A 114,628-nucleotide genomic window follows, 5' to 3' on the forward strand; every position below is an offset into this window, starting at 1 on the left:
CTTCCCCACCCCAAACCCAGACACTTTGGAGGGTCAGCCCTCCCATTCTTTGCCTTTGGACACACAAGAGGGAGGATATGTTTCAGAGTAACAGCCGTGTTAGTCTGTATTCGCAAAAAGAAAAGGAGTACTTGTGGCACCTTAGAGACTAACCAATTTATTTGAGCATGAGCTTTCGTGAGCTACAGCTCACTTCATCGGATGCATGCCGTGGAAACTGCAGCAGACTTTATTTATACACAGAGAATATGAAAAAATACCTCCTCCCACCCCACCGTCCTGCTGGTAATAGCTTATCTAAAGTGATCATCAGGTGGGCCATTTCCAGCACAAATCCAGGTTTTCTCACCCTCCACCCCCCCACACAAATTCACTCTCCTGCTGGTGATAGCCCATCCAAAGTGACAACTCTTTACATAATCAAGGATAATCAATCAAGAGGGAGGATATAGGCCTGTATATCTCCCCAGCAATATCTATGTTGTTTACCAACAAGATGACAAACACATTTTTACTTCTGTCAGCACTGCTGCAGAGACAATATAGCTGGGGAAGAAAAAGCAGGCACCATCAGGAAAATTGCCAGCTAAGCACTGATTGCAGGATCCTTTTGTTCACTATGTTTGGCAATAAGGTATGAAGCAAAATGGAAAAACAAGTTGCAAACTTACACTTTGGTAAGACTACAGTTAGAAAAATCTTACTTTGGCTTAAGTGATCAAATAGTTATAGACACCAAAACATCATTTTACAGAGTTACTTTTCTGACCACAATTAACATTTTAATTGCCTGGTTTTCATTTACTCTAAAATGCTTTAGCTTTCAACAGATTTTTGTGTGTAAATTAGATGCATCCTTAATTCCATTTATCATAAGTGATAACCTATATATTAGTAATGGTGGGAAGTAGTTGGCATTACAATTATTTGTCTGTAACTCTATATAGGAGCATGCCAATAACAAACATTGAGATTATTAGAGAATAAAAATGGATTTTAATTAATTTTGCCACCATATTTGCTATATCACCAAAGCTGTAACACCATTTTGTTCCTTTCGCAACCTCAAAAAAATATAGAAGCAAAGGAGAAATGATACTGCAATGTAATTACAAGCACTTTAAAAGAATACAAGGATAAAACAATTAAAAAATACAGTACAGAGACTGAGAATCACACAAACATAAACAACAAACTCATCAAGGCTACAGATATGATAAAGTAACAAATATTTGATGTCATTAGTTTCTAGGGAAGAATTGGAGACAGGCTGTACTTTTACAAAAGCTGGTTTTAGGTTTCAATATCTGCTGAATTTTTTTAAATCAAATGTTGTTCTATGACTTGCTACACAGATATAGCCGCGTAATACTTCACTTTTCATATTTCTCTCTCATATCAGGTCCTGTTTCCAAACATGGTTGTTTAGGGCTCCCTTTTTGCTTTTATTAAATAATTCAATAATAAAAGACTAGCTTCTGCTAAATGTTAAATAATTAAATAAATGCAAATATATCACAATGAACAATAGATCAAAAATATAAAAATGTATTTAAGGATAATTTGTCAAATAACAAAATGCAAAACTGAGAAAAGATTCTACTTCCTCTATGCACACAAAGAGGAAGATTTTCAGAGGCACAAATAGAAGCTAAATGCCAAATTCCCACTGACTTCCAATCATATTAATTTTGTGTCTGATGTGTCATCTGTTGAGGACTCCCTTGTGTTTCGAGGGTGGTAGACTTGGTGATCTAATATTTCTACCCATCACCATATGATCACAATATTGTAGCTTTGTTGACACGAAATTAGCTCACATGTACCATTAGATCAAGTTGATCAGGATGTTATGGGTTATTTTCAACCTCTGAAACTTTGCTGGATGTGAATCCTGAAATGGACCAGCGTGCAGCTAACGTGGACTTGAAGAATCTGAAAGATTGTTCTCCTTCGCTGAAAACATCGGATATAAACGAGTGCAGTCATCCAAACAATCTGCCCAAAATGGAAACAAGGGGCTTTGCTCATATATTGTATTCAGCTTCATGGGTGCAACTCCTCTTCACATCATTGGAAGCTGTCATCCAAGAGGAAGAATTCTGGCCAAAACCTTTTGTTATATAAATCCTCATGCTATCTATCATCTACCTCTTGTAAAGAGTTCTCCAGATAGGGGACAAGATTTGGCCAGTCATTTAAAGAAAAATTGAGAACTAATTTTATGGCAAGTGGAGATACAGCATTTTGACAAAAATACAGATACCTCAAAATATGCTGTTTTGTTTTTAACCTTAGTTTTCATATAGCCATTTCACACCACACTAGAGTTGCATCACATGGGTTAAGTCATAGCTATAGCACTTAAAGTGACAATTCCAGGGTATTTCCTAGAAAACGACGACAAACTTCAGTAACTGTCATTTTTGCCTGCGTTCCCAAATGCACAAAACCCCCACTACAACAATAAAAAACCCTCCTAGGTCCTGGTGTTACTTTCCCTGAAAAACATCCATTCTGAACACATTCGTATGTGCAATCTCCGAACCACTATCAGCATTAAAACATAAACCACATGCCTGTTAAATAAGTACTTATAGGGTATTCATGTTGAAGAGATAAAGGTATGTGTGCTCTCCTGGGAAACTCAGGGGCAGAGTGAACTGCAAAACTACCTTCAGTTCCCTGTTCCTGGTGCCCTAGGCTTTTTGTTTGAGCTATCAGCTCTCATTAGGGCACTTTCTAGGGACAACCTCTGTGAGAAATTTTTCTGTGATGCTGCTGCAACTGGAGCATTCTGCTTTGTATTTTAAAAGACATCTTGAGCATAAATATTCTGCACTGTTGCACAAAACAATTGCTCCTCCAGTGCCATGTAAAGCCAAAAAGACAGTTCCTGGGACCAGCCAAGGGCCCCTGGAGATTGCTGCTGATAGAACAGAGCAGGAAGCTTGGCTCGGCGGGTGCAGGGGAAGATGAAGTTAAAACGCCTGTTTTTAAACAGTTTGCACTGAAAATGTTCATCCAACCATTTCAATTTAGGGTGACATTCTGAACAGAAGAAAAAGGAAAATAAAAATAACATACAATGATTAAAAATCCCTAATGATGTGTCCCAGGGTGAACAGGGTATAAACAGGTTTCAGAGTAACAGCCGTGTTAGTCTGTATTCGCAAAAAGAAAAGGAGTACTTGTGGCACCTTAGAGACTAACCAATTTATTTGAGCATGAGCTTTCGTGAGCTACAGCTCACTTCATCGGATGCATGCCGTGGAAACTGCAGCAGACTTTATTTATACACAGAGAATATGAAAAAATACCTCCTCCCACCCCACTGTCCTGCTGGTAATAGCTTATCTAAAGTGATCATCAGGTGGGCCATTTCCAGCACAAATCCAGGTTTTCTCACCCTCCACCCCCCCTGTCAAGGTTCCTCCCCCACTCTGAACTCTAGGGTACAGATGTGGGGACCTGCATGAAAAAACCCCCTAAGCTTATCTTTACCAGCTTAGGTCAAAACTTCCCCAAGGTACAAAATATTACACCCGTTATCCTTGGAATGGCCGCTACCACCACCAAACTAATACTGGTTACTGGGGAAGAGCTGTTTGGACGCGTCTTTCCCCCCCAAAATACTTCCCCAAAACCTTGCACCCCACTTCCTGGACAAGGTTTGGTAAAAAGCCTCACCAATTTGCCTAGGTGACTACAGACCCAGACCCTTGGATCTTAAGAACAATGAACAATCCTCCCAACACTTGCACCCCCCCCTCCCCTGGGAAATGTTGGATAAAAAGTCTCACCAATTTGCATAGGTGACCACAGACCCAAACCCTTGGATCTGAGAACAATGAAAAAGCATTCAGTTTTTTAAAAGAAGACTTTTAATAAAAAATAGCAGTAAATAGAAATAAAGAAATCCCCCCTGTAAAATCAGGATGGTAGCTATCTTACAGGGTAATTAGATTCAAAACATAGAGAACCCCTCTAGGCAAAACCTTAAGTTACAAAAAAAGTACACAGACAGAAATAGTTATTCTATTCAGCACAATTCTTTTCTCAGCCATTTAAAGAAATCATAATCTAACACATACCTAGTTAGATTACTTACTAAAAGTTCTAAGACTCCATTCCTGTTCTGTCTCTGGCAAGAGCAGCACACAGACCGACACAGACCCTTTGTCCCTCTCCCTCGTCCCAGCTTTTGAAAGTATCTTGTCTCCTCATTGGTCATTTTGGTCAGGTGCCAGCGAGGTTATCTTTAGCTTCTTAACCCTTTACAGGTGAGAGGAGCTTTCCCCTGGCCAGGAGGGATTTCAAAGGGGTTTACCCTTCCCTTTATATTTATGACACGCCCCCCAAATCTCAGCTAGGGTGAAACACTGGCTGGGATTTCTTCCTGGAGCTCTAGGAAAACAGAGTTAATAAGACACATGCATCTCTAAATATACTACCAAGTACATAAAGACTAACAATATTTTCCACATCTCAAGGACGATTTTAACCAGTTGATTCTGGGAAACTTTCACGGGAGAGTGCATCAGCCACTTTGTTAGAAGCTCCTGAGATGTGTTGGACGTCGAAATCAAAATCTTGGAGAGCTAAACTCCACCGAAGAAGTTTTTTGTTAGTTTCTTTGACGGTGTGAAGCCACTTTAGTGCAGCATGGTCGGTTTGCAGGTGGAAACGCCGTCCCCAAACATATGGGCGTAGCTTTTCCAGAGCGTAGACAATGGCATAACATTCTTTTTCAGTGACTGACCAGTTGCTTTCCCTCTCAGACAGTTTTTTGCTGAGAAACACTACAGGGTGGAATTCTTGATCAGGTCCTTTCTGCATTAAAACTGCTCCCACACCACGCTCGGATGCATCTGTGGTTACTAGGAACGGTTTGTCAAAGTCTGGGGCCCTTAGTACAGGGTCAGACATGAGTGTCGCTTTAAGCTTGTTAAAGGCCTTCTGACACTTTCCGGTCCACTGAACAGCATTTGGCTGTTTCTTTTTGGTTAGGTCTGTCAGTGGGGCAGCGATTTGGCTGTAGTGCGGTACAAATCGTCTGTAATAACCGGCCAAGCCTAAGAAGGATTGAACCTGTTTCTTTGACTTTGGGACAGGCCACTTTTGGATAGCATCCACTTTGGCCTGTAGGGGGCTGATAGTTCCTTGACCCACCTGGTGTCCAAGGTAAGTCACTCTGTTTAGGCCTATTTGACACTTCTTAGCCTTAACAGTTAGTCCTGCCTCCCTTATGCGCTCAAGGACTTTTTGTAGATGTTCCAGGTGGTCTGCCCAGGAATCCGAAAATATGGCCACGTCGTCAAGGTAGGCGACTGCATATTCTCCTAATCCCGCTAGGAGACCATCTACAAGTCTTTGGAAAGTGGCGGGTGCATTTCGCAGCCCGAAAGGGAGTACATTAAATTCATACAGCCCGAGATGTGTGATGAAGGCTGACCTTTCCTTGGCAGATTCGTCTAGCGGTACCTGCCAGTACCCCTTGGTTAAGTCCAAGGTAGAGATGAACTGGGCCCGTCCCAGTTTCTCTAATAGTTCATCTGTGCGTGGCATGGGATAGTTGTCTGGGCGAGTTACAGCATTTATCTTACGGTAGTCCACGCAAAAACGTATTTCCCCATCTGGTTTGGGAACTAGAACCACTGGAGATGCCCATGCACTTTCAGAGGGGCGGATTACACCCATCTGTAACATATCCTGGATCTCCCGTTCTATAGCAGTTTTAGCTTGAGGAGACACCCGGTAAGGTTGGACCCTAATTGGGTGAGCATTACCTGTGTCAATGGAGTGGTATGCCTGTTCAGTCAGTCCTGGGGTGGCTGAGAACGTTGGCGCGTAGCTAGTGCACAGCTCCTGGATCTGCTGTCGCTGCATACGCCCAAGGGTCATGGAGAGGTTCACCTCTTCCACACCACCAGCACATTTCCCTTCGTAGTAAACCCCTTCAGGCCACTCAGCGTCGTCTCCTCCCTGGGCTGTAAACTGACAAACCTTTAATTCTCTGGAATAAAAGGGCTTTAGAGAATTAATATGGTACACCTTAGGCTTTCGGTTGGAGGTGGGGAATGCTATGAGATAATTAATAGCTCCCAGGCGCTCCTGGACCGTGAATGGCCCTTCCCACGATGCTTCCATTTTATGGGCCTGGAGCGCCTTTAAGACCATGACCTGGTCTCCTACTTTGAAGGAACGCTCTCTGGCATGTTTATCATACCAGGCTTTTTGCTCTTTTTGAGCATCCTGTAAGTTTTCTCTAGCAAGGGCTAAAGAGGTTCGGAGGGTGTTCTGTAGGTTGGTTACAAAGTCCAGAATGTTAGTTCCTGGAGAAGGTGTAAATCCCTCCCATTGCTGCTTCACCAACTGCAATGGCCCCTTAACCTCACGGCCATATACAAGTTCAAATGGGGAAAACCCTAAACTGGGATGTGGTACAGCTCTGTAGGCAAAGAGCAACTGCTGCAACACTAGGTCCCAATCATTGGAGTGCTCATTTACGAATTTACGTATCATGGCCCCCAAAGTTCCATTAAACTTCTCCACCATGCCATTTGTTTGATGATGGTAAGGAGTGGCAACCAAGTGATTTACCCCATGAGCTTCCCAAAGGTTTTTCATAGTTCCTGCCAGGAAATTAGTCCCTGCATCGGTGAGGATGTCGGAGGGCCAACCTACCCTGGCAAAAATGTCTGCTAGTGCCTGGCACACACTTTTAGCCCTGGTGTTGCTTAGAGCTACTGCTTCCGGCCATCGGGTGGCAAAATCCATGAAAGTCAGTATGTACTGCTTTCCTCTGGGTGTCTTTTTCGGAAAAGGACCCAGAATATCCACAGCTACTCGCTGAAATGGAACTTCAATGATGGGGAGTGGCTGTAGAGGGGCTTTGACCTGGTCTTGGGGTTTTCCCACTCTTTGGCACACCTCACAAGACTGGACATAGGTAGAAACATCCTTGCCCATTCCCTCCCAGTGGAATGATCCCCCCAAACGGTCTTTGGTCCTGTTCACCCCAGCATGGCCACTAGGGTGATCATGGGCTAAGCTCAAGAGCTTGGCCCGGTATTTAGTTGGAACTACCAACTGTTTCTGAGGATGCCAGTCTTCCTGGTGTCCACCAGAAAGAGTTTCCTTGTATAAAAGTCCTCTTTCTACAACAAACCTGGATCGATTAGAAGAGCTGAGAGGCGGTGGGTTGCTCCGTGCCGCCGTCCAAGCTCTCTGGAGGCTTTCATCTGCTTCCTGTTCGGTCTGGAACTGTTCCCTTGATGCTGGAGACATCAGTTCCTCATGGGATTGTGGACCTAGGCTTGGTCCCTCTGGAAGCGATATAGGGGATGGAGCTGTTTCTGTTGACTGTGAACCGCTCTCCGCTGGTGCACTATGTTGGGATTCAGGCTCCGGCTGAGCCTCTTGGGTCGGGTTATCGGCTGCTGCCAGTTCAGGTTCAGTGGGGCCCTCTGTTGTTGAGGTTGCAAGTACTGGATTCAGTGCTGACACGGGGTCTGGTGTTGGTTGTTCGGCTGGTTCCGGTTCTAGGACTGGTTCCGTCTGGGTCTCTGGGACTGGATCCACTACTGCTGTTGCCGACATTGGCCTGGGGTCCGGGTCCATCACCTCTGACTGGGTCCTGATAGAAGTTTCCGGAACAGAGCTAGGCCTCACGGCTTGTTTAGCCTGGCTGCGGGTGACCATTCCCACCCTCTTGGCCTGCTTCACATGATTGGCCAAGTCTTCCCCCAACAGCATGGGGATGGGATAATCATCATAGACTGCAAAAGTCCACATTCCTGACCAGCCCTTGTACTGGACAGGCAACTTGGCTGTAGGCAAATTGAAAGAGTTGGACTTGAAGGGTTGAATCGTCACTTGGATCTCTGGGTTGATTAAATTGGGGTCCACTAAGGAAGCATGGATAGCTGACACTTGTGCTCCGGTGTCCCTCCACGCGGTGACCTTCTTCCCGCCCACACTCACAGTTTCCCTCCGCTCCAAGGGTATCTGGGAGGTATCTGGGCCTGTGGACCTCTGGTGTGATTCCGGTGCAATGAACTGTAATCTGTTGGGGTTCTTGGGGCAGTTGGCCTTTACATGCCCCAGCTCGTTACATTTAAAACATCGTCCAGCTGACGGGTCACTGGGGCGAGGAGGGTTGCTGGAGAACGGGGTGGTGGGACGATAAGGGGTCTGGAGGGCTCTTTGGGAGGTAGGTGGGGCTTTGGGCGGCCCCCGGTAATAGGGTGTGGTCTGGGGTGGTCCCTTCTGGTCTCCGCTCCAACTGCGACCAGTTTTCTTCTTCTCTGCCACCTCCACCCATCTGGCTCCAATCTCTCCTGCCTCAATTACAGTTTTGGGTTTCCCATCTAGGATGTATCTTTCTATTTCCTCAGGAACACCCTCTAAGAATTGTTCCATTTGCATTAGGAAGGGCAAATTTACTGGAGATTCACCACTTGCTCCTGATATCCAGGCATCCCAATGTTTCACAATGTGGTAGGCATGTCGGGTAAATGACATGTCTGGTTTCCACCTTAGGGCTCTGAACCTCCGACGAGACTGCTCGGGTGTTATCCCCATTCTGACTCTCGCCTTGGATTTAAACAGTTCATACTTGTTCATGTGTTCTTTAGGCATTTCAGCTGCCACCTCAGCTAAGGGTCCACTGAGCTGCGGCCTCAGCTCTACCATGTATTGGTCAGCAGAGATGTTGTACCCAAGGCAGGCCCTTTCGAAGTTCTCTAAGAAGGCCTCGGTATCATCGCCTGCCTTGTAGGTGGGGAACTTTCTGGGATGGGAAGTGGTACCTGGAGAAGGATGGCTAGGGTTTGTTGGTATATTCTGCTGGGCCTTTATCCTCTCCATCTCCTCCACATGCTTCCTCTCTTTTTCCCTCTCCTCCTCCACATGCTTCCTTGCCTCCATTTCTTGTTCCTTCTTCAGCTGCATGAGTTCTATCTGTCTTTCATGTTCCCTTTGTCTTTCCTCAGCCTGAAATTTGGCTAATTCCAGCTGTAGTCGAGCTGAGGATTTGGTCATTCTAACCTCTCTGTTTTTAACTAACTTTACACCCGAGGTTTAGAAATAAACAAACAAAACTTGGCTGTAAAATTTTGCTGTGCTGGAATAGAATACCTATTCTCTGATAGTGATTGTCAGCCTACAGAAAAAGACAATTCCCTTGTCTCTGCTCTGGGCCCAAATTAAAGCAAAAAACCTCCAACTGCTTGGAAACCTGCTTACCCAGCCCAAAGAAAAAGCAAATGGGTAGAACACACACCCCCTATTTACTTTTAGGAAGAAAAGAAAAAAAAAACAATGGGTTGGAAGACTGTGAATTTCCCTGCAGGAGTTAAGTACCCTGCCTCCAGGCAAAAAAACCTGCAATTCACAAGATAATCCCCTTTTGTCTCTGCTTGGCCACAAAGCAGAGAGAAACCAAGCTGCTTTCAGTTTCAAAGCTGCTTTCTGGACTTTCTTTCCAAAGAAAAAAAAATTTCCTTTTTAAAATCTGTATTTCTAGTTCAAAAAATCTCAACTGGATCTCAGATGATTTCAGGTTAATCCCACCACTGTGCCACCATGTCAAGGTTCCTCCCCCACTCTGAACTCTAGGGTACAGATGTGGGGACCTGCATGAAAAAACCCCCTAAGCTTATCTTTACCAGCTTAGGTCAAAACTTCCCCAAGGTACAAAATATTACACCCGTTATCCTTGGAATGGCCGCTACCACCACCAAACTAATACTGGTTACTGGGGAAGAGCTGTTTGGACGCGTCTTTCCCCCCCAAAATACTTCCCCAAAACCTTGCACCCCACTTCCTGGACAAGGTTTGGTAAAAAGCCTCACCAATTTGCCTAGGTGACTACAGACCCAGACCCTTGGATCTTAAGAACAATGAACAATCCTCCCAACACTTGCACCCCCCCCTCCCCTGGGAAATGTTGGATAAAAAGCCTCACCAATTTGCATAGGTGACCACAGACCCAAACCCTTGGATCTGAGAACAATGAAAAAGCATTCAGTTTTTTAAAAGAAGACTTTTAATAAAAAATAGCAGTAAATAGAAATAAAGAAATCCCCCCTGTAAAATCAGGATGGTAGCTATCTTACAGGGTAATTAGATTCAAAACATAGAGAACCCCTCTAGGCAAAACCTTAAGTTACAAAAAAAGTACACAGACAGAAATAGTTATTCTATTCAGCACAATTCTTTTCTCAGCCATTTAAAGAAATCATAATCTAACACATACCTAGTTAGATTACTTACTAAAAGTTCTAAGACTCCATTCCTGTTCTGTCTCTGGCAAGAGCAGCACACAGACCGACACAGACCCTTTGTCCCTCTCCCTCGTCCCAGCTTTTGAAAGTATCTTGTCTCCTCATTGGTCATTTTGGTCAGGTGCCAGCGAGGTTATCTTTAGCTTCTTAACCCTTTACAGGTGAGAGGAGCTTTCCCCTGGCCAGGAGGGATTTCAAAGGGGTTTACCCTTCCCTTTATATTTATGACACCCCCACACAAATTCACTCTCCTGCTGGTGATAGCCCATCCAAAGTGACAACTCTTTACACAATGTGCATGATAATAAAGTTGGGCCATTTCCTGCACAAATCCAGGTTCTCTCACATCCCCCCCCACCCCCATACACACACAAACTCACTCTCCTGCTGGTAATAGCTCATCCAAACTGACCACTCTCCAAGTTTAAATCCAAGTTTAACCAGAACATCTCGGGGGGGGGGGGGGGGGTAGGAAAAAGAAGGGGAAATAGGCTACCTTGCATAATGACTTAGCCACTCCCAGTCTCTATTTAAGCCTAAATTAATAGTATCCAATTTGCAAATGAATTCCAATTCAGCAGTTTCTCGCTGGAGTCTGGATTTGAAGTTTTTTTGTTTTAAGATAGCGACCTTCATGTCTGTGATTGCGTGACCAGAGAGATTGAAGTGTTCTCCGACTGGTTTATGAATGTTATAATTCTTGACATCTGATTTGTGTCCATTTATTCTTTTACGTAGAGACTGTCCAGTTTGACCAATGTACATGGCAGAGGGGCATTGCTGGCACATGATGGCATATATCACATTGGTGGATGTGCAGGTATACGAGCCTCTGATAGTGTGGCTGATGTTATTAGGCCCTGTGATGGTGTCCCCTGAATAGATATGTGGGCACAATTGGCAACGGGCTTTGTTGCAAGGATAAGTTCCTGGGTTAGTGGTTCTGTTGTGTGGTATGTGGTTGTTGGTGAGTATTTGCTTCAGGTTGCGGGGCTGTCTGTAGGCAAGGACTGGCCTGTCTCCCAAGATTTGTGAGAGTGTTGGGTCATCCTTTAGGATAGGTTGTAGATCCTTAATAATGCGTTGGAGGGGTTTTAGTTGGGGGCTGAAGGTGACGGCTAGTGGCGTTCTGTTATTTTCTTTGTTAGGCCTGTCCTGTAGTAGGTAACTTCTGGGAACTCTTCTGGCTCTATCAATCTGTTTCTTTACTTCAGCAGGTGGGTATTGTATTTGTAAGAAAGCTTGACAGAGATCTTGTAGGTGTTTGTCTCTGTCTGAGGGGTTGGAGCAAATGCGGTTGTATCGCAGAGCTTGGCTGTAGACGATGGATCGTGTGGTGTGGTCAGGGTGAAAGCTGGAGGCATGCAGGTAGGAATAGCGGTCAGTAGGTTTCCGGTATAGGGTGGTGTTTGCGTGACCATTGTTTATTAGCACTGTAGTGTCCAGGAAGTGGATCTCTTGTGTGGACTGGTCCAGCCTGGTTGGAAAGCCTCCAGCTTTCACCCGTCAGACAGAGACAAACACCTACAAGATCTCTGTCAAGCTTTCTTACAAATACAATACCCACCTGCTGAAGTAAAGAAACAGATTGATAGAGCCAGAAGAGTTCCCAGAAGTTACCTACTACAGGACAGGCCTAACAAAGAAAATAACAGAACGCCACTAGCCGTCACCTTCAGCCCCCAACTAGAACCCCTCCAACGCATTATTAAGGATCTACAACCTATCCTAAAGGTTTCAGAGGAACAGCCGTGTTAGTCTGTATTCGCAAAAAGAAAAGGAGTACTTGTGGCACCTTAGAGACTAACCAATTTATTTGAGCATGAGCTTTCGTGAGCCACAGCTCACTTCATCAGATGTGTACCGTGGAAACAGTTTCCACGGTACACATCTGATGAAGTGAGCTGTGGCTCACGAAAGCTCATGCTCAAATAAATTGGTTAGTCTCTAAGGTGCCACAAGTACTCCTTTTCTATCCTAAAGGATGACCCAACACTCTCACAAATCTTAGGAGACAGGCCAGTCCTTGCCTACAGACAGCCCCGCAACCTGAAGCAAATACTCACCAACAACCACATACCACACAACAGAACCACTAACCCAGGAACTTATCCTTGCAACAAAGCCCGTTGCCAATTGTGCCCACATATCTATTCAGGGGACACCATCACAGGGCCTAATAACATCAGCCACACTATCAGAGGCTCGTATACCTGCACATCCACCAATGTGATATATGCCATCATGTGCCAGCAATGCCCCTCTGCCATGTACATTGGTCAAACTGGACAGTCTCTACGTAAAAGAATAAATGGACACAAATCAGATGTCAAGAATTATAACATTCATAAACCAGTCGGAGAACACTTCAATCTCTCTGGTCACGCAATCACAGACATGAAGGTCGCTATCTTAAAACAAAAAAACTTCAAATCCAGACTCCAGCGAGAAACTGCTGAATTGGAATTCATTTGCAAATTGGATACTATTAATTTAGGCTTAAATAGAGACTGGGAGTGGCTAAGTCATTATGCAAGGTAGCCTATTTCCTCTTGTTTTTTCCTACTCCCCCCGCCCCCCAGATGTTCTGGTTTAACTTGGATTTAAACTTGGAGAGTGGTCAGTTTGGATGAGCTATTACCAGCAGGAGAGAGAGTTTGTGTGTGTATGGGGGTGGGGGGGATGTGAGAGAACCTGGATTTGTGCAGGAAATGGCCCAACTTTATTATCATGCACATTGTGTAAAGAGTTGTCACTTTGGATGGGCTATCACCAGCAGGAGAGTGAATTTGTGTGGGGGGGTGGAGGGTGAGAAAACCTGGATTTGTGCTGGAAATGGCCCACCTGATGATCACTTTAGATAAGCTATTACCAGCAGGACAGTGGGGTGGGAGGAGGTATTTTTTCATATTCTCTGTGTATAAATAAAGTCTGCTGCAGTTTCCACGGCATGCATCCGATGAAGTGAGCTGTAGCTCACGAAAGCTCATGCTCAAATAAATTGGTTAGTCTCTAAGGTGCCACAAGTACTCCTTTTCTTTTTAGGGTATAAACAGCAGCAGCAGCAAGAAAGGGTGGTTTTAAGAAATAGCATCCACGTGCTATTGAGTAACTTGAAGATTCAAACAAACAGCCAGAGTCCATGCAAATAGCTGCCTTGCAGAGAGGGCTTGTGTTTTAGAAGTAGGATGACCACATGTCTCTAAAAACCAGAAGATGCTCTATTTTCAGGACCTATCCTGGTATTCCTTGTAGTTTTACAAAAAAACTTTTGTCCATTTTTTTGAAAACTCCTGCTGACTTTGACTAGTTGAATAGCCAGCAAGGACAGCAGATGGGCTGAGTGCATATGGATCTCAAGGATCGCATCCAATCAGGCCTGTCAAATGTCCCACACCACCACCCTGCACAGACTAACAGTAACCTCACTGTGACACAGAGCACTTGGACTCCTCGGCAAACACTGCCACCTTTGCTGCTCTCTCCAGCCCTCTGATTTAATCGACCCACCACACACTTTGGCAATCTGGGCTCCTTCTCCAAGGGTCAGCGTAGCACAGACCAAACCAGTGTTGGCTCAATTTGGGGAACCCCCTATAAATCACAAATACCATGTATCAACATTTCATTAAAAATATGTTAAAGAGTGGGTGAAACAGCATATTTCCTTGTGCACAGCAAAAGCATTACCCTTTCAGCCTTAGTAATATAATTCTGAGGTTATGGGTTCAGGCAGGAATCACCCGGTTGAAGTAGGCTGGAACACAGGAAAGCTGTGATAGTATGGGCATTTACCCTCCGGTGCAACAGCACCAACCCCTTGAGACTGGGGAGTTTAGGGGTTACCCAATCAGAACTTTAAAATCTCTGGGGATTTTCTGAATGCATCTAACTGGGAAGTTAGGAATTCTCTCTCCAATACAAAAATACAACCTAGATGGAGCTACTATAAGATGGGTGCATAACTGGTTGGAAAATCATTCCCAGAGAGTAGTTATCAGTGGTTCACAGTTATGCTGAAAGGGCATAACGAGTGGGGTTCCACAGGGATCAATTTTGGGTCCGGTTCTGTTCAATATCTTCATCAATGATTTAGATAATGGCATAGAGAGTACACTTATAAAGTTTGTGGACGATACCAAGCTGGGAGGGGTTGCGAGTGCTTTGTAGGATAGGATTAAAATTCAAAAGGATCTGGTCAAACTGAAGAAATGGTCTGAAGTAAATAGGATGAAATTCAATAAGGACAAATGCAAATTACTCCACTTAGAAAGGAACAACTAGTTGCACACCTACAAAATGGGAAATCACTGCCTAGGAAGGAGTACTGCAGAAATGGATCTGTGGGTCATAGTGGATCACAAGCTAAATATGAGTCAACAGTGTAATGCTGTTGCAAAAAAAGCAAACATCATTCTGGGATGTATTAGCAGGAGTATTGTAAGTAAGACATAAGAAGTAATTCTTCCGCTCTACTCTGCGGTGATTAGGCCTCAACTGGAGTATTGTGTCCAGTTCTGGGTGCCACATTTCAGGAAAGTTGTGGACAAATTGGAGAAAGTCCAGAGAAGAGCAACAAAAATAATGAAAGGTCTAGAAAATATGACCTATGAGGGAAGATTGAAAAAATTGGGTTTGTTTAGTCTGGAGAAGAGAAGACTGAGAGGGGACATGAGAACAGTTTTCAAGTACATAAAAGGTTGATACAAAGAGGAGGGAGAAAAATTGTTCTTCTTAACCACTAAGGATAGGACAAGAAGCAATGGGCTTAAATTGCAGCAAGGGCAGGTTAGGTTGGACGTTAGGAAAAACTTCCTAACTGTGAGAGTGGTTAAGCACTGGAATAAATTGCCTAGCGAGGTTGTGGAATCTCCCTCATTGGAGACTTTTAAGAGCAGGTTGGACGAACACCTGTCAGGGATGGGCTAGATAATACTTAGTCCTGCCTTGAGTGCAGGGGACTGGACTAGATGACCTCTTGAGGTCCCTTCCAGTTCTATGATTCTATGCACAATGCCTCTAGCGACACCGTGGGAGTCATCATAAATAGACATGAACTTGAATTTTGGGGGGTAGTGGGCTCCCAGAAAGGCTCAGAGGGAAAAAAGCCCAGCATGAAGTGGCCAAGATTCAGCTCAAGGGTCCTAAAATGTGATCTTGGTTTCTTTCCTATGAGAGTTATCATGGAGAAGTTCATGGTGATATGACATGGAGGACAGCTTCAGCAAGGCCCTGCCTACCCTGCACCTTAATGAAACTGAATAACTAATCTGGGTTAGGGGGTGGGACCTCTAGGTATTACCAGAGAAATTCTCCAGTCTCCATTTTGCCTTCCTAAATCTTTATTCTGAATAAATAATAGTCACTTCACCCTCAGATGGATGCTGCAGACCTTGAGCATGTTCTGTACTAAGATAGGGTGAAAAATTCAGTCAATTGACATAAAGTCCGGAATTTCTAAGATGGCATCTTTGCAAAAAGCCATGTGTGTGTAGGGGTTGGCAGTGTTATAACTCTGAAGGAAACAGCAACAGTGAGCATGTGCAAAAACATGCACAGGCAAAAACCTGACAGCAAATAGCAGTATATAAAGCAGAGCAGAGCAGTCAGTCGGTGGAAAGAGAAGAAGATTTAGTCTGAAAGTTTGTGTCTGAGAAGGAAAGAACCATGCAGGAAGAGCCAGGAAGCCAGCCAGAGAAGCCAAAGAAAAACTGCTGCAGAGGGAGAGAGAGAGAGAGAGAAAAGAAAGCTGGAGTGGAGCACAGCTGACTGACCAGGAACAGAATAGCAACAGCAGTGATTTTTTAAAAGGAAGCAGTAATGGATTTATGTCATATAGTATAGTTTAGGATAGCATATAGAGTTAGTATGTGTGTGTGTTGATAAGAATGCATAATTCTGTTATTAATTGCAACATATCTATGTAAACTTTAAAGCAATTTAAGATCTGAGGTCAGCAATCTGTTGCAAACTGGCCACTTGCAATAAATTGCTTTGCTTAGAATCATTTAAACTATATGCTATTGTAGTTTAATTGCTCTTTAACTTGCAAAAAGGGATGTGTGTCTTGGATTTTGTGCCTTATTTAGGATTTTTAGGATACACTGTATTAGGGATTATTAGTTACATCAGTACAAAGATTATTTTGGTTTTGGAAAGAATACTGCCTGTGTCAATTACTTTATCAGAGGGTTATATCCATGTCCTTTAGTGTTTCCTTAACAACCTTGGGAACGTTTACCTCAGGAAGAACAGACTAAGGGGACAATAGACAGGTTATTATAGCAGGATCCCCAAATCCATTTTTCAGGGTAACACCTTCACCAGGATCCTCCAGCTCCTTAAAACACCTGACAGGAAATTCGAACACGATACGATATCAACAGAGCATATATTAAATGGATTAAGAACTGCATAAATGGCAGATTTCTAAAGGTAGGTGTTAATGGGGAATTGTGATTAAATAGTTTGTTTCTAGTGCTGTTCCACGGGGATTGATAGTAGGCTTGATGCTAGTCAACATTTTCATCAATGATCGGAAAGTAAATATAAAATCACAGTTGATAAAATTTGTGGAACAGTGTCCCCTACCTTGCAAGCAGAACCAGAAAAATCCTTGTAATTCAAAGTAATAATTTCAACAGTCTTCTACACACCAAACTGGACAGTCACACAGAGCAATCTGGATAGTTTGGTAGGCTGGGCTCGTCCAAACAAAGTATGTTTTAATACAGCCAAATGTAAAGTTAGGCATCTAGAAACAAGGAGTGCAGGCCACGTCTACAGAATGGGGGGCTGTATTCTGGAAAGCATTGACTCAGAAAAAAGATTTAGGACTCATAGTGGACAAGCATCTAAACATCAGCTCTCATGGCAATGCTGTGACAAAAAGGGCTAATGCAATCCTTGGATGTATATACAAGGGAACAGCAAGCAGGAGTTAGGGAGGTGATTTTACCTCTGCATACGCTATTAGCGAGACCCCTACTGGAATACTGCATCTAGTTCTGGTGTTCACATTTTTTAAATGATGTTGAAAATTGGAGAGCGTACAGAAGAGTCACAAAAATTATTCTAGGGCAGGAGATAAGGCCTCCAAGTGAGAGACTTCAAGAGCTCAATCTGTTTAGTTTATCTGTTCAGCAAGCTTTGCATGAAGCAGAAGGATTTCAATACAGAATTCATTTCTGCACTGAATTCTGTCTATAGGCTGTGTTTTTTCACCACACATTTTCTACATTGATATTACCTATGATGTTCACTATTGAGAATCTTATATAATATACTAGTTTCCAACTAATAAAAGTTACTAATGCACATGCATAACAGATTTTATATTAGCCATTTTGAGCATTTCAAATTGTGGAGTTCAGATTATTTTTAAGCAGTGAGAAAAAATTGTATTTATTTAAAATGAAAAGTACAGTGTGTGTACCTTTCTAGAAGGCAAACATAGCAAAGTAAGTATTACTCAAACTTAAAAAAAAAAAAAAAAAAAAAGACATCTGACCTGAAATTTTCAGGGATTATGAACTAAAAACAGGAGATTATAACAAAAGCTCTGATATAACTAGCTCTATAATGTGAGCTATCATTATAAATGCTGGACTTCCTGAAAATAGACTGTGTTCAATACCAGTATGTTGTTAGCATAACTATTCTCATATTTCTAATATTCAATATTGAGTCTGGACTATGCTGAGATTCAAGAACAACATTAAGAACAATATGAGAAGAAAAGTAGATAGTAAACCTTTCTGAAACAAAGAAGGTTGGACATAATATATTCACCATACTGAATGACTGTCTTCATGCATTTACTGCCATCTGCTGCCAGACATTTATACTGAGATAGCCAATGATTCAGTGCATGAAACAAGATGATAACACAAGAAAAAACGCATTATATTTAGGATTCAAAATGTTTTACGTAATCTAACCTTTGAAATATAAATGTTCTTCTAACGACAAACTAACGGCATTACTATATATGTTACTAATGGTTTTGCTATATATTGTTATATTGTTATAACTTCATACAATCTGAGAGGATTTTGATATGGCAAAAGCTCATGATAAATTTATTACATGAAATGTAAGGGCACATAACCTTCTTGAAAGTTTCGGTCTTATGTTTGAGGATGCTTTATTGGGATATATGTGCAATTCCCCTCTCTTCTCTCTGCCAGATTCTTTCTTTTAGAGGACAGGACACATGAACGGTGGGGCCCTGGTTGAACTTTAAAAGCTCCTGCTTCCTGACATACTCAGATGATGTGTGTTTTGACTTTGCCAACTCACAAGAACAGAAGTCAATGGGAGTGAAACGATTAGAACAGCTCGGAAACCCCTGATCTGTTTGCTGGCAGCAGGAGATGGTGCAATTTTTGGCTTGGAGAGCTGATGTAAACGTCTCATTTATCATTTTTAAGAAAAAACAAAGATTTTTTTAAATTAGATAAAAAGCATTTTTTTGCACTAAGTGCCCCAGCCAATGTCAAGGAGGACATTCAGCACAATCATTTCACTGTTTCTTCATTTCAGCTTCTCCAAAGCTGTACTAGCTGACCAGTTCCTGTACTTGCTCTCTATAATGAACCCCTCACCCTCAAAAAATAAAAGCATCATTCCGTGAGATCACAACTACCTTTGAATATGGAGCTGTCCAATGGAAATTCAAGTAACTGTCTATTATAGAGCACAGTTTTGCAAACCCTATTTTATATCCCAAGAGCTAATCTGTTTTTCCCAAAAGAGAGATATGTGAGGGGTGCTGGAAAAGTGTCTACTTCAGTCCCTTCGCATGAATATATATTTTCTAAATGTAATCTTTTTGTAAAACCAAAAAACAAACATAAGAGTGGCCACACTCGGTCAGACCAAAGGTCCATCTAGCCCAGTATCTGGTCTTCCAACATTGGCCAATGCCAGGTGCCCCAGAGGGAAGGAACAGAAAAAACGGTTACCTACCTCTTGTAACTGTTGTTCTTCAAGATGTGTTGCTCACGTCCATTCCAATTAGGTGTGCGCGCGCCATGTGCATGATTGTCAGAAGGTTTTTCTTCTAGCGGTACCCGTTGGGTCGGCTGTAGAGCCCCCTGGAGTGGTGCCTTTATGGCAGTGTATATAGGTCCTTGCCGACCCGCCGCCTGCTCAGTTCCCTCTTGCTGGAATACTCCGACAGAGGGGAGGTGGGTGGGATTTGGAATGGACACGAGCAACACATCTTGAAGAACAACAGTTATGAGAGGTAGGTAACTGTTTGTCCTTCTTCGAGTGTCTTCTTCGAGTGCTTGCTCATGTCCATTCCAATTAGGTAATTTCCAAGCAGTACTCTTGGAGGAGGGGTCGGAGTTCATCTGGTCGCAGATTGCAGCACTGCCCTGCCAAACGCTGCATTATCTCTGGATTGCCGAGAAATTGCATAATCCAAGGTGAAGGTATGGATAGAGGACCATGTGGCTGCCCTTCATATAGCCTCAATGGGCACTTGAGCTAGGAAAGCGGGAGATGATGCTTGAGCTCTTGTAGAGTGTGCTGTCAATGTTGGGACTGGAATCTTGGCCAAGTCATAGCAAGTCCTGATGCATGAAGTGATCCAGGATGATATGTGTTGGAGGAGATGGGAAGCCCTCTCCGTGACAGCAATGAAGAGCTTCTTCTGAAACGGCTTTGTGTGTTTGATATAGCAAGCCAGGGCGCACACATCATCTGTTCTTGGCATGAGATCTCTGTTATTGGCATGAGGCTTGGGAAAAAACACAGGTAGGAAAATGTCCTGATTTATATGGAATTAAGAGACTACCTTAGGGAGAAATGCAGGGTGTGGACGTAGTTGCACCTTGTCTTTATAAAAGACAGTGTAAGGGGGCTCAGATGTCAGTGCCTTGAGTTCGGAGACCCTTCTAGCTGAGGTGATGGGCACGAGGAAAGCTACCTTCCAAGATAGGTAGAGCAAGGAACATGTTGCCATAGGCTCGAAGGGGGGGGCCAAAAGCCTGGAGAGGACTAGATTGAGGTCCCAAGGTGGAAGAGGCTGCCTCACCTGAAGATACAGTCTATCCAGCCCTTTGAGGAAGCGGCCTACCATTGAGTTTCCAAAGACTGACCTATCCTCCACCCCTGGGTGAAAGGCAGAGATGGTGGCCAAGTGAACCCTAATCAAAGAGTCATCAACCCCTGCCATTTCAAGTCGAGCAGGTAGTCCAAAATAAATGGGATTGAGGCTTGTGGTGCAGGAATGCCCTTCTGCATAGACCAAATGGAGAACTGATTCCACTTGGCAAGGTAAGTGGCTTGAGTATAGGGCTTCCTGCTTCTGAGAAGGACCTTCTGAACAGAGTCAGAGCATTGAAGTTCAGACTGGTTTAACCATGGAGCTTCCATGCTGTGAGGTGGAGGGACTCCAGATTGAGATGTCGTAACCTGCTGTGGTCTTGTGTGACGAGGTCCGGGAACAGGGGAAGGGCTACAGGCCTGTCCACTGATAGGTCCAACAGCGTGGTTCACCACCTGTGTTGGTGGGGCCATGCCAGTGCTATGAGGATCAATGAGGCCCTGTCCAGGCGGACTTTGAGGAGGACCTTGTGTACGAGAGGAAAGAGTGGAAACGTGTAGAGCAGGTGATTCGCCCATGCCAGGTGAAACACGTCCACAATGGAACCTGTGCTGAGGTTCACGAAGAAGCAGAAGCCTGACACTTCCTGTTGCTCCGTGTCATGAATAGGTCCAGGTGGGGAAAGCCCCACCTCCGGAAAATGTCCAGGGCGATATCCGCTCTGAGGGACCATTTGTGCCCGTTGAATGAGTGGCTGAGCCGGTCTGCTAGCTCGTTCTGAAGTCCTGGCAGATATGACGCCTCCAGGTGGATGGAATGGGCAATGCAGAAGTCCCACAGGTTGAGGGCTTCCCGACACAGGGGAGAGGAGCGAGCACCATCCTGTTTGTCTATATAAAACATCGCTGTGGTGTTGTCCGTTAGTACTGACACAGTTGCCTTGAAGATGAGCTTGGAACGCCTGGCATGACAGACCGACCACCCTCAACTCTCTGGTGTTGATATGCAGCGATAGTTCTGTCTGGGACGACATGCCCTGTGTCCTGATAGTGCCGAAGTGTGCTCCCCATCTGAGCGCTGAGGCATCCATGACTAACTCTAGCAAGGGCTGCGGTTTGCAAAGGGTACTCCCCCGCAGACCACCTGAGCCTGTAACCACCAACTCAGGTACTCTAGAACCTGAGGCAGGTGTGTGACTATTCTGTCCAGAGTCCCAACTGGACTTGTACACCTGCACCAGGGGACGGAGACGCAACCTGGTGTGCTGGACCACATAAGTGCAGGCTGCCATATGCCCCAGCAGTTTCATGCAGTTTCTGGCAGTGGTTGTGGGGAAATCGGTGGAGGTTCTTGATAATGTCCCTGAGAGCTTGGAAGCGCGACTCGGGCAGGGATGCCCTGGCTTGCGTGGAGTCCAGGAGAGCCACAAGGAATTCTATCTTTTGCACTGGGGTTAAGGTGGACTTGGGCACGTTCAGCATGAGGCCCATCCTGAGAATGGTGGCACGAGTGAGGGCCAGGTGCTCCTACACTTGTGCTTGTGACCTGGTGTTGATGAGCAGTTGTCCAGGTATGGGAAGACTTGGACCCGACTTTTGTGGAGGAAGGCCACCACGATGGCCATGCACTTTGTGAATACCCAAGGGACCGCCCAGAGCCCGAATGGGAGCACTGTAAACTGGTAGTGGTGGGCATTGACCACAAGCAGGAGAAATTGTCTCTGGGCTGGGATGATGGAGATCTGGAAGTACGTGTCCTTCAAATTGAGGGTGGTGTACCAGTCTCCTGGATCCAGGGAAGGAATGATGGAGGCCAGGGAGACCATGCGAAAATTTGCTTTCTTTATGAATATGTTGAGGTCTCACAGACCTAGGATAGGTCTGAGCCTGCCTTTGGTCTTGGGAATGAGGAAGTATCAGGAATAGAACCCTTTTCCCCTGAACTCCTGAGGAACCTCCTCTATCGCCCCGAGAGCAAGAAGTGATTGCATCTCCTGTAAAAGGAGTTGCTCGTGAGAGGGGTCCCTGAAAATGGAAGGGAGATGGGAGGGCAGGAACAGAATCGGATAGAATATTCAACCTCTACCATGTTCAGTATCTAGCGATCTGAGGTAATCTGAGCCCAGACACAGTAGAAGAGGGACAGACGGTTCACAAAGCAGAGGAGAAGGATCTGGGAGATGGACTGGTGCTCCATCCTCTGGCGCACCTTCAAAAATTAGGATTAGGGCCAAGAGATTGTTTGGATGAACCGTGGCCCTAGTCGGAGGAGGATCTTGATGGCTCTCTCCTATTGTTCCTGCCCCTCCTTCTGTTGAAGTCTTGCCGTGTGCTCCCCGAGTAGAAGCACTGGGGAGGCTTCCTCTGGAAAGGCTTCCTCTGCGGAGCAGGGGTATGGATTCCCAGGGACTTAAGGGTTGCCCTAGAATCCTTCAGACTGTGCAGCCATGAGTCTGTCTGCACTGCAAAAAGACCAGCACAGTCAAAGTGGAGGTCCTGGATGGTATTCTGGATCTCCACAGGAAGGCCCGACACCTGAAGCCATGAGCTTCTGTGCATAGTAATTGCAGTGGCCATGATCCGAGTAGTCAAGTCCACAGAGTCCAGGGCCGCTTGGAGGGAGGTCCAGGCCACCACCTTACCCTCCTCAAGTATCGCAGTGAGCTCTGAATAGGAGTCCATGGGCAACAACTCCTGGAACTTGGACAGGGAGGCCCAGGAGTTGTAAGCATACCAGCTAAGCATACCAGAATACACCTTGCGACCGAAGAGGTCCAGCTTCTTGGCCTCCTTGTCCTTCAGAGTGGGACCCGGCTGTCCTTGCCACTCCTTGTGATTGGCAGCGTCCACCACCAATGTGCCCAGCTGGGGATGGGTAAAGAGGTGCTAATACCCCTTCTATGGAACAAAATATCGGCGTTCTACCCCTCTAGCTGTTGGTGGGATAGAGGCCAGAGTCTGACAGAGCACCTTAGTTGTATTTACAATAGCCTTAATAAGAGGAAGGGACACCCTAGAGGGCCCCTCAGGAGCCTGGATATCAACCATTGGGTCTGAATCCTCTGTGACCTCCTCAGCCTGTAGGTTCAAGTTTTGCACCACCTGCCAAAGGAGGTCCTGATGGGCCCTGGTGTCCATTGCTGGCAGAGAGGTAGTCGTCCCTGCCACCGCCTCATTGGGCGAGGAGGAGGAAGATGCCTGGGGAGGGACCTCTTGCCTTTCCAGTTCTCTGGTGGTCACCAGGACAGTTTCAGGTGCATCCGCTATAGGTGTCCTTCCTTGCACCGAGGGTCGGGCAACAAAAGCTCCCGTCTGAGGGTTGGATTGCCCCAGGTCTTCCTCTTGGGACACAGCCCGCACTCCTGGAGCCCTTGAGACCGATGTGGCCGACGGGGTCCCGTAGTGACCCGAGGCCACAGAAGTCGCCCTCAAGCCTGGCCCCTGGGCCTGATGGTAGGCCCATGGGGTCCAGAAGGGCCACTGCACCAGCCCCTGCCACTGGGGAGGCCATAACATCATTGGCGCCGGTTGGGGTGCATCACTTCTCAAGCGGAGCCAGGAACAGTGCTGGGATCTAGAGCGGTACCAGCTCCACCTGAAGGTGTAGGATTCTGCCTCCGACTCAGAGGAGTACTCAGATTTGGACCAAGGCAGAGCAGAACCCGATGGTGCTGGAGATCGGTGCCGTGGCGAGGATGAGTGACAACCCATCATCGTGGACTTGCCCCTATATCTGATGGGGGGCAGTGCTGCCATCAGTGCTGTCATTGTCGGAGCCATCAATGTTGGTGCTGTGGTTGGTGCCAGGGCACGGGCAGTCACGGCAATCAGATCCCATGCCGCTTCAAATGTGTCTGGTGTGGAGGGAAGATCGAGGTCTTCTCCCTCCAAGTACTCCGGCACCGGACTCGATGGCCCCCCGTCACGGCTGGAGTTGACAGCTATGGGATTTGAAGGTCAGGTTTGGGGTGTCTCAACACAGGATGCACCCCACTGGTGTGGTGTGCTGGCGAGCAGCCCATCTGCCTTCTTCTTCTTATGCGGGCCTCGGGACCAGGGAGGGATGCTGATGGTCCTTACTGGAGTCCTTCCTCAGTGCTGAGTGTTCCCACACCAATGCCGGCGCGCTGCGCAAAGAGGCTGCTGGTGCTGGTTCCGGGGCCAGCTGTGGGCGAAGTGCAGATTCCATTTGGAGGAGCTTCAGATGAGTCTCTCTCTCCTTCTTTGTTCTGGGCTTAAAGCCCCTACAAATCTTGCACCTATCTGCCTGATGACCCTCCCCGAGGCATTTGAGGCAGGAGTCGTGCGGACCACCACATGGCATAGGCTTGAGGCACTTCTCACAAGGCTTAAAGCCCTGGGACTGCGGCATGCCCTGGTCCGGGGGAAAGGGAATCGGGGAAGATCCCCCAGCTAAGTACTATTCAACTAATTAACACTAATGGGTAACTATTTACAATAAGAAGAAAAGGAGTACTTGTGGCACCTTAGAGACTAACAAATTTATCTGAGCATAAGCTTTTGTGAGCTACAGCTAACTCATGAAAGCTTATGCTCAAATAAATTTGTTAGTCTCTACAGTGCCACAAGTACTCCTTTTCTTTTTGTGGATACAGACTAACATGGCTGCTACTCTGAAACCTCTATTTACAACAACTATTCAAAGAAAGACCACGAAGTAGGCATTTGCAACATGCAAGACTGGGCTGCTTCAACTACCGTCACTGGTGATAAGAAGGAACTGAGCAGGCGGCAGGTCACCAAGGACCTATGTACACTGTCATAAAGGTGCCACTCCCGGGAGCTCCACAGCTGACCCGACGAGTACTGCTAGAGGAAAAACCTTTCAACAATCGTGCACGCAGTGCATGCACACCTAATTGAAAGGGACATGAGCAAACACTAGGAGAAGAACAAGTAATCTTCAATTGATCCATCCCGTTGCCCATTCCCAGCTTCTGGCAAACAGAGGCTAGGGACACCATCCCTACCCATCCTGGCTAATAGCCATTGATGGACCTATCCTCCATGAATTTATCGAGTTGTTTTTTGAATCCTGTTACAGTCTTGGCCTTCACAACATTCTCTGGCAAGGAGTTCCACAGGTTGACTGTGCATTGTGTGAAGAAATACTCCTTTTGTTTTAAACATACTGCCTTATTTAATTTGGTGACCCCTAGTTCTTATGTTATGCGAAGGAGTAAATAACACTTCCTTATTTACTTTCTCCACACCAGTCATGATTTTATAGACCTCAGTCATGTCCCCCCCTTAGTCGTTTCTTTTCCAAGCTGAAAAGCTGAAAGCTGAAAAGTCCCAGTCTTCTTAATCTCTCCTCATGTGGAAGCTGTTCCATGCCCCTAATAATTTTTGTTGCCCTTTTCTGAACCTTTTCCAATTCCAATGTATCTTTTTTGAGATGGGGCAACCAAATCTGCATGCACTCTTCAAGATGTGGGCGTACCATGGATTTGGATAGAGGCAATATGATATTTTCTGTTTTATTATCTATCCCTTTCTTAATGATTCCCAACATTGTTAGCTTTTTTGAGTGCTGCAGAACATTGAGTGGATGTTTTCAGAGAACTATCCACAATGACTCCAAGATCTCTTTCTTAAATATTAACAGCTAATTTAGACCCTATCATTTTATATGTATAGTTGGGATTATGTTTTCTAAGGAGCATTACTTTGCATTTATCAACATGAATTTCATCTGCCATTTTGTTGCCAAATCATCCAGTTTTGTGGGATCCTTTTGTAGCTCTTCAGAGTCTGCTTTGGACTTAACTATCTTTAGTAGTTTTGCATCATCTGCAAATTTTGCCACCTCACTGTTTAGCCCTTTTTCCAGATCATTTATATATATGTTGAATAGGACTGGTTCCAATACCGACCTCTGGGGGACACCAATATTTACCTCTCTCCATTCTGAAAATTGACCATTTATTCCTACCCTTTATTTATTATCTTTTAACCAGTTACTGATCCATGAGAAGACCTTCCTCTTATTCCATGACAGCTTACTTTGCTTAAGAACCTTTGCTGAGGGACCTTGTCAAAGGCTTTCTGAAAATCTAAGTACACTAGATCCACTGGATCTCCCTTGTCCACATGCTTGTTGACCCCTTCAAAGAATTCTAGTAGATTGATGAGACATGATTTCCCTTCACAAAAACCATGTTGATTCTTCCCCAATACATTATGCTTATTTATGTGTCTGACAATTCTGTTCTTTACTATAGTTTCAACTAGTTTGTCTGATGTGTTGCAGAGCGGCCAAAACAGCAGCTGAGTGGTTTTGTTCATTTCTGTCAGGTACTTTTTAGCTGCTTCTGCTAGATAATTTCTAATCAGCCTCAGATGCTTTCTCCTATGGAGTTCCCCAGGGGTCAGATTTATAGACATTGTTCATGTGAGTCAAATCACTAGGAGAAGTGATAGGGCAGGAGGATCTCAGTGTCAACAATATGTGAAGGCGTAATCTACATTACTGTCTCACCCAGTCACAGATGATTAAGATGTGGACAAGAGATAGCTTGTTGAAGGTCCACCTGGATACAATAGAGATATTTTTCTTAGGGGAATGGAAATACATTTCATTTGTTGGTGATGACCCTATCTATGCAGGCAGGCAAAAGGGTGGGTAACTAGGGGCTAATTTTAGTCCATGGCTTAATTATGAAAATTAAGTTTTCAGTAGCAATCAGGAATCATTCTTCTATCTTTCCAGTATTTCGAAGCTGCAGCTTTTCCTGAGGACAGTGATCTCACCAGTCCTTTGTGACCCACAGACTGACTTGCTGTACTGTGCTTTACTTGGAACAACCTTCTATCCCAGAACATAGTAGCACTACTGCTCAAAGGCCTGTGCCTGAAAGAACTGGTGGCACCCAGGCTCTGAAACAGACACTCTCTGTAGTTCAGCAAGCGTATGCAAAATCTTAGTATCATTATTTAAGCCAGCAGCATCAGAACTGACTATATATAAGGAATTTAGTTGGGTTTTTTTTTCCATTCATTCTTCCCTTTTGATGTATGTAAAAAAAATCTAGACTTTTCCTTTTTACTGTTTTCTAGTATTTATATATGGATTTTAATTTTCCTTTCCGCACATTCAGTCCCTTTTCTAAAAGGTATTGGGGCATATAACCTAGTCATTGTATGTTGTTTTTACTTTATATTGACTTTTTTAGCACTGTTATCATAGGGCACTGGCACCCAGAAATAAACTAGTTCATCCAGCAGGTGTGGTGACACACAATATAGCAGAGCAGCCATTCTGCTATCCACTCACCATCTACAAAGCCCAGTTCCCATGATGCACCTATGAAAGACCTTCCGCAGGTTGAGGGACAAGGATGATACACAGAGGCAGCATTTCTCTCCTGTAGATCAGTTCCTCTCAAGTTCCTTGAAGTAGGAGGAACGATACAACCCTCAATCATCATGATATAACAATTATCATGTACCAAAAAATCCCCAAATCCTTAAAAATTCCCTTACTCCTCAGAGAGACAAGTACAATGGAAAGATAGAAATATCATCTGATTTATTATAAAACGTTTACAAGCATAAAGTAGAAATCAACTAACTGAATATGAAAAAGATCCACTACAATTAATTAGTAAAAATATGTAATTGGGAAATTCAATCAAAAAGTGTTATTTCTTGAACAAATGTCCACCAAAATGAGAACCAAGTGCAACCGATGCTTTTCACAAAGCCATTATAAAGCAGGTATGAAAGAAAAATTCAACTGTCTAACGAAGGTTTCATCATCTGCAATTATTTCATAACTGTCTCTCTCAGATGAAACCACACAAAGTAGGTGAGGTAACATCTTTTATTGGACCAACTTCTGTTGGTGACAGAGACAAGCTTTTGAGCTTACACAGAGCTCTTTCAACTTGGTAGCTGTAGTACCCTTTTTCTTACCGAGATGCCCAGAAAAAGAAAATACACAGGAGGAGAGATATTTAACTAACTCGGAAAGAACATTTTTGTATTTACTCAGAATTTGTTTTTAACAAGTGAAATCCCTCCAAACTGTAAGGATTCCAAAGCTTTTGTGTGCTCTGCCCAAAAGTTGTATGCAGTGTTGTTGTAGCCATGTTGGTTTCATTATATTAGAGAGACAAGGTGGATGAGGTAATATCTTTTACTGGACCAAAAGTGGTATTTAAGTTACCAGTGTCTGCTGTGAATTCAATCTCAAAATTAACAAAGAATGAGTGGAAGCTGCTTTTCACAGAGGAACTGACCACTTAGGAACAGTGAAAGGGAAAAGCTTATTTCCTATTTAAAGAGAGGTGTTCAGGTCAAAACTGAGCTGTGGATAGAACCCCCATCCATCCCCTCACATAGGCAAGTTTTCTTTGAACAGCTCCTTAACCTGGTCACTGAGAGCCGATTACAGAAATAAAAATGCTAGGTAACACATCCATTCAAGGACAGTATTGATGGTTCTACTAGGACCTAATGACTCTCTTAAATCTAAAGTTACTAAAATTACTATATAATGTGGTAGAAATTGTGAAAAATATGCTAAAAAGTAAAAAGGAGGGCTAATTTTCAAACCAAATTTATAATATAACACATACCAGAACTTCAGAAATTATATAGAAAGCTAACTTTATTGTAAGCAAATTAACACTGAGAGAGCATACTTTTTAGATGCTTCATTAGCACCTGAGTTGTGACTATTGTGTGATACACACAAACACTATTATGCAGTGCCTCCCCACTGAATTATTTCTAGACTATACTAATGTAATAAATCTTAATTGATTAAGCTTACTAAGTACAAATTAAGAGGAGGTATAATTGAATTGACTCAAGTAAGCAATAAATCAAAATATTTTTGAGAAGGTATGTTTAAAGAGTGGTTCTACTCTGAAAAGTAACTTTATAAAAACAGGTTTCAGAGTAGCAGCTGTGTTAGTCTGTATTCACAAAAAGAAAAGGAGTACATAGTGGCACCTTTAGAGACTAACCAATTTATTTGAGCATGAGCTTTCGTGAGCTAGAGCTCACTTCATCGTATGCATCCGATGAAGTAAGCTGTAGCTCATGAAAGCTTATGCTCAAATAAATTGGTTAGTCTCTAAGGTGCCACTAGTACTCCTTTTCTTTTTATATAAAAACAGCACTTTCTTATACAACAGATCTGCACTGCATGCATTCAAGGTCTATTTGCTCATTTTAGTGACAAAAATTAGTTCCTAGAGCTTTTCACGCCTGTTAGCCTGTGGTTGGTCTTGCGTTGGTCAAGACTCAGTGAGCTACCATCTTGTACAAGACCATCTTGTACCTCAGCAACAGAATTGTTTATTAAGATCTGCTAAGTTATACATGTGCAAAGGCATTCAAGGCAATGGGGCTGCACAGGTCTCATGAGGGCATAAATTTGGATTGCAGAATTTTTATTACTGGCCATGATGCATAAGATGGCAAAAGGCTCAGTTTGCAGAGTTGGAAGTTATAAAGATTTTTTTTCTACTTTTCAGTGGAGCACATTTCATAAAGAAATTATTGAGAGACACCACCGCAGAACACTACAATGTCATTTATACAGCCACTATTCAGAGGAGAACCATGCTTTAAAACTATCATAACAACAATAACAACAAACCAAGCCACAGTGAGCCCTAGTTACTGTACCTGATTTCCAGGCTTTGGCCTCCAATTTGTCCACACCAGCACACACAGTTTTGTCAACTAACACTTGTTCACACAGGTATTGGAATTTTTGCACTGAAAACTCTTTACGACAAAACATGCCGAACAAAGTACTGTGCGTACATATACAGTATTAGTATCAGTTATCTGTGTGAACAGGTGTTAGTGCACAGAAGGTGTGTATGGAGATACAGACTTGTGATAAGCTGCATGTCAATAAATGGATGCCCTACTGAAAGTCAGACCCTCAGATTATGCTATCTAACTCCGCCGTGACCTCAGGAGAGTCACAACATTTTACCAGGTTTCAGAGTAGCAGCCGTGTTAGTCTGTATTCGCAAAAAGAAAAGGAGGACTTGTGGCACCTTAGAGACTAACAAATGTATCTGAGCATAAGCTGTGTGCTCACGAAAGCTTATGCTCAAATAAATTTGTTAGTCTCTTAGGTGCCACAAGTCCTCCTTTTCTTTTTGCGAACATTTTACCAGTTAATGGTAACTATTCTGAATTAGCAAGCAGCATTTGTTTTTGCAAACCAAAAGTAAGCATACCGGATCTGTAATGGCTTTGAGACTTAAATCTATGGTAACCACAGCTTAAAGACATGATATGGCACCATAATAGCCATCTTCCTCTTTATGTAGGTAAGAAGAATCTCAAATAAAATACCTCTATACGGTATGTTGGCCCTGGGTCAGATAAGCACATTTAAAATTAAACATCTGCTTAAGTCCCATTGTCTTAAATGCTACTAAAGTGCTATTCTTAAATAGAGATGCTTTTCTGAACTTGGATCTTTATGTTTTTTGCAGATGCATGTTCCCTGCTGAATTATCTTAAGACAAGTAGCGTGGCTATGAAACTGTGATACCATGCAGTGGAGTAATCATTTACTAAAAAACAAATGTTATTCTAAAACACACTGGCAGGGAGACTTTTCAAAGGCACAACTGGGGATTAGGCACTCACCTGCCCCTTTAGCCTTTGAAAATCTCCCTGAACCTTTAGTAAGCAGCATTTTAACAACTATTCAGCTGATTACATTCCAATGGCTGAAGTAGTTTATGTGGGATATGGTCACTATGTTAAATCGTGAGGGAATGATGTCAGAAAATGAGATAATCGGGGAATATATTAAAACAATAATATAAGAATAGGCACTTGCACAGTCCTTTCCATCCACAGAGCATCTCAAAGCAGTTCAAAAAAGATAAGTATCAGTGCCCCAATTTCACGGCTATGAAAATATGCACAGAGCAGTTAAGTGACCTGCTCAAGGTAACATTAATTCCACAGAAGATCAGGAATACAATCAAGGCCTCCTGCATCTCCATCCTTTGCCCTTTTCACTGGGCCACACAGCTCTATGGTTGTGAGACTACCAAACGTTCAAACACACATGTGCTGTTATGTGCAATCAGTGCAGAAAGAAAAAAAAAAGCAATACTGCCCCAATGATACATTAGACAAACCCAAAGGGTGGGCTAAAGCGGATCAAACCACATCAGCAATCACACAGTTTAAACTTTCACATTGAAGTTGTTTTAGATAAGTGAGAAACATTCAACTACTTAGTCTCAAAGGTCTTCTAAGTATTTGTTTAAATAGTAGTTAGGAATTCAGGGCAGATCCCCATTTGTGGTGAACCTGAAATACATTTGATGAATATTGTATTTCATAGTAAATTCTGAAAATAAGGGATAATTTCTTTAAGCTATTTTGGAAACATGTATATATGAGGAAAACTATGACCCCAGTCAGCAACAGAAGCACTGAAATTATCTCCTTAAAAAGAAATGGCATATACCCTCACTGAAGGCAATAAATGGATTTTATCTTGTGTTAATTACAGTACTCAGCTTGATTTCTGACTGACTTGGTGTCACGTACCATTTGTTTCAAGACATTTGGTTTACTATTCACAACACAAACATCTGAAAGTTATACAAAAACAAAACTTTCTAGCACACAAAATAAAAAGAAATCGAAGTCAAAAGATTTACATTAATATTTACATAGCACCGCAGACTAATCTGTAGCTCAGGACGGCTTCATTCCATGATCAGCTCCTCTACAAAGTATTTCAACTTTTGAGTCAACTAAATAAGAAATCTTTCATCCACCAAGGTTTTGGATGCCAAATTCTTCTGCCCAGCAGTATTACGAATAAACCTAAAAATCTAAAAATAATATTAAACAAGTTTCATAACAATGGAAAAATATTTTAAATAATTCTGTTTCTGTACATGATACAAAATAATTAATCAATTATGTACTCTGTCAAATGTTTGGACTTTCCACAACAGTATACCTTCATTAGACAGGCTCCTATACTAACACTAGGCTTTTTTATTTAGGAATCAAATGTTAAATGACAGATATTAGCAGCCCTCAACACTTAAGAGGCTGAGCTGAGGACCTCTAAAAACCTGTAAACTATGATCATGATAATGGTAATAACATATTACCTGGATTGTTTGTGTGTCACACTAATGATACTGTAATACAAGATGTTTTTCCAAGGGTGGAGAATCAAGCAATCTGTTATGTCCAAAATACAAATCCTTTAATTATATTTGTAGCATCCCTTCCCTTCTGAGGAAAAGACTGAACCCTCCAAATATTTATATTTCTACTTATTACATCAGAACTTTCGAGTCATATCTTAAACAGTTTATATTCCAAAAATTTTTACTACTGGTGACATTTACAAACATGATCAAGTTGATCACATATGGAATTGTGTGAAGGAGAAAGAGGAAGAAACTACATCTTAATGGAAATACATTCATTTTGGTGGAGATTTCCAAAAGGGGCCTAAGAGGGTTAGGTGCTCTGCTCATTAGATTTCAAAGGGATTTGGGCACTTAACTCCCTTAGGCCCCTTTGCAAGTCCCAGCATTAGCTATTCTGGGACTCTGATTAATTTTCACTGCTCTGTGTATTTTCTTTTGAGCGCTATTATTTGTGTCCTATACATACATGGTGCATAAAAAAGCAGTGTAATTTTTTTTTGGTTCATAAGTCTTTTCTTATTTTAGGAGAAAATCCAGTATTTTTTAAAATAGTTTGTTAGTATAGTTTTCTGTGAGCACACCCTATTAAATACAGAAATTAGATAAACTACCTTATTTTTAAAATATTTAAAATTTAAAAATGTAAATTTACCTCCTGTTGCAAATATGTAAGAACAGCTGCTAGGACAAAACTTTGGGAAGCCAAATCCACAACAGAGAAAAACAGTATATCGAAGATGAGAAGTGTGGCCTCATTGCCATAAAAGAGAACATCACTGAAAGAATGTCCTTCATCTATAGAAAGAAAATAACTTGTTGCAAAAAAATATAAATTAAATCTGAATTCTGTGATGATAATTTGTGAAGTTCCCTAATACAGGTCAGCATACTTAAGATTACAAGATCATTGATAAAACAATAATGGAAATTTAGGACAAGGAAATACACCACAGAAGCATAATCATAATACTGGTCTCAACCAAAAACAACATAACTTTTAAATATAATCTACAATATAGCTTTTCTGACAAAGTGCCAGATTTTCAAAAACAGGTGTGCAACATTCACAACTGCATTCATATACCTACATGCACCTAAATCTGAAAGTTTGAACCAGATTGATGGTAAATTTAGCCATTTTTATGTCATATGCACCTCTGAGTTCCTTGTCACTAACATCTTGAGCAAGCGCTGACTCTGGCCCTGATTCAGCAAAGTAATTAGATGTGCTTAAATGCTTTGCTAAATCAGGGCCTCAGTAACAGGAGGTCTTTAGTTATGTCTCCTCATTTGGTTTTCAGGACAGAGTAATCCCTTTGTTTTAATATAGCGTGTTTTCAAGTTCAGATCACTTATCCCCTTCTATGTCTTTTATCAATACGTAACATTCCCTACAGAGAAACATGAATTTATACACAATAATAATAATAGCAAAGAAAAAGAAACAATATTAAAATACCAGAAAATATTTTGACCAGGAAGCCTAAAAACAAGAAACAGATCTACTTGAATATAAGTAATTGGAGAAGAGAAATCCTCCCCCAATTTTTCCACAGCTTCAGAGAGGCATGTGTCTAATCTGGTTTCCTAATGGTTAACCAATTTCCATACATTTTAAGGTAAATATCTCCTAACTGTGGCTTGGCATATTTCATGGAGTCTCTTAACTCCATTTTATTCTCTCAAGAGCTAGCCCAAAGAGGCCCAAACCCAACTTACACGGGCTGTGGTTCGCATCCCAACCTCCTCTGTCATTTTGTTCTCCTAGGTAGTAAAATTCAACTGTTCATTTCATCTTTAAACTATCACACAGCTGCAAATTCCAGATATAGCACAAAATACAGGTAATACAATACTGACCTGATCGCCATATGTAGTGATGTGTGGTTATCCCTATATTATGTAAGTTAAATGGGGGAACACATTAAGTCTCTCTGCTCTAGTTTAATGGATGCAGTGCAGGATTTATCAACAAGTGCAGCTGAAATCCTGGAATTTCCCCTGTTCTCCTGAAACTGGTTCCTCTTGTGCCCCCTAAGAAAAGTTACTGCTCATTAAATGTAGTTCAAGTGTGGCCTTGTGCATCTGTGAGATACAAACTCTTGACACCACATGAACTTTCTAGAAAGCAGTGTTGGGGGTGCACAAGTGTGGTTTCCCAGAATTGAGTATTTGGAGGAGAGGCTATAAAAAAAGCTGTGCAGACTCAACCTCCTCATTTCCTTCCACTAAACCATGGAGACCTAGGGAAACAGAACTCCGAGAAAGGTGGGAAGGTGAGTGGATATTGTGAATATGCAGAGGCAAGAGTCTCAAATCATGATAGTTCCTGATGAGTAACCTTCAGAAAATGGCTTCTGCAAATTCCCCACTTCAGGCAGTTTAACAAGCAATACCATCACCAACTATGCCAAGAGGCATTCTAATTAAACAAGGACTGATGGCCAGCTGCTTGGCCTGTCCTCCCCACACAATGTGAGTATCAGTCCTCGATGCCAAGTCATAAAGAGTACTGTGTAAACATATACACAGCTCCAGGTAGCAACCCTTCAGATACCTAAGACTGAAACGTTACAAAGGCATGCCATTGAAGAACAACCCTCATGACCCAAGGTACTGTCACCCTGGCTAATGCATAGCAGGTGTCTCCCATACTCTCACAATTCTCATTGTCACACCTCTCTGTTGGAAACTCCAATTTAGAGTGTGAACCCCAAGGCCAGGAAATTACATTTTATTTGTCTGAATATCACCCTGCACATGTATAGTGAAATAAATATTAAGTCAAAGAGATCAAGCTGATACCATTGTAAAAGATACTTTTTTCCATTGGTTCCATGAACTCCATGCCAATAATTCGTTCAAGCAGCAACTTGTCCTTTACAATATAATCCATATCCTTATGAACCTACAAGAGGAAAAAACAAAAAAACCCCTCTAATACTTAGCTCTGGGATCTTCAGGGTAAAAAATGCTAGAAGTGCACTTTACAAAAGGTGGAGTATAACTACTTAAAATAGCAGTATGAATTAAAAGACTACTGTCCATTCTGTTTACTCCTGAGGGAATTCTGAGACAAAAAATTAAAAATTCTGCAGACAATATTTTAAAATTCTGCAAATTTTATTTGTCAATAAATAGATGTGGAGGCTCCAGCATAGCCACGGGGAGCACAAGCCACTGGCTGCACGGAGGTGGGAGATCACCCTGCAGCTCACTCCCGGGACACCAACTTAGTGGTGAGGCTGCACCTGACTCTGACACAGCGCATGGGCCAGGACTGCCCCAGTCTGTACTGGAACCTCCATATTTATTTATTTATTGCCTCAAGAGTAGCAGGTGAAGCAACTCACCAGGGTGAGCAAAACTGTGCCAAGAACACCAGGTGTGGGCAGCCAGGCTCAGTATGGCAGGATCCAAGTGTGCAGGGACTTCGTGTGGGGGGATCCAGGTGTGGGTGAGAGGGTTCTATGTGGGTCAATCTGGGTGTGGGCAGCTCAGTGGGGGGAGGGATCTGGATGCAGGAGGGTTGGGCAGACAGGGGAGCAGCACCCCATATAGCGATTCCTCCCCCCACAGCTGAGGAGTGATGGGACCAGGAAGCAGGGGAGAGGTGCAGAGCCAGAGTAGGTTTCTGGGGGTAGGTCTGACCCGGCCCCGGCCCGGCTGCTCCGTGCAGGGGAAGTGTCCTTCTCCCCCACCCCCAGCCTCGCTGGGACTAACAGCTGAGCCCGGCTCAGGGTATGACCCCCTGGCCAGGGTGAGGCTGGTGAGGGCTGGGTACAGGAGTATGGGGCTCTGGGGGTGGGGATGGTCTGGACACAGAGGGGGGCGGGCTCGGCGGGGTGGGTGTTTGGGTGCAGGGGACTCAGCGGGGGAGTCTGGATATTGGGGGTTCCGGATGCATTGGGGGTGGGTCTGACCTGGCACTGGCTGGGGTTTCCCCAGCCCCACCACAGTGATTTACCTCTCTCCGTTGCTTGCTTCGAGGGGCGCGTGACTGCTCTTGTAGCTTCCCTTTGCTTCCCCGCCAGAAAGTCATTTTTTTGGGGTGAAGCAAAGAAATCTGCATGGGGCAAGAATTCTGCCCCCAGGAGTATCTGTTATACAATGAATTCATACTATCAAGGGAATTGATGTAAGTGAAAAGTGTGTTGGCATTACTGGGCAGTACACTTATTTTTTGTCTCCTGCGAAGTAGTATTGTAGTAACAATACAACCTCCATTGACCAGTCTCTAACTTTATATCCCAAAAGGTAAATCACAATCGCTCATCTCTCACTCTCTCATTCTATTTAGCCTTATAAATAAAGTCTGTATACATACATGGTCAATAAAGGAGCCAAGAAATTTGTTCATTGTATGGTATGCCTTAGTACTCTGTTCAAAAGTAGTTGCAGATGAATCTAAAAGTCTAGCAGGACCATGTTTCTGAAAAATATTATGATGTGAAAATTAATTTAAAGACTGCACACATCCTTGGTCGGTCAGGTTTTAAATATAAACATAGCAAAATGCCAGTGTTAAAAATATCATACATACCCTTGTTAGGGTTTCATGAATCCTATCATACTGCTGTCTCATCTTGTTTGAAATGGAAATCCGAAATGTCTGGCCATCTGTGTTGGGTAATAAGCCTCTTTGACTACACAAATTTTCCTGCACAATTGAAACATAAAATAGCATAAAAGAAATGGAAATATGCATGTACAAACCAGTTAGATACTATTGTTTTGATATGGCAGCTGCTTTTAGACTCTCTTAGACCTCTGTAAAGAGGTGTCTATTAAGAGACTTTCATAAAGAGACAAATCTGAAAAACACTTGCACAGAAAACAGTTTATTCTGTCTGCATTCTTCAATTCCAAATCCAGCTTTCTTTGCTTCTCTGCAGAAAAATGACTCATGCAAGTACAGAAGGTTAGATATATCTGAATCTTTGGCACTAAGTCTATGACAGCAAAAGTATTTTAGGACAAGAACCCCGATACCAGTTGTTGTGAGGATATTTCCTACTTTAGACCAGCACACAGTTTGTTAGTTTTAGAACATCTTTGATCTTCACACACACTCTTCATTTATTGATAGGAAGCAGGAGAATACAATTCTTCCTTCTCTCCATAAAAGAAGAACTGAATAAATTGTAAGAGTTGGTCCCGGAATAGCCATCGCTTATTAGTTCTTCTAATTTGTTTGTTCTCTCCTTATTCAGTTCTTTTCCCTTATTTTTTGCTTTCCCTCACCCTCCTCCTTTAAGTTCCGAATTCTTTCCATATTTTTCTTTGTTCCTACTTAAAAAACAAACCCAAAAAACCTAACTGCAAAGGAGGAAAGACTGATGTTTCAAAAACTGATGTTCCCACAGAATGAAAATGCTTCTCTCTAAATTACTTTAAATTAAGCTACTAAAGGAAAAGTGGGGAGGGGAGAATCAATTTAAAAGGAACTTTTTAAGGATAAAAAACTACATTTCAAAATTAAGTTTTTCCTTATCTTATTTACTAGAACGTCAAAGTTCTTTGTATCTTTATGATACTCACCTTTTCTCCCTACTTCATCCTGCAGTGATGCTGGAAAACTGAAATTTAATGACAAGTCACTAATATCAAATTAACTTCACTGCAGGATTAAGCAGACACTTATGATGAGTGTGAAAACGTCTCTTCAAGCTGATTTCTCCAATAAATTAGTATTGCCATCAGAGAGCTGCATTTGGAATTGAAGAATTCAGTCAGAATAAACTGTTTTCTGTACAAGTGTTTTTCAGATTTGCCTCTTTATGAAAGTCTCTTAACAGAAACCTCTTTACAGAGGGCTAAGAGTATACAAGCAGCTGCAGTATCAAAACAATAGTATCTAACTACATGAGAAAAAAAATCATATTTTAGAAAGACAGAATTTTCAGTAACCCAAGGAATCAGTCTTCGAAGTAGAAGAACGAATAAGCGACTGCTATTTCAGGACCAACTCTTACATAAGGAGAGAACAAACTCAGAGTTGGCATACAACTGTGCACCTGTTATGCACCAAACTCTCTACATTCAGTTACAAAAAGGGAATCAAAAGATATATATTTGTATTTCCTTTGCATACCGCTTCTCTCTTTAGGTTCATATTCATTTCTTCCATATTGGTATCTGCGTGTCCATGCACAGACCGACCATGGATATAATACCCAAAGCATCTGTGTGACAAGAGAAATACTGAAATCTAAAAAACAAAAAGGAAAAAAATAGTTTATTTAATACATGGAATCAAAACTAAAAAATTACTAATGGATACCAGCAGAGCCAGCTCTACTACTTGGATAAAATAGGTCCTAAAATACCAAAATGTGTGTGTCAGAAAAATGTTTAGTAACAATTTATGTGCAATACATACAATTCAATTTACCTAGGTCCACAAAACCCCTCTTGCTAGTCGTAGGGTTCAGATTATTAACAGCCTGTGTCACTAGCTGTTCTCCTGAGTAGAAAAATCTAAGTCAAGGACTCTGGAAAAAACAAACAAACTATAGCTTTTATCCTAATAAAAAAAATTCAAAAGGCATTCAGTGAACTAGAATAAATAAGTTCAATGGTTTCAGTTCAACTCCTAGCAAGCTATATATAACAGAAATCTACTTAGTAAGGAACATCACTTGTCTGTCATACTAATATGACTTCTTAAAGCTATCTGGGTCACCTCCATGCAGTAGACTTTAGTTTAGCTCTCCAGCCTAACTTACACAACAGACGTGGGTTCAGGTCTTTAACTACACAGGGTAACAAAATCCAGAAGCTTTGTGGAAGTGATAGGTTTAGCCCGGGAGGGCTCAAACAGAAAAAATGCTGAATGATATTCAAAAGCCACACTTTTTCTGGTCAAATAAATGAGCTGTACTGACTGGTTCTGGTTGTGTTCTACCTTGGTTGATAAGAGAATAGCTACTAAGTCTCAACGGTGGGAATTTAAACTGGAAGAAATCTGGGGTGGATCCAGACGGCAATCAGTAAGTAGGGTTACAAGAGAAAGATTACATCAGTAGGGGGTATTTAAATTAGAGTAAAGGAAATCAATGGATAACCAAAAGCAAATAGAAACTGTAACCATGAACATATTAAAACAGAGAAGCTTCTAAGAGGAAAAAGCTCTATAATACAAACAAATAGAAAGGCCTACAAGAAATGGACTGCATGCCTTACTTCTGTCCTGATTTGTTATTGCTTCATTCTCAAGTAAAAGCATGAAGAAATAGTCATATGCCTATTTGGAGTTACATGCCTGAAACCCTGTATGACGTTTATGACAGTTTACTCTTTCAAACCTAACCCATATTACAGGCAATTTGAAGCCTTCTTGTACACCACAGCAAGAACCCCAAGCCTGCTGAGGACACACACAATGGTAAAGAACATTAGCTTTGGATATTAGCTAGTACAACATTATATTTAAAGCTAAAAAAAATGGAACCTCTTAATAACTTCTAATATATTAATCCATTTAAAAAAATAGCAATTGCAGTGATGAAATCAAAATTACTTACATTGCTCATAGAGCACAAATCAACAAATTGTCTTATCTTATCTTCTACAAATCTCTCATAAAATACAGCAAAGAATATGATCTGAAACAAACCAGATTTTTATTTATTAGTGCATCAGCTTTGACTTTCTTTTCTCAACTATAGTACAGCTAGCTTAAAATGTAGCTGTCACAAAAGACAAACTGCAGGAATTGTCAGCTTCACATTGGGCTCAGTAAAACCTTGCTTCCCTTTCTGAGTCCCTCCTCCAAGGAGGAGAGTTTCAGCAATCACTTTAAAAGCTTGGTTTAAAATTTGAAGACGCTCCATGACTATTTAAAAACAAAATAAAGCAGATAAGGGAATACTTCTTAGACAGGAAATTCAAGATGGTGACTGAAAGGCAAAATTTTATGGAAGCCATGGGACCCCTTGTGACTTGGACAAATTGATGACATGTTAAGTAAGCTATACGTCCTGATTCAGCAAAACACTTAAACAGACACTTAAAGGGATAGGGAAGTTATTGATGTCCTTCAAGTTAAGTGATTTGGTCAACTAGGGCCATAATGATGATTCAGAGTTACATATGCCAGAGCTATACCTGTAACATGGCAATGACTAGCCAGAGGACAGTAGACACACCAAATCTCAGAATGCGACTCCAGGGAGCTATGTAACTCTCACTGCTTCTTGTAAGACTTGTAGAAGAATCCATTAATGCCAGGTTTGAAAATCCAACAACCTGAAGAGAGATTAAAGAAAAAGCTTATTCTTAAATCAGACACCTATACATAATACAGCAATGAATAGCATCATTGAAAAAAATCTGTTATTTTCATTCTAATTTCCTCTTCTTGAGAGTTTCAGTAAATAATAAAAATTTATATGAAGCAGGGACTGGGAAAGCAGAGTCTACTTGGGACAGTGAGTGCACAACACATGGTGAGCTTTATAAATCACACTCCTCTAATGGGCATTGCTGCTCTGTGCTGACATGCCCTAATAGTAAATTTTTTTGATTCACATAATGGACCATAGCAATGGCATATAAAGCCCCATACCAAAACACTGGCTTCTTCCTTTAAGACCATTTTTCCAGATAAATCTTTGAAGGTTGCCTCCCATTGCTGTAGGAATTGCAAACATCAAAAACTGGCCCTAAAGTTACATCAAAATTTAATTTAAAAAATACCTCCAAAAAGAAAAGAACTGCAAGCACTTGAAAGAGTGGATTTATCTTCCTCACAGTCTGAATTTCATTCCATTCATTTGCTATAAAATATGTCCTCCATATGCTCACAGGTGCAGCAGCACTTTTTATGCCACCTTCTCCTAGAAAAAATACAAAGAGTAAAACTTTCAAAATGTTATTCTTTGAGAAAGTAAGGTCTGAATTTAAGTGAAGCTAGTTATACAAACAAGTTACCTTCAACGGCTTTAAGGACTTTGCCTTTAGGTCGCTCCCAGTCAATAAAGAAAACCTCTACAGTAAGTTGCGAAAACAGCTTATGCAAAAATTGCAGAGCCTAAGAAAATCATACAATGAAATGTAAGTAAAAATAAATTTGCAGTAGCATTTACGAAAAGATAAAGTCATAACAAACAGATACTCTTCCTTTAATGTAACAAAACAATGAATAATACTCCCAACTGTACACAAGGTTGTAACTTTATTATGAAGTTCTGATGCCATCATAAATTAATTTGTAAAGCATTTGAAATTTTTAAAGAGTTACATGTTATTGTAAATAATGGAGTACAGCTCCTCTACGGGACCTCATACTTAACTGGCACAATAGTGATATGTGCAATGTCTAGTGTTATCAAGAAAATGTAAGCAATGTAAAATGCATGACAAAAATTGACTTGTTCCAGTCACTTTACTAGGGAAGAAAAGTTGATGAAAGTGATGGCCCAATAGGGCATATTACTATTTTTAGTACAAAATAGTATCCAGCATAATTGAAATACTTCCCCATGCAGGGAAACCACTAAATTCTGAAGTCTACAAACAAGTTGCCACTCTACAAAGGGAGAGTTTAATTAATTGTACTTGATGGTTAGGAACATTTTTTGGCCATGATTTAATATAGCGAAGTTTATTCTTGTCTTTAGAAGTCAATGTTTTGGTTTCTGATACAGTTTTGACTGTTATTTTAGCCAAGTCCCTTTCCACCTCATAGAATCATAGAATATCAGGGTTGGAAGGGACCTCAGGAGGTCATCTAGTCCAACCCCCTGCTCAAAGCAGGACCAATCCCCAACTAAATCATCCCAGCCAGGGCTTTGTCAAGCCTGACCTTAAAAATTTCTAAGGAAGGAGATTCCACCACCTCCCTAGGTAACCCATTCCAGTGTTTCACCACCCTCCTAGTGAAAAAGTTTTTCCTAATATCCAACCTAAACCTCCCCCACTGCAACTTGAGACCATTACTCCTTGTTCTGTCATCTGCTACCACTGAGAACAGTCTAGAGCCATCCTCTTTGGAACCCCCCTTCAGGTAGTTAAAAGCAGCTATCAAATCCCCCCTCATTTTTCTCTTCTGCAGACTAAACAATCCCAGTTCCCTCAGCCTCTCCTCATAACTCATGTGTTCCATCCCCTAATCATTTTTGTTGCCCTCCGCTGGACTCTTTCCAATTTTTCCACATCCTTCTTGTAATGTGGGGACACAGTACTCCAGATGAGGCCTCACCAACGTCGAATAGAGGGGAATGACCATGTCCCTCAATCTGCTGGCAATGCCCCTACTTATACAGCCCAAAATGCCATTGGCCTTCTTGGCAACAAGGGCACACCGTTGACTCATATCCAGCTTCTCGTCCACTGTAACCCGTAGGTCCTTTTCTGCAGAACTGCTGCCGAGCCATTCGGTCCCTAGTCTGTAGCGGTGCATGGGATTCTTCCGTCCTCAATGCAGGACTCTGCACTTGTCCTTGTTGAACCTCATCAGATTTCTTTTGGCCCAATCCGCTAATTTGCCTAGGTCCCTCTGTATCCTATCCCTACCCTCCAGCGTATCTACCTCTCCTCCCAGGTTAGTGTCATCTGCAAGCTTGCTGAGGGTGAAATCCACACCATCCTCCAGATCATTAATGAAGATATCGAACAAAGCCGGCCCGAAGACCGACCCTTGGGGCACGCCACTTGATACCGGCTGCCAACTAGACATGGAGCCATTGATCACTACCTGTTGAGCCTGACAATCTAGCCAGCTTTCTATCTACTTTATAGTCCATTAATCCAGCCCATACTTCTTTCACCTGGTACTCTTAAATGAATGTGAAAGACTTCCTATAGGTGATTATTCATCTGTTTTCCTTCAAAAGACAGGAAAAATCAATTTTTAAGGAAAAATGATTTTGCCCAAAAGGATAAAACTTAAAACAATTCTTTCTTCCATATATTAATAAAATATAATATTCAAGATATTTGTAAACAGGCATAATGAAAAACAACATCCATTAAAATGTTATGATTGCCATTAGAGCAAAACATTTACCTTTAGAGCAAAAGCACATCCTACATATGTAACAAAATCCTCTTCTTGAGACGGAAGTGGTAAAAGAACTGAGACAAACTGCTGTGCCTGTAAGTGAAGAGCTACAATTAAATCATATAGACTGCATGCATAATATCATACTAAATACCAGAGTTGGTTGAAAACAGTGAATGTTTTTGGAATACATTTTGTTGAAATTTCTCAGGTAATAATTTTGAATTTTTGAAAGATTTTGACTAACTTCATTAAATACACTGCAGGCACTATGAAGCCTCAAGGGAGAGGAAGAGGTAAACACAAAGATTAGGCACAAAACACAGAGTATTATGTATATAACTTGCCTTGACAGTCTGACCAGAAATGGCAAAAAAAAGGAAAATAAAGGTGTGTAAAAATATGAATGCAATATATTTACTCAGAAAATAACATCTGTATCACAAATCTGAAAATTCTACTTACTTTGAAGAAAATAAGCCAGTAAAGCCCTGTTCCCATTGTGATGATAAAGAAAACATTGGCAAGGTCTCCAGCATAAAACAGCAAGAACTTCAAAACTGTCTGTAATTACAAAAGTGTATTACATAGAGCTCTAAAACAGGAAAATTACTGTGTGTGTGTAACACACACACACACACACTGTAATACGTAATATGTTATATAGTTCACTTGGTAGCTAATACTATAGTTGAAAATTGGTTTCCATTACAACCAGTTTTCATACCTGCAAGTCAATTATAGGGCTCCCTATCCGCCTCTTCCAGCCAGCAGTCTTCAGAAGAGACCATAAAACTGCCAGTCCACCAAGCACACCCAATGCAATCTAAAGAGAATGAAAACAAATTGTTTGCAGATTTGTTTTGTCTTTTTTATATAAAAGTTAACAAATATGCTGACAGATTAAGGGAGGCAAGAGACTTACATTTGTCTGAATTTGAGCCTCTGATTGGTTCATTTCATAATTAACTGAGAAGGAAACCTAAACATTAGGATACAAAAAGTAAATAAATACATATAACAAACTAACTCAGCTGCTACAACCAGTGTTTCAGCTATCCTCGTAATGCTGTACATCCTTCACATTCCCCAGAAAAGTTACTGAGTGCTTGATATTGCTCCTTCATCAACATGAATCAGGGATAACTTCACTGAAGTAGACTGAGTTACACGGACGTAAGGGAAAAAAAGCAAACCCTTAATAATTAGTTTGCTCAGTCACATGTGATTTTCCATCAATGTAAAGGAAACCAACAACATTAAAAGATCTAAAATAGCTCTCCTTAGACTGTACATCTGCTCTTAAAAAAAATGGACTGAGGTCAAAAGAATATGTAAAGGAGACAGTAAATCTTTGTCCTGTGGTTTCAGACTGAATCTCCCTAAGTTTAGCTTTGTGACTTTGGGAAGATCTCCAGTCTAGAAGTAGGTGGAAATGGATAGCATATTCAATTTGATAAAAGACTGAGGCTAGTGACTATTGCTCTGGTTTCTGAAAACATGTGTGCCTGCCGCTGAGAGAACCAATATGGTCACTTTAACTGGATCTGAGACTAAAAATATTTAGCCGCAGGAAGACAAGAGTTCATAACAGGCAGGATGTATTTTCGTAAGCGATTTTGTTGACAGAGCAGGCTTCATGTCAAATTTGTCTAGATGGGAGAGTGCTCCATCACAACTGACAGACTAGGGAACAAACTTTTAGGTGCACCAGGCCCTCCCATTTTTTTTTTAAACTTCCTCTACTTTCTGGTGTCAGATGATTTGGCCCACCCTACTGCTCTTGTTACTTTCAGCTGATTTCAACTGGCTTTTCTTGTCTGATGGGAGGCATTGTTTTAGACACAAAGGAAAAAAAAAAGTATTCTTCTCTCTTATTTTTCTACACTTGCTGTCTCCCACTTCTTTTCCAACATGCCACTCCAGCTTGAACAGCTCTAGCATTCAGTGCAGCGAACACTTTCAGCACCAAATGCTTCTAAACAGAATCCTATCAGTATCAGAGGCCTGAGTTCCTCAGAAGGGTTCATACAAAGAAAGAAGAGAAGGATTTTTTGATATCAGCCGTTTGTGAACGTTTATTCACTGTAGAACAGCTATTCTACTACATGAAATCTGACTTTTTAAATTCTTTAATGCTTAGTGACCTATTGCAAGTGACATCGTACTAAAGGAAATGACACTGCACTGTAGTGTTTTTGATCTTTTACCAGTACTTGCATTCGATTAAGCCAGAACACCCAGGCCATATTTGCTTCCTGTTAATACATGGATTTTAGAGGAAAATATGCTAATTTCTTGATCAAAATATTATAATTCAGTGCATTTAGTTCACAAGAGTTGCTTTTTCTTTCAGTTCTTCATACATCCGTTTCTATTTTTTAATTTGTACTTCAGCATGCTATACCACTATAAAGCAAATACATAATCTTAGATGACCTGTTTTTTAATGTACAGAAGGTTCAAATAAGGAAAGTGGAAGAGGAAAACATTTTCAACTGCTTTGTTTTAAAAATGTATTATATTTTATTGAGCTCTACTATCTTAATACTGAACAGATTTAGAAATTCTGCTTATTTCATCTTTAAATTTGTAAAGTGCAAACTCAAATGTAACTGTCAAAGAGCACCCCTGATGATTCTGTACATTAACAACAGAGAAGAACTCACCATCACACTCTGGGCATCTGGGTTTTGGACAAGAACATCCTTGTAGGAAATGGTAATTAGAGGGGGATAGATAGTTCCTCTCTGAGTATTGGGAATAAGACGAATACTGCAGAAATGCAAATAAAAAGTATTTGTAGCTGGAAAACACAAATTGATTGGAAAGTAAAATACTAAATATAAAACAAAAAAATCTGATCAATAAAATTGGATTTAGAAATATAACACTCTATGGCAATTAAAAAGTGACTGGAATACAAAGGTGCACTTTCACTCTCTCTACAAAAAAAGTTTACCATAGTAACTGATTCTCCAAGGTGATTTTTCATATGGGTGTGCTCTTAACACTCAAGTTTAGAATCCTCTAGATAGCCACTTACCCCTGCTTTTTAGAATTCTCAGAGTACACAAGCGGGAGTAACCCCACATTGCCTTTCAGTTTCTTCCCTTAATTCAGGGGACTCTGAAGAAGTGGGGAAGGTAAAGATAACCACATTTAGTATGTTATGTAACCATCTTTTCCTTTCAAAACTTGCTGCGCTCTTAACAGATTAACAAGCAGTTAATCTCCAAGAGATGGTCTAAAGGTTGTAGTTAAAAGCAACTGCAAGACTGCTCTTTCAGACTGGGCATGAGATCTAGAGGCAAAATTGACAAAATAATGTTACATAAGAATCTATAACCTCCAAGCAGCACATTTCCATATTTCACTGATGGACACAGTGCACATATATTTAATAGAGGCTGCTTAGATCTATTTGAATGTTAGGGGTATGGAATCAGCTTTCATACGAGGAGAAATTAAAAAGACTGAGATTGTTCATTTTAGAAAAGAGACGACTAAGGGGGGGGAATACGACAGAGGTCTATAAAATCATGAATTGTGTGGAGAAAGTGAATAGGGAAGTGTTATTTACCCCTTCACATACCACAAGAACTAGGGGTCACCCAATTAAATTAATCAGCAGCATGTTTAAAACCAAAAAAGGAAGTACTTCTTCACACAATGCATAGTCAACCTATGGAACTCGTTGCCATGGGATGCTGTGAAGGTCAAAAGTATAACTGGGTTCAGAAAAGAATTATATAAGTTCATGGAGGATAGGTTAATCAGTGGCTAACAGGGACACAACCCCATGCTCCAGGTGTCCCTAAACATCCAACTGCCAGAAGCTGGAACTGGACAGAATATGGACCACTCAAAATTGCCCTGTACTGTTAATTCCTGCTGATTATCTGGCAATGACCACTCTCAGAAGACAGGATACTAGACTGACCATTGGTCTGAACCAATATGGCTGTCCTTATGTCTTCTGGTATGCATAGGTAGTTGAATGTCTCCCAGCTCATAGCAATTATACATAGTCTGATCAATCTGGACAGCCTTTGAGCTGAGATAGACTAACTCCTGGGTCTTACCTTCACATACCACAACATGCCTGGGGAACCTGGGGAGAGGTTTGGCTCAATATAAAACAACAAATTTAAGACCCCCTGAACATCTAAAATACTGGAGCCTGACCTTCCTCGATACAACTGAGGCTTGGAAGAAAAGATATAAGATATAGAGGCCTGTTTGAGATGGAAATCAGAGATAACTTGGGCAGGGGGAGGGCATAGGAACACTTTTCCTTCTGAAACATAGTGGATCAGCTCTCAGTATTATAGCTCTGATTCTCTGCTATGTTATGACTTTAAAAACAGTGTCTTCACATAGACCTGGTAGAAAGAACAGACTAACAAGAGTTCATAAGCTTTGCAAGAATCTTATGATCCACATCCCAAGGCAGATGTGGTTCATTGGACCAGAGGAAGTACATGGAATAACCCTTTCAGAAAGGCTTGTTCCATCTGGATACCTTAGAGTGGAAAGATAAGATAGCAAAGTGGACCCTGAAAGCTCAAGGGTGAAACAGTAATATACACTCTATGATAAAAGCATCTGACTCTCTTGAATCTACTACAGTTTGAACTGTCTGCACGGAGAATCTCTTCCACTCTACCAACTAGGTTTGGCAGGTCAAAGGTTTCCTATTTTCCAACAGGATCTTTTGGACTTCAGCAGAAGACTAGATCTAATGATTCCAGCTTTCCAGAAGCCAAGGTGTCAGCCTGAGACACCTCAAATCTGCATCTCCCTACACAGAGGAATTCTTCACTGGCCATCTCCTACCATTTTAAGTTCACTTTATGCACAGCTTATGTGGTGAAAAATGGATTTAGCCGACTGCAGAATTCTGACCTCAATCTTAAATGGTGGACGAGAACCAGGGTAACTTCAGCACCTGCAAGTCTAGTTTTGAACATTCTCATTTTGATGAGTAAGAGAGCCTTCAAAATGTCCTACAGAAATTTTGCCTACTTCCTTCTACTTATGCAATAAGAAAAGCAGCAAAGGATACACTGAGACAGGCCTCTGTTCCAGGGACGGAATCTGTAGGTTTGGCAGTAATAGTGCAACTGCATTTCATAAGGTCAGCTTCATCTTTTATGTATATAAAACGTACATTGCCATTTATTCACCTGATGGTTATTTTGCTAGCAATTCGAATTATTCTTGGTTGTCTTCCCAAGTCATTCTCTTGTCCACTTAAACTATCCACCAAAAACATCCGACGAGTCAAAAGCCAATTGTTCATATTGCTGCCTATGAAAAAGAAATGGTAAAACTATACAATGCTTTAAAAATAGTAATTCAAAACTACAACAGGAATGAAGTAAATTGACTAAAATTGAAGTGATTTACATCTTTGTATTAATGATTATACATATTTATTGCTATTATTTGAAGAGGATTGTATTAAGAAATTCTTTAGAAACTGTATTTAGGATTATATTAAGAAATTCTCTCTCACCCTTCTCTTCCTACTTTTTATATTTCCCATGCCTTAAATTATTTTTTTCCTTTTCCATCTCTTTAACTCTTAAGTACACACTTTCCTTTCCACCATCTCCTTCCCAACAAGCTCTTCTTTTCTCACCTCTTTGTTCCTCCTGACCTCTCTCTACAGCAATTGGTCCAATTCCCAGTGTCCAGAGTAGTACAGAATACAGCATATGTGACTGCCAGCCAGCACTGCTGAAAAGGCAGCTAATGTGCACTTTAGCGTCTTCCCTCTCAGATCCATCAAAACACTGCTCTTGGAGATGGTCTCTCAGCCCAGGCTAATAGGTCTACAGGCCTCCCTTTACATGTATACCTAAGGCTAGGCTCCATCCAGAGGGAGAGAAAAACGGGAGGAGAGAACTTACATACTGCAGGAAGCAACTGATGCTAATTTAGTGCTAAGACACTAAATGCAGATAGTTCTACCAATGTTAGTTTTGATACAAGATCTGTGTAAGTGATGTATGTTTGGAGACCTTTGGAATGTCCGTGGGCACTATGAAGTGTGAAAGACACCTTATCTGAGGATTTCCTTGGCTTTTGTAGGTTTCAATTAAATTACTGTTTTCTGAAAAATGAACAAAAACTGTATTTTCTTTTTATACATACTCACATATATAATATTGTGCGTAATGGTCTATAATAGAAACATACACTTTATATAATGGCCTAAATTCACTGGATTGGCTATGCTCTACTCTGCTTCAATGCTGGTGTATCTAGGAGGGCAGAACAAGAGCAAAAGTGGCGTTAAACCTGTGGCCAGCAGACACCAGCCCTGATCCTTGGCACAAGAGTGAAAACCTCAGAGCTGTTCTGTATGTCTGAAATCTAGGCCATTACATGTTTTGGCAGCTGGGAATCAGGCAGCTCCACAGCCACACCTTCACTATGTGGGGGGAATCCACAGGTAGCTGGTTAAACTGGCTTTAAAAGTCTCCTTTGTGCTTCCAGAGCAGAACAACATTGATTTAACAAGCCAGTGGATCTGATCCAAATTTATTAGTACTATTCATTATTCAAGCAACAAGGTAAATGAATGGTACTATTGTGCTTGAATAAAAGTGGCAGTGGGATATCTACATTTGCAGTAATACAACCTTCTCATGAGCTTGAGGTGAAAGGCTATGTATTAAATTAAAAACAACATAAGCTCATGTACTCATTACGGTTAATATTTTACACGTTCAAAAGAAATTTGCCTCCCCTACACAAATGTATGCAACCTTCTTTCTTCCACATGGTATTCGGTATTATTAGTTTCCATAGGATGTTAATGTGTTATGCAAGATTCCTGTATCTAGTTTCTCATGTACATGGGATCACACTTTTAAACAAATACACGCTCATTTGTCTGGACAGCTATATTGGGGCCAAACCCTATATTCAGTGTTCAGAGTAACAGCCGTGTTAGTCTGTCTTTGCAAAAAGAAAAAGGAGTACTTGTGGCACCTTAGAGACTAACCAATTTATTTGAGCATGAGCTTTCGTGAGCTACAGCTCACTTCATCGGATGCATAACGTGGAAACTGCAGTAGACATTATATACACACAGAGACCATGAAACAATACCCCCTCCCACCCCACTGTCCTGCTGGTAATAGCTTATCTAAAGTGATCATCAAGTTGGGCCATTTCCAGCACAAATCCAGGTTTTCTCACCCTCCGCCCCCCCCCCCCACAAACTCACTCTCCTGCTGGTAATAGCCCATCCAAAGTGACCACTCTCTTCACAATGTGTATGATAATCAAGGTGGGTCATTTCCAGCACAAATCCAGGTTCTCTCACTCCCTCACCCCCCTCCAAAAACCCCACACACAAACTCACTCTCCTGCTGGTAATAGCTTATCCAAAGTGACCACTCTCCCTACAATGTGCATGATAATCAAGGTGGGCCATTTCCAGCATAAATCCAGGTTCTCACCCTCCCACCCCCATACACACACCAACTCACTCTCCTGCTGGCAATAGCTCATCCAAACTGACCACTCTCCAAGTTTAAATCCAAGTTTAACCAGAACATCTGGGGGGGGGGTAGGAAAAAGCAAGGGGAAATAGGCTACCTTGCATATTGACTTAGCCACTCCCAGTCTCTATTTAAGCCTAAATTAATAGTATCCAATTTGCAAATGAATTCCAATTCAGCAGTTTCTCGCTGGAGTCTGGATTTGAAATTTTTTTGTTGTAAGATAGTGACCTTCATGTCGGTGATTGCGTGACCAGAGAGATTGAAGTGTTCTCCACCACTTCAATCTCTCTGGTCACACAATCACCGACATGAAGGTCACTATCTTACAACAAAAAAACTTCAAATCCAGACTCCAGTGAGAAACTGCTGAATTGGAATTCATTTGCAAATTGGATACTATTAATTTAGGCTTAAATAGAGACTGGGAGTGGCTAAGTCATTATGCAAGGTAGCCTATTTCCCCTTGCTTTTTCCTACCCCTCCCCCCCAGACGTTCTGCTTAAACTTGGATTTAAACTTGGAGAATGGTCAGTTTGGATGAGCTATTGCCAGCAGGAGAGTGAGTTTATGTGTGTGTGTGTGTGTTCCCCGGGGGGGGGGGGTGAGAAAGCCTGGATCTGTGCTGGAAATGACCCACCTTGATTACCATGCACATTGTAGGGAGAGTGGTCACTTTGGATGAGCTATTACCAGCAGGAGAGTGAGTTGGTGTGTGTATGGGGGTGGGAGGGTGAGAAAACCTGGATTTATGCTGGAAATGGCCCACCTTGATTATCATGCACATTGTAGGGAGAGTGGTCACTTTGGATAAGCTATTACCAGCAGGAGAGTGAGTTTGTGTGTGGGGTTTTTGGAGGGGGGTGAGGGAGTGAGAGAACCTGGATTTGTGCTGGAAATGACCCACCTTGATTATCATACACATTGTGAAGAGAGTGGTCACTTTGGATGGGCTATTACCAGCAGGAGAGTGAGTTTGTGTGTGGGGGGGGGGCGGAGGGTGAGAAAACCTGGATTTGTGCTGGAAATGGCCCAACTTGATGATCACTTTAGATAAGCTATTACCAGCAGGACAGTGGGGTGGGAGGGGGTATTGTTTCATGGTCTCTGTGTGTATATAATGTCTACTGCAGTTTCCACGTTATGCATCCGATGAAGTGAGCTGTAGCTCACGAAAGCTCATGCTCAAATAAATTGGTTAGTCTCTAAGGTGCCACAAGTACTCCTTTTCTATATTCAGTGTGTATCTCAAGTAACCAGGTAGTGTACTGAGGAACTCTGTAGGAAGTGGCAAGGGTGGAGGTAGGGAGTAATCCTTTCTCCCAGATCATCAGCAAAGAAGCAGAATCAGTCCATTGTTCCTGTTGCTCTACTGCCATCTCAGGTCTGGATCAGCTCATATCCCTGCTATGCCATTCCCACCTATGACAGGTTTCAGAGTAGCAGCCGTGTTAGTCTGTATCCACAAAAAGAAAAGGAGGACTTGTGGCACCTTAGAGACTAACCAATTTATTTGAGCATAAGCTTTCGTGAGCTACAGCTCACTTCATCGGATACATGTAGTGGAAAATACAGAGGGGAGACTTTATATACACAGAGAACATGAAACAATGGGTGTTACCATACACACTGTAACAAGAGTGATCAGGTAAGGCGAGCTATAGGAGAACGGATGGTGGATCCCTGTCAATGACAATACTTCATCTATTCCACTCCCCTCCAAAAAATAAGATGAAAATCCACCTGTATGTTAAAGTGGAGGGAGCCCCCATAGATTTGAATGCCTTGCCAGCTCCTTCTTCACTTCCCAAATTCCAGAGATCCTCCATGAGCCTTAATGCACTGGCATGACTGTACATAATATCAGTCAGGCCAGTGTAGACCTAGCATATGCAGCCGAAGCCTCTTACTTCTGCACAGAAAGAGGGTCAGGTTTTGGCTCTGAAATTCAAGAAGATTTTTACAACTATGGTAAACTGTGATATATTTAAAATGGAGGAGTGATTTTTAGGAGCAATAAAAAGTATTGGTATACTCATGTTCATTTATATTTTGACTGATGGTATGTGACTTAATTCAATTCACAGAAAGTGTAGTCAGTATGATATTCCTACCTTGATTCACAGACATTTCATTGTATTGAAGATTTAAGTTTAAAACTGGCACGGCCCACAGATATTGCTGTCCACTATCATCATCATGATATTCAAGATACACATCATAAAATATTGGAGTAGCAAAATCCGATAACATCTTGGAAACAGAAACTGTACACTGTAGAAAAAATGTGATCAAAATATGTAATGAAATAATTAGATGATAAAAGTGACCTTTTTTTATTTTAAAATTGTGAATTCCTCCCCCAACCAAATGAAGAAATCTGTCTCTTACAAAAAGCATGCAACAAGACATTCCAGCACTTAAGTTACTTAAAAATTATGGATTTTATACAAGCCACTTGCACTTTATTGCACGTGCACAGACTTCAAACTCAGAAAGTAAGCCTTTAGTTGTTTCCCCCCTTCTTGTTTTACATCAAGAAGAAGAAAAACATACTTAAAGAATCATATGGAACAAATATTGTGGCATTTAACAATTTTTTTTCCTGTTCTATCAGAGAACTTGAGCCTCTTCTAATCATTGGATAGTTTTGAATGCAGCTTAATATGTAAGGTACTAGTTAGATATGGATACAACCTTTATAATCCAGTTTCAGCTACTGAATCTATGTCTAAGGGTATGTCGACGCTCTAGCAATGTAAACAGGGGTGACGCAGGTGGCAGCTCAAGCTAGCTGCTGGAGTACAAATCTGCCCATATCCCAAGCACACGTGCTAATTCTGGTCAAGCTAGAGCATGTCTGTCTACCTGCACCAGGAAGTACAGTTCTAGCTGTTGTGTAGTCATACCCTTCGTTTATTAAATTTACATCCAACAAAGGGATTCATGTGGCTATATGCATTGCCCAGTCACAGACAAAGAAAGCAACTTCAGTAAGTATGGACCAAAACATGAAAACAAAAACAAAAAACAGCACCACAGAGGGGTGAGCCAAGCTGGCATAATTCAATGATCCACACTGAATGGCCAATAGTTTTCCATTTCTATCTTCAATATCTGAATGCATATAAAAGTGAACTCTATGTTTATATATGTATAAAAATGGTAAAGACAATTTAAATGAGGTCAGAGACATTTGTATGAATAATTGGGCAAATATTTATGTGAAAACTAAAGTGGTGTACTGTAAGATTTTCACATCACCCAAAAAGCAGCTAGAACAGATCTGCTATTATACGGCAATAAATAATGCACTTTCTTTGCTACTTCAGTTAGGAAAATTTTCCAAGTGCAGATAAATTAATTAACAATAATTAAAACAACAATGAATAAATAAACCTGTGCTAGGTGCTACACAGTTCCACAGAAATTTACAAATGTTAACCAATATACCTAAGAAACTCCCCCACCGTGAAGTAAGTAATTTTTATCTCCATTTTATAAAAAGGGAAAGTGAGACAAGTTAAAGGTGAAAAAGAACTAAATAAGTTCATCGAGGATAGGTCCAGCAATGACTATTAGCCAGGATGGGCAGGGATGATGTCCCTAGCCTCTGTTTGCCAGAAGCTGGGAATGGGCGACAGGGGATGGATCACATGATGATTACCTGTTCTGTTCATTCCCTCTGGGGCACCTGGCATTGGCCACTGTCGGAAGACAGGATACTGGGTTAGATGGACCTTTGGTCTGATGCACTATGGCCGTTCTTATGTGAAATGCAAAGAAAGTGTAGGGATTTCAGGCATATTGTGTCTTTCTATTAATAGTGAGTCAATAGCAAAGCAGAGATTTAAAGAAAAAAGAACCCCTCATTGTTCCAAGTCTCATGCTTATTTCACCAGACTTCACTGGCTGTATGGTATGTAACGCTGCATTGTTCTGTGATGTGAATGGTACCCGAGACTTAGCAAATAAACTCATTTCACTCAGTATGCTAAAAGGTAGAATAAGCAACAGTTTCACAATAGAAAAGCTAGTGCCACAACTCATGGCTCAACTTACTCACTTCTTTTCACACATACACTTTCACTGACAAGACTTAAAAATTACTCAACTAAAAGCTCCAAAATAAAAATTTTACTTCACGCTTACACTTTGTTGATAAGTTGTTCCAAAAGTATAAGCAGCATTCAGTCTAGTCAGTGTGTCAGGACAAAGCTGCACAAAAAGAGTCATTAGTTCAGACATTTTTGTGTACATTAATTCAAAGGCACAACTTTTGCAACTTGTAGAATACACAATACCTACATAGTTTATACACCTGCAGTTCTAATTAAGATTTATTTCGTTTAAAACGAGATACTTATTTTAAATTCTGAAAACAGAATAAAACCAATTATTTACCATGGTACTTTGAGTATTGCCTCTGCTTATTCACACTTGTGGGATGCTCTTCGCTTCACCACCGAACTTCTCAACCCTGTGGAATGCAATGTCCAACAGGGTTGCATGAACATCCTCTCATGGTGCTGAATGTTCAGACCTGGGATAACAAAAACTATGCAGCCTCACTGCATCAGTTCCTGCGGCTAAACCCCAGAGTCCTATAAGAAAAGAACTCCACAGAAGAGAGGAAGGTAAGTGGACCATATGAATATGCAGATGCGACTCTCTCAAAGCACCAGAATTACCCTGGCAAGAAACAATTATTTCTCCTTCAAGATGGCCTCTTCATTTCCCCCACTTGTGGGAATGTAGCAAGCAATGCAACTCTCAGGAAGATGACTTGATTTCTGATTAAATGAGGACTGCAGAACCATCCTGCCAAAGCAAGCACCAAATTGAGAGAGACCAGAACTGTGTAAATGTGAGTAGAACCCCTGGAATCATTATAGGCATATTATTGATATTGCTTTAGTCCGACATGCATAATCTAATACATTAAGGTACTGAGTTCCCTTACATTGGCTCCTAAAGGCTACAAAACATTTTCTATTTAGGAAATGAACAGCAGTCTTATCCAAATAAAAACTCATACCCTTAGCACCTTGGACAGAGAGTCTAGTTTCCCATGGGGTGATAATGAGCTTTGGAATTTAGCGATCTGATTCGGAAGAAACTCAGACACCACATTTGCAGTAAATTTGGAAGGCAGTAACAGGACAGTCTTATCCTGAGGGAACACTGTAAAGAAGGGTAAGATATTGAAACCTGCAACTAACCTACTCTTCCATAGTGACAGCAATTTGAGATTCTCCAACAGCTGTCCTGATGAGCCTACCAGCTCACTCTATCACAACTCACAGACCTAAGGCCCTACTAAAATGCCTTCCCAATTTGAGGATCCAACAGAGCCAGACTCACTGAACATTCTCTAGAAGAGTATGCACCTGAGCGCCCAACCATTTACTCTACACACAAACCACAAATGGAAGAGGAGGAATCATGGGCCATGCACACACAGCTGCTTGTGGAAGGGAAAGAACGGAGGTGGCTGGGACCTTGGCTCTGAGTGACTGATGCCACAGGAGGCCAATAGCCCATGCCCTCTAGAAGGTTTCTAGGTGCTCAGGAGTTACACTGGTGGGAATGGGAATATGAAGAGGCCACCTTGAACAAGAAACCACCTCTAAAAAACTATTTTTATTAAATAGGCAATTCCATTATCAGAATAAGGTTGCACTAAAGTAACTGTAGTTATCTGAACACTCAGGTGCTGTATTTGTGCTCCTCTCCATCTTGGTCTCTTCTCTAAAAGGCAATCAATATTTTGATAGTGCAGCAACAATGTAATTAAAATCACACTTACCTGCAAGACACCTCCTTCCAAATTTTGCCATTTAAGAAAGTTTCCCTCTGCATCATATGAAGCTGCGATAAGCTGCAGTTTTATATTCTGACAATAGAAGACAAAACTCTTTTAAAAGACTGAATGATATATTTTAGGCACCTCCATCCCATTTTTCAATAGTTTACTAGAACCTTGCATACAACATTTCATTTTCTCCTTTTCTATTTTGTATATATAAATATTAATCTTAGTTCCAAGATTCCATGCTTTGTTCCATGCTTTTTAAATTTACTTTCCAACTCTTCTAGCATCAGCATCAGTGTGATGTGAAAAGCAAAGATGGTAAAAAAATATTGACAAACTTTTTTTCCATAAGAATTTGCTGATCTGTTGAAATCAAAACGTTCCAGGGAAACGGTTTGATTTTGATGAAGTTCTTTTAGAAACCAGGCAAGGTTCCAACATACTCAAGGCCAAGAACCTCAGGACTTCCAGGGTCTGTAGCCCTGGGGCAACTTGCCAGGCAGATTGCCTCAGTCAAGGATTCCCTTTTGTGAAGAATTTCAAAATTGTTGGTTTTTGTTCCAAATCAGAATGAAACTAGTTTTCAAAGGAGCGAAATCCCTCATGAAACAGAATACTTTTCTCCACTCAGCTCTAGTGAGACATTAGTTTGGTTATTCCCTAAGTATTGGGTGCCATATTATGCCATTGATTTCTAAACAAAACGTTCCAAAGTAGTTAATAGGGGATCTGTTTAATAATCAATGGACTAATACATTCCTCAAGGTATATCCAAGGTGGCTGCTGGTGAAGAATAAGCATAAGGAGGACAACATTGTTTTGGCTAGGTTCTAATAACAGTAGCTAGTTTGTTTGTTTTAAATTTCTCAGCAACAGAATGCAGAGAAGGGCATATTTTCTAAATAGGTATTTAGCATCCAATGGATATTTCCACAGCAAATGATTGTCCCTTTGAAGAATTAAATAAATTATGACCAATACACACTTAGCCATAACATGAAAATAACGGTTTAATTGTTAAAAAAATTTTTTTTTAAAAAAATATAAAAGCATTGCAATGTTAGTTAAAAACCCACTGACTAAATTGTGTGTGAAAACTTGATGATGGTTGTTATTTCTGAATTCAACTATAAGAGAACTTAAGATGAACTTGAAAATGTAATTGCTAGACAGCTTATTATAACCAGCACTCTTTTTTGGTATTTCATTCAAATTTCAGAGCACATTTAACTTAAACAAATTTATGAAGATTGTGTGCAAAATAAGGAATCAATTGAATATCCTGTCAAAAAAAGGACATTCTGTATTAAAATGTTGCCTAAATCCATGCCTTGCGCAGCTCAATTAGCTTTAATGGAGTTATACCAGAGATGAATTTGGCCCTTAAATATCATCATGTCTTGTACCTCACAATGCCTACCTTGTTTGTTCCTTTAAAACTGAAGCTTGTAGGGAACTGGGTTGTATCAAGTACTTGAGATGCTAATCCTGGCTGGTCACCATAGTACAGCCATGGAAGATTCTGTCTCCTGCAAACAGTTATATTTTGTTTTCTTCATGGGGCCTTAATATTTTATGCAAGACTATACATTTGTACTAATTTCTATGTAAACATTAATACTGAAAAAAAATGTGTGAATCGATAACATTATAGAAGATGTAACATACCAGAAGGACACTGAATGAACGGTGCCTAGCCCTGCTGTATTTGCATAGACATACTGAAACAGACCACATGCATCACTAGTGATAGAGCTTAACGAGTTCATGTTCATCACACACATATTTCCAAGTGCTTGGCATGATGTTAGATTGGAGTACAGCTACAAAGAAAAAAAAACAGTAAAGAAAACTATTGCTAATAGCCACATCTTGTTGGTATGGCAAAAATGAGGTAATTTTAAACCTTAACAATTCATCCCTAAGGCATTAATTTTACTCTGAAGTTTATTGCTTTGTTTACATCTAATGTCTTCCTCCAAGCACACACTCTACATTTATATTTGGATTATGTAAGGCAACACACAGTCAGTATTATCACCTTTTTATACACAGGTCACCTAGATTTTCAGATTGTATATGTTTTTTAATTTTAGGTTAAAGTAAACAGATGATATAATGGAATAGTAATTTCAAAGTCTGGTGATAAAAAATCCTTTAGAATTCAGATTGCTCAGGTTTTATGTCAAAGATGATTTCTCCAAAGATCTAAGAACAATCAATACATATCTAACTTGAGCAAGCTGACAAGCATCATCTACTTCATCTTCAGTTCATATCATATTGCTCCATCATATTGAAGATTTACATAACATAGGAGAAAGCAGAGAAGGCAGACTGTGGTGATTATTTCTGTTCATAGAGATTAAAGCTCAATGATTAATTGAAAGCCAATTGGTAAAGCCAGCAGCCAATCATCACTGAAAATCTGAACCAATGATGAATATCATCGAATAGCAGTTGGTCATGCAGGGTTTATTTTATTTTATTTTAAGTATATCAGATTTCTAGGTTTTCAAATAAACCCCTGTTAACACATTATATCTCTCTTTCTTAAATTCCTTTTGTTCTAGTCACTTGCTGTGACATGTACAAGACCCAAATCTATATGTAGGTATTTATGTGGCCCCCACCCTCTAAGAGTCCAAGCACTACATAGACAAAACACTGAACTACTATCATCCCTACTTAATACTGTAGATGGCTGATTGAGGCACAAAGAGGCTAAGTGATTTGCCCAAGATCACACAAGAAATCTGTGGCAGAGCAGGAAAATGAACTCTGATCTTCTCAGTCCCAATCTAGTACTTTAACCATAAGTGCTCTCTTCTCTATGGTCAGAAAAGGCTCCAGTCAACCAAAGCTGAGCTAATAAAAGAAAAAGCAAACACTAAAGTAACAAAATATTTTAAAAAAATTAAATTTAAATCTTAATTTTCAATAAAACAAATTTACTCTTTGTAAAATAACAAAAGGCTTCACCTTTAGGATAAATCAAACTAAAAGACCAATACATTTTCATAATCTTTTAATCTATTTTTTTTGGGAGGGGGTAGTCTAAGAAGATTCTTCACTTCTTTGGGAATTGTTCTCCTATACTATAACTCCCACTAGCATTGATTACTGTCTAAAAAAAAACAACACAGTACCTATTTTCTCCTCTTTGTAGACTGTCATCCCAAAATAAGCTTTCTTTAAAAATAAATTGAATACATCAAGTTTCAAAAATTAAAGTGTCATGTATTTCAGATTTATCAGATTACTATTTCTAAGTAAAACACACGATACAAATTCAAAACATGCTCAAAACTTACCCAACAAGCAGCTGCTGATGCTTGTAGGTTTTTCAGAAACCATGCGGATACCACTGTTATACCCTGTAAATAAGGAACCATTGCATTACAGTATCTGTTTTCAGCTGTAAATAGAACGTCAATTAACTCAATATATCAGAGTCTGGAAAATAATACGGCATGCCAATTGAAAGACTTGGGACTATTTTTCTAACTTTTCTAAAAGCTCTTTTCCTTGAAAAATAATGTCCCTTTGGAAATGATCTATCACTTAAAGCTACAGCTTGGTACAAAACAGGTAGACTATAGCAAAGGAAAAGTTTGTGCTGCTTCAGTAAGAAAGATATCAATGCCTGAACCAAAAAGAAAGACTTAAGCTTTGAACCTGCATGCTACCACGAATGGGCAGATCAAACTGCCCTTGAGGAGTGCCAGTGACGTCAAAGGGCCTATGTGCAGGTACACGGGTTCATGTATGTGCAACAGCTTCAGCGCTTTATTTGCTAAAACTTACTGAGTTTGATAACAGTAATAAAAAGGAAAATAATGCAACTAGACAGATCTAAAATGAAAAAGGTATCTTTTGTCTGTGAAATACAAACTGAAGGCCTGTTTTCAGTAACAAACTATTTAGAAAAACAGACATTTTCAGAAAGCGTGACTAATCCTGCTTTAAAACACACTACTTTTCTTCTCCTCTCTTTCATAATAAAGCACTCTTCAATTCTGAACAGAAGAACACAAGAATAGGCATACCTGGTCAGCCCAATGGTCCATCTAGCCCACTATCCTGTCTCCTAACAGTGGCCAGTGCCAGGTGCTTCAGAGGGAATGAACAAAACAGGGCAATCATCAAGTAATCCATGCCCTACCTTCCAGTCCCAGCACTTGGCAGTCAGAGGCATAGAGACATCCAGAGCATGGGATTGCATCCCTTACCCTCTTGACTAATAGCCACTGATGAATTTATCTAATTTTTTTTTCAGAATACAGTTATAGTTTTGGCCTTCACAATATCTCCTGGCAACGAGTTCCATGGGTTGACTGCTTTGCGTGAGGAAGTATTTCCTTTGTTTTCTTTTAAACCTGCTGCCTATTAATTCCATTGGGTGATCCCTGGTTCTTGCATTATGTGAAGGGGTAAATAACACTTCCCTATTCACTTTCTCCACATCATTGATGATTTTATAGACCTCTATCACATCCTCCCTTAATCATCTCTTTTTGAGACTGAACAGTCCCAGTCTCTTAAATCTCTCTTCATATGGAAGCTGTTTCATAACCTTAATCATTTTTGTTGTCCTCCTCTGTACTTTTTCCATTTCTAATATTTCTTCTTTGAGATGGGGTGACCAGAACTGCACAGAGTATTCAAGATGTGGACATACCATTGATTTATATAGTGGCATTTTATTTTCTGTTTTATCTATCCCTTTCCTAACGTTTCCTAACATTCTGTTAGCTTTTTTGACTATTGCTGCACATTGAGAAGATGTTCTGAGAGAACTATCCACAATAACTCCAAGATATCTTTCTTGAGTGGTTACCACTGATTAGACCTGTGGTGAGGCGGCTGCCCCACACAGGCAGGAGAAGGGTTAAGGCAGCCTTGGAAAGGCTGTGCAGAACCCAGCCAATCTGGAGAAGGCTTGCTAGAGCAGACCATATATAAAGGACTGCTCAGCAGAACAAGGGGCAGTCTCTCCCTGGAGAACAATGGGGAAGGACTGTCCGCCCAGGAGCACTGGAAATATTGCAGTGCTGGGCAGAGTAGCAGAGCTCTTGGCTGACCATGGCCAGACTGAGGCCCTGAAGCAAGAGCAGAGAAGGTGCTAGGGCTATGGGGGAAGAGGCCCAGGGAAAGTAGGCAGTGGGAACAGGAGGAACAAGTGGCTGCCAGCTATAGGGTCCCTGGGCTGGGACCCAGGGTAGCGGGTGGGCCTGGGTTCCCCCCTCCCTTTACCCCTACTTGCCAATGAGGAGAGTGGCCTAAATCCAGACTGCAGTTTTCCCCTGAAGCCAGGGGCTAGACTAGAGACTGCAGTTGGCTGCTGAGGCAAGTGGAAGGACTGAGGACTGCCTGTCCCCCAGAATGGGGGAGACAATGGGCTGGGGCACAGCTGTAGGGCTGTGTCCTGAAGAGGACTTTGTGGTCTGGAAGCAACGCGGGTTGAGACAGTGGAGAAAGTGGAAGTAACGGCGAGTGAGACACCACTAAGAAAAGGCACCCTGCTGGTCCAAGAGAGCTAATTCTCAGCATGACGAGCAGGAGGCGCCGCAGGGGTGGGTCTGAACTGCTATAAGACCATCATTTTGTATGTATACTTGGAATATTTTCCAGTGTGCATTACTTTGCATTCATCAACATTGAATTTCATCTGCCCTGTCACCCAGATTTGAGAGATCTCTTCTTAACTCTTTGCAGTATGCTTTAGACTTAACTATCTTCATTAATTTAGTATTAACTGCAAACTGTGTCACCTCAGTTTACCCCCTTTCCAGATCATTTATGAATACGTTCAACAACACTGGTCCCAGTACAGATCCCTGGGGGACACCACTATTTACCTCTCTATTTGGAAAACTGACCATTTATTTCTACCTTTTGTTTTCTGTTGGGATGGGGCGTCTGCCCCTCACTGGCAGAAAAGGGGTTAAAAGCAGCCCTAGGGATGCTATGCAGGAGGCAGCCAGTCACAGAAGGGCTTATAGGAGCAGCCAATAAGGGCTCGGCTGGCACATATAAGAAGGGCTGCAGAACAGAGGAGTTTCAGTCACTTCCTAGAGCTTGAGAAGGGATGAGGACAGGCTGCCTTTCAGGTGGAGGACAGCAAGCACCCTGGACAGCGCAGTGCTGCAGGCAGAAACCCAGAGAGCTAAGGGCAGCTCCTGGCAGGCGGAAGGGATCTGCAGACTGAGGCCCTGATGCAAAGGCAAAGAGGGTGCTGGTGCCATGTGGGAAGCGGCTAGACCGTGGACTGCAGTTTGCTACTGAAGGGAGTGGCCGGACAGTAGACTGTAGGTCCCCTGGGAAGGGGGGGAACAGCGTGGACTGCCAGAGGGCAGTGTCACTGAAGAGGACGCTGCAATCCTGGGAGTGATGTAGGTCCAGGAACAGAGGTGACAGAAGACAAGACACTACCAGAAGAAGGTGCAGCACTAATTCCCCAGTTAGCTAGCAGGTGGTGCTGCACTGGTCAGGCACGCCCCGTCACACGTGCTGGAGAATGCGGGCACACAGCCACCCCTGATATAAGGGGAGGATAGAGAACTGTGGGAACGATTGCTTGCCTCAGAGTTGAGAGACTGAGGCACACAGAAGATGGAGACAATGGAGTGGTGGTATGCAGAGGCCTTCTTTGCAAAGGGTTCTTGTGCCTTCTCAGACTGACTCTAAAGTCGATGCCCCGTGAAAAGAGGCCAACAAGCAGCAAAGGTGGCTTCAGGCCCTGTTACTGCAGGTGCTCACAACCCAACAGAGACAATGGGAGGCATCGGAGTACCTGCAGGCCTATATGACCCGACTAGCAGAACAGCAGCAGTACCTATTCAAGTTGCTGGGAGGGTCCACAGAGGCTGCGGAGAGCAAGGGAGGAAGCCAAGCACCAGGATCAGGGGCCCAGTGGCTGGGCCAAGTGAATGTTATGCCTGTGGGAAACATGGACACTGGAAGAGAGAGTGCCCCTACTGGGGTGGGAGATAGAAGCCTCTCCCAGAGACTGGGAAGGGGTGAGAGCCCAAGAGATTCCCTCTTGTGAGGAGAACAGGAAGGAAATGAGTATGTTGGACCTGTGGGCAACAGGGACCCCTAAGGAGGGAGTGCCCTCTAAGTTGAAGGGCCGAAGCTACTCCAGGGGAAGGGGCTGAGCAAGGGAAGGACAATGGGAGGCCCATGGCCAAGGGGAGGCAAAGGGCTTGCTTCCGGTGCCATGAAGAGGGCCATATAAAAAGACTCTACCCCCTTTGGAGAAGGCGGGATAAAAAAGGGATGCCCGAGAGCTGGGTGTGATGGGTTTAGTCACAGAGATCCCCTGGGGACTGTCATCTGATGTGCTGAAATCACCTCTGAGCCTGTTTTCCCTGCCACTTGGGGACTTCCAGAACCCTGTCTTGTTGAGCAACACAGACCCAGAGTCCGGGCCATGCCCCCAAAGCTGCAGGCTTTAAGTGAAAACAGCTCTGCAGGTTACCTGACTCCAGCACCCAGCTCCCAATGGGATCCAAACCCCAGATACATCCATTTTACTCTGTATAAAGCCTTTATAGGTTAAATTAATGAATTGTCCACCTTCTATAACACTGATAGAGATATGCACAGCTGTTTGCTCCCCTGGGGATTAATCACTTACTCTGGGTTTACTAATACTTAATAAAATCACTTTTGTTTATCAAAAGTAGGATTTAAGTGGTTTCAAGTAATAACAGACGGAACAAAGTAAGTTACCAAGCAAAATAAAGCAAAAACATGTAAGTCTAAGCCTAATACATTAAGAAACTGATTACAGGTAATCTTACCCTCAGATGTTCCAATAAACTTCTTTCACAGACTAGACTCCTTCCTAATCTGGGCCCAATCCTTTCCCCTGGTACAGTCCTTGTTAGTTAAAAAGCAGCCATCTCAGGTGGTAACTAGGGGTTTTCTCATGATTGGCCACCCTTTGTCCTGCTCCACCCCCTTTTATAGCTTTAGCACAAGCTGGGAATCTTTTCATCTCTCTGAGTCCCCATCCCTCCTTCTAAATGGAAAAGTACCAGATTTAAAATGGATTTCATTGTCAGGGACCCCAGCCTCAGTTCTTCCTGGGCTGGCCCAAGTACACAGGAAGGTTTGCAAGTCCCAACGCCCCGTGATGCACCAGTTTGCATCGCAGGATTCCCTTTGCTTTCGTCCACATTTGGCACCATCTTTCAACATTTTTTGTACTGTACGCTCTGTCTTCTTTCGGTCTGCGGGAATGGAGCCCAAACTGCTGAGGAGTATGCTGACGAGTCTTGCCAGCACGTCACATTTGGCAGTCGATCCAAAGTGATAGTGAGGGCTCTGATGATATCAACTTGAGTAACGCATATGACACGAGTTTGCTTGTGGCATTCACGGACATGCTCACCACCATGGAACGCCGCTTTTGGGCTCGGGAAACAAGCACTGAGTGGTGGGATCACATCGTCATGCAAGTCTGGGATGAGAAGCAGTGGCTGCAGAACTTTCGGATGAGAAAAGCCACTTTCATGGGACTGTGTGAGGAGCTCGCCCCCACCCTATGGCACAAGGACGCGAGACTGAGAGCCGCCCTGATGGTGGAGATGTGGGCAACTATTGCAATCTGGAAGCTGGCAACTCCAGAGAGCTATTGATCAGTCGCTAACCAGTTTGGAGTGGGGAAGACAACAGCTGGAATCGTGTTGATGCAAGTTTGCAGGGCCATTAATAGCATCCTGCTCAGAGGAACCGTGACTCTGGGTAACGTGCATGACATTGTGGCTGGCTTTGCACAAATAGGTTTCCCCAACCGCTGAGGGGTGATAGATGGCACGCATATTCCAATTCTGGCACCAGCCCACCTAACCTCAGAGTACATTAATTGGAAGGGGTATTTCTCAATAGCTCTCCAGGTGCTTGTGGATCACTGTGGGCATTTCATTGACATTAATGCAGGCTGGCCCAGAAAGGTGCATGATGCACGCATCTTTCGGAACACTGGCCTGTTCAGGAAGCTGCAAGCCGGGACTTTTTTCCCCAGACCAGAAGATCACCATAGGGGAAATCAAAATGCCCATTGTGATCCTTGAAGACCCTGCTTACCTTTTATTGCCATGGCTCATAAAACCCTACACAGGGAGCCTTGACAGCAGCAAGGAGCCATTCAACAGGCTGAGCCGGTGCAGAATGACTGTGGAGTGCACTTTTGGCCATTTAAAGGGCCGCTGGCGCTCTCTGTATGGGAAGCTGGACCTGGCCGATGACAGCATCCCTGCGGTTATATCCGTGTGCTGTACCCTCCATAACATTTGTGAAGGGAAGGGTGAAAAATTTACTCAGGCATGGAACTCGAGCAGTAGAACTCGGAGGTTCAACACCTGGAGGCTGAATTTGAACAGCCAGAGTACAGGGCTATTAGAGGGGCCCAGTGTGGGGCTGCAAGGATTAGGGATGCCTTGAGGGAACAATCTGAGGCTGAAAGCCACCAGTAATGTCTGGGGCCCTGCATGGGGGTGAATTGCAGTGGTTCCAATGTTAGTAGGAACCTGTGTTTGCTACGCTGACTTGCAGTGCCTGTTTCTTTCCTGGGATAAGGTATCTTTCACTTTATGCAATAATAAAGAATGTTTTCAAAGCCAAAAAAATCCATTTATTGAAAAGACACACAACTGCTTGGGAAACAGAAGGGCAAGGGGGTGGGGAACGGTACAATCACAGATTTGCATGGTTCCTGTCTGGAGTGCTGTGCAATGAGTGCTGCACTTCAGAATGGCTATACTGCATGGTGATGGGGGTTGAGTGCAGCGGATAAGGGTCATTGTTTTCAGGGCTGGGTGGTGAAGCTACAGTTGTTGGAGGCAACTGGTGGCGGTAAGAACCCGGATGTTGGGGCAAGTGAGTTGGAGGTGACATGGTGGCACAAGGGAAGAGTTTTGGGACAAGGGCTGCGGGGGGGAGGGGGAAAAAAGGGGCGGGTGCAGTAGTGCTCCACCTGCATTGCTACGAGTGCCTGCATTGCTATCGAGTCCGCTTGGCGCTCCATGATGCTTAGCAGCCGCTCCGTACTTTGGTGCTGGCGATCCGCATTCTGCTGGCGGACCCTCCTTTCACTCTCCCGCCACTCCTGCACTTTTTGATTTTCATTACTTGAATGCTGCATTACTTCATGCAATATGTCTTCCTTGCTTCTACGTGGCCTCTTTCTGATTCTTTGGAGTCTTTCGGCCGGTGATAACACAGACGACTGAGATCTCAAGGTTGCATCTGTAAAGGCAAAATGCAATACTTAACAGAGGCAGCATTGTTCACATCAGACAGAGCAATGATTCCCCTGTACTTAAGCGCAAACACAGTCTACACAATAGCATAATTTGCCCATCCCAAAGCGAGTGCACATAACCCACGGAAGCCTCAAAATGATGAGTAAGCACAGGGTCAAGTGTGACTGACTGTTTAACGGCTGTACTGTCCTCTGGGTTTCTATGCCTTGGGGAGAGCCGACAGCGGCAGGGGGCCCCTATACTGAATGCTGTCCCCACATTTTCCACAGGAGTTTGTCCTGGAAGATATCTCGCTGCTGAGGGTGACTTGGGAAGCAAGGGAGGGCATTGCAGTAGAAGACGCTCCTGCCCTGGCCCATATGCAGCTTGCCTGTGTGCAGCAATGGTCCCCCCGCCCCTCATGGCACAGTGGTGTGGACAAGTTAGCCTGATTGGGACAAGGACCACTGTGGCTCTCCCAAGAAACCTGCGCAAGCACATTGCCCAAGGTCTCGATGAGACCTTTGAAGAGATCACTGAGGCCGATTACCGCAATGTGAGAGAGCACATCAATGCCCTATTCCAAATCTAGGCATGCATGCAGCCCTAACCCTCCTCGCCCCAAGAGCCTGCACTGATTAACTTCCTTCCCAAAATAAAAGCCGCTTACCGGGAACCTCCTCTGGTGTTTGTCCTCCCACAAGCACCGGCCACTGTGACTACCTACTTTCCTCCTGGCTTGAGAGCAGCTCCTGGCTGCATGCATCTAGGGATTCCGGGGTGTCTTCCTCCGCCTCAGCACCCTCGCTCTAGCTTTGCTCCTCCTCTTCCTCCTCCTGCCTTGTTGCACTGGGCTCTGAAGTGTCCATGGTGGTCCCTGGAGTGGAGGTGGGGTTGCCCCCAAGTATTGCATCCAGCTCTTTGTAGAAACGGCAGGTTGCAGGGGCAGCACCGGAGCGGTGGTTTGACTCGTGGGCTTTGTGGTAGGCGTTCCGCAGCTCCTTCACTTTAATCCTGCACTGCAGTGCGTCCCAGTCATGGCCCCTTTCCATCATGTCCCTTGATATCTGCCCAAAGATATCATAATTCCTACGGCTGGAGCGCAGCTGGGACTGGACAGCTTCCTCCCCCCAAACACTGATGAGGTCCAGCACCTTGCCACTGCTCCATACCGGGGCTCGCCTGGCGCGTGGAAGCATGGTCACCTGGAAAGATTTGCTGATCGCACTCCACGCCTGGCTGAGCAAACAGGAAAGGATTTTTCAAAATTCCCAGAGAATTTAAAGGGCGGGTCTGACGGTTGGTCACCTGAGGGCAGGGCAGTAGAGTTCAAAGTGATGACCAGAGTGGCTAGCACAGGCAGTGTGGGACACTTCTGGAGGCCGATCAGAGTGCACTATAGGACCAGGGCATCCACACTGGCGCTGCAGCGCTCCATGGGGGCGCAGCAAACGTTATTCCACTTGCCAAGGTGGAGTACCAGCAGCGCGGTAGCCATGGAGTCAGAGCGCTCTACGTACCTTGCCAGTGTGGACGGGTAGTGAGCTAGCGCGCCCGGGGCTCCTTTATTGTGCTGTAACTCGCAAGTGTAGCCAAGGCCTCAGAAGGGCTGAAGAACACAGAAGTTTCAGTCACTTCCTTGAGAAGGACTGGCTAACTTGCAGGTGGAGGGCAGCAAGTACCCTGGAGAGAGCAGTGCTGCAGGCAGAGACCCAGAGAGCTAAAGGCAGTTCCTGGCAGGCTGCAGGGATCTGCAGACTGAGACCCTGATGCAAGGGAAAAGAGGGTGCTGGAGCCACATGGCAAGTGGCTAGTCTGTGGACTGCAGTCTGCCACTGAAGGAAGTGGCTGGACAGTAGACTGCAGGTCCCCCTGGGGGTGGGGAAGAAACAGTGTGGCACAGCCAGAAGGCAGTGACACTGAAGAGGACGCTGTGGTCCTGGGAGCGACGTGAGTCCAGGAACAGAGGTGACAGTGAGAGAGACATGACCAGGAGAGGGGGCAGTGCTAATCCCCGAGACACCCAGAAGGAGGCATTGCAGTGGTGAGTTATGCTATCACACCTGTCTTTTAATCAGTTACTGATATATGAGAGAAACTTCCCTCTTATCTCAGGTCCGCTTACTTTGTTTAAGAGCCTTTGGTGAAAAGTTTGTCAAAAGCTTTCTGAAAGTCCAAATACACTATATTAACTGGATCACATTGTCCACATGTTTGTTGACCCCCTCAAAGAATTCTAATAGATTGGTGAGGCATGATTTCAAAAGCCACATTGACTCTTCCCCCAACAAATTGTGTGCATCTATGTGTCTAATAATTCCGGTTTTTACTATAGTTTCAACCAATTTTCCTGGTACTGAAGTTAGGCTTATTGGCTTGTAATTGCCAGGATCACCTCTAGAGCCTTTTTTTAAAAAATGGCTTCACATTAGCTATCCTCCAATCAACTGGTACAGAAGCTGATTTAAAGGACAGGTTACATACCACAGTTAGTAGTTTTGCAATGTCGTGTTTGAGTTCCTTCAGAAGTCTTGGGTCAATACTATCTGGTCCTGTTGACTTCTAACTATTTAATCTATCAATTTGTTCCAAAACCTCTCTATTGACACCGCTGCTTTAATCTATGGAAAAACTAAGTCAACCAAGTGGCAGCAATCCTTAATTTCAAGTCTGGATCCTACTGCTGCTTTTTCAAACAGCTAAAATTTGAGCAGGTTTCCACCAATAATATACATTCACTTGCTTTGGCATTTTGAGGAACCATATATTATCATGCACAGAAAATATTTTTCTTCCATCATTAACCACATCTTTGTGTGCATATCCAGCATTTTTGCAGAAAACTTCAAATCTTATTTGTGCTCATTTCCCTTTAGTCACACTTCTAGACTGATGATGGACATAGTAAGTGTCCTTTGACCTTCTAGACCTCGTCAGCTAGTTGTCTTCTTGGTCTACTGTTTAGTAGGTTATTAGAAGTCCAAGGTTCCCCATGAACTCTGCAGCAAATTGGCTATAAACTCTTTGGAAGGTCTCTGGTTTCTGTGGCGCACTGGTGGCTTAGAAATTCTGCAGGAGCCTCATTTAAATTGAAAAAAAAATTCAAGATTTTAATATAAATATTACAATTATTACAGTACACATTTATTCTTATATATACTTAGGCTATCTCCACATTTTCAGTTTTTAATATGCTTATAATGTTGGTAATCATACAGCAATTTATAGAATATCTGTAGATTTCACAGCACCTTTTGACAAGCTGACTAGCGGCTGATAATCCCTGAAGTTTACCTTGATAACATTTATATCAGTCAATATGTGGTCACCCTGATATATTTATGTGGCTTTCATGACTCATTCCGTTTTCACACTCTAGCTTTTCATTTTATATTTTTTATGTTTAAGTTTCTACCCTCATGGCTGCAAGAAAATCTTCCAGCATGAACTGAGTGTAAATAAATATAGAGCTGTCATTGAGCCTGCAGACAGCCTGAAAAAAACAGCATTGAGAGGTATGAACTCCCCCTCTGCTCGTTTATTTTACTGAAGCCTTAATGCTAAAGACCAATGATGAGAATTAAGTAAACATTAACTACACAGTTGCCGATAGACTGAGGAAGGGTTAGGAGAATACATAGGCAATTTAATTTTTTTTAGCAAATCAAATTTGCTAAAAATGTAACTTTTGGGGTATCAAAACTGTTTGTGAAATCAGGTTTAATTCGACACTAGTTTCAGGTGAAAAGCTGAGAACAATTTCAGAAATGTAAATGAACCATTTTGACGTTTCATTTTGAATCAACATTTTTGGTTTGATATTTTGTTTTGAATCAACATTCTAAACATTTTGTTCAACAAATAAAATTTTCAGTTTCAGTTAAACTGCTAAACAAAAACAATAAATTATTCATTCAGCTCTAGTCAGGAGTTAAGCACATGGAAAGGAGAATTACACATTACTACATGAAAGAAATAAGGAGGGAAGGACAGAGGAGATGCACAAAGACAGAAGATGGAGAGAAACAAATAGGGACAGGAAGATAGGATAATGTTAGTCTTAAATTTTCTCACTGAATGATGCTAAATAAAGTACTGAACAAATAGTAAAAAGAAAAGGAGTACTTGTGGCACCTTAGAGACTAACCGATTTATTTGAGCATAAGCATAAGCTGTAGCTCATGAAAGCTTATGCTCAAATAAATTGGTTACTCTTTAAGGTGCCACAAGTACTCCTTTTCTTTTTGCAAAGACAGACTAACACGGCTGCTACTCTGAAACCTGAACAAATAGTGGTAACTAAATTTTTAGTTACTACAGGAAAGTATATTCTACTCTGGATCTTTGTGCAAAACTTTCAACTTATATCAGTGGGAGATCCACTGTGGATTCAGGGAAGGATAGAGGCTTAAATGCTTACATTTGCCCACAGACCATAATTTAGACAAGAATTCATCTCTCTCAGTGTACACAATCTAGAAAAGGATAAAGACTGATGTAGAAAGAAGGCAACTGAATTACATAATCGCTGTGGTTTATAAGAGAAGAAAGTGAACACAGTTTTGAAGCCTGGTCCTTTCTTTTTAATTATAGCTTTATTTTACTGATTTCTGGACGAGTGAGAATAAGTGTTCCCCAGATGGTGTCTCCAAGCTCTTCTTATAACCCAAACTACCATTTTACTGCATCACTCCTTGGAACACTTGTGTTGTAGCAACCTTCCGTCAACAGAAGAATCTAGCAAGGATATCACATGAGTTCAGTAGGGATAAGGAGGAGCTGGAGAAAATGAAAGTTAAACATGCTACCTCAGTTTGTGTTTGCAGCACCTAGGTGGCCAAGTCCTGAACTTTGGCACACACTTCTTATCCCCTTGAATTACCAGGCCAGACCCACAGAATGAAAAGGTTAGTGTGGTGATTACTTGAAGTGATTTTAAAATATACCTTCAACTATTAGTATGAATCCACAGCTGACACATTTTTACCATATTACACAGAAAGTTGGTACAGTTTCAACACAGGCAGCAACCCGTTTCAATCTTGAATGCAACTTGACACTAATAATAGCTTTTTTGAAGACTGTTTCCCACTGAGCAATACAGTATTTAACTTGCATAGTTCTAATGGCATTTGCAATAATCTTGCAAATAGATCTTATCATATATATCTTCCCCCAACCTAAAGTAAACTGGGCTAACCCTCAACAGTTTGGGGGTGGAGTGGCTATCAGCTGTTTAGTGTAATTGTACATGAATTAGCTCACATCTTCCCACAGGCAGAAGCTACATATTGGGTGCAGGGCCACAGAAAGGGCAAAAAGTGACAGACTTTATCCTCATGATGCGATAATCAATCTTGCAGATGCCTTGAACCAATTCTGCCCAGGTCTACATGGTGATGTTGATAACCAGCCTAAAAAACCTTAAAAGGAGAGCTAGGATGAGATGTACCCTTTTTGGGGTAGAGTCAATGTGGTTTTTGTGAAGGGAAATTATACCTCACTAATCTGTTATACTTGCTGACACCCTCAAATAATTCTATGGACATGAGTGATCCAGCAGATATAGTGTATTTGGACTTTCAGAAAGCCTTTGACAAGGTTCCTCACCAACGGCTCTTAAGCAAAGTAAGCAATCATGGGATGAGAGAAGGTCCTCTCATGGATCTGATTAAAACAAGGATACAAATAAATGGTTTGTTTTCACAGTGGCAATAGGTAAATAGCAGGGTCCCCCAAGGATCTGTACTGGGACAAATACTGTTCAGGATATTCATAAATTATCTGAAAAAAGGGGGTAGGCAAAGCTTGAAGACCATACAAAATTACTCAAAGACAGTTAAGTCCAAAGTTGACTGCAAAGAATTACAAAGGGATCTCACAAAACTGGGCGACTGGGCGGCAACAACATGGCAATGAAATGTTTATGTTGATAAATGCAAAATGATGTACATTGGAAAACATCTCAACCGTACATACAAAGTGATGGGGTCTAAATTAGCAAGAGATCTTGGATTCATTGTGGATAGTTCTCTGAAAACACCTGCTCAGTGTGCAGTGGCAGTCCAAAAAACTAACAATATTAGCAACCATTAAGAAAGGGATAGAAAAATATAAATCCATGGTCCATTCATACCTTTAATACTGTGTGCATATCTGGTCCCCCATCTCAAAAAAAGATGTATTAGAATTGGAAAAGGTACAGAGAAGGGCAACAAAATTAGGGATATGGAACAGCATCTACATGAGGAGAGTTTAAAAAAATTGGGACTGTTCAGCTTAGAAAATAGACTACTAAAGGGGGGAGGGATACAACAAGAGGTCTATAAAATCATGACTGGTGTGGAGAAAGTGAATAGGGAAGTGTTATTTACCCCTTCACATAACACAAGAATTAACATAACAAACATAAGGAAGTACTGCACACAATGCACAGTCAATCTTGTGGAACTCTTTGCCAGAGGATGTTGTGAAGGCCAAAAGTATAACTTGGGTTCAAAAAAAGAATTAGATAAGTTCATGGAGGACAGGTCCATCAACGGCTATTAGCTAAGATAGTCAGGATAAAACTCCATGGTCTGTGTGTCTCTAAACCAGTGATGGCTAGGAGCTGGGAATGGATGAAAGGATGGATTACTCAACAATTGCCCTCTGAAATACTGGTACTGACCACTGTCGGAAGACAGGATACTGGCCTTGATGGACCATTGGTCTGACCCAGTATGGCTATTCTTATGTTCGCTTCAGGCTGAAACCCATTTTGCGTTCACACAAACATACACTTTTAAAGGCTACTGGAGAGAGATCAAACACCCAATGCAGTTTTACTCAGACTTGTTTTGTTATCGAGTCTGCATAGACCTGTTGTCTCTAGCACTCTCTCATCAGTGGGCTGACGTCCAACCAGCACCAGCCAAAGTGGTTTTTGTTGGTCATTATAACGATCACTAAAACTTAAGATCTTTTCTTCCTCTGTAAGTTAAGGGGTGCTAAAAGTCAGCCAGGAAGCCCCTCTCTGACACTCACTACTGAGTAATTCTGGATAACTATCTTTCATTTATATAGTGCTTTATATCTCAGGATCTCAAAGTACTTTTCAAAAGGTAAGCAAGTGTGAGGGTGGTGTTTTTTTTTTTTTTTTTTAAACACAGAGAAATGGAGCCATCGAAAATTGAGATGACTTGTCCAAGGTCACACAGCAAGTTATTCCCAGAATCAGGACTATTACCCTGACCTCTAGATTTTCAGGCCCTAATTAAATCAATTGACCATAGATAAATACTTCCTCACATAAACCATCTTACTGAGAGACGACTGTATGTGCAGCAGATTGGGGTAGACCATAGAGAATTAAAAAGTGACTTTGCAAGATACGTAAGTAGATGAAAAACAAATATCAGGCATGAGAAAATGTTCCATTAAAATTAAATTGGATAACAAAATGTTTTTTATTTTAAAACATTTCAGCATAAAAAAACTAATCAGACTATATAACATGAAGCTTGATAACGTTAAGAACAAAAACACTTACTAGCTGTCCATAACGTACGGTTGCAACTGGCTTTGAGGGGAAATTTCTGCTGTTACTAAAGCATAACCCTCCTGTCTGAAAAGATAAAATTAAGAAAATTCCAGTTAAAAATATATATGCGTAAGACACTTTACAACATAACTTTTTTCCTTTACACTTTGATATAAGCTGTTTGTTTCACTTACCAAAATATTTGGCTCCGAACAGTCACAAGACTTGCTTATATTGATGAATGTTTGTTCACATCTTATACACCTATAAATCACACACGAATATATAAACATGAAGAAATCACTTAAAAGAAGGTTAACCCTAAGACTTTATAATGTTAAGCAAGGTATTCTCTTCAAACTTTAGATTAGAACAAGTTTGTTCAGTTACGGAGAGTGTAACGTGTAGCAAGAACCACAAGAGATCAACATGATGTTGGGGAAGAATCAGCACAGCTTTTGTAAAGGGAAATCATTCCTCACTAATCTACTAGAATTCTTTCAGGGGGTCAACAAGCATATGGACAAGAGTGATCCAGTGCATATAGTGTACTTGGACTTTCAGAAAGCCTTTGACCAGGTTCCTCACCAAAGGCTCTTAAGCAAAGTAAGCAGACATGGGATAAGAGAGAAGGCCCTCTCATGGATCAGTAACTGGTTAAAGTAGGAAACAAAGGGTAGCAATAAATGGTCAGATTTCATAATGGAAAATAGCAGGGATCTGTATTGGGACCAGTGCTGTTTAACATTCATAAATGATCTGGAAAAAGGGGTAAACACAGAGTTATCTGGGTATACCGAAAGAAGGACAGGAGACACTTGATATGGATTTTAATCAGGCTACAACTTATTATATAGATGTCTTGGACTACCTGGCAGATAAAGTGTACAGTGCAGGCAAATTCATGCTTCTTCAAATCATTACCCAGGGCTTCCACCAGCCCCTCTTCATTTTCCATCCAGGTCCCCAGCCAACCCATGGCTTGGACCTTACCATCCACCCCCCCTTGTGGGGGGGCGGGGGCGGGCGTGCGTTGGCTCCCTGCCATACTAATAATAGGAGTTCCCCTTCCCCCATTCTATTCCTTTATCCAGCACCTTTACCAGGCCATTTATCTGATCACTGGATGCCTTCCATATGGAGTACCTGCACTAGACATCCGCCTCATTTACAAATGAAGTTGTGACATATAGCCTACCACCTTTTCTTCTTGCCAGCAACAGGTCTGGCTCCTAGGCAGAGCTGGCTCTAGGATTTTTGCCGCCCCAAGCAAAAAAATTCTTGTCCGCCCCCATTTTTTCGTGTCCCCCCCAACTCCGCCCCTTCTCATGCCCTTCCCCAAATCCCCAGCCCCGCCTCCTCCCCCAGGCGTGCTGCATTTCTCGCCCTCTTGCTTCCTGCGGCTCCCCACCCGGCAACCCCCTGCCCTAGTTCACCTCTGCTCTGCCTACTCCCCTGAACACGCCGCTGCTCCGCTTCTCCCCCCTCACTCTCAGGCGAGGAAGAGGCAGCGTGTTCAGGGGAGTGGGCGGAGTGGAGGTGAGCGGGGGGGGGAGCACAGGAAGTAATGGGGGGGGGTGGTAGAGGAACCGCTCCCTCCCAGCTCACCTCCGCTCCACCAACGCCACCTCCCCCAAGTGCACCGCTGCTCGACTTCTCCCTCCCTCCCTCCCAGGCTTGTCGCGCGAAACGGCAGCGGCGCACTCAGGGGAGTGGGCGGAGGCACATTTCTAGGGGCGGCATGGCCGGCCCCAGAATGCCGCCAGAATGCCACCCCTAGACATGTGCTGCCCCTAGCACCTGCTTGTTTTGCTGGTACCTAGAGCCGGCCCTGCTCCTAGGCGGAGGTGCGCAAGCGGCTTTGTCGCCCCCCACAGCTCCCATTGGCCAAGCCCCGTGGCTCCTCTGCCTAGAAGCCAGACCTACTGCACCCCGGAAGTGGCCAGCAGCGTGGTATCGGAAAAGGCAGGCACTAGCCTGCCTTAGCTGGGCAGCATCGCCAACAGGACTTTTAATGTCCTCGTTGGCAGTACTGACCAGAGCAATGCGAGCCAGTGCCTTACATGCTGTTACCCAGTACTGGGTCACAACCCACAGTCTGAAGAAGTGGTTTAGTTCAAAGCCAATCATGAAGAAATCCAAAGGGGTCTCACAAAACTGGGTGACTGGGCAACAAAATGCCTCATGAAATTCAGTGTTGATAAGTGCCAGGTAATGCACACTAGAAAAAAAAAATCTTAACTATACACAGAAAATGGATGGGCTCTAAATTAGCAGTTACCACTCAAGAAAGATCTTGCAGGCAGTTGTAAATAGTTCTCTGAAAACATCCACTCAGTGTGCAGTGGCAGGCAAAAAAAAAAAGCTAACAATGTTAGGAACCATTAGGAAAGGGATAGATAAGAAGACAGAAAATATAATGCCATTATATACATTCTTGGTACGCCCACATCTTGAATACTGCATGTGGATTTGGTCACCCATCACAAAAAAAGATATATTGGAAAAGGTACAGAGAAGGGCAACAAAAATGGGTGGGGGTATGGAACAGATTGCATATGAGGAAAGATTAAAAAGACTAGGGCTGTTCACCCTAGAAGAGAGACCAACTTCTATTGGTGAGAATGTGTAAGTTTGAATGCTTACACAGAGCTCTCCTTCAGCTCTGTGTAAGCTTGAAAGCTCCTCTCTCACCAATAGAAGTTGATTCAACCGAAGATATTACCTCACCCACCATGTGTCTCTAATATCCTGGGACCAACGCGGCTACAGCACTGCAGGTCCATCAATTGTTATTAGCCAAGATGGTCAGGGACATAACCCCATGCCCTGTTTGTTCCTAAATCTGGGACTGCTAGAAGCTCAGAGTAAATGACAGAATGGCTCACTCAACAATTGTCCTATTCTCTTCATTCCCTCTGAAGCATCTGGCACTTGTCACTATTGGAAAACAGGATACTGGGCTAGATGGACAATTGGTCTAATCCAGTATGGCTATTCTTATGTTCAAAACTTCAAATTAAGTCCTCGGATCACATTTTAGCTCAAGTATACAGTCTTTTTTTTTGTTTTTTCCTTTCTGTGTTCATAGCACAATGTTTACTAGAGGCCTGAGACTCATTCCAATGAAGTCAGTGGGAAGCTTTCCGTGGTTTTCAATGGGAGCGGGACAAAAGTTAACGTTACCAGTTCATTTCCACTATTATTCAATTAGCAACAAATAAAGCAGTACACATTAATATAAGAACATGTTTGTTCCCACTCTACCAAAAGTCAGTAGAAAGACTGGAGTTTCAAATTTAGGATACTGGCCCTGCAAGATATTTAGCAACCTCAACTCCTGCTGACTTGAACATGAGTTGAAACATCTTGTCTGACTGCTATTTAGATTGCCACAAAACAATAAGGACACCTATACTATATGCAAGAGAGAATGCCCCAATTAACCAGAAGTATTCATATTTTATCCAACAGATAGTTTGTTCCTGGGGAGTGTTCCATTTAAATCACATCATCAGGATCTATACAAAGCAGATCTGAATACATAAATTTAGAAGAAGCAAGAATACTTACCTATCTCCTAAGACATTTGAAGCAGAGAATGATGGTTCATTTGCATCACAGCGTCTACACAATGCTTCATTCAACAACTTGCCATTAACATCTCTTTCCACTAAGTGGGGGAAAAAAAAATGTAAATGTGAGCAACAACATGCCATAGAGCAGGGGTCTCAAACTCAGGGCCTGTAGGCCATCTGCGGCCCACAAACCTCCCCAATGTGACCTACAGGGCTCCAGCAGTTTTTGGGGCCCGGTCTCTCCCTTGGCCCCGCCTGCCGCCCCCAGGCGCTCCTCCCCCGGTAATTTAAAATGGCCCGGGGCCCCAACAGCGCAGCAGAGCTGAGCAGGGTCTGCCTGCTCGCTCCACATGTCTGCTGGCCCCTCCCTGTGGCCCCAGGGTGGGGCAGCGCTGTGCCTCCGCGTGCTGCCCCCGCCCTCAGCACCCCTACAGCCAATGGGAAGCTGCAGGGGCAGTGCCTGGGGGCAGCAGCGCATGGAGGTCCCCCGGCTCACCCAACCTCGGAGCCCCAGATAAGCGCTGCACCACCAGATCCCCTCCCAGAGCCTGCACCCCCATCCCTTTCCCACCCACCCCTCCCCCAAACTCCCTCCCAGAGCCTGCACCCTCACCCCCAGCCCAGAGCCTGCACCCCAGACTCCGCCACCCAAACTCCCTCCCAGAGCCCAAACTCTCACCCCTTCTGCACCCAAACTCCCTCCCAGAGCCTGCACCCCAATCCCCTACCCCAGACCTCCTCCCTCACCCAAATTCCCTCCCAGAGCCTTAGGCAGGTTGGGGGCAGAGGTTTGTTGTTGGTTTTTTTTTTTTGGGGTGGGGGGGGGACGGGACGGGTTTCTGGGCGGCATGAGTGACATTATTTGCCTGCTGGGAGGATTTGAGGACTGGCACTGGACCTAAAGTAAATGGAGTTTGAGACCCTGCTATAGAGTATTCCGCATAGGTTATAAAGCTGCTTACAAAAATAATGCTTTAGAAGAACATATCTAGAAAAATCTGGTTCAGAAATTAATACAAAATCAGTTGGCATTTTCTAAAACTCCTGGGCCACAACTGACAAAAAGTATCCTGTGTAAACACACACACACACACACACCCCAGTAGTTTTAATGATAAGCCAAGGGCAAAAATGAAACAAGTTTCTCTACACTTGTGTTAAGAAGGAATTTATATTCAAAAGAACAGGATATTTGTAATTAAATTGCAAAATTTTGGAGTAGGAAGTAATTCTCTTTGAACAGCAGTAATTTAATCACCGATTTTTATGGGACAAGATAGAAAGCTTAAATTTCGAAATTTAAGCTTTCTAAGGCAACTAAGAAAACTACAGATTAATAGTATTCAAAAACTAAATTACAGATGCTGTGCAAAGATGATGCACATGTGAACATATCGCAAATGCAAGATTTTTTTCCCCCCAAAGTTCTTTGGGGTTGTTTAAGTTTTTCCATATTTTTTACTTTTAGTTTTTAGACTATTTGCTATGGGGGATAAGAAATGTATTTTGTAACCCTCATGATGCTTAAAGGGAGATGTTTCAGCTAAAACTGTTTTCTGGTTCTTAGAAAAAGAACACAGTTTAACATTAAATGACAGTTCAGTATTGTCAAGGTTCCTCCCCCACTCTGAACTCTAGGGTACAGATGTGGGGACCTGCATGAAAAAACCTCCTAAGCTTATCTTTACCAGCTTAGGTCAAAACTTCCCCAAGGTACAAAATATTCCCCCCGTTGTCCTTGGACTGGCCGCTACCACCACCAAACTAATACTGGTTACTGGGGAAGAGCTGTTTGGACGCGTCCTTCCCCCCAAAATACTTCCCAAAACCTTGCACCCCACTTCCTGGACAAGGTTTGGTAAAAAGCCTCACCAATTTGCCTAGGTGACTACAGACCCAGACCCTTGGATCTTAAGAACAATGAACAATCCTCCCAACATCTTGCACCACCCCTTTCCTGGGAAATGTTGGATAAAAAGCCTCACCAATTTGCATAGGTGACCACAGACCCAAACCCTTGGATCTGAGAACAATGAAAAAGCATTCAGTTTTTTACAAGAAGACTTTGAATAAAAAATAGAAGTAAATAGAAATAAAGAAATCCCCCCTGTAAAATCAGGATGGTAGATATCTTACAGGGTAATTAGATTCAAAAACATAGAGAACCCCTCTAGGCAAAACCTTAAGTTACAAAAAAGATACACAGACAAATAGTTATTCTATTCAGCACAATGCTTTTCTCAGCTATTTAAAGAAATCATAATCTAACACATACCTAGCTAGATTACTTACTAAAAGTTCTAAGACTCCATTCCTGTTCTATCCCCGGCAAAAGCAGCATACCGACAGACACAGACCCTTTGTTTCTCTCCCTCCTCCCAGCTTTTGAAAGTATCTTGTCTCCTCATTGGTCATTTTGGTCAGGTGCCAGCGAGGTTACCTTTAGCTTCTTAACCCTTTACAGGTGAGAGGAGCTTTCCCCTGGCCAGGAGGGATTTCAAAGGGGTTTACCCTTCCCTTTATATTTATGACAAGTGTATCTTAAAGCCACCCTCAAGGCCACCTTTTTAAGACTTAGTGATCAGAAGAATGAACCTAGTACAAAGACATCTGGTTTCTGTTTAAAAAAATCTAACTGTTTTGGATAACCAATACTAAACATTTCTACAGCAAGTTCCTGAGCCTGGTACGTAGCCAGAAAACAAGCTATGAGGTGTGGATGACATTGTGTCTTACACTGAAAATAGGAGCAATGCAAGATAATAATAATCAGGTTTCTCTACATCCAAAAGGGTTTGAAATAGGAGACATATGATTCAGTTACAATAATTTCTGTTAAAAAGAGTTTTTCAGAACTGTGCCACTTTGCAGCAATGAGTAAGATCTTAAATACACCAAGTTGACAAAAGCCTTTTATGCTTCAAGCAGGTCTACAAAAAAAAACAAAAAAAAAACAATCAAGATAATTCTACGCTTGCCTTTTTATCTATAAAGAAGTGTTGTAGGAACAACATAAATGTGTATTTGACATAAATGAACACTGAAGTGTATTTACTGTGTCCTTTCATATGCATCAGTGAATCTTCTTGGGGTGGACACTGACCGGCTACGGGCTCAATCCTGCAACCCATATTTTTAAAGTCAGAAACCATTCACATAACTAAGGGCTGCAGCACTGGACCACATGTCTCAGAAGCAGCATGAGACAAACTATCCTTAATCCAGGGTAGTCTGTTTATCCAGACTATCCTGCTGTTCCTTGCGCAGGATGAGTAATTTCTGTATTACATAGCTGTAAACTCATTATCTTTGTTTTTAACTAGTACATTTTGATAAACTTGCTGTTATTATTGCATTTTTTCCACTTCAGTCAGAACTGCTACCTGCCCGGGGTAGGCAGAAGGGGTCCAATAAGAATAATCAGTCTTTAGTTTTATTTGCAACTTTCAAATGAAAGGAATAATGGCTAGAGGACACAGTTTTGTCTGCTATGGGTTTATGGTTTTTTGGGGGACATGGGTTTAAAAAACCAAGATGAATATTTTTTTTAAACACACATTAGAACTGTAAACAGCAATACTTTGATAACTTTGGCTTGCTGTTTTTTATTAATTTGTTAGTAATACAATGCTGTTTTGATAAAGTCAGATGTTTAAAATCATCAGCATTTCATATTGTGTATAGATTTCTTACCTAAAATTTCATTAATGGCGCATTTACATTTTCCTTCTGTAGTTAAGCCTTTAGGACAAGTAATACAATTCCATCCATCTTCAGTAACGCCACTCTATAAAGTTTAAAATATATGTAAAATCCTTTATAAAAGTCCTCTAGAACTGAAAAAAAAAATCTGACACATACATTATTTAAAATAGAAATTATCTAGGTATTCTAACATGCATAACATTCACAAAGCTGTCTGAAGAACACACTAGAGACCCTAGCAAGGAGAACCATCAATATATTCAATGGGGCGCCATTCAGATTTAAGGATCTGACTGATCTTTTCAAAAGTCTGAGGTCACAATACAGTACCTAGTTAGAGTATAAGAGGAGGTTTTAGTTTGTTTTTTAAAGCATTACTTGAAATCTATTTATGCCATCTTGGAAATAAAGTGTAGTTTAAAAGTGCTTGTTTTACAACAGAAATGGTGTAACACCATCTAATAAAAAAATGAATGCTATGGATTTTGACAACTTATCACCAATGCAGAAGTGATTATAGGTAGGGCCCTACCAAATTCATGGTCCATTTTAGTCAATTTCACGGTCATGGGACTTTAAATGTGAAATTTCACAGTGCTATAATTGTTGGGGTCCTGATCCAAAAAGGAATGGTGGGGGGGGAGACAAGATTAGGCGGGGTTGTGGTACTACTACCCTTCTGCGCTGCTGCTGGTGGGAGACTGACAGCTGTTAGCCAGGCACCCAGCTCTGAAGGCAGCACCCTGCCAGCAGCAGCGCAGAAGTAAAGTTGGCAATCCCCTACAGTACAGAAGTAAGGGTGGCAATACCAAGACCCCCCCCATAGCCTTCTGACCCCCCCTTTTTGTCAGCCTGCCTCCCCCCCCCCCCCCGCATTTGAGAAATGCTGGTCTCCCCTGTGATATCTGTATAGTATAGGTTAAAAGCACACAAAAGACCAGATTTCACGCTCCGTGATGAGTTTTTCATTGCTCTGAATTTGGTAGGGCCCTGATTATAGCCAAATGTGATGGGGAAACAGTGGAAATGGAAGAGTTGAGGGTCAAGCAATTGCAGCCTAGAACCTATGTAGTTGTATAGAGTCTTGTACATCCATAGTGTTCACGTGTACACACGTACCTTAAGCTACACCACCACTGCAGAGTATGACCGGGGGGGAGGGAGGGAGGGGGAATTGGGAACTGAATATCTCTCTCCTTCTCCACTATTCCCATCCTATCTTTGCATAAAACCTACCATAGGGTCCAAGAATGAATGCCAGATTATAGACAGCAGAATAGGGGGATAAAAATCAATGACTTTAAAAAAAAAAAAATCAAAAATCAGATTTTTTTTTTGATAAAATGCTTTTTTTGAGGGAAAAAACCTATCTAAAGATAGGCTTCAGGGTAGCAGCCATGTTAGTCTGTATCCGCAAAAAGAAAAGGAGTACTTGTGGCACCTTAGAGACTAACCAATTTATTTGAGCATAAGCTTTCATGAGCTACAGCTCACTTCTAAGGTGCCACAAGTTCTCCTTTTCTTTTATCTAAAGATAGTTTTAATTAAGATACATTATAACTCAAAGATATCTCATCATGGAATAGGGATTATAAATTCTAGTTCTATAATATGAGACAATATATTCAAGTAATGTTTAAGAAAAGTTTTGTAAATGAGTGCCAATAGTTCATGGATTAGGGACCCAATCTTATGGGGGTCCAGGGGCTTCTGGGAAGGTTAACCTAAATAATCTATACATCTACCCAATGGGACTCAGTGCTCACTCTAGAAGATACCATCAGAGATGTTTAGTTTTGCAGTTCTCAAACTGTAGATTTGTGTCTCCAGAGATAACATGCTTGTTAACAGCAAAAATGTTTTTAAATATATAGAAGAGAGAAATAACAAACCTCAACCGTATTGTCCCTCTGCAAATTTGTGTACACAAAGTCAATCCCTTACCTCTCTCTAAAAGTGCAAAGTTTCAAAAAGTTCAATGAATAGAAGATTGTTGGGGCTGGAATAGATCTGGAGAGAAATGTGAGAAGGGAGAGACAGGCAGTAGAAACAAAAGTGAAACAGTTTGAGCAGCATATTCCAGAAGTCTTGAGGTCTTTATGAGCGTAGCCTTCATTGATTTGAGATCTACCATACCATTATCTCACTAGAAGGGAAAACCTATAATAGCAGAAGGCCATAAAAAAGACGCAGTTTAGGGATATTTTAATGAAGTTCCTCTACCTGTGGGTAAGACAAGCATGAGTGCAAAAGGCAAATAGTGCAAAAAAGAAATGCAAGAAGTGTTCCTTCTCAGGAAGAAGCTGCGTTGAAGATGATGAAAGGAACATGTCTGAACAAGCAGGATCTTCAGGTTGGTCAACTTTTTTATTTCATACTTCTTTCTTAAGGACTGCCTGTCTTCCTTCTGGACTATACTTGAATTCTCATGTTTGAGCAAAAAATAAAGTGGTTACTCTATGGTACTATCATTTTAGATACAGTTGTGATTAAAAAATAAATAGCTGAAATAGGCAGATCTTCCTTTTACAATTCCACCTTTAAAGTAGTATTGAGTGTCAGTGAATGCAATGAGTAATACTAAATAAGCAGTATAGTAATAATAAAATAACTGTATTGACTTATTTTGTTTAGAAGCCACCCCTCAACATACAGAATTCTGAAGACTATCCACCTTCAAGATCACCATCATTTTCTACAGTTTCAGAGTTATCTGACAATGATAGTGTTTCAGTCACATCATGTATGTCACATAACCACAGCATATCACCCGTAGCAAAAAGAAAAAAAAAATCTCCATCATCCAGAAACAATTACAGATAATTTTGTGATAAGAACTAGCAGATTACAAAGAAAGGTAATTGATGGGAAAATTGCCCGGTTTATTTATGCAACAAACTCTCCTTTCTGTATGACTGAGAACCCACACTTCATTAACATGGTTCAGTCACTAAGACCAGGATACAGTCCACCCAACAGAACAGATGTTGCCAGCAAATTGCTGGCTAAAGTGTATGAAAGAGAAATTGAACAGTGTGCAAAAGGTCTAGAGGGTGAATTGTTAACCTGAGTCTTGATGGGTGGAGCAATGTCCACAATGACCTTGTTGTATGTGCTTGTGTGACAACAGAAGAAGGGAATGTCTTCCTTACAGAAACAATTGAGACATCAGGAAATGTTCACACACAGCAGAATTATTACAAGAAAAGCTATAACAAACTGGGGGAAAAAATTCAAATGTCTAGTATGCAGCTTGGTCACAGACAATGCTGCAAATGTATCCAAGATGAGAAGAAATGTAGAAAAGTGAAGAGAGTCCCAAGCTAATAGCATACGGTTGCAGTGCTCATTTGATGCACCTCCTAGCCAAAGACTTCAGTGTTCCAGAAATAAAGGCTAATGTTGTTGAAATTGCAAAATACTTTCGTAACAACCACTTTGCAGCAGCTGCTCTGAAAAAAGTGGGAGGAACCAAGTTAACTCTCCCACAAGACGTGTGATGGAACACGGTAGTGGACTGTTCTGAGCATTATATCAAGAACTGGCCTAATCTGATGACAGTTTGTGAAGAAAATCATGAAAAAAATAGATGACACTGTCAGCCAAAGTTCTCAACATTGGGCTTAAGAGAAATGTTGAATGAATGCGGAGTACCCTGAAGCCTATTTCTGTAGCCTTGAACAAAATGCAGGGAAATAGCTGTTTTATTGCTGATGCTGTTGAAATTAGGAAGGAACTGAGGGAGATCTTAAAAAGAGAAATATGCAATGACAGGAGTTAAATTACAAGCATTTAAAAAAACAAATGGGACAAGCACTATCTCCAGCTCATTTTCTTGCAAATATTCTCAATACTCGGTACCAGGGTCAAACCTTAACTGCTGAAGAGGAGTTAGTTATGACATGGACATCCAGGAATCATCCCTCTATAATGCCAACTATAATAAACTTCAGAGCAAAAGGTGAACCATTCAAGAAATATATGTTGACTGATGTTTTAAAGAAAATCGCACCAGTGAACTGGTGGAAGTCACTTAAGCACTTGGATTCGGAGACTGTTGAAGTGATAATCCTCACTTTAACAGCAGTAGCTTCTTCTCCCGTTGTAGAAAGAATATTTTCTTCCTTTGGACTAATTCATTCCAAATTGAGAAATCGTTTGGGACCTGAAAAAGCAGGAAAGCTTGTTTTTCTTTTCCAGATTATGAACAAAGAGGAAAATGAAGGTGAAGATGACCGAGTTAGCTGCAGAAGCCAATATTTTAAGTTTCTCATGTTGACCTGGCTGACAAATTAATTCTTGCTTTAAAAAAAAAAATTAACTATTTTAGTTAAATACAATTTAAACAACCCTGATTTTAAAACACTTGAATGTTAAACTAAATTCATATGCTTGTTTTGTTAAAATATTATGTTTGCTGTTGAAGAAAAAATCCAGAATACATAACTTTATTTAAATTAAATTTAAAATTTAGTTAAATAAAACAATTTGTGTGTCTGATGATGTTCTCCTCCTAATACAGCATGGCAAGAAAATCCTCCAAATATTAATGATTAACCTGTTGGATTGAAGCTCGTTCACTTCCCAGTGACTTCATAAATATCTGCTTCAATTACCTTTGGTAAATGAAAAAGCCAAACTATCATTCATTTTCTGATATACCTGTAAAACTAATCTGAAAAGTTTTAAAAATAAATAGCTTTAAAAATGTATAGTGTGTATCTTCTAAAAATGAAACCTACATCTATCTCTGAGTTGTGAAGAATATGTATTAAGGTTAGAACAACCAACAAGAATGCACTTTTATGTAGAAATCCATGATTAAACCGAGTCTTCCTGACTAGTGATTTAAATCAATTTAAATTTAATCCACCCTGCAACAGAAGGATATAGTAAGCCTTAGTTACAATAAAGAAGGAAGACAGAAATGGAGCTATGCCCGAGGAGGTTTGCTAGAGCGACAAGAAACACCTCTGTCTTTAAAACAGTGAGATTAAAGAAGCTGACATGAAGTCACAAGTTTACTTAGTCTAGATAGGCAATAAGAATTTACTAGGTAACAGTCAAAAGTTAATAAGATACATATCTTTGAAGATCAATGTAAAAGTCGCTGCTTGTGTTAAAGGTAGAGATAAGATGACCAAAGCTGGAAGGCCACAGTCTAGGCATTATGGTAGTCTAAGCTATACAAATGCCAAAAATAGACAAGAAGCAAAAAACCCAACAACTGAGCCTAGGGATTTCATGAAGGGGTGGTCTTCGTGCAGAGACACAGCCATCAGTCACTTAGGCTACGTCTACACTGCGCACCATACAAGGGCACAGCTGTGCTCCTACAGCCCTCCCGCTGTAAGGTACACAGCGTAGCTGCTCTTCTGCCAAAAAAATAAAGCCACCCCCAATGAGGGACAGTAGCTTTGTCAGCAGAGCATCTTGCGCTGTCCATGCTACTGCTTTTTGACTGTAAAACTTGTGTCGTTCAGGGGTGTGGTTTTTTTCAAACCCCTGACCGACAAAAGTTTTACAGATGAAAGTGCAGTGTAGACATAGCCATAAAGAAAGCAAGGACTGATAAGAGATTAAACCAAAATTTAGAATACCCTTAAGTTGTTTGCTCACTCATGACATTTTTATACATTATTTTTTCTTAAATCATGCTTAAATTGGTCAGCTTTTAAGCAACCTGTGTGTTCTACAACTTGTTTGGTTAGAAAAGTATTTGGTTGTATGAGAGAATGAGCAAACCAAAAAGTTATTCAAGGCAGGTTTACGCTTGCCTATCACCTTATTTACATTGGTTACTACTGTTTATTTCAGTATCCTTATTCTAGCCTCACTGAAATTTTCTTGGCAATGACTCACTTTTACAAACATAAAAAGTACAGCCTTTAAACATTACAGAAGTCAAATTTTCCCACAAAAATTAAAAACATTTTTCTCATCTTACATTCAAAGGAAGCTCCCCATGTTTGTCATAGACAGCTAAAAACTGTTGTAAGATGAATCACAAGTTTCATAAATATGGCACTCTTACCAATATCTGAACACAAAATTTTGAATAGTTCTAAATAAAAATACTGCTATTAAAACATTAAGTTAAAATTTTCCGAACAAAATTAAGTAAGAAATTTTGTAATAAATTTTACTAAAAAAATAAAACTTATAGAAGACCTGTAAAACTACAAAAATGTATCATCATATCACAATATGTAAAGCTTAATACCTACCATATTCTCTGGGCATTTTTCACAAACAACAGAAGGTCCACCATTATTAGAAACCATCTTGAATCCTGGTAGACATACACATGAAATACCTAAAAAGTAAATAGTTTTATTTTCACCCCAATTTATACAAATAAACCCCAACTCTATTGTCGAGCAATTGCTACAGCTCTTAAATGAAGACTCGCAATTTCCTACTTAAACTACAATGTTTGAATAAGAACTGCAGTAAAAACACTCCACTTCTTTTAGAATGTTCATGTCAGAGTTCAGTTTTTACCCTTCAAAAGTAGAATTACTCTGAAAGATTAAAGATAACCTGGAAAACAACTGTCTTCTTTGTGTGCAAAGAGCTTCAAAGTTATTTTGTAAGCTATTTTAAATTCAGTACTTTTAAAATATATTTTTTCCTTTATTCAAACATGAATAGTAAAATAACCTATCTTCAAATACTGCAAATACTATTCAATGGGCTTGATCCTGTGAAGTGTGTAGTGCTCGCAACTTCCACTGATTTCAGCTGTGAAAGCTGAGGGCACACCATGCCACATAGGAACAGGGCCACCAATTGTTGTTTACATTTATTGCTATTTCTATTACAAAACAAAAGCGGATATAAAATTAAACATGTAAAATATTGAACTATGTCAATAATCAATTTGGCAAGGTCATTTAAAAAAAATTCTCAGAACTTTTCTGATCCATTATTCCCTTCTTCACATGAATATACAATACTCATGTAACAACAGCATGTTTTGAATTTTTTTATGTATATACATTTCAAAACAGAACCTATTCTAAATGCTCTCAGCTCTGGAGAGATCACATAAAACAGTATAACCTCAGAGTTAGAAACACCTCAGGAATGGAGGTTGTTCGTAACTCTGAAGTGTTCTTAACTCTGAAGAAAGTGTTACGATTCTCCTTTCAGAAGTTTACAACTGAACATTGACTTAATACAGTTTTGAAACTTTACTATGTAGAAGAAAAATATTGCTTTTATTTTAGTAGTTTACATTTAACACAATACTGCACTGTATTTGCTTCTCTCTCTCTCCTGCTGTCTGATTGCATACTTCCAGTTCCAAATGAGACGTGGTTCACTGGTCAGTTTGTAACTCTGGTGTTCATAACTCTGAGGTACTACTGCAGTAGATCTTGCCTTTCTCACCCCTAGTTTTTATATATAGATTCAAAGAGGAAAGTAAGTTTTCCTGCTTTTTCAGGTCCCAATCTGTTTCATAACTTTGAACTACTTATTGCACTGAACTTGTTGAATAACCTGAAATGAACTACAGCAGAACCTCACAGTTACGAACACCTCAGGAATGGAGGTTGTTCGTAACTCAAACGTTTGTAATTCTGAACAAGCCTTTATTGCAGGGATGGCCAACCTGTGGCTCCAGAGCCACATGGCAGCTCTTCAGAAGTTAACATGCGGCTCCTTGTATAGGCACCGATTCTGGGGCTGGAGCTACAGGCGCCAACTTTCCAGTGTGCCGGGGGGTGCTCACCGTTCAACCCCTGGCTCTGCCACAGGCCCTGCCCGCCCCGTTTCCCACCCCCTCCCCTAAACCTGCTATGCCCTCGCTCCCCCGCTTCTCCCTAGAGCCTCCTGCACGCCACGAAACAGCTGATCAGGAGGTGCGGGGAAGGAGGGGGAGGTGCTGAATGGCAACGCTGCTGGTGGGCAGGAGGCTCTGGGAGCAGGGGCAGGGAGCTGATGGTGGGCTGCTGATGTATTACTGTGGCTCTTTGGCAATGTACACTGGTAAATTCTGGCTCCTTCTTGGGCTCAGGTTGGCCACCCCTGCTTTATTGGACGCTCCTCAGAGCGGACTACTCGGAGCAGGGGCTCACAGCTCTGCAGTGGCTGGGCGGTAAGTGAGGATGGCCCCAGCTGCAAGGGTGATGAGTGAGGCACCCTGAGGCACCGCAGTGTCAGTGCGTGGTTAATCATAGAAGGTTAGGGTTGGAAGGGACCTCAGGAGGTCATCTAGTCCAACCCCCTGCTTGAAGCAGGACCTATTCCCAATTTTTGCCCCAGATCCCTAAATGGCCCCCTCAAGGATTGAGCTCACAACCCTGGCTTTAGCAGGCCAATGCTCAAACCACTGAGCGGTGCAGACTGTGGTCCTTTAAAACTGAGCTGCTCCTCCAGAGCTCAGGCTCCAGCAGCTTACACTCCAGGTCAGGTTTCAATAGCAGTTCTAGAAGTTTCTTTCCCAAGCTCCGAGCTTGAAAGCTTGTCCCCCTCCCAGCCAGGGGAGAGGCAGAGGGGAAAACAGCATTCACCACAGCTATAAGTGGCTGCCCAGTTGTGGGGGACAGGCAGCCCAGATGTGCCTACCTTTAAGATACAGGCACCTGTGACCCTTCAGTCAGTAACTCTGGTATTTGTATTTTTGAGGTTCTACAGGACTGGACCTATCTGATCAAGTAAATGTTTGCAGAAATTTACAAGTGTCAAAGACCCAGAAATACTTATAAACATCATTGTATGTCAGCCACCTATTGTGGAAAGAACCTTGATTAATACTATCAACTCTTCAGTTAATGAGCACCACATTTACGCATATTTAACACAAAAAGGAAAAAGACTAAAACTTTGTTTTCTCATTTCTAGGCTTGTCGCTTGGGACAATTGTTACACGAAATGAAAAAGCTGATCACATCGGAATTACATTCAGCTAGTCAAAATGATGTATTTTTTTAAACCTTCCTCTTTCTCTGCTTCATATCTGTCCAAGATTCACACATTTGGAGGAAACTGAATTTCTTCCTCAGCAGTATTATTGTGGTAGAACTAGACAATAAAAATAAGACCTGCATTTCAGGTTTACTCCTATTCTTAAAAACAAACCCAAAACCACAAACAAACTGAACACCGCAGAAATGAGAAACTTGTCTTGCAACGTTCCCACAAGGTAAAGTTACTGCCCCAGGATGGTGAATGTACTGTAAATTCAACCCACCTATGCTACTGTGAAAAACAAAAAGTCTTAGGACAAAATTCCCTAGATCACCACTTTCCTCTAGAAGCATCACTACCCCACTATCCATGGGTGATCAGTGGAGACTTGCCACCACTTCGCAAATAGTTCACGTGCAAAGAATGAGCATCCCGATTTCTGCCATGCAAAAGATGAATTAAAACAAACGCTTCAGTGTCGTAAGAGCCAAAACGATGAACAAACCCCCACCGGCCCCCGCTTAGCGTGACGCGCCGCTCAGCTCCCCGGGACCACCACAAACACGGCTTTAACGGGTACTTCGGGAACGCAGCCCCCTCAGCCCAGGCTCTGCCACCCCGCGACGGAGCTGCGCCTCCAAGAACAGCTCCCCCCAAGAGATGGGGGTTCACCCACCCCCAATGCCTAGGCGGCGGGGGGGCAGGCTAGGCCTCTTACACACCCTGCCCCGCCTGCTGGGAGACAGGACTCCCCCGCCTGGGCCCCTCGCTCGCTCTCACCCCTGGCGCTCCGCCCCTGGTGGGGCCCGCACTGGCCGCACGCCAGGCTGGAGATATCGAAGTAACGGGCATGGCCGCAGTCCTGCGGCTGGCGCAGAGGCAGGGAGAAAGTCTGCCCAGCCGAGAGCCGCGCGCTGAGCGCCAGGAGCAGCGCAGCGGCGCCACAGCGCCCCACCGTCGCCATGGCTACTCAGATCCCAGCAGCCTCTAAGCGTCCCGACCCCCCGCGGTGATTGGCGAGCCCCACCTCCCCCGACGAGTAAAGAACAGCCCCAGCTACGGACAGCCAGAGGGGCCAGACACAGTTCAAGGCGGGTCCTTCTTCTTAGGCATCAGAGGGAGCTGCACAGGGGAGGAAAGGGTGGGCTGGTGGCTGTGCGACTGCTTCTCCCCTCCCCCACAGCGGAACATCAGGTTGAGAAAAGCACAATGTGGTGTGAGGGAGAAAAATACAAAAGACTGCTAGTAAATTTAGAGAATGGGTGAGTGTGGCAGAAAGAAGGAGAACATAAGAGCGGCCATACTAGTCAGATCAAGGGTCCATCTAGCCCAGTATCCTGTCTTCTGACAGTGGCCAGGTCCCGGCGCCCCAGGGAAAGAACAGAACAGGTAATCACCAAGTGATCCATCCCCTGTCACCCGTTCCCAGCTTCTGACAAACAGAGGCTGGGGACACCATCACCGCCCATCCTGGCTAGTAGCCATTGATGGACTTGTCCTCCATGAATTTGTCTAGTTCTTTTTTGAATCCTGTTATAGTCCTGGCCTTCACAACATCGTCTGGCAAGGAGTTCCACAGCTTGACTGTGCATTGATTGAAGAAATACTTCCTTTTGTTTGTTTTAAACCTGTTGTCTATTCATTTCATTTGGTGACCCCTAGTTGTTGTGTTTGTGAGAAGAAAATAAATCTTTCTTATTTACTTTCTCCATACCAGTCATGACTTTATAGACCTCAATCATATCCCCCCTTAGTCGTCTCTTTTCCAAGCTGAAAAGTCCCAGTTTTTTTAATCTCTCATATGGAAGCCGTTCCATACCCCTAATCATTTATATTGCCCTTTTTGGAACCTTTTCCAATGCCAATATATCTTTTTTTAGATGGGGGCGACCATATCTGCACACAGTATTCAAGATGTGGACATAACATGGATTTATATAGAGGCAAAATTATATTTTCTCTCTTATTATCTATCCCTTTCTTAATGATTCCCAACATTCTGTTCGCTTTTTTGACTGCTGCAGAACACTGAGTTGATGTTTTTGGAGAACTATCCACAATGACGCCAAGATCTCTCTTGAGTGGTAACAGCTAATTTAGAACCCATCATTTTATATGTATAGTTGGGATTATGTTTTCCAATGTGCATTACTTTGCATTTATCAATATTGAATTTCATCTGCCATTTTGTTGCCCAGTCACCCAGTTTTGAGAGATCCTTTTGTAGCTCTTTGCAGTCTGCTTTGGACTTAACTATCTTGAGTAGTTTTGTATCATCTGCAAATTTTGGCATCTCACCGTTTACCCTGTTTTCCAGATCATGTATGAATATGGAGGACCACTATTTACCTCTCTCTGCAAACTGACCATTTATTCCTACCCTTTGTTTCCTATCGTTTAACCAGTTACAGATCCATGAGAGCACCTTCCCTCTTATCCCATTACAGCTTACTTTGCTTAAGAGCCTTTGATGAGGGATTGTTCCCCAACAAATTATGTTCATCTATGTGTCTGACAGTGTTGTTCTTTACTATAGTTTCAAGCAGTTTGCCCAGAACTGAAGTCAGGCTTACCGACCTGTTATTGCCGGGATCACCTCTGGAGCCGTTTTTAAAAATTGGCATCACATTGCCTATCCTCCAGTCATTTGGTACTGGAGCTGATTTAAATGATAGGTTACAGACTACCATTAGTAGTCCTGCAATTTCACATTTGAGTTCTTCAGAACTCTTGGGTGAATACCATCTGGTCCTGGTGACATTACTCTTTAGTTTATCAATTGGTTCCAAAACCTCCTCTAATGACACCTCAATTTGGGACAGTTCCTCAGATTTGTCACCTAAAAAGAATGGCTCAGGTTTGGGAATCTCCCTCACATCCTCAGCCATGAAGATTGATGCTGTGATAAATGAAGGGAGTGGCAGGTAGCTCCCTTTTATGGACACCCAGCCAGCCCGTTAGCTATAAAGTCCCTCTTGGTGGTTGTTCTCTGCTTGCTTAACCTGTAAAGGGATAAGAAAGTCCCCCAGGTAAAGGAAAGGGAGTGGGCACCTGACCAAAAGAGCCAATGGGAGGGCTAGAACTTTTTAAAATTGGGGAAAAAAGCTTTCCCTTTGTGTCGCTCTCCAGAGAGCGGAGACACAGAGTAGCAATGCTGTAAGCAGCTTTAAAACCAGGTATGAAAAACATCAATTCATACCTCAAACCTACTTATCTAAAACCCCAGATCAAGGAATGTCTAAAATAAACACTATGAGGGTTATGTCTTTTCTTTCTTATTGGCTTGTGAACTCCTTTGTGCTAAACCCAAATGCTTCTCTTTTATAGTTTCGTAGATTTAAGGTCAGAAGGGACCATTATGATCATCTAGTCTGACCTCCTGCACAACGCAGGCCACAGAATTTCACCCACCCACTCCTGCGAAAAACCTCTCACCTATGTCTGAGCTATTGAAGTTCTCAAATTGTGGTTTAAAGACTTCAAGGAGCAGAGAATCTTCCAGCAAGTGACCTGTGCCCCATGCTACAGAGGGAGGCGAAAAACCTCCAGGGCCTCTTCCAATCTGCCCTGGAGGAAAATTCCTTCCCGACCCCAAATATGGCAATCAGCTAAACCCTGAGCATATGGGCAAGATTCATCAGCCAGATACTACAGAAAATTCTTTCCTGGGTAACTCAGATCCCACCCCATCTAATATCCCATCACAGGCCATTGGGCCTATTTACCATGAATATTTAATTACCAAAACCATGTTATCCCATCATACTATGTCCTCCATAAACTTATCGAGTTTAATCTTAAAGCCAGATAGATCTTTTGCTTGTAATCTTTAAGCTAAACCTCAAAAGAGCTATCTTGATGCTTAATTTTTGTAATTGTTTCTTTTAAAATCTAGCAAAAAGCCTAAGTTCCAAATGTATTTCCTTTCTTTTTGTTTTTAATAAAATTTACGTTTTTTAAAAACAGGATTGAATTTTTGTGTCCCTAAGAGGTTTGTGCATGTTGTTTAATTAGCTGGTGGCAACAGCTTATTTCCTTTGTTTTTTTCTGAGCTCTTCCCAGGGTGGGGTGTATGTGAAAGGGCTTGAGGGCACCCCACAGGAAGGAATTTCCAAGTGTTCCTTCCTGGGTTCTCAAAAAGAGTGGGGTGGGGGGTGGTTTGCACTTGGGTGGTGGCAGCGTCTAGCCATCCAAGGTCAGAGAAAAGCTGTGACCTTGGAAGTTTAATACCAGCCTGGAGTGGCCCATATGAATTTTTAAAATCCTTGCGGGCCCGCACCTTCTTTACTCCAAGTGCCGGAGTGGGGAATCAGCCCTGAATACAAAGAATTCATTTAGTTTCTCCACAATGGGCTTTATCAGCCTTGAGTGCTCCTTTAGTATCTCGGTTGTCCAGTGGCTCCACTGGTTGTTGTACTTAAAAAAACCATTGCTATTACTTTTTGAGGCTTTGGCTAGCTGTTCTTCAAATTCTTTTTTGGCCTTCCTAATTATATTTTTACACTTCATTTGCCAGAATTTATGCTCCTTTCTGTTTTCCTCACTAGGATTTAACTTGCACTTTTTAAAGGATGCCTTTTTGCCTTTCACTGCTTCTTTTACTTTGTTGTTTAGTCACGGTGGCACTTTTTTGGTTCTCCTACTATGTTTTTTAATTTGGAGTATACGTTTAAGGTGAGCCTCAATTATGATATCTTTAAAAAGTTTCCATGCAGATTGCAGGGATTTCACTTTTGGCGCTGTACTTTTTAATTTCTGTTTCACTAACTTCCCCATTTTTGTGTAGTCCCTCTTTTTGAAATTAAATGATACCGTGTTGGGCTGCTGTTGTGTTTTCCCCACCACAGGGATGTTAAATTTAATTATATTATGGTCACTATTCCCAAACAGCCCAGCTATATTCACCTCTTGGACCAAATCCTGTGGTCCACTTAGGACTAAATCAAAAATTGCCTCTCCTCTTGTGGGTTCCAGGACTAGCTGCTCCAAGAAGCTCTCATTTAAGGTGTCAAGAAACTTTATCTTTGCACCCCGTCTTGAGGTGACATGTACCCAGTCAATATGGGGATAGTTGAAATCCCCCTTTATTATTGAGGTTTTTTTATTTTAATAGCCTCTCTAATCTTCCTGAGCATTTCACAGTCACTATCACCATCCTGGTCAGGTGGTCGGTAATATATCCCTACTGCTATATTCTTATTATTCGAGCATAGAATTACTATGCACAAAGATTCTATGGTACAGTTTGGTTCATTTAAGATTTTTACTTCATTTGATTCTACGCCTTCTTTCACATATAGTGCCACTCTTGCACAAGCACGACCTGTTCAGTCATTCCAATATATTTTGTACCCTGGTATTATTGTGTCCATTGATTAAATGGGAGGGAGGGAGGCATAGGATGAGAAATAAGGAAGAAAAAAGGTGAGTAGGCTGGGAGAAAAGGTACAAAGAAAGGGGAATATAAGAATAGCATAAAATATAAGGTCAGAGAACCCAGTAAAAGGGGATCGTATAGACCAAGGCAGAGGCAGGAGAAATAAACTTGTATCAAAATAGATTTAATTTTTTTTTTTTTTGCCTGCAAAGCAAAGGTAAAATCAGAAGCAGTGAGCAGAAAACAGCAAAGGGGACACAACTCTAGATACCTTTCTCTCTCAGCTCACCTTTGATTTTATTCTGCTTTACTTTTTATTTAGAAAGGTGGGCAGAGTTATGGTGCAGAAGAAAAATGGCATGATGAGAAGGAAAGAGAGAGGGTAATTTCTTCTCCCTTTTCCCCAGCTAAGAAAACCCCCCTGTACCCCTCCTGCCTCTCTAAACCCTACCAAAACTTCGGTACACTAGATGTCTTCATTATTATTCCTGACCATCCTTTTCCAGACACAAAATTACATGACAGTTTATGATCCTGTGTGGTATTATTGCAAACTCATACCAAGTTTATCACACCAATTGCTCCCTAGCAGTTCCCAACTGGATACACATTTCAGCAGTAACAATGACTCTCTTAAGGGTCTAGTTACCTGGTGACAGAGACTTTTATCTTCCTGAACCAGTAACATCTCTCTTGGAGACAGCAAAGAGGTCCAGCTGTCATATAAACTCAATCCGCCTACATTTTGTGTTCCACCAACTATCTTGTATTTTTCACAATAAAATAATAAGAAAAGTGTGTCCCCATGCAGCAAGACTAGAAAGCTGGAGACTCCTTCCAGAAAAACCGGCACCTATTTCCAAACCAAAATTGAAGATAGTTGTTACTCAAATGGAGAGCAGAATCCTGACTTAATGCTCTCTCGTAATGCCCAGTCTCTAAGGCATGGTCTACACTGGTAAGTTTTTTCGCCAAAAGGCAACCTTTGGCAATGAAACAGCAGAGGTGTACACACTGCAAAGCCAATTTTTGCGACGAAACTCCTCAGTTGCAGCGCTGTAATAAAACCACTTCAATGAGTGTCATAAGGCTTTTTGTCCCAAGGTTTTATCGTTCTCATGCCAGTGTAGACACCGCGCTCGATTTTAGTGCTGTTATCGGCCTTCAGAATGTGTCCCACAATGCCCATCCTCACCACTCTGGTCAGCAGTTTCAACTCTGCTGCCAGGTAAATAACCTTCCATCCCTCCCACTTTAAAACCCTGGGAATTTTGAAATTCCCCTTCCTGTTTGCGCAGCATGGAGAGCTCACATTGCATCCTCCCAGGTGACCACGGTGGCTCCATGCAGCAAACAATCTCCCGCTTGGACCACTGAAGCTACTGGATCTGATAAGTGTTTGGGGAGAGGAGGCTGACCAGTCCCAGCTGCACTCCAGCTGTAGGAATTTCGATACCTACGGCCAGATTGCGTGCAGCTTGTGTGAAAAGGGATAAGACTGGGATATGCTGCAGTGCAAAGGTGAAAGAGCTGAGGAACGTGTACCATAAGGTGAGGAAGGCAAACGGTTGCTCGAGTGCTGCACTCCAGACCTGCCATTTTCATAAGGAGTTGGATGCTATCCTAGGCGACCCCACCTCCACCACCAAGAGCACCGTGGATACTTTGGTGGGTCTGGAGCCAGTGGAAAGTGTACCAAATCCAGAGGAAGTCATTGATGAAGAGGTGGAAGCTGAAAAAGATGTGGAGCCCATGGCACAGTCACCTGATGGTGAGTCCAGCCAGGGGCTGTTCTTCACTCCAGAGGTGTCTAGCCAGTCTCTGCAGTCGCTCTTTGGTGAGCCAGAAGCAGGAGAGGAGTCCCCCGGTAAGTGGTTTTGCTTTGTGAAGTTCTGAAGCGGGTGGAGGGCAGAGAAATGTAGAATGCTGGCTTTGTTTCTGCATGCTGGGCATTTCCCCGCATGGCTAGGCAGTATGGCCCTGGGGTATCTGGCCGCTCAAAATCAGCAGCCAGGCATTCTGTCTCGGCAGTCCGCCCCTGAGTAAACTTTTTGCCCTTCCCTTCACACATATTATGCAGTGTGCAACACGTGGCTACAACCATGGGAATATTTTCCTCATTGAGGTCTAACCTGCCATATAGGCATTGCCAACCCGCCTTTAACCGGCCAAACACACATTCCATGATCATTCTGCACTTACTGAGCCTGTTGTTGAACCGCTCCTTATTGCTATCTAGGTTTCCCATGTACAACTTCAGGAGCCATGCAATTAAGGTGTACGCCAGGCAGTGTTCCCTCTAATTTTTTATGTCCGTGTGCGGAATGAATTTTGTTATGTGCACCAATATGGAGGTGATGTATGACACATCACCTTCATATTGATGCACGTAACAAAATTCATGTGGTGGGGGGTAGGTCCGAGAGTTTCGAAGTGTGAGGGGGGCTCAGGGCTGTGGCAGAGAGTTGGAGTGCAGGGGTGTGAGGGATTTGGCTGGGAGTGTGGGCTCTGGTAGTGGGGACGGGGATGAGTGGTTCAGGGCACGGGAAGGGGCTCAGGGCTGGGGCAGAGTGTTTGGGTGCGGGGGGCTGCAGGTTCTGGGGTGGGGCCAGGAATAATGGGTTTGGGGTGCAGGTTGACCCAAGGCTGACCCGAGACTCTCCCCAGGCCTCTGTCGCCACAGCAGCTCAGGGCTGGGGGAGAGGCGCTGCTTCCCAGGCACAGCAGCTCCAGCGGGGCTGGGCTTGGCAGAGGGAGGGGCTCCTCTCCCCGGCAGCTTTGGTGGGCCTGGGCCAGGCTGGGAGAGGGGCTCCTCTCCCCCGGCCACAGCAAGTCCAGGGGAGGTCCGTGCTGGGGCCGGCAGGGAGGGGCGCCTCTCCCCACTGTGGCAGCTCCACACTGGGGCTTTCGGGGTGGGGCGCCTCTCCCTGCTGCTGCAGGTCCATGCTGGGGGAGAGGCATCTCTCCCCACCACAGTCCTGAGCCCCTGTGCGGGGCTTAATAGACAGCTGCACAGCCATACAGCTACGCAGCTTAGAGGGAACTTAGACGCCAGGTCTCCCAGAATCACTATGAGCATATTGACTTCCCCTACGATGACCTTATGGTAAGAAAGTCCCTGCTTGCAGCTTTCTGTACAGGCCACTATCCCTAAAGATACATGCATCATGCACCTTTCTGGACCATCCTGCACTGATGTCAATGAAATGTCGATGAGGATCCACAAGCACCTGAAAAACCTTGGAGAAGTACCCCTTCCAATTGATGTACTTCGTCGCAAGGTGGCCCGGTACCAGAATTGGAATATGCATTCCATCTATTGCACTTCTGCAGTTAGGGAAACCCATTTCTGCAAAGCCATCTACATTTCACGCACGTTGCCAAGAGTCAGGGTCTTTGCAATAGGATGTGATTCATTGCCTTGCACACTTGTGTTAACACAGCCCCAGTGGTCGACTTGCCCACTCCAAACTGGTTCACGACTGACTGATAGCAGTCTGGAGTTGCCAGCTTCCATACTGCAATTGCCCCATGCTTTTCCACCGAGTGTGCAGTTCTCATTTGGGTATCCTTGTGCCGCAGGTCTGGGGCAAGTGCCGCACACAGTTCCAGGAAGGTGGCTTTCCGCATCCGAAAGTTCCCAGACCTGTATAACAATGCGATCCTTTCACTCAGTACTAGTTTCCCAAGCCCAAAAGTGATGTTCCACTGTGTTCAGCTGTTTTGTGAATGCCAAAAGTAACCTAATGTTGCTGCTTTCGATGTTGGACACCGCATCATGCAACTGTGACTGCCGTTGCTTTCGCAGCTTCAAGAATAACAGCACTGCTATTCACAAAGTGATAGCTTGCAGAGCAGTGGAGATCAGCACAGGACCCATTCCTGCAAATAGATGTGGTGGGGCAAACAGAAAACAAGGGACATTGAAAAATGCCGCAAACTGAAGACAAAAGCACATGGAATGCTGGGACGGAAAGCAGTGCATCGCTGGGCAATGAGCCTGGACTCATGATGTGCCACGATCCCCTCCACCTTCGCACAAGACCGAGCAGCAGAGGGGGGAGAGCTGCACCGTGCACTGCTCTCATTGCCGATGCAAGTGCCACAAGTGTGAATGCGCTCTTCCGACAGTGGAAGACAATGTGAATACGCAACAGCAATTTTCTTTAAGTGCTTTTTTATCACTGACCAAACTCTGGGTGAAAAAAATCTGCCAGTGTAGACCTAGCCTGAGGCATCTATCACTGACAATAGGAATGCATCCGATGAAGTGAGCTGTAGTTCACGAAAGCTTATGCTCAAATAAATGTATTAGTCTCTAAGGTGCCACAAGTCCTCCTTTTCTTTTTGCGAAAACAGGCTAACATGGCTGCTACTCTGAAATAAGAGACCTTATAACACATTCATTTACCTTGACATCGTCACTAGTATCCTATGTCTCGTCCCACCAGAAAACAGCCCGCCAACCCCACATCAAAGCTATTCCAGCCAGCACCAAGGCAGTGTTGGGGTCCCAGGGCATGGCCATTAGGTAAGTCGAGGGGATGGAAGGCCATGAGTGTCGAGGAAGTCTCTTTGCTCAATCCCCCTTCACAGAATTCAGTCCTGGCTGGCCTGAGAAAGCCCTTGCACTCCCAAAATAATGCTGCAGCTGCAGATAGAGCTGTTTTGTGTAGGGTTTGCTGGCGCCAAGTTAGGATAACGGCAGGAATCAGCTACAAGGCCATAACCACTTACTTGCCTCATTAATCGCAAGGCTAAGCAGCCTGTGCTGTTGTTTTGAATTGCTAAAATGCTCGTTAAAGGTTGCCGGAAAAAGTATTGTTGTAACCCATATAAGGCAAAGCAGTTTTATTTGGCTGATGTGTAATGCAATAGAGATAAGGAGTATAAAGGTATGTGACTCTGCCTGCTCAGTGTGCAGGATTTGAGATTCTATTCTCCCTGTACCTTCTTTGGTGCGCCAAATAAACTTTTCTGCTTCTCCACCCCATTGTGTTTATATTGGGTGACGCTCACCGGGCAACGAACCCCTGCTGTTGCTTGCCGCAGGCACTGGGTGCCGGCAACAACAAGAGGGAGAGATCGGAACAATTGGTAATGCCAAGGCGATGCCAAAATTGACCATGAGACTGAAGGAACAGGCAGGCCCGGCCTCTGCACCCTCAATCTGAATTAGACAGGCCCTTTGCCTACTATGAGGCGGGAGCTCCCTCCCAGCACATGCACACTGCCCCCACAGACGTTGGCAAAGGAAAAGTGGAGCAGCCTAGGACATGCCAGGGATGCGCAGTTGTGAACCAAGCACGGGTGAGAGGGGAAAGCAACCGCCACGAAAAGGCCAGACGCGTGCGTACTAAGGTTCCATGCGCCGGCCGCCTATGAACTAGTACATGCGCAGTGAGACGCGGGGATGACGGTTGGAAGGGACGCGCACATGTACACGGGTTCCGGTTACAAGAAGAGGATGCAGTGACACTCTGCCATAGGAACCGAGTTTGCACATGCGTAAAGATAAGCCTGGCGTAAATCACTCGGGCGGCAGCAGGGTCACGCATGTGTAGTGTAGGCTGAACTGTAGCGAAGGGGGCGCGCATGCGTGTGGCCCCGGTCAGTTGGGAGAGGGGAAAGAGAGGGACGACGCCATCTTGTTGCTGCTTCTCCGGAGCTGCAGGGACACCGAGCGAGGCGCTCGCCGGGGAGCCTCTCTCACGTGTAGCGGGCAGCGGTGTGTACGGTGGGTGGGGCGAGGGAAGCGGGCTGAGGGAGATCCGCTTTCCCCGGGCGGTGCTCTTGGCCGCTGGCCGCCCGCCCGTTTCCGGGGCGGAGGGTCTGCGCTGGGAGATGGCCACGGGGCCGGAGAGACGTTGCCGGTTTCTCCAGCTGTCTAGGCGGGCTCCGCCGGAGTCCTGGCCTGGTCCCTGAGATGATGTCGCACATGGAGGCCTATCGGCCGCTCCGGAATGTCCTCCTCACCTGTGAGCCTGGATATCTCCCCCCCCCCCCACCCGCACCCCCCTTTTGTCCCTCCCGCCCCGGTGCCGCGGGGAGGCCGGGCTTGTTCTCCGCAGGATCGGATCACAAACGGCCTCTGGCGGGACTGGGGCGCACCTGGCATGGGGGGAGCGGCCCCTCCGGGCCCTGTTGGCCTCTGGACGGAGGATCCCGGCGAACGTTCGGGCTGGTGCTGGAGGCGCTCAGGTCGTGCCCGCTTGGAGGCGGAAGGTGCTGTGCTTTCTAGGCTTGTGATGCGTCGGCAGTGGCCCTAATCGGGCTGAGGAGTGCGGGGATGCTGACTGAGGCCTTGAGTTTGTGGGACCGCTCTCTGGCTCAGGCTCGACACCTGCTGGCTTCGCCTAAATAGCAGCGCCTCGTCGAAGCCTTCCGTGCAACGGGTCTGTCTGCAGACTTCACTCAGCTGTTGCTCCAGTGAAACTAAATCTCTCAGTTGATAAACTTCTTGCTTTGACTGCTAAGTCCATTTTTTGCCAGCAGCTGAGATAGGGAATGGCTTACCGACTTACCAGGTTTTTTTTAAGTAAAATTCATAAACATTGTTCACCCACTTTAGTTTATTTAGTTTCAGTTAATGTCATCATCCTCTGGCTTATGCTGGGGTTTTCTTCAGCTGTCTTTCCCAGACCATGATTTGATTGCATGGGATCTGGATATGGGAAATTATACAGTGATAAGTAAGCATCAGTGTTATGGAGACCTAGTTTTATGAAATGTTTGATTCTTTTTGATTGGTAGTGAAAGTGAGTATGGTATGAGGTTTTGCTAGGTAATGAAATGAAAGTATGGTCCTAGTCTTGTGTATTTCTTATTGATGCTTTTTTGAAGATATTGTTTAATGAAGCCTTTGTGCTTTGAATTGGTGAGTATGTAGGGCTTTCCCAAAAGCCTTATCCATTTATCTAAACATTTGTTCTTCTTTGGCGGCCTCATTCTACTGCTGATTTGAACTTACATGTGTTTAAAAAAAACTTTTTTTTTTTTTAAACTACATTTCACTTCTTTGGGTTATTCATTTAAGCCATCAAATGACTTGTCTACATTTGTTACCATCTCTTGATTGTTTGGATGAACAGCTAGCAAAAATTTGTTAGATTAACTTGCATTTCTATCTGTGGAACAGTTTAACATTGATTTTATTTTATGTGGTGATCTGAAATTAACTTGACTGGTTCAAGCGCGAGAAGTTGTGTATTGTGTCCATGGTGTATGATGGGCAAACTGGACAGTTGTCATCACAGGAGTACTGAGCATACCTGGTTCTGTGTTGACGACAAAATATTGGGAAGTGATTTTTGGTCATAGGAACACAGAAAGGTGCTAGAAAACTGCTGAAATACTACATCAGGATGCTACATGAATTAGTGGGCAAATGGATTTGACTTTTCAAGAAACGAAGGCCCTTTCAGAGAATTCTCTCTCCCGTTGAATTCTTTCCTTGCACGTTGGCATTGCTGTTTCAGCTATTGAGAAGATAGCATATACAGATGTGAGGAGCTGTTTATCTACAAGTGCAATGATCAAACATTCAGTCTTTCTAGCTTACAGACTTGTCTATAGAAAGAAAGTATTCAGACAGTTTAGAAGTAAAATAAGGTCTTTCAGTTACAGAAATTTGGCCTTTTTTGTGCTAATACAGGTGAAGTGATCAGCTTTTGTGATTAGTAGATGTAAGTGGATCAGAAATCTGAAAAATGTAAGTGATCAGTATGGTATCTTATATTTTTGATAAACTAGGGCTTTCTGTATAATGTGGTAGCATTCTTAACTACTTGTCAGTAATAGCTTGTTTAAAAAAAGAGTAATAATTTGGTAGTGCATAGGTTTGCCTTGTTTCTGTAATATAGCTATGTTATATAATCCTGTAGCTTGTCAGAGCACATTCAGTGGTTCTTGGTTGCATGTTTGGAAAGCAGCAAGCAGTGCGGGGGAAAAGCCTTGCAAATGAGATTTGTTTGTAAATTCATGTACTCATTGAAATCTGTTTGGAATTTTTGGCTCTTTCATATGATTGTCTATCTTCGGTGCAATATTGGACTGGTGGTGATTAGCATGTTTTGCCGTGCACGTCAAAAGCAGGTGGATTTCAGAAGAATTGGACATGTAATCTTGAGCTGGATTTATACACCTTTCAAGGAATGAAGTAACAGAGGGTTTTCCCTCTACCTTATTGGCAGTTCTGTTGCATTTCAACAGTTCAGTATGGCACAATTGATGACCAGTTAATCTCAGCATGTTTACATCATTTGCAGACGTCACCCTTAACATTTGAATTTTCTTTCCTACATCTAAAACGGATTCACAGACAGAGATGCAGTGCATAGCAGTGTGCCGAAGTACAGTATGTCTCACTTATATTTCTCTTGGAACAAGGAAGGAATTCTCCATAGTTCTCAAAATTGTGGTTTCATTACAGTGCTTGGCTGTTAATGTTATCCATTGATATGGACATGCCACAGTAACGTCGCACAATATGTAAACCAAAATACAAATATCAGCCATTAATTATGTTTCATTTTCTTTCCACAGTTAAGTTGATTTTACAGAATTTATCAGGTCTTCCAAGCAAAAACAGGTAAGCTGCCTAAAGCTTAATGCTTATCACTGAATATTGTCAAAGATCACGCACGGCCTTTTCTCACATACTTATGACTGGGAATTAGGACGTACTCTCCTGAGTGCATGTGGCTGCTGCAGTTAGCATCCTGACTACTTGAAAGAGGCAACGTTGTTGAACGCTGAATAAACGTATCCATTGGTGAGCAGAACTGGTCAGTTGATAGACCAGCTTGTCTGAAAGTCTAAATTCATCATTGTTGATGAATTACTTTAATTCTCAGTGAAGTAGTTATTCTTTTTTGTCTGTAATCTTCTACCTAGACTTCACAGTGCTATGATGGAAAGTGTCCCGTTAACACTAAAACAGAAGATTTTGGTCCTTAGTATCAGGTAGAGATTTCTGGCAGGTAACAACCATGCCATGAAGGACTTGAGGCATTCCTTACTTATCTTGGATGGTGAGAAGAGTGACTTACGTGGATTTTGTTGCCCTTAAGATAGGGAATATTGACAGTTACGTGCGTACATCCAGGTGGAGTAGCTAATTGTTCTGACTATTTAATCAGCTTTAAGATTAAAACAGGGTCACTGATTGATTTGAATTTGAGAGTTTTTGATTTCATAAATCTGGATTGATTGAGGCAGGGACCTTCCTTAAAAAGGCTCTAGCTTAAGTATTAAGATACTGTAATAGATGAGTACTAAAGACTTGCTATCATGTGTACCTTTTTGTCTGCAGGTGATTTTTGCTGTGGGTTGAGCTCAGAATGGCTGTAGTCATCCGTTTACAGGGGCTTCCTGTTGTTGCGGGTCCTGCAGATATTCGCCGTTTCTTCTCGGGATTGAATATTCCTGATGGAGGAGTGCATATTATTGGAGGAGAAACTGGGGAGGCTTTTATTATATTTGCAACAGATGAAGATGCACGACGTGCCATGAGCTGTTCAGGAGAGCTTATCAAAGACTCCCCCATAGAGCTCTTTCTCAGCAGCAAGACTGAAATGCAAAATACAATAGAAATGAGCCGGAAAAGATTTGATCGTGGGGGAAGAGAACCAATGCCTGGGTCTAGACGAACAGGTGGTAGTAATTCAGGTGCATCAGGTGTTGGGAACCTTTCAAATTTAGTTGCAGCTATTACAAAAGGAATAAATAAATCTGGCTATGTCCCATCAAATCACCCAGAGTCTGGCTTTCATACCAATGGCACAAGACATGGTGATCCAAGTATACCTAAATCAAACTATAACCAGTCAAGAAAGGAGTCACTGAGTTCAGATGATATTTATTTATTTCTACATGGCATACCGTACTCTGCAACAGAAGATGAAGTACGTGCTTTCTTTTCTGGATTACGAGTAGAGGGAGTAATCTTTATAAAACGTCGCAATGGCCTAAATAATGGTGATGGTTTGGTAAAATTTGCTACACCTCATGGTGCCTTAGAAGGACTTAAACGTCATAGACAATACATGGGTCCAAGATTTATAGAAATAAGTCCAGCTACTGAAGAACAGTGGATTGAATATGGTGGCAGGGTAGACATGAAGAATGAGATTGCTCGTTACTTAAGCAAAGAACGTTCTCCAACAAGAGGTTCAAACTATACTCATTCAAGAAAACATTCTCATTCAAGATCTCCTCCAAGGAGACGAACGCGCTCTCGTTCACCTCGTGGCCAGGAATTTTACTTACACTTAAGAAATCTACCTACCTATCTTGAGAAAAAAGATCTGAGAACTTTCTTTGGAAAGCTGGATGTGTCTAACAACCAAATCAAGTTTTTACTGGACAAGCATCAAAGGAGGACAAGAAATGCGTTTTTGATGTTGAAGAATCAGAAAGATTTTAATATTGCTCTGGAACATCACAGGATGTCTCTTTTCAATCGTCCTGTTTACATTTTTCCTATTTCTAGAAGATCTATGTTGAAACTAATTGAGTCATATGAGAAGAAGAGCTCACAAGAAAGCGATCGGCCTGGACAGGCTGTATCGGAAAAAAGTTATCGGGAGGGGCATTCTGGCCCAAAGATGTGCATATATATAAGAAACTTTCCATTTGATGTGACAAAAGTTGAAGTACAAAAGTTCTTTGCAGGATTTGCTATTGATGAAGATGATGTTTACTTGCTTTATGATGACAAAGGAGTTGGGCTGGGAGAAGCATTGGTAAAATTTAAATCTGAAGAACAGGCAATGAAAGCAGAAAGTTTAAATCGTCGAAGGTTCTTGGGAACAGAGGTACTTTTAAGACTTATATCTGAAGAACAGATGCAGGAGTTTGGTTTAAATGTTCCACCATCAGCACCAAGTGGAAAAATGCAGGTTCATTCACAGGCATATGACAGAGGTGAGCATTCCCGTCCAGCTGGTTCACCACCTGGACAACCACAAGGACTACCTATGCACTCATTTGGTCCTCCTGGGAGCTTTAGGCATCCTCCTGATGTTAGACGACCCCCTGAGGATTTTCGAGGTCCTCCACCTTTTATGGATTTTGGTGGTGATGGCGAACCTTTTGGTAGGATGGAGTATGGAAACAATAACATGGGAGGCTTTTCTGAGGGAAGATTTATGTCCGATCCAAATTTCAGTGGTGGTTCTGATCGTGTAACTCCTATTAGATTAAAGAACTTGCCATTTAGAGCCACCCCTAATGAAATTTTGGATTTTTTCTATGGCTATGGTGTCATTCCAGAGTCTGTTTCTATACAATGTAATGAACACGGATTACCTTCAGGTGATGCCATTGTTGCTATGACAAATTATGAGGAAGCAATGGCTGCTATTAATGAGCTAAATGATAGACCAATTGGCCCACGCAAAGTTAAGCTAAGCTTGCTTTAAAGAGAGAAAATGTTTCTCAAATTAAAAATTCTAGACATCACAGTATTGATGCAGTAAGATGGTTTCTTATTTACAATTTTTTGTTACTGGAAGATGCAGAAGAAACAGTTTCCATAAACAGAGGAAGTTGTAAATAGTGTCATGTTTAGTTATTTTGGATTGGTTCAAATTGACATCTGTAGGGTTTTTTAGAAGACGTCTTAGAAGTGTATTATGCTTATTTTTATTTTTATGGCAGATGGAGAGATCAGTAATCCGAATGGATTCTCTGTTGACTTGTAAGGTGCATATCTTGATATTAAGATATACAAACATGGAGTTGTAATGCATTTGGGGGTTTTTAGTTTTGCGTTCATTCCATGGTTCTATGACTCTGCAACATTTGAAAATGTAAAACTGCTGGTTGACTTGGTTGTACAGACTGGTCAAAGAGAACAATTTCAGTGCCACCTTCATTAGTAAATATCCTTGGAGCTATTGTCAACCCTATATATGTAGAATAGGTAAATTGTAAACATGAGTGAATTTCTTATGTAAACTGTTTAGTCTTGTTCAGTTTCACGTGGTCGCAGACATCTCAAGTTATTCTCATAAAATTAGTTTCCTGTTCATGTTAGCTGCCTGTGCAACTTTTTTAAAAAAATAAAAATAAAAGGCTTTACAGCTATGTGGATTACCTGTTTAAAATTTGTGTACATTTATTCATTGAACGCTTGGTCAGAATCATGCTGACCATCTTTCATAGAAGGGGTGAAAAATGGATATTCAGTATACACTGTTCTTTGCACATGTTGGTTAGTTTTGGCTCTAAAACTGGTTCTCAACTTATTTATCGTTGTGGGCCACAGGTTGAGAACCACAGTGCGCTCCCCTCCCCCCCAACTTCCCATAGTCCCCTATGCACATTGCCCCCCGCCCAGAGACTCCTTCACAGAGTGGGACCAGGATTGCAACCTTGAGCACAGAACCTGCTGCGTGGGGCCGGCAGCCAGACCCAGCAACCTGGACCCTGGGACCCTGCCAAATGGGGCCAGGTAGCCGGGACACCTGGCCAGGAGCGGAGTGCCTGGTACGGGCTGGCAGCTAGGACCCGAGGTACGGGGCCAGGAGCAGAGCCCCACCTAAAACCTGGGGGTGCTGCCAGACCCCTGCAAAACACCAGTTCCAAGTACACGCCCTCTCCCCCTCCCCCCCCAACCTGCCCAGAGACCCACTTTCCTGCACCCTGCTGCCCTGCGGCACTCACCAGCCCCCTGCTGGCAGGAGTGCTCCTGAAGGCAAACACTGTCTGTCCCTCAGCCAGCCCCACCCCCTGCCAGACCAAAGTGGCAAATTTTGAATTTTTTTTTAACACAGCTCGGCCACAGGTTGAGAACTGCTGGGTTGAGAACCGCAGCTCTGAAATCTATGTCGCTCAAAATTTGGTGGGATTTTCTGTTCTGTCTCAGCATAATATATTGTCTACAGTGGGGAGTGAAAGTAGAATATGGGTTTTTTAGTGTCCCATATCCATATTCTTGAAACTATTATTAGGAATAAGTTAGTAGTTATAACAAAATTCTTAAATGCAAGCTAGTTCAGTGACCATGCTGTACAGACTTACTAACATCTGAGCTGCATGTCAGTGGCAACTACTCAGTTACATCCAGTTATTTACTGACCTTTTCCTATAGGAATGAAAAAGACGTTGGCTTAAATCTAGATGTTTAGAATGCTTTTCTAGGTAGCATGCTGCTACTTTTAAAATTGAAATGAGGAATAGAAAGTGAGGTTGCTTGTTTCTTTTGTGGTTCAGAAAATAAGTTAGGTTCCCTCTAATTGTGATTATTTTTGCATTATAAGAAATAGCAAGATCATAACATTACTGTTTAAATTGAGTGGGAGACTTACGAAACTGAACTAATAGAATTTAGATGTTTAAAAGTCTACCCTGTGTTTTATCTGACTGTCAGAGTGCCCCACAGTATCATTTTAATTCATGAGTTCCCCACTGTAACTACCTTCATACAATTCAAACAGTAAATATTAATATACAATTTTTGATTCATTGTAAGTAGTGTAAGGTAATAATCTAAAGAAATATCAATCGTGATAGTGGCACTCTTACTGACAGCTCTAAACGATACAGAGTTGTGGGTTATTACTGTATTTTAAAACAGGTCTTCTGAGTTTTTGTAATAACTAAGTTCTGCTGATGCCATGTAATGGATCCTTCTTCATGGAAAGCACTGTTCATGTGGGTTCCATGAGGGTTTGCCAGCATTCCTGTACTGTAGGAAAGAGAGCAGCTTAGGCTTTCTTACTCCTTGGCCGATGAATTTCTGGGGTTTTGTATGAACTGGATGTGAGGGTTAGTGTGTGCCACTGCATATCAATGGAGAAAGGTTAAAGCACTTCTTGTATGGGGCAGATGAAGAGCCAGAACTGTCAGTAAGAAAGAGCAGTTGTTGGCAGTAAAAAAGGCATAGTAGATGAAACAGCCTGCCTTTTGAATTTGAAAGAGGAGGGGCTGATTAATTAGAAACATTCATATATCATACAAGCATGCAATACAGTGCATTTTTTTCCCTAACTCATCTGGGACACTGAAAGCAATAGTGACTTGAAATCAGTTTGAATTTTAAGTTCAAAATAAAGTTTGGTTATGATGATGATTTGTTGAATGTTACGTACTTATAGGAACACAAACTTGCATAAAGCTTCATATGAGACCTATAATACATTAAACAAATTGCTATAGGAAAAGCTTAATTACCAAATTTTTAAAACCAAACGCTGGAAAACTTCTGGCTGCTTTATTGCTACTTCAGTTTTTTCTGTCATTCAAGAAATTTATTTTGTGTACTAATTTTAGAAATGTGCTTTTACAAATTCCTCGAAGCAACCACTGAGAACTTAACCTCCCTTTCCACCCCCTACTTTGAATAAAAGGGAATAGAAGAAGAAGAGCAAGCAGCAGCATCCCTTGTATTTTTTTAAAATAAAGAATTTAAATGGCAACTTTGTTTTTGAATTGTTCCTTGTGAGTAGTCCCATCTTTTTTTAAAGGGTAGCAAAATGGCTTTCCATACTTCTGCTTTAAAGGTGGAAATGGCAGTGTTCTGCCTGTACATGGAGAATCTGTGAGATGAGAAATTAAGAGATACAGTAAAACTTAGGCTTCTGAGTTACTTTTAAAAATTATACCTACTCTTGCCTCACATTTAAATTTCTAGTTGAAAGTAGTTTCAGTAGTAAGCTGGTTTTGAGACCTCCTGCCAGTTTTTATTTTTAAATAGCACTTAATATCAAATCTCAAAACTACTACTCCAGAGAGATGCCAAAATAAAGTGAACATAATTTTGTCTAATCTTGAGTTAGAAAAAATTTCCAGACAGGAAATCTGTCATTGCAGTGACAAATACAAATTATAATGAATTTCATCTGGAAAAAGCTTTTGGTAAGATTTCGGTACACTACTTTTAACTTATTTTAAAGTTCACAATTCTTCCAGCTCTTACAAAACACAGTATCTAAACTAATGGCAAAAATTGCTAACTCTTTCAAACAAGTTCCTGCATTTTTGAAGTTATAGAACCTTTATGCTGCTTACTAACAGGCAGCTGGAAGTAAAAATATAAATCTCACAACATATTTGCTGTTTCTTTGAAGTGTGTAGTTCCATGCAGCTGTCTATGTAAAATGGCTTCTCCATCTCTAGGGCTGTAGTTAATTATATATTTTACTGACAAGTTTTTTTTTATCAATAGGCTAGAAACAACAGTTATGGTACGGAAAACTGGATTCTTTTTCAGTAATTGTACATGGTAAGAGATAAAACTGACTAATGTATCGGGGAAGATATTTTGGTTAGACTGTTTAAAACACATTTTTTTTACCATGTTTAACTCCAGTGACTAATGAACGGTGAAAAGAAAAGATGGCTTTGATAAAGATTTAGACCTTTGCCCCTTTACCATATAAACTCAGAGCCTGGGACATCAATGAAATCCTTAGGAAAGACCGAACTTGATATTACTGACTTTTCTATGGCAAAAATCCTTAAAGGTCATCTTCATACACTATTAAGAAGCAGAATTTAAACCCCTTGCAGGTCACCCATAATTTATAATTATTTTCTTGGATGCAATAGTAAGCACTGATCCCCTGCAACCTCCATTGGTGGAAATGCCAGAAGAACATTATTTAACTAAGAAATGTTGCCATGAAAAATATGTACCTATCATGGCTTTCTTAACATGTTAGGGCTCTCTTGGGTGTTACATTTTGGCTTTCTAGGTTAGCTACAGTCATATTCTGCCATGGTTCAGTTACTTTCAAACACATCATACAAGTCCTAGATAGATTCTTCAGAAAAGTACATAGCAATACTCAATTCATCTGGCATAGAGGAAAATTACTAAGAAAGGATGCTGATGAGTTGCATTACTGTACTAGGAAAAGGTAGCTGGAAGCCTAGTTCTCCAGTATTTTTACATATTACCTACTTGCTTAGAGAAATTCTCTACTTCCCTGGTATCAAAGAGATGGGGGCAGTGCATCCAGATTGAACAAACCCAAAATCTGAAAGTCTCCTTGAGTTGGATCAGGTCTGCATTGATGCAGGCAGTGGTGGCACTAAGCATTCTTGGATGGCTTAAACTATAACATTGACTATGTATCTTTTGAGACACTGGGATGGTATTTTAGTCTGCAAATATTTCTTGCGGTGCAGCACATTGTGGTGGATTCTGAAGCAGAGGAAACAACAATCATGGTCCTCCTCTCTCTGATGCTCTTCTGCTGTGCTGACAGGGCGTGAAGCTGCTGAGCAGTCTTCTTCCTTAGGTGCCATGCCTGAAGTACAGGAAATAAACTCATTGGCAAGGAAAGTACTGGACCAGTAGAACAAATGCTAACCTCACTGAGCTAGGCTCAGGCAGCGTGTGGCATGCCAAGACCACCACCATGCTAATGGTCTGGAACAGGTAGGTCTCAGGTACCTGTGCATTAAGGCAGAGGTGAAAGTGGATAACAAGGTATATTTGGGATCTGATTAAGCGCTGAGGTTTGCAGGAGAGTGGTATGCTCATTGCTGATTAAAGTCAAGAAGGAACTGACCGGTATTTTCCAAAGAGCAGCATATATACACAGCAGGGGCTGGTGTGTAGTAATAATTAAGGAGCCTGGCTTCTGCTACCATCCGTGACCCCAAAGCCTTAAGTGCTAGGGAAGATGTGCTGAAGAACTAAAACCCAGCATTTGTGCAGCCTTCTCATTCCTATCTTTAAATATTCCACAATCAGAGCTAAGTTACTCCTATTGATAATGCAGAAGTGAGAACAGTTCCACACACCACTGATGATAAAAATGGATTAGTCAAAATCGGATGCCTTGTACTACATAGGAGCATAGGTCTGCTGAAGGCGGTGTCATTTTCACTCATTTTTTTCACTGTACAGTACCTGCACCTGAAGTACTTCTTGACAGTTTTACAAGAATGTTAAAATACAAATCCGTGAGGTCTGTTTTCAGATCTCCTAGAATAATGAGGAAAGGCTTCCCAACTAGAATCTTGAGCATTTGATTCACAAGTTATAGATTGAGACTGAAAAAAAGACAAGTGTTCTTTCATGAACACTTTGTTCCTGAATTTGGTTGTGTTTTTATGCTCCATACTGTGCTTTGTATTTAGGGAGGCTAGTGTTTGACTTTTCCACCTCACCTTTCTCTCCCCCTACCCTGCCATCAATTCGAACTGAGGTTATGGTAAAACCATCTATACTGTATAATCAAATATGAGCACTGGAGGAGACATCTCACATTTTGATCCTTTATTGTAAATGGCACTTGAAGAAGTGCACTTTATACCTCCTCACACAGTTCCAGGAATTAAATTGTATGCAAAGGGTTAATATTTCACACATTTCTTGATCACATTAATTTTATTCTGAATTATATATTAACTCAAGAATTTGTTGATGTATTAAAGCCTAGAAGTATAGGTATAATGGATCTTTCTGCCTTAGAAATTCCAAGAATGTCAAATTTAGATTCCCCTGGTTTTAGTGGAACAGAGGTTGGAGGTTTTAATGTGTACAGAAAACTCGCCCCCACAATAACTGAAGGGGGGGGGGGGAGATGTAGATGGCCACAAAAAGTAGTGGAACTAAAAATTCATTCCTCAGCTATGGTCTTTTGTGATGTTGGACCACTGTTCTCTAGTTTCTCAGGGCTTGGCTACACTTGTGAGTTAGAGCGCATTAAAGCAGCCCTGGGCTCCCTAGCTCACTACCTGTCCACACTGGCAAGGCACGTAGAGTGCTCTGACTCCACTTCAGTGGGCAGATTAACGCTTGCTGTGCCTTGGCTGAAATGCCTGGGCGTCAGTGTGAACGGGGTGTTGCATTACTGTGCTCTGATTAGCCTCCGGAAACTTCCCATAATCCCCTTAAATCAAGTGGCCACTCTTGTCATTGTTTTGAACTCACTGCAGGAATGCGGATATGCCCTTTGAAAGCTCCATTTCTGACAGCTGTCGTGCTTATCTGCTCCGAGACAAAGCAACCATTAGTGTGGAATGCTGTGTGTGAGAGAGAGAGGCCGGGGGGGAGGGGTCTGCTGCTGTCTGAATTTAAAAGGCAGCATGCTGACATGCTCTCTCTCCCCCCATGTACACACAACACACTTTGTGTCACACTCCACCCTACCCCCCCATAAAAGCACGTTGCAGCCACTTGCATGCTGGGATAGCTACTACAATGCACTGCTCTCTGTGGCTATTGCAGGAGCTGCTAATGTGGCCATGCCAGTATGCTTGTAGCTGTCAGTGTGGACAGATTGCTGTGCTTTCCCTACTGTGCTCTATGAAGGCTGGTTTAACTCAAAGCGCTCTATATCTGCAAGTGTAGCCATGCCCTAAGAGAGAAAATATCTGAACCTATAATGTAAGAAACAAGCAGGAAATATTAAAACAAACCTTTCATATTTTTC

General features: G+C 42.3%; 2 protein-coding genes across 6 annotated transcripts; one reads left to right on the forward strand and one right to left on the reverse strand.

Moving 5' to 3' along the window:
* Positions 1-30,822: 30,822 nt before the first annotated feature.
* TMEM67 (transmembrane protein 67) lies at positions 30,823-91,850 on the reverse strand. 3 transcript variants are annotated; one of them, XM_048841220.2, is made up of 29 exons: positions 91,637-91,776; positions 91,140-91,295; positions 88,168-88,256; positions 81,929-82,022; positions 78,231-78,330; positions 74,852-74,921; positions 74,667-74,741; positions 60,197-60,259; positions 58,551-58,705; positions 58,303-58,411; positions 56,877-56,963; positions 55,220-55,285; positions 53,182-53,341; positions 48,737-48,860; positions 46,217-46,322; positions 44,473-44,529; positions 44,275-44,373; positions 44,013-44,111; positions 43,554-43,640; positions 41,477-41,576; positions 41,243-41,382; positions 40,652-40,792; positions 40,069-40,149; positions 38,637-38,753; positions 37,086-37,202; positions 36,870-36,974; positions 35,348-35,450; positions 33,195-33,337; positions 30,823-32,206 (listed from the first exon to the last, which is right to left on the reverse strand). In XM_048841220.2, the coding sequence occupies exons 2-29, from the start codon at positions 91,225-91,227 to the stop codon at positions 32,126-32,128; spliced, it is 2,856 nt and encodes a 951-aa protein (XP_048697177.1). In that variant the 5' UTR covers positions 91,228-91,295; positions 91,637-91,776; the 3' UTR covers positions 30,823-32,125. The 3 variants fall into 3 exon arrangements, with proteins under 3 accessions (XP_048697177.1, XP_048697176.2, XP_048697178.1); XM_048841219.2 differs by lacking the exon at positions 91,140-91,295 and having other exon boundaries at positions 91,637-91,850; XM_048841221.2 differs by lacking the exons at positions 91,140-91,295; positions 91,637-91,776 and adding an exon at positions 91,368-91,604.
* A 9,974-nt stretch (positions 91,851-101,824) lies between these two features.
* RBM12B (RNA binding motif protein 12B) lies at positions 101,825-108,343 on the forward strand. 3 transcript variants are annotated; one of them, XM_048841226.2, is made up of 3 exons: positions 101,825-101,961; positions 104,778-104,823; positions 105,547-108,343. In XM_048841226.2, exon 3 carries the CDS (start codon positions 105,575-105,577, stop codon positions 107,654-107,656), a length of 2,082 nt encoding a protein of 693 aa, XP_048697183.2. In that variant the 5' UTR covers positions 101,825-101,961; positions 104,778-104,823; positions 105,547-105,574; the 3' UTR covers positions 107,657-108,343. The 3 variants fall into 3 exon arrangements, with proteins under 3 accessions (XP_048697183.2, XP_074981155.1, XP_048697184.2); XM_048841227.2 differs by having other exon boundaries at positions 101,831-101,970; XM_075125054.1 differs by having other exon boundaries at positions 104,778-108,343.
* Positions 108,344-114,628: the final 6,285 nt, after the last annotated feature.

The sequence above is a fragment of the Caretta caretta genome, chromosome 2, assembly GCF_965140235.1.
Source record: "Caretta caretta isolate rCarCar2 chromosome 2, rCarCar1.hap1, whole genome shotgun sequence".
NCBI lineage: Eukaryota > Metazoa > Chordata > Testudines > Cheloniidae > Caretta > Caretta caretta.

Coding starts and splice junctions, on each gene's coding strand:
- TMEM67 (XM_048841219.2), bottom strand. CDS start 91,820: ATGGCGACGGTGGGGCGCTGTGGCGCCGCTGCGCTGCTCCTGGCGCTC. Junction 58,412..58,550: donor GTTCATTCAGTGTCCTTCTG/GTATGTTACATC, acceptor AACTGTTTGCAG/GAGACAGAATCTTCCATGGC. Junction 41,383..41,476: donor AGTCCTTAAAGCCGTTGAAG/GTAACTTGTTTG, acceptor TATTTTTTCTAG/GAGAAGGTGGCATAAAAAGT.
- RBM12B (XM_075125054.1), top strand. CDS start 105,575: ATGGCTGTAGTCATCCGTTTACAGGGGCTTCCTGTTGTTGCGGGTCCT.